General features: G+C 51.1%; 6 protein-coding genes across 7 annotated transcripts; 2 read left to right on the top strand and 4 right to left on the bottom strand.

Moving 5' to 3' along the window:
• Positions 1-21,284: 21,284 nt before the first annotated feature.
• On the top strand, positions 21,285-69,522 carry ZBTB46 (zinc finger and BTB domain containing 46). The gene is made up of 6 exons (XM_084271618.1): positions 21,285-21,380; positions 23,167-23,306; positions 30,898-31,867; positions 49,096-49,377; positions 63,196-63,371; positions 68,745-69,522. The coding sequence occupies exons 2-6, from the start codon at positions 23,253-23,255 to the stop codon at positions 69,129-69,131; spliced, it is 1,869 nt and encodes a 622-aa protein (XP_084127744.1). The 5' UTR covers positions 21,285-21,380; positions 23,167-23,252; the 3' UTR covers positions 69,132-69,522.
• Positions 69,523-75,658: 6,136 nt separating this feature from the next.
• On the bottom strand, positions 75,659-80,973 carry SLC2A4RG (SLC2A4 regulator; the record flags this gene model as incomplete). The annotated part of the gene is made up of 8 exons (XM_084271703.1): positions 75,659-76,479; positions 76,605-76,684; positions 76,823-77,087; positions 77,201-77,301; positions 77,592-77,836; positions 77,943-78,052; positions 78,940-79,121; positions 80,851-80,973. 8 exons carry the CDS (start codon positions 80,971-80,973, stop codon positions 76,368-76,370), a joined length of 1,218 nt encoding a protein of 405 aa, XP_084127829.1. The 3' UTR covers positions 75,659-76,367.
• A 5,036-nt stretch (positions 80,974-86,009) lies between these two features.
• Positions 86,010-88,218, bottom strand: LIME1 (Lck interacting transmembrane adaptor 1; the record flags this gene model as incomplete). The annotated part of the gene is made up of 5 exons (XM_084271441.1): positions 86,010-86,411; positions 86,793-87,223; positions 87,400-87,487; positions 87,570-87,621; positions 88,103-88,218. 5 exons carry the CDS (start codon positions 88,216-88,218, stop codon positions 86,010-86,012), a joined length of 1,089 nt encoding a protein of 362 aa, XP_084127567.1.
• A 5,601-nt stretch (positions 88,219-93,819) lies between these two features.
• Positions 93,820-100,578, bottom strand: ZGPAT (zinc finger CCCH-type and G-patch domain containing). Its single transcript, XM_084271414.1, has 6 exons — positions 99,706-100,578; positions 98,882-99,015; positions 97,973-98,131; positions 96,770-96,901; positions 95,541-95,940; positions 93,820-95,096 (listed from the first exon to the last, which is right to left on the bottom strand). Exons 1-6 carry the CDS (start codon positions 100,353-100,355, stop codon positions 94,958-94,960), a joined length of 1,614 nt encoding a protein of 537 aa, XP_084127540.1. The 5' UTR covers positions 100,356-100,578; the 3' UTR covers positions 93,820-94,957.
• Positions 100,579-101,117: 539 nt separating this feature from the next.
• On the top strand, positions 101,118-113,643 carry ARFRP1 (ARF related protein 1). Of its 2 annotated transcripts, none has more exons than XM_084271350.1 (8): positions 101,118-101,152; positions 103,044-103,143; positions 103,523-103,610; positions 104,250-104,332; positions 104,576-104,657; positions 105,122-105,192; positions 111,408-111,508; positions 113,418-113,643. In XM_084271350.1, exons 2-8 carry the CDS (start codon positions 103,051-103,053, stop codon positions 113,560-113,562), a joined length of 663 nt encoding a protein of 220 aa, XP_084127476.1. In that variant the 5' UTR covers positions 101,118-101,152; positions 103,044-103,050; the 3' UTR covers positions 113,563-113,643. The 2 variants fall into 2 exon arrangements, with proteins under 2 accessions (XP_084127476.1, XP_084127477.1); XM_084271351.1 differs by having other exon boundaries at positions 113,413-113,533.
• Positions 113,644-129,546: 15,903 nt separating this feature from the next.
• On the bottom strand, positions 129,547-137,013 carry TNFRSF6B (TNF receptor superfamily member 6b). Its single transcript, XM_084271542.1, has 4 exons — positions 136,720-137,013; positions 135,800-136,178; positions 133,283-133,480; positions 129,547-130,495 (listed from the first exon to the last, which is right to left on the bottom strand). The coding sequence occupies exons 1-4, from the start codon at positions 136,759-136,761 to the stop codon at positions 130,224-130,226; spliced, it is 891 nt and encodes a 296-aa protein (XP_084127668.1). The 5' UTR covers positions 136,762-137,013; the 3' UTR covers positions 129,547-130,223.
• Positions 137,014-139,068: the final 2,055 nt, after the last annotated feature.

The raw sequence follows: 139,068 nt of genomic DNA, 5'->3' as shown, positions 1-139,068 counted from the left end.
CGCATCCCTCCGTGCCCCTGCACAACGAGGAGCCCTCCGGGGCCTCACTGCCACGGGGTCTTGTTGGGGGCAGTGGTGGTTTGAGCCAGGGACTGGGACAGGGATGAAGGTACCAACCCCAGGGAGGAGGGATGGGGAAGGGGAGACGTGCAGGATGTCCCTCCCCTCCCGGTTCCCAGCACAACTGTCCCTTGGGCACGGGTGTGTTTTGACCCATCCCAGAGACGGGACCTTGGGGACCTCGGGGACCAGGTCAGGGTGTTCCCGTCCTCCCTCCTGGAGCACCTCCCAGGGAGAGAGCCACAAATAGGAGCTGTGGTTCCCCACCCAGCTGTGGGCGCAAGGCCAGGGCCAGGGGTGGGAGCGCACCCCAGGTCCCAAAGGGACACCCTGGCTGAAATCTGTCCCCAAACATCCCTTGTCTGGGTGGGATGGGCCGAGCAGGCTGTGCTGGGAGTGCCAGGGGTCATGGGGGGGTCCTACCATGGGGAGGGTGGGGGGATAGAGCAAGATATTTGTGGGTGCTGCCCATGCTGCACTGCAGGGCTGGGCTGTGGAAGGGACCTGGCCAAGCTGTGAGCGTGCCTGGGATGCCCGCACCCCAAGCTGTCCATTGGCTGCAGCTCAAGTTAAACCACTCTTCCAGGCGTGCAGGAGCAGGCTGGGATGCTCCAGCAGGAATGGCATGGAGGGACTCAGCAGGGGTGGGATGCTTCCAAAGGGAAGCAGAGCCACGGAGGAGATGATGCTGGACTCTTCGCTGCTGCATTGTGAGGCCCGGGGGGGGGGGGGGGGGCTGTGGAAGCGCAGGAGCCTGGCTCCTCAACCCTACCCCGCCGGCTGCCGCAAGGAAGGGAAGTGTTTGTGCTGCCAGGATGCTGCCAGCCCGCCCTGGGCACCGTTTCCATCACAGCCCTCCCTCCTCCATCTGCTCCCGCCGGCTCCTCGGGGCCCTCCCGCGCACAGGGCACAGACACAGCTACTTCCTATTACAATACGTTCCAGCCCATCGCCCCCAAGATCTGCATCCTTGGGACCGGTGTGACTGGGAATTCGATTCCTCACCATTAATGAGTTTGTGCCAGTAAAAGGCTTTGAAGATGTAAAGCTCTGTACAGGAGCTGAGCATCATTTTTTGCTATTGATTTCAACGTCCAGCCCCTGAGACGCTGCCAGAGGACACGTGCCTCTGGGTTAAGCCTGTTGAGTCCTTGGGAAGGCAATGGGGAAGGATGTAACCCTGGCTTGGAGCAGGGGAGAAATGCCCCCACATCCCTGCAACCCCCCAACCCTGCACACAGCTTGCAGGACAGCAAACCTCTCCTTGTGATGGAGAAGCTGGTACATGGCAAAACCTGACGTCAGGGGCCAGGGGAAGTGATCCGAGTCCTGATCAGCCACTGGCAAACAAAACCTTCAGCCCTGGAAATAACGACCAGCCAGTTCCACCTTCCGCTGCAGAGTGGAGATGAGAGAAAATTGCTTCAGGTTTATTGCACTTGGCAAATTCCCCCTTTCAGTAAATCACTTCCATGCTCTATCAGGGCTCCTTTTATTAATAGTTAATTTATTCTCAGTCTTTTTTTTTTATTATTTTTAAGACTTAAGGTGCCATGTACTGCACACTGGGCATCCATAGGAGACGGTGCCAAATGGAGACACTCCACCTGCAAGGTAAAATTGAGATGGAGTCAGACCCAAAGGGAGCTGGGGTGAGTGAGGCTGCAGGGCTGGAAACATCCCCTGTCCTCAGCTTGTGCTGAGGTCTGCCCTGGGCATCCCACCCTGCCTGGCCTGGGGCTGAGGACATCAACACCGTGTTGTGTGGTTCCCCCCGCTCCCTGCCAGGGGCTCGGACCCTTCTGGCCCTGGCAGCTCTTTATTTCACAGGGCACTTTTCTGATTGTCCTTCAAGGAAATTTGGCACCAGCAACATGGGTGGGTTGGTGGGGCTGGAGAGAAATACTTTGGGTGTCCCTAGAGCTGCAGGCAGCAGGAGCAGTGCCTGTCCCTGGATGTGCCACGACAGAGAGGTTTTGGGGATGGAGGCAGCCAAACTGTGGAGGGGATGGAGAGGGGCTGTGGCAGGGCTTGGGCATCCTCCTCCTACTGAGAGCAGGTGGCTGTGGGGAGGGATCTTCAGGGGGGTGGCAGGACCAAGGTCGTGTCCATGTGCTGCCTGGGTAGCACAGGATGCCCAAGGGGCTCTGCCTGTCCCGGGAATGCCATGCTGGGATGAGTCCAGGTGCAGGTCCAGGCTGCAGGAGAGCACATGGACACCCCAAAGTGCCTGATGGCTGCTCATCCCCTGCCCCAGCCTCAGGCCGAGCTGGCAGCCCTGGTGCTGCACAGGACCCTGAGCATCAGAGGTCGGGTGAGGGTGGGGCCCTGGCAGGAAGGGTGACCCCGGCCTTGTGTCGGCCTCAGCGGGCGGCAGCCGCACGAAGGTCCTTGACTGGCTCCACTTGTCCCCATCCCCACGCCCCCTCCCCAGGGACCAGCTGGGCTGGGACCTGCCCTTGTTTCAGGGCAAGCAAACCTCAAAGGGGGTGTGTGGCTTCTCCTGGCTGCTGGTGCCCACCGCAGCAGGACCCCCAGCCTGCGCCCACCATCGCTGCCCTGAGGGCCCAGGGAGGGCAGAGCTGGGAACTGCTGAGATGCTTCAGGGACCCCCTGAGCTCTGTGAGGGGAGGATTTCCTGCGCCGGCAAGCGGCACCGCTGCCCCTTGGCCCGGACCTCTCCCAGCCATGGGATTTTCGGGAAACGCCTGCCCAGTTCCCCGCTCCTGGGGCCACCCACGGTCATTTCCCGCAGTGGGAGCTGCCGTGGGTGCAGGTCTCAGGGTTCCCCCTCCCAGCACTGGGCTGGGCAAACGCTGCGCCGGGAGAAATCACCGCAAAGCCGAGGGCTGCGGGAGAATAAACCCTGGCTGGTGACTGTCAGGGGAAGGAAGTGGGGAGGGAGATGCTGTGCCGGGGGCTGGAGGGTGGGGAGAGGAACCCTGCTGCTCTCAGCTTCCCCACTGGCAGCGCTGGGAACGCCACCTCTCTCCATAATAACCACACACCCAGGTCGATGACGCGCTTCTGGCTCTCGCATGGGTTGACCAGAAGGATTGTTGTGCTTGTGCTGAGCCTTGGATCTCTCCCAGTTGAATCCAGGGTGCTGTGGGAGCAGAGAGGCTCTGCACATGCGGTGTGAAGCCCGTTCTCTGCCTGGGAAGCGGTGTGTGGTTTCTTACTGTTCTCTACCTTATCGATGCTCTTGGGTGGAGGAGACAAAGCAGCTGCTGCTGCCCTGAACGGCAGCCAGGGCCTTCCCAGCTCGGGCTGAAGGGAGCCATCCACCCGGCCACATCCTGACCTGAGTGGTACTGGTGCATTTCCACTCAGCTTTACTCTGTGATTTCCCCTGTGGGTCTGGGACCCGCAAGGGGAGGGGGTCAGGATGAGGCCCTGAGGCACGGGCAGGGTGCTGAGCTGCCTGCAGCAGAGGTCCACGCAGAGCCAGGGTGCGAGCAGGGAGGGGATGGGTGCTGCTCAGCTGTCGCTCCAACTCCAGTAACCCCTGCCTGTTCCTGCAGCACCAGCGCTGCCCATCTCTGTGCCCAAAGCACCCAAAGGTGCTGCCCAGCCAGACACCCCTCCTGGGATGCAAACCCACCATCCCTCCAAATAAACCGTGGGTGCACAATCCCTGGCAGGATCTGACCCTCAGCCCAGCATCCCTCAGCCAGCATCCCTCAGCCAGCACCGGGTACCACCGCGGGGATGCTTCGGTGGCCCCGGGGCTGCCAGGTGGGACGGGCAGAGGTGCCACAGCAGTGGAGAGGCTGCTGCGCCTGCGGTCTGGCACCAGGAAGCAGCTGAAAAAGCAGGTTGACAAGCAGCACGGCGGTGAAGCCAGCAGAGCCCCACTTTTGGTTCCTGTTTTGGGGTCTCCGGCCTCGCTGCTAGCCCAGGCAAAACGTCAATGTCACCTCGGTGCTGGGAGGACGGCTCCTGGCGTGCCCCCTTCTCGGAACGGGGGAGCTGGGGGCTGCCCGGGGCTTGCTTGGTTTTTGGGGGATTTTCGGTGGAGTTCCCGTGGGTCCTTTCTCACGGGTCGCTCCTGCTGCGGGCAGAGCCGGCAGGCGCAGGCAGCACAGCCAGGCTGCCCGTGGCAGGAGCATTGGGTGCTCAGGAGGGGTGCTTGGCTACGTCAAGGCTGAGTTTTGGGGGCGTTGGGGAGGCAGCCTGGCTGGTTCCCGTGGGGTGAGCATCCTCCTGGGTGTGTGGAGGGGGCCGGGCACCGACCCATTTATCAAGGTCACGGCCGTGGGCAGCGCAAAGCAGAGACGATGTGACTATTTCTGAGAGCTGAGGGAACTTCACTGGCCTGATTCCCATAAATAAAACATGCAGGGAACAGCCCCTGCTCTGTCCTATTAATTCTGGACCCCAGGGGCCCGGCTCTGTGTGCATCCAGCAGCTCGGCGTCGCCTACTCCGCTCCCCTCTGGAGCCTGGCTGGGCTCAGGAAGGTTTGAAAGCCCCCAGTTCCCATGAAACACCGACTGTGAGCGCTTTGAGGGCACTTCATGGAAAATTCATTTGTTTTCTGAGACTCAGAGCCAGCCGGGGAGGATGCTGGTGCGAGGGTGGGGTCGGGGAGCAGAGGACAGCCCCAGCTCGCCGCAGCCCCCAGCCCAGCTCCCTGGCTTCAAAGAGCTGGAGCTGTTTCCACCCACTGCCCTTCTCCATCTCGCAGGGGGCTGGGTGCCAGTGTCCCCCTCCTCAGCACCCCTCTGCCCCTCCAGCGCTCCAGAAGCAGACGAGCTCACATTGGCTTGTTCCTCCAGCCCCTCACCACCGAAGGCATTAGTAGAACAAGGGAGTTTAATTATCTGGGTTTTCTTCTAGCAGGGCATGAACCTGTCTCTCTGCTGAATTTATCAATCGCTGCTAGATTTTATCTCCTGCTTTCAATTTGCTGGTGATGGTGTTTTCTGCACCGGGGGCATCATGTCAGCAGCTCCCCTCCCCTCCCTGTTACAGACACAGTAAATGATCTCGCTCTTCTGCATCAGATCCTGGGCACTTCCTCTGACACCCACACCACAGCATCCCCCCCCTCATCCCCCACCCCCCCCCACACACACACCCACTGCTGCTCACGTTGGATCTGCATCTATCACCAGCCCTGGTGATGCCCACCCAGCAGGGCTGTGGAGAGCTGGAGAGCCGCCAGCATCGAGAGCGCACCTCGCCCTGGGGCTCTGCTAATATCCATGGCCCCACCAGTCATACCCAGAGATGAAGGGCCCCCATTTTCAAGTGACTCAGACTCACCCTTCCTTCCTCAGGAAAACCTGTGATCAGATAAAGCCATCAAACTATCTGGGTAAGAATAAACAAGCTCGCATCTGCACGGATGCAGGCTATACCCCTTCTAACCCCTCACAGAAAGAGGAGGCAACGTCTCTGCTGCCTTAACCCTGTCCTCAGGAGAGGCACCTCCAGCCCCAGGCAGAGAAGCAGGGCGAGCTGGGGCGAGGGCAAGGCTGGGAGCTGCTCTCCTGGTGTAACTGTCCTTGCTGGAGGTTGGGAGAATCAATTCCCAGCCGGCATCTCTCCATCCTCTCTTCTCCCACTGAGCTGTGCTGCACCAGTGAGAAATGCCTGGGGAAAGGGAAGGTGCCCCTGAGGGTGAGCAGAGGAGGAGCAAAGGGGGCTGTATGGGTAGAGGAGGAAGAGAGAGGGAGGAAAACGTTTAGAAAACCGTGTAACTGCTACCAGATGGGCAGCTGCCCCCGCCAAGGTGACGTGCTGGCAGGCGGAGGGGCTGGCGAGGAAAAGAGCAAAGGAAGGTGTGAAGATTTCCCTGCAGATTAAAGCAAAACCACCCAGCGCCTGCTGCTCGCTACCCCAAGCCTGAGCAGGGAAACAGGAGCGGCTCTGGGCTTTGCTTGCACCTCCTGAAGGTCCTGGTCTGGTAGAGGCAGGACCTGCCCAGCATCCCGCCTGCCTCAGCCCTGCCCGTGCCTATGGGATGCCCCAGGGCTCCTGGCTAAGGTGTTCCCACCCTACCTGGGGGTCTGCGTGACTCTGTGGGGGACCAGGACCCCAAATCTGCACAGGCATCTTTGCCCCCCTCACCCCAAAAAACCCTCAGAGGCTGGAGATGAAGGAGGCTGGTGCAAGGCGGTGGCTGCAGGCGCCGAGGGAGGTTACAGCAGCAGCTCCAGCACTGCCTTCTCCAGGAAAAGCAAGGATGGAGCAGGATGTGACCCAGGCATGTAGAGGGGGAGGCACTTCAGGGATGCTTCAGCTGGTGCTGGGTCCAGCAGCTGAGCGCAGGAGTTGAAGCTCAGGAAGGGTCAGGCACTGGAGTGGCAATGCAGGGAGCTCCCACGGGAGCAGCAGAAGCGAGTGGGATGGGTTTAGGAAAGCTAAGGAGAGAGCAGGGGAGGTTTTGGAGGGGTTTTGAACCACTCAACCCAGGGGGAAAGGACAGAAAGAAGGTGTCCATCTTCTTTGCTCGCTCCCCTGTGCTGGTCCCCAGTGAGTGGGGGCTCTCCCAGGCTTCAGGGGCGGTGGTGTTTCTGGCTCTTCTTCCCATCCCATGGTTGAAATGGGGTCAGATGGGGTGGCCGGGCAAGAAGGCTCCTGCATGGGGCTGAGCACATGCAGGGGATGAAGGGGAGCGGAGGGGAGGCTGAACTCCTCACTGCTGGTGCCTGGGGGACATGGGGCCCTGGTCCCATGATCCCCTCCAGACTGATACCCCTTGGCCGTGGTCCCTGGGCGACGCTGGGCTCTGCCCGTGCCCTGCCCGCCCGGCTGTCCATGAGAGCCAGGAGAAGAGGAAACATCTTCCCCAGGCCAACCGGTTGGCTGGGGGAGGGATTTTCCGCCGTGTGCTCCGGGGGCAGCCAGGCCCCGCTCAGGTGCTGGATCTCCCTGGCTGTAATTTCATCCCGGGGCTCCTGTGACGGCTCCGGCCCAGCGGCACGAGGGAAGTGACCGGGGCGCAGGTCCCAGCCCTGGCCCGGAGCTGCATCCGCCCGCTGTTTCCACCCCAGCCTTATCTGGCAGCTCCCCCCCCTGACTCCCCATTTTCCTCTTCTCCCCTCCTTCCCACACCCCACCCCGCACACCCGGCAGCGCTTCCTGCAGCAGGGCGAGGGGCTGCGGGGCGCCCGGTGGGACCCCTCCCTGCCGCCCCTGGCTCTGCCCAGATAGGAAATCCTGCGGGAGCCGAGGGCTGGGAACAGCAGCCGAGCTCTCCTCGGGGTTGGGCAGCACCAGGAGTTTGGCTACAGGTCCCTCCAGGCAGCTCCAGGCAGAGCGGGGAAAGTCGGGGTGAGCAAGGAGAAACCCAAGTGGAAGGCACGGAGGTGCCCAGGGTGGACACCCGTCCCTTACACACCAACACGAGGGGGGTTTGCACTTAAATGAGCCACTTTCCCAGCAGGAAGGGTGGGAGGAGAGGGCAGCTGTGGGCATGGCAGCAGGAAAATGCTGCCCACCGAGATGTTTGGCCACCAGCAGGACCCCAGCAGCTCCCAGGTCTGTAGGAACCAAGCACCATCCATGAGCACCAAGCTGAATGGCTGGGTGATGCTCAACACCATGAACTGCCTTTGAGCAGCTTCTACAATAAACTCATTTATTGATGGCCTCATGGCTCCTCGTGACAAGGGATTTAATATAAATTCAAGTATTGTGCAAAATGCTGCTGATTTACTTAAAAGCATTCTGTGGGTGTTTTGCCAGGCTCTTCCTCATTTCTCCTGTTATTATTTTAGAACAGGAAGCAACCCCAGAGACCTACCTCTACCCCCCAGCTCAGCTCCAGGCATATGGGACCCCAAAATTCACATTGGAGGTAAAAACTAAAAGGATGCACCAGAGAAGGAGCAAAATGCAGGCGAGCTCTCCATCCCTGCTGAGCCTGGGGTGATGGAGCTGGCTGGACTGTGCCCACTGTCAGCACCAGCTCTGCACAGAGAGCAAAACTTGGCTTAACCACGTTTAACCCAGCTAAACCCCAAACGTGGCCTGGATCGTTAGGCAAACTACCAGTTCCCTGCCTAAACCTCAAACCACACTCCCCAGACTTCAGCAGTCCCACAGATTTTCCCTGGTGCTTCTGCCTTTCCCAAGCACAGCTCCGTTGCACGCAGGATTCAGATTGTGTGAACAAAGGACTCGTGAGCCGCCCTACAACTGCTTTGGGTGGCCAGGAACAACACAGTTGCTGCAAACAGGGGGTTACACTTCAAGTAAACCTCATGTAAATGCTGAGTAGCTGGAGGTGCTGTAGCAAAAGGGCTCAATCTTTACCATGAGACAGATCAGCCTTTGAAGGATGCCGGTGTTATGGGCACGTCCCCATTTGTGTCTGCTGAGAAGAGAAATGGGTTTGGCTGTTTCTAAGGGGCTGGTGTGAGCCCCTGGGTAATGGCCAGGAAAGGCTGCAGGCGTGAAGGACGGTGATACTGGAGGAGGAAGCATCAGGATGTATTCTAAGCGTGGCAGCGTTGTGCTGCTGGCCTCAGGAGAGAGCACAGCCCAGGCAGGGGTTCTTCCTGGGTGTGGAGAGGGGAATGTCAGCACAGAGCTGCAGAAGGAGATGGGGTTAGAGAACATCATCCCCAGCACAGGGCTGCAGAAGGAGATGGGGTTAGAGAACATCATCCCAAACACAGAGCAGGGAGCTGCTCTGGATCCACAGCTGGGAAAGGAGGGAACCTGTTAGAGGGACAAAGTGCCAGAGCACTGCAATATGAAACGCAGCAGAAAGCACCCCTGAGGAGAGCCCAAGCTCACAAAAGGGAAAGCAGAGATCCTTTATGGCAGGAGGAGGGCCATGTTGGTGTAGCAGGAAGAGATCGGCTTGAGCCTGGACTGGCTTGAGCCTGGATCAGCAGGTTCTGGGTGGGAATGAAAGGGGCCCAGGTTGGCTCTAGGCTCCCAATGGGGTCTGCAGAAACCAGTTCGGCTGCTGCTGGGCACCCCAGGGAGGAGAGCAGGCAAGAGACCAGACAGCACCGTGGCAGCAAGGCAGGGACCAGGGGGATGGAGCGGCCAGGAGAAGGTCTGGGGACAGAATTTGCTGCTGTCCCCCCCTTACAAACACTCCTGCACCCCTCCATGCCATGGCCCCATCACCTTTCAACCCTACTATGATCTACAGCCTTGGGTGAGCCTAAAAGAACACCCCAGAGCTGAACTCAGCCAAGCCCTGAGGAGCTGGAAGTGGGGACTGCATTTGGCAGCCTGGACTCTGCTCCACTTGAGAGGCTTTGAAAGGGAATGTATTTTTGGAGCATTAAAGATCAACTGTTTCTGCCTGTGGCCAATCCCTTTCAAGAGCAGCAGCACCAAAGGAGGTCAGTGGGATGCGGCTGGTCAAATATTTTGTCCATGAACATCATCTCTCACCCCCTCAAGTATTTACAGACCTGAGAGCATTTCCTGCTGTTCCCCGACGAGGAATATTTGGTGTCCCTGCTCTCCCTTGCAGGATGGTGCTGTGCATCCCTGGACACGAAGGGCCAACCCCAGCACTGCCCTGAAAACAAAAGCTAAGGCAGCACGAAGTGTTTAGTCACACAAATGGCTGAATTTGTGTGGATTTGCCCATCAGGCAGTGAAACAGTAGCACACGATAAGGAGAAAAAACTATGTGGGGTGTGTGGAGGGGGTGGTGGTGGTGAGATGGGGTGGAAAGAGGGAGTTTTATTCTCCTGGGGGTTTTTTTGCAATCTTCATTCACCATATTTAGTAGGCTTGTGACTTGCCCTTGCTAGCTCATGGAGAATTCCCCCAAGTGTTTACTCCCACAGCCCAGCAAATGCTTCAATACACATCATGGAAAAAATACAATCGACATCTTCACTCCCACAAGAGAAGGAATTCTGACTTACCCGGCGCAGACCGGGAGTATGTGCCTTCCAGAGAGACAAACACAGCTCCATTAGCTCGCCTCAGATGTGGTTTACTCCTCAAATGACCTGGTCAGGGCTGCACACCACCTCCCTCCCTTCCTTCACCCAAAGAACTGCCTGACCTTTGATCGGAGCAATAGGGACAGGAATGTGGGTCCTTTAACCCTTTCCTCCAGCATCAGCAGAGTGCTCTCCACATGTGGCTGACAAAGCTGGTGGTCTCAGGACTTTCAGGGATCCAGAGCTGCTGTGAGGGGTGGGAGCAGAGCCCTCCAAAGCAGCTTTCTTCCTGCTGTAGTGAGGGAAGAACAGGCTTTGGTGGGGGAGATCCACGTCTACCAGGTGCAGAAGGTGGAAACCAAACGCGGATGGATCGCTGCGGGCAGAGCTCACAGATCAGAGACCCCTCAGGAGTTATTATTTTTGCACCTCTATTTTGGAGCACACAACTTCCACAGGGGAGAACCTGGGTAATTAGACCCCTGGGGTTTTCTCAGCGTGGTGCCAAACCGGCCCCACCACGAGGGTGTGCAAGGAGTCACTGCAACTCACCAAGAGCAGAATCTCCCACAGGAGGGTTGAGTACGAGGTAGAGCAGAGCTGGAGAGAGGAGTGGGGATGAGGATGCCTCAGAATTACAGCAGATTTTGCAAATGGGATGTGGTGTGAAGGCTGCAGCCCAGGCAGGTTTCCTCTGCCGCTGTTCCCGGGTCTGCTCCCACCTTACCCTGGCACAGGGGAGCGCAGGAGGATGCTGCACATGAGAGCTGGTTTGTCAGCACCAGGAAGGTCTCTGAGGTGGTCTCAGGAGCGATCCCAGAGGTGCAGGGATGCTGAGCAGGTGGCAGCATTCAGTGACATGTGCCCAACTCCTCGTGTGCTTAATGTGCCACCAGTGACAGTGGTGAGGTGCCAAACACTGGCCCGTGGCTGGGGGTACCAGCGCCCATGTGCTCTTTGTGAAGAACACAAAGCAGCACCTTGGGGTGAGCCCGAGCACTCCAGTGCTACAGGAACTGACTCTTACCTGTTTCCCCAGCAGCTAAAAGCTCTTCAGCTGTGGGACTGAAGTCCTCACCTCCGGCAGTCTCTGCCTGGTGCGGTGGTGTGTGACAGGACAGCAACTCGGGCTGGAAACAGGGCTCTTTAATCCCTGACAGGTCTCAGAAGAGGTGCCTCCTTACACTCTTAACCCCTCCTTTGCACGCCCCCTTTGTGGTGCTTTGCACACCAGCGATCACCCCAACAGCCCCGATTTTTCCTCCTGCTCATCTTCCCCTCCTATTCCCATCCCTTTTTTTGGCCACACACACTTCCTCTCTTTCTCTCCTTCTTTATAAGGAGAAACCACCTTTCTTCTAAGGACAGGCTGACCATTTGCAGCCTCCCCCTACAACACAACGCAGCCTTCTAATTCAAGAGGGAGAGAGGTGGTTGGCAAAAGGACACGAAGCCTTTGCGGGGCTCCTGAAATCCTTTGTGCAGAAAAGCTTTGGGAAACTCAGCCTGCTGCCACCCTCCCCCTTCTTGGAGAGCATTCCCCAGGGCAGTGCCCAGGCTGCAGCTGCTGCTGCTCTGGGGGAGTCAGCCCAGCCCGACACACAAATAAGTCCTACATAAATAAATACTTTCTTCCAACAAAGACCTGAGGAAGAAACCCCGGGGTAGGAGGAGGAGGAGGAGGGAAGGTACACACAGAACCCCAGGTGCTCTGGGATTACCGGGGGAGCTCGGTCACGCAGAGGAGTGAGGAGAGGCAGGAGGGGGTATGACTGCAACCAGGCGTGGTATATAGATTTTAGGCAAAAGAAGATACATCACCCTTGGCAATCAGCCCCCTCTAACCTTCAGGTTTCAGCATGGAGCCTAAAGAAGAGCGAGGCTTAAAGCACAGGAGGCTTTAGCACCCGCAGGGGATAGCTTCCCACGAAGACCAGCTCGAGCATTTAGGGGGGAAAAGGGATTTTTGGCTGTTTGGTTGTGGTGGTTTTTACCCACGGATGATAGGGGCTGGAAAACTGGAAAACACCTGTACAACGAGGCAAACACAGGGGGATTGCATGTGCAGGAAGAGCAGGTGGCAGAGGGAAACCCACCCTGGTGATGATTTCGTGTTGCTCCAGCCTAAAAAAATTTGTGTCCTTCGTTGCATTTAACAGGCAACTCCTGCAAAGTCTTCATTTGCATTTTAATGGGGCTCTTTCTAGGAAGGTGCTGCTTGGACTCTGTCGCAATAGAAAATAAAGAGGTAATTAAAACCACGCTGGAGCTAAAAAGACATTTCCTTTTCATTAATCAGGTTTATTTACAGCCTTTTCAAAATTGAAGGTATTTAGGGGACGTAGGAGGAAACGGGGGGTGGGTGGGATAGGAAAACCCATGACGGAACGAGTGTTTGCTTAAATCACAGGCTGAAAGGTAGAAAACACGCTTGTGTGAGGGGGCATCCCAGAGATGAAAAGCACCTTGTAGAAAGGCATTTGAATACAGAGCGGGCATAAAAGGCGACTCCCAAGGCTTCAACAATACATCTGCCTACTTGAAAAGCCAGAGATGAAGGAAAATACACAGGATAAGGGAAAGGAAACCGCGGAGGAGGGAATTTTGAAACCACTCGCACTCAATTCGCCAGCACACCTAAGGCAGCTCAGGCTGCACAACAAACGGCCAACCCGAGCCGCTGGGATGTGTATTTCCCCGATTCGGGGCACGATCACAGCACCCAACCGTCGCTAACCACTTTGCAAACATTTTATCAGCCGGACCAGCTCCTCCTTTCCCCACCCAGCGAACGCAGGGATTTCAGGAGCGATTCCCTCGCTCGCCGCAGCTACCGCGGGGTCGGCGTCGAGCCCCTCCGCGCTCCAGACCTATCCTGTCCTGTTAAGCTCTGTCCTTTGAAATATAGGGCAGTTTCTGTCAGATCCTTCAGCGCGACAGTCGAAAGGGCAGAATCCTGCCCTTTGTTGCCACCAGAGGTTTTCTCATCGCCAGATCTGAGGGCTGAGGAGCTGTGATCTCCGCCGGGCGCTCATCCCCCAGACCTCCAGCCACGCTCTCCGGCCATTAAGCCGGGCCAGCGCTCCGCTGCCCGGGCAGGTCGGGGGGCTCTGAAGTCCGCAGGGCCGCTCGTCTTTTATTTTCCTCGCGCGAAACGCGGCTGATTTCTTAAAAGAGCAGAAAAGTGATTTATATCCCCCCCTCACCCCCCTTCCTTCCCCCCCCCCTCCCCGCCCCTCGCAAGGTGCTGAGGAGGCTGCAGCCGCAGCCCCGACAGCGGCCCGGCCCCGCCGGGACCACAGGATGCTGTGATGAGGGAACCGCTTGTCCTTCATCCCGCCTGCTCCTGGCCCCGGCCCGGGCGTGGCTGCCGGGCAGGCTGCGGTGGGGCCTGAGGGGATGCGGCCCGACGAGGGCAGGCAGCCGGCCGCGGCGCCTCAGCCTCTCCACAGCCAGGCAACACCTGCCGCCGCGGCGAGGGGACTCCTCCGAGGGGCCTATGGCGGGCGGCGGCCGGTCCGGAGAGGGACGGGAGGACCGTGGGGGGGGAGAAGAAGCGGGTGAGGGGTGAGGTGAGGGGGGGGGGGGGGGCGGCCGCTGCCCTCCGCCTCAGCGCTGTCACCGCCACGTCCCGGCGTGCCCCGCGCCGGAGAGCCCAGGCGCGCGCCCCCGCCCTCCCTCACTTCCGGTGTCCGGCAGTGGCAGAGCCGCCGGCGGCGCCCCCGCTCCCCCGGCGCAAGGAGACGAGGGGAGGGGGGGAGAGTGAAGGGGCGGGGCAAAGGGGGCGGAGCTTAAGGAGGCCCGTGCCCGCCGCCGCCCAATCAGCGGCCGCCCGTCAGGGAGAGGAGGCGGGGAGAGCGCCGGCACGCGCCGCCCGGCGCCACCCCTCGCCCGCCGCGGGCTCGCGCCCCGCGCGCCCGAGGGAGCGGCGGGAGCGCGCCCGGGCGCCCCCCCTCCTTCCACCACCCCCCCCCCCCGCCTCCCCCCTCCGCCGGCTTCTCCCCCCACCCCCCCCTCCTCCTCCGCCCTCCTCCCCCCTTCCCCTTCCCCTCCCCACCCGGGAGGAGAGGCACGGAGTGACCGACGGAGCCAGAGCTCCGGCCGCTCCGAGACCCCGCTCTCCTCCATGGGGCCCAGGTAAGCGCGCCGCCCCCCGCCCCCTGAGGCGAGCGGGGGGTCGCCATGGCCGCCCGCCCCCTGAGGCGGCAGCGGCGGGGCCGCCCCCATCCCTGCGGCCGCCCTGAGGCGAGGCGAGGCGGGCAGCGCTCCGGGGGTGGCGGGGAGCACACCCCCCCCCCCCCCCAACCGCCCCCCCTTCCCTCCCCTCCCCTCCAGCTCCGCCGCCTCGCTTATTATCACCGTTATTATCGCCCCCCCTTCCCCACCCCGCCACTCTCCTCCGCCTCGGGCAGAGCCCGGCGCGGGGGGAGCGGGGGCCGGTCGCTCCCTGCCCGCGGAGGGGGCACACGGTGCCTTCTTTGGGACGCGATGTCTTATTTGGTGTGGGTGGATGGCTTAACTTGGTAAGTGGCAGGGTTTAACCCCCCTCCCCCGGCCCTCCCCTCCCCTCGCTCCTCCGCCCGCCTCCCCCCACCCCACCCCCCCCCCCCACAACCCCCCCCACCCCCCCGTAACCTCCAAAAGGGGAATTTTCCAGCTGGTAATTTCTGCTGCGTCAACACCCAGCTCAAGGGAGAGGAGAAGAGACAAGGGGGCATTTTAACAGCAGCTCCACTTGCGAATAGCCAGGCTCAATCCCGGCTCCAGCATTAAAGCCCTTTCCGCCCCCTAAAAACCAGCATCCGTGCAAGTTGGACCAAGAGTTTGTCAGGAGTGTGGTTCAAAACTGCTTGGAAAAAGGGATGAGGTAATAATACTGGTGAAGCATGTTGTATTTCTCTTTCTGTCTGTCTCTCTCTCTCTCTTTTTCTCCCCCTCCTTTTTTTTTTTTTTTTCTTTTTTAAAGCCAGGCCTGTTTTGGGTTATTGTCTCCCCCTAAAGCCAGACATAGATCGCCTGGCCTTGCCTCCATTTTAATTGCAGGCTGAAATGGGGGAAGTGACCCTCTTTTAGAGAGGGGAGGGAAAAAAAATAAATCCCAACCCATTAAAAAACCCACCCAAAACCTTGAAAAAATAACGCTGTTCCTTTGGGGGGGGGGATATAGGTGATTTTTCCTGGGGCTGTAACAAGTGCAAAAGTGGCTGAAAATGTTTTCTGTCATGCTGGGAAACTAGTGAGGTGTCCTTCCCCCCCCCCCCCCCCCCTTTCCCCTGAAGAAAGTGTTTGTAGAATTTGGCTGAGGGGAGAAGGAGAGGTGCTGTGAAAGGTGCTGGTAAAAGAAGGGGTTGTGCTGCTGGATTGCCTTTGTGTCTCTGTAAATAGACATGTCAGTTCCCAAAGTAATACAAGTAGTGTCTGATAACTCAATCCCAGATGACAAATAGAGAATGGAGCAGATTTTCAGGACGGTAATAGTGGGAGGATTTCTCTTTTGAAACGGAGGAGGTAAAAAAAAAATCCCTGTTGGTACCTCCTGAGGAGGTTCTTCACCGGTGCCTTATTGTGGAGCTGAGCGTTTCAGGGGGGGAAACCTGGAGACACAACCCGATATTTATTTATTTTTACACCTGACAGGGCAAAGATAAACAAAGGAGAGTTTAACAGCTCTTTAATGAATTCCTCATGCTTTTTATTTTGCAATCTCAATGATTCATTTGGCAGGCTTTACAGGACCGGATTATTACCAGCATTGTTTAAAGCCATGCTAATTAGGAGATGTGTTTTGCAAACAGTGGTGTTGTAGGCACCTGTACCAAAGTTCTTGCCTGCATCCTAATTGCATCACTTGTATCATTTTTAGCGTTTAGTCACTGTGGTATAGATCTGGGTCTCAGTTCTTGAACTCGATCAAGTATTTATTGGGAGCGTGGATTCTCTGGGTATACAGAGCAGCTCTGCTCCTAATGCACTAAATGTATTTTCTCAAAAAAGGGGAGTATTTTTTTTTTTTCTTCTGTGGGGATTAGAAGGAAAAGGTGTGTTACCCAGGAAGCGTGAGAAAAATGTATTTTTGAGGAGGAAGCTGGATAGCTCTTCCACGTTTATCTTGCTTGAGCATTTTAGGTTTTTACAGCAGCTTCTAATTGGAAATAAAACCTGTCTTCCCCCTTCTCTCTAGCTTGTCTCTCTGTTTAAGTTTTATATTTTGAAATCCTCAGTGATGGGGAAAAAAAAAAAGGGTGGAGTGTATTATTAGTCACAATATTTTCAACATGTGGTGAGGAATTATTGCTTTAAGGTGTTTTTTGGGAGCTGGCAAGAAGTGGGGAGAGGAGGCTGCTCTATGGGCTGAAGGGAGAGCTAGGAAAGAGTATTTAGGGGAGCTCACAAATGCAGGTTCCTCAAAAAATGCTGTGTGGTTTGGTGTGCTGGTGGGATAACTGCAGCTGAAATAGAAAACTAGTCTTTTGTTTTTGATGCAGCCTGTCCAGGAGGGGGAAACTCAAGCACAGCTAAACTTCTCTTGCAGTTGTTTTCATAGCCTGTAGGTTAGCTTTGGTGTTACTCAGTCAATTTTAAGTGTGGTACCAAAAAAAAAACCCCAGGGTGTTCTGATAATCCTGAGGTGAGGTGTTTGTTCATGTGTGTTAAATGCTGCTTCGTTCTGGGGTGTGTAGCATTGAGCCCTTTGAAAACATGACCTGTACATGGGGTTCTTGGAGACAGAAGAAAATGGGCCACTTTCTCCCCGTGGTCTTTGTTTTCTGGGACAGTTGTACAACAGTGGAGATGTTCTTCACAAGAGGATTTTTCTTTTTTTTTATAACTGGAAGTGCTTAGAGGAAAACCAGTTTAGCAGCCCCCCCAACCCCCTTACCCCACCAGTCCTCTGTCAAAAGAAAAAATGCCTCATCTTTGAAAGATCTGTTTGCTGTTAATATTCCTTCCTTTCCCCTGGTAACATTCGTGTTGCTCTGAGGTTGAGCATATTCTTAAATTCATCTTTTTCTCTTCGCTTGTGTGGGTTTATTTATTTATTTATTTAGATAGATGGGGTTTTTTTTGAAGTTTCTCAGCAAAGTTTCCTGTCCTCCCAGCAGCCTAGCAGCAGGCTAACACCCAATCCAAACTGCTGTTGCTTGCTTTCAGAGCAGAATTATTTCATAAACAGCTCAACCTTTCCCAGGACATTTTTCCCTTAATGTTCTTGCCAGTTTTACTGGCAGCTCCAGAGCGCTCTGTAACCCTCTCTAAATTGGGAAAAGTGTTCATGGAGTCAGGGGGGTGTGTGTGTGGGGCTTCTCCTTGCTCCTGTGTGCTTAGTTTAATGGGCAAATGAAAGGGCAAAGAGAGGGCTTAGTTGAAGTCTCTGAAGGGCTACCTGCAGCTGTAATGGTTATCCCACATGTGCCTTGTAACCCCCAGGAGCCAGCAGTTTGTGTCCATTCCTGGCTGCCAGCGTTACCCTAGAAAATTCTGACACTGCACAGAAGGATTCATAAAACTCTGCTTGCGTTTTGCTCCTGACTTGGGACTGGCTCCTATATTTTTAGGTGTGTAGCTTACCTGTGCTTTATGTCCTTGATACTTGAAACTTAAAATGTATTAATAGTGAAAGGCAGCACGCTGTTGGGGCGGGCAGTAGATAGCAAGGGGTCATGTTAGGCAAGGACCTACCCTGGCTGTGAGAGAGAGGGAGGTATCTGGTCTGTGGGAAGTACTGCGATTTTACCCCTTGCCTGAGGATCTCTCTGAGCGTTTTTTTTATGATGGTTTGGTCAAGTACAATGACACTGTCAGGACTTTGGTGTTAAAATGTGTTGCTTCAGAAACTTAGCTTTCATTGCCTGCCTGGTGAAACCACAAGTCCTTCTTGAGGGCTTTTGGTTTCACTAGGTGATAATGTTTGCGTTACAGCCCCCTTAAACCCAGCCTCCAGTAGCTGCTTGTCTCAATTCCCTCCAGATCTTCAGCCCTTTAGGTGGGGTGAGAAATAAAAGCCTCTGTTGCTTCTCGCAGCCTTTCTTTCGCTTGAGGTGCAAGAGGAAAGAATCTCAACTTCCCTAAACAGTTTGAGAGTGTTCTGTTTGTGCTGCCACGGTGTATTTGGGGGGCACAGTGGTGTCCAGGCTGGGTAGCTGCTCGATCGAACGTGCCGGCGTCGTAACTGCTTTTCCTCTTCTGTGAAACAGGGCTCTGGGGGTTTACTCAGCTCTTTCAAAACACTTTCAAATATACTGATGAAGAGCCATAGCTGTGCTAAAATTGCTGCTTCTTCATAAACACGAGCTAGTGTGAAGCACTTGCTGAATATCCCACGACACTCAGTGGAGTTTGGGAGGCTCCTGGGTGGGGTTTTCTGTCCCTTACCAAGTTGGCTGTGGCGCAGTTGCTTCCTGAACACTTGCTTTAACTTTCTTTCATCCCCATATATTTAAGAAACACCACTTTATGCTTTGAATGCTGTGAAAATGTTGGTTTTGAATACCTTCCGAGTGCTGCTCAGGCAGCATGAGATCCTTGACAGTAATTCTAATGAGATGGAAACGCGTTCCACTCTGCGGTGTTCTGTTGCGCGTAGGGAAGGATGCAGGAGTGCACTGGAACCAGGTGCTCAGCTGTGGAGAGGAGCAGTAGCTTTGCTGAAAGGTAACGAACGGGTAGATGCCATGTTTGAGCTGAAATTCACCTTTTTGTCATGCTTTTTTGGGGATGTGGCTTGCTGTTATTGTGCAGTGGTGATCCCTTCTGCCCGGTTGCTCACTTGGCTCGTGTGCGCAGTCGGGAAGAAAAACGTTCTGTGAGTGCTGGGAGTTGTCTAGGGTTTGCTTCGTAGTAAAGCTGAGTTGGGGTCTGATGATGCCTTGGTGCCTCCCTTACAGAAATATTCTACAAACACAGCTACTAGCTTGTGGATGGATTAAAATAAATTTAGTAACGAGGATGTCAGTGTGTGTGCCAGGAACTTAGCTGCTTAAGAACCCTACTTAGAAAAGTGAGTAGGGTTTTACTTGTTAAAGAATACGTTTATACCTGTGTATACTTAAATACCTAAATATCTTCCCTAATTATTTCCTCCTCATGTGTTGAATAAGGTGCTTATTCCATCCAAGCAAGTTTGCTTCCTGGTGTTTCTCACCTTGCGATGAAGAGCTCTGCAGAAGGAGTTGATACTTCAGGCAGTTAGCTCGCTCTGAGGAAAGGGTTAAACAAAATTTGCACCATTGGAGGAAATAACCTTTCTGACCAGTGCTCAAATCATGCTCTGAAAGAGAAGGATCGATGGTCTGTATTAGCCATTAGGTGCCGAACACACCCAAGCCTGACACCAACATTTAAGTACTGATAAATTAAGAAGTCAAGATGCAATACTCCTAAAAGTCCAGCCGCTGTATTGTATTGGAGAATGAGGTGGTGGCTAAGTATAAAACTAGCTTATTGACTTCCTTCTTATCACTGCTGTATCCTTCTTGGCTTTGCTCCACTTTTTTATCTTTATAATAGTTGATCAGATCTGGCTTATATGATCCAGATCCACAGTAAAAAAGGATAATTACCCAAGGCACTACATGCCTGTGCCACAAATGAAATTAAATTCTTCACAAAGCACCTCGTATGTTATCTTTAAATTTGCACTGATTGATGTTTTAAATTTTTCTTGTTTTACCCTTGGATTATTCCTGAGTCCTTACATGCCTTCTGTCTCTTAGGTGCTCTTTCCCTTGGTGCTTCCCACCCCTCTTACTTCCCTTTAACAGTTACCGCATGATTCTTCCTCCTTCAGCTCCCTCCCTTTTTACGTGCTGAGTTTGGGAACTTCAGCAAAGATCCCCTAGTTAAAATGCCAGAAACCAAGAAGAGAGTTTTTGGGGAACCAATATTCAGGGCAATTCCCAGTGTGATGTGCTGGCCAGTCCTTCATCTTTCGCTTTTTTTTTTTTTTAAGGTGCTTTTTATGTTGGTTTTTGTCTAATAGCTGCATGCAGGCAAAGTCTTCTTGCTTAGATTACTTTGGTGAGACTCTTTCTGCTTCGAAGTGGCTGCTTAAGATCTTGTAGGAGTTAATGGCATTTGGACAGGTAAGTGTCAAACTAGCCACAGGCACTTGGATTTTTCCAGGAGGTTTTTAGTCTTCACCGTTAGTGTAGCAGACAGAGCTAAATTTTTACATTTATTTGCAGTATCACCAGATTTCCCAAGCCTGGTACCCTGTAAGGTGCTTTGCTTGCTTTTTAAGTGCTGGCTAGCTCTTCCATAATTCTTCCTGTGTCCTGCAAGATCCGTGGGTTTGTGCTGGATGTGTTATTCTCTTGGTGTGATCAGATGAGAGAAGAGAACAGAGAACAAAAATAGGGGAATGATACGAGCAACTGTTTCTGTACCGTGACGGAACTCTCTGTGATGGGGGGGTGAGGATGGAGGGAGAGGCACATGGACAGAGCTGGAAGTTGTGGGGAAATGAGTAAGGGAAATGCAAAGGAAATACAAAGAAATATTACTGTAAGTAAGCATTTTGAACTGGAGCATGCACTTAGTGCAAGGAAAGGTGCATCCTGTTGTATTAGCAAAGTGTTAGCAGTTGGAATATTGTGCTTCAGGCTGCAGAGCTTTTACAGGCACAGGAAAGAAAACTTTCCCCTTCTGTTAAGCGTTTGCATCTTCATCTTTGTGGGTTGTTTTTTCTTTCAAAATCCTTAAATTTTGTAAAGAGAAGCAAACTACCTTGGTACTTCTGTGCACGCTGCTCTTTAACTTGAGGGTGGCAGTGGCTTTTGAAGGCTGTGATTCAGCTAAGTTGGATGGGAACAGAACTCAAATATCTTTCTTTTGTTTAATGTGGGCACGTGATTTTTCATAACCTTAGGCAAATATTTTGGTCTGGAAGGGAATCACTGTAACTGTGAGGTTAGATTAATGCTAACCCCATTTAAAGTGTGTGGATTGCAGGTGTTGCAGAAACATCAACTGAATCTTTATGGTGTTAACTAGAACCAACAAGACCTGTACAAACCACCAGGTCTTGTTTTTACAATGACTTCTTCAAAGCAGTTCTGTCAAAGCACAGTTGTTAATGGTCTAAAATTTGTTAATAGTCTTAATGCTAAACTCTTTCTTTAACCCAAAAGTGAAATGATTTTTCCTACATGTCAGAATATATTTCCTATAAATCAGAAAACTTCTTGTTTGAAATGGCAAACAGTGTTGTAAGTACACAGTTATTTTAACTGTTGCTTGTAGTTATGTGATGCTGAAAGGTTTTATGTGAGGTATAGATTTTAATTTTTGCCTCGTATCCTTTCCATTCCCAAATGTAGGACATCTGATGAACCTTTTGGAGCTTGTTACCAGAGACTGTTTTCCTCTATTCATTAAATCATGAACTATCCACCTGTGAAACATCCTGACGTTTATTTTTGCTAACAGAAAACACTTTCAAATACTGGTAAGTTCTCAGCATGTAAAGCTATTCTTGTAATGTGGTAAGGGAAGGAGAAGGAGGAGCTGGAGAAAACGTTGTCCTGAGGACTTCTGGTTCTTTACAAAATTTAACTTCACACTGATAACAAAGGCTGGTTTACAAACCTTACTTGGCTGCAAAAGTTGAAGAAATACCTCTGGCTATTCTTCTGCTCCTACCTTGTGGGAGGGCTGCCTCCATTAATCATGGTCACTTGGTTCTCTTCGATTAGAAGAGGAAAACAGGTGCAGAGCTCAAAGCAAGAAGAAAAAATGCAGAGCAGTGCAAAATAGTATAAAATTTACCACTCTTACCAGGCTATTCTGGCTCATTTTGTGACTCTGGGACAGAGGTGTAAATGAGAGTCTTAACAGTAACAGTCCTAAGGCTAAGTGAAAATACATATTACTTCTACACTTTGCTAACAAAGTAATTTCCCGTGTGTTTCTGTTGGTCTGGCTCCCTCACTCCCCCACTTTATTTTTTTAACTGCCCAAATAACAGGACTAAAACCAGCTAGCCAAAACAATTGCTACAGAGAAGGAGTCAGAATTAGAGAAAGGCAAGACTTGGCAGCCTGAAATAGAAATTGAGAACAAAGTCAATGGTATTTGCTTCAGTTGGGTCATATTTGTTTTCAGGATTTTTCACAGTTCTGCTTGTTGCCATAAGAATGCTTGGATTTTCCTTATTACTTCATTTGTTTGCTATTTATGTTGTTTCATCATTTGTAGTGGCACTAGTTTGTATTGGGAAAGCTTTCTTAATTTTTATCCTATGTTTTCTTTCACAATCTGTTACTACAGAAGGTCAGTCTTGAAATCGACAGTATTGATTTATAGCTTGTTTTCTCTGAGAGCTAATCTGCCTCTGGAAGATGTCTGAAATGCAGAGATCAGAAACACACAGTGAATGCTTTGCTGTCATGGTTAGCAGTAGATAAGCAGTGTGAAGTGTAGTTGGAAGTTTTACATTGCAAGTGTAGTGAATGTGCTATTCTGAAGATGATGAAGGCTGTTTGTCTAAGAAAAATGGGTGTACAGGATGATAATTAAGTGAATGCATCCTTACAGACAAGAAAACTTTGTGCAGATGAACTATTCCTATTCTTTGTACCTTATAAACAGTAACATTTTATCTGAGATGTCTGTAAAGGTGCCTCAGTATGCCAAACTATCTATATTTTACACAGAATTTTTAATATCTTGGGTTGTTAGTCTCCTAACCCAGAGAGTTGTCAGCCAGTAGAAACTGGCCATTAAACTTTTCAAGAGGAAATTGTCTTGAGTACTCCTTTGCAAACTTTGGTGGTTGTTTTGGTGTTTTGTTTTGGGGGGGCAGGGACGTGTTGTGTTGTGCTGGAGTTGTAGTGGTAGATTTCTAACCTCAGTGTTTTAGAGGTCAGATGAGGTGAATTAGTGCCACAAATGTCTCTTTAAAAAGTCATTAAAGTGAGAATGTTTTGAAAAGCTACCAAACAGGAAACACTGTTGTTTCAAGGATCTGTTTGAAGTTTTAGTATCTAAAATTAGACTTTCTTTTTCCCATACTTTAAGATGTAACTCTTGCTTATATTATTGCAAACAGGTGACCAGGACTGAATTATCTGCAACTCATTGATAGATTTTAACTTAACTTTTTTTTAATTTGTTGTTATAAAAAGAGGTTTTGTACACAAGTTTGGAGGGAAAACACTTCAAAACCTATTGCTGTTGTGTAGTAATATTGTAGTTTACTGATAATACCCTCTGGTTTCATTTTTTTATGGCAGTTCTGTCTTTCACCTACAAGAGTTCATCCCAGTGCTACTGGAAGGTCACATAAGTGTGCACTACCTGTGCTGCCCTAGGGCTGTTGATGTCCTCAGCTGTTGTAGGAGAAACACCAGACCTGGAACCCAATTTGTTACTGGTAAGAAGTAATGGTCTTGGATTTTATGTATTCATTTAATACTAAGGTTTGTGTGCTTTCTGTATCAAAATCATTACGAATCTTCTCACTGCACACTGTAGCAAAATGTGCATCTCTGGTCTGGTTTGTGGGTGTTCCCCCCCTTTTAATTTTAGAGTTTCTAAATTTCTAATGGGGCTCCTTACAAAATGTGGATGTGGAGGCTAACAGCTTTCCCTTAAGTTTCAATTTCAAATCTGGTTTCTCTTGAAATTCTTCATGTTCTGTCTGAGCTAATGAAGGTTAGTAAGTGGATTTCTTTAATACACCCTCAGAAATTCTGCTTTTTGGTTGCACTTCTGTAGCTTACAACTTCTGCACGCTGTAGCTGGCCCTGTAACATCAGGTAGATGGTTTGACAGGTCAAAGGCCAAAGCCAAGTTTGAAGTTTTGGAGTAGACCGTAAAATGTTCAATGAAAGCTCCCTGTTATTTCATGTTTTGCTTATTGGAGTTAGATTTTGCTTGTGGTTCATGTTTGGATTGTAGAAGCAAAGGCTTTGATGATACTAATGGCTAGAAACGTGTCATGTTTTGCATCTTCTTATTCTTTTTGCTGAAACTCCTTTTTAAAGTTCTGAACTGTGTTCAGATCTATGTATTTTCATGGCAGAAGCAATTGTAAGCTGATGAGGTCTTAAATGTATTGTATTTCCTGACTAAATCTCACCTGGACAGATGGGAAGTTGAAGTCTCCCTGCTTTGAGAACTAATGGTTCAGGCAAGTGATTTCTTTGCTGATGTGATACAGCTACTGAAGGTGTAACAGCCTTGCTGTTTGTTTGAAATTTACTCCTGGATTGAAGCCACTGCAGAGATGTTGTTTCAATAGTGTCAAAGATGGGGTAGTACTAGCTTGAAATTGGAGAAACTTTAGTAAATCCTTACCAGGCAGATTTTAGTTAACTACTGGAAGGGGCTTGTGATGTTTTGCTTTCCCTCTAGTCCCTGAGAATTGAGTGGGCCTCTCAAGTCTGATAAAGTAGAACTAGTTTGGGTTATTGTAAGTTCACTGAAAATCATTTGCCTCCCAAATTCTTGCCTTTTCTGTGATTCTGTAGCATTTTGCAAATGAATGAATGAATGACAAAACTTTTTAATTACTTTTTTCCTGCAACTCCTAAGCCATAAGGATGAAGATGCACTGTTGGGCTGTAATTTAATGTTCTTGCCCTTAGTCATAAGGGAATAGTGGCACACTCTTGTTTTCATCAAACTGTGAGTTGTGAGTAACCTCTTTGGTCCAAGGGTCTGGTTTGGTCTGTTTACAAACATCTGCTGGTTTCTCTTTGAATGCAGAGCTGTGGTTGGAATGACCAACTCCAACAGCAACCAATCAGTTCTGTGAATCTGAATAGGGCAGAAGAGTTTATTTTTTGGCAACTCTTAATTTTCATAAGCAGTTACTTGCATCAGCTCTGAACGAAGATGAATGTATGAATATCATTTTGGGGTATCTAGTATAAAGAAGTTAAAACTCTTCTAGAATTGTGTGTGCTGCTTCAGATGTACTTGAGAAAACACTTTACTTCTGGAGGTTTGTTCTTTCAAAGCTCTTTGCTGGGAGCTGTCATTGGTTAAATACTCCCAGTCTTCTACTTGCTCTCTCATTTAGGAGAGTAAGTATAGGTACTGTCCTCCTTGGTTGCTAAGGTTACCTTGGGGTCTTTTTGTTCCCCATTCTTTCCAACACAGGGCACATGGATTGGAAGAATCCTATGTATTTCTGTTGGATAAAAGTGAAATTGGTCTACAGCTCAGTCTTGTTGTGCAAGGAGGCATTTCAAGCCCAATCTCACCTTACAGAGCTCCTTTGCTGAGGAATTCAAAAAATGTTGGAATGTCTTGGGAGTGGAGATATGGACAGGACACAGGGGAAGCAGAGAAGTGGGGTGTGTTTCTTGGGGTTTTTTTTTTGTATAATAAACCATTGGAGTGAATTTGAGTTCTTAATCTGTTTTTACTTTTCTCTGAAGGGAGAGGGGGGAGGAAACAACACATTTTTGGTTAGATTCCAGTTGGCATGTTTTCTCTAGGGAGCGCAGAGCAGTTGGTGGAGGAGTGGACTAGTGAATGTTTTGGTACTCTCTAACTTGTCCCCTCAGTATTGAGTGTAGAAACATGTTCAGAAAATTATAACAGACTAAATGTCATATAGCTTAAATTTTTGGTTTGCTTATATTCTGAGTGTGCAAAAAGTAAACAAACAAAACTCCTCCCAACAACAAAACCCCTTCTAGTGTCTCTCTTTTTGTTCTTTTTTTTCCTGTTTTCCTTCTGAGGGAAGGGAGTTTATTTTTGTCCCCACTGTTTCCCCAGGGACAGCACTGTGGAGCTTTCATCTCTGCTCATTTCTCATCTGTGGCTTTGTCAAAATTCAAATAACGCATTGAGCTTCAGAAGCAGCAGATCTGCAGCCCTTATTTTTACTGGTGTTGGGCTTTGGTCAGGAGAGTTGTTATGGATATGTGTGCTGAGGGGTTGGCTTTGGAAGTACTGCTAGTTACTCTTTTCAAAACCCTTCCAGCATCAGGTGAAGATGGTGTTTGTTTAGACTCGTACTGTAGTCACCAGGTGATATTTTCCTGGTCAAATAACTGTAAGGATAGTGCAAAATAAACAGTTTTCATAGATGCTGTATTTGTAGAACAAGGTTCATTCTAACTAGGGTTAAAGATCATATAAATTATTAATGCTTACTTTAAGACCAGGTTTTTCACAACATGAAAAATACAAAGCTGGTCTGTATCTTGGCAGAAGTTTGCATGAAAGTGATTGTTAAATCTGCTCCTATTTTGTTCTTGTAGCTGTTACATGCAAGTGTTTGTTTAGGGACCTTTTTTTCTTCTTTTTTTTTTTTTTCATTGTTTTTGGAAAAGTAATAGACTTGAATTACTGTACTGTCTGCAAATTGACTTATGAAGAAAGCCTGACTGGTACAATTCATTTTATGGAAAATCTACAGATGAGCTTTCATGGTTCATTGGCTTCTTGGAAAGCGATGTCGTGGCTGTGTGCTGTCATCACAGGCCCAGGACTAAAGAACTTTATTAGGTGCACAACTTTGAAATCCTTCAGTGTACTAAAAAAAAACCCCTGAGATAAAACAAAAAATACATCATTGATCTTCGAGGTTTGTTTTGAAAACAAGATCTCTGTGGTTTTTTCTGTCTCTATCATGCTTCTACTAGAAGTTTGAAAGGTACTGCTTTTCTGAAGAAATCTTTCCACAACATCTTTTGAGTGGAGATAAATATCATTACCAGGAAAAGGGAAAAAAAAAAACCAAACCCAACAAGTCACAAAACAGCATGTGAAATTGGAACAGAAGAGCACAGGGTTTTGAAGCTTCCTGAATTTTTAACTACTAGCAAATTGCCTTAAATTTAACTTGGATTAATTCCCTAGTGATCCTTGACATTAAACGGATGTTCTGGTTTGACATGGGTAGACAGAAAACTAATTAATTCCTCTGAATTTGAGGCATATTTAATTTTCTCCCCCAAAGACCTCTCCTCTAAAAGGTACAATGCAGTGACAAATGTTGAATGTGGAATGCCACGTGTAAGGTAGCAGACCTTTAGACACAGGAAGATCAAGACACCTGAATAGTTTTTGGTGGTTTGGAAGATGGTAAATGTTAAGGATTAGACTGAACATGGGAGCATCCATATCATTGCTTGGGTACTTGAAAGCACTGCCATGTGCCCACAGTGGGAAGAATGCTGTTCTTTGGGTGTCTCCCCCATCCATTCTCTCTTTATACTTGAAGCACTTTGGAATAAGGCCAAGTTGTCTTCCCTTTGCATAGAGGAACACATATTGCCATTATTTTTCCTTGTTTTCTTTTATTCATCTGTTTTTAGAACATCAGGTATTTTTGTTTTCTTGTCCAAAAGGTGCCTCCCCACCTCCTGCTCTTGTCCCCAGCGCCCTTCGCCGCGTGGGCGAGCGAGACACGGGGACTGTATGATTTCACTGCAGTGACATGCTCTTGTTCATCCATGGCTTGCCCTGAGGCTGTCTTCTGTCAAGAGCTTGGTGGGTGGGAAGGAGGCCAGTAAGGATTCTTCCACAGATTCCCCTCCCTGCCCCCCTTCCCGTGTGTGTTTAGTAAAAATCTCTTGGTAGGAAATAAAGTCATAGAAAAGCTATTTCCTAGAGAGGCTGTCAAGGGCTTCATCCGTAAGAGGCACCAGATTAGTCAGTGCCTGAACCTCAAACTGAGCCAGCCTAAACCAAAGGTAACAAAAGACAAATATTTCAACCTGGGTTTCTGCCACAGGCAGCGAAAACAAAGGACAAGGTGCATCTAAACCAGATTTATCAACAGTGAGGCAGAACCTCACCCACTGAATAAATATATGAAATAGTAAAGAAGTAAAATCTCCAGGATTTTGTGTGATTTCCAGGTAAAAAACATGCAAGAATAAAAACTGCTGTTGCATGAATTCACAAAAGCAGGTGAGGACACTGACAAATACTCCTGATGCTAATCTATATTATATTGAGGAAGAGAAAATTATCCTTGCAGGAGGCTGAGTTTGTTTTTTCCCCCAACCAATTCCAGGGAAGTGCTACCTTGGAGTATGGATTTTGATACCTGTGAGGGAACAGCAAAAGGAAAATGCCATATCTGAAACCTTGTGATTGCTTTGTATGCTGTGAGGCTTTCTTGCATCCTCCTCCAAATCATGTGGATATGGCAGCTGTTGAAGATGGGATTGGTGATGGACAACTCACTTTATCCTATGTGGCAATTCATATTCCCTGAGGGGACTAAGCTGACTCTTCAACTCCTAAAAGTAGATGCAGTAGTGGTTTCTGGAATGAAGGTAAAACTGAACTGTCGTTCTGCCTTACGAGGTGGTTCTCTCAAACGTGAAGACATCGGGAGGTGGTGGCTGCCACCTTCAGAGCCTGGGTTAGAGCTGTGTGCTGGCTGGTTCTGGCACAACCTTTTCAAGCCAATCAGTGGAGGTTTTTTGTTCTTACTCCCTTGACTCTGAATTTTGGTTTGGTGGTGTTTTGGGTTTTTTTTATTTCTTTATTTCATTTATGTGAGGTGGAGATGGCTTCTGTGTGAGAGAACTTGATTCGAGGTCTCTGGACAGACTACAATATAGTAAATAGGTAGTGTCATTCAAATAGTGTAAAGGTGCACTATTAAAGAGAAAATAGTCAAAGATTATCTGCTTTGCATGTTCTCTGCTTTTTCTGTAGAAGAACTGTATGGGTTTGAGATAGATGAACACCGGTTCAGCCTGTTTATGTTGCAGAAAGATGATCCTTCCTCTCCTGAGGGAAGCACATGCTTCTCAATGATCAGGGACGAGCTGGTCTTGAAAACTGGCATTTCTGACACTGCTGAAGAGACAGTTCCAGTCTTGGGGAGCTGGAGAAGCTTATGCAGGCAGTCTTGCATAACCCGAGCTTTTGAATCATCAGGTGGCTCTCTAGAAGAGCGGTCCTGCATCACGTATGTTCTGTGGGCAGAGAGGTGGTTTTCTAACCCATAGTGTTGTTTAAACTGTTAGCCATTTCGCTCCTGTAGATGGTAAGAATAGCCCAGGCTGGGGAAGGGAGCAGATGTCTTATATATCTTTATTCTGCAGTACAGGAAGCCCACTTACCTGTGTCAGGAACCTTTCCCAGTCGTGGCTGTCCTGACGCTGCCCACTGCTGTGAGCTGATCGGAACAGATGGGACTGAATTTGTGCTTGAGCTCGATGTGTGTTAGAAACTTGCTTTAAGTTCACATCAGCCTCCTTACTGGCAGTGCTTATATTTAACCATGTATGCTTCAAGACTGTTGAGACCACAGAAATACAGTGATTTTTGGCTTTAGCAGCAACCACAAATAACCTAAAGCCAGGGTTCTGCTGTGTGCACTTGCCCATAATTACGTTTGGATTTTGGTCTTGTCAGCACATACCACTTTCACAATTGTATATTGACATGTGGACCCATGTATCACTTTTACTGTTAGAATAAATTTAGAGTGTTTTGAGAGAAAGGAATAGATACCCTTCACCTTGTATAGTGGGTCAGCACTCCTAATTAGACCATTAAACCACTGTTGTAATCAGGGTATATAAATCTTGATAATAGGTTCCAAATAAGTAGTATAAGCTGAATAAAATGGGAGAAATTAATGTAAAGCCATGGCACCAAAGGCAAGTGTGGATTTGCAAAGGTAGTAACTGCATAGTATGGTATTGTGGAGAGTACTTGGTCAGTCTGTTCTGGTGCTGTCAGAATCCACCTTTAATGCCTGGAGCATTGTGAACTTGAAGTTGTGTCACTTGAGATGGAATGTGTTGATACGCTGATGTGTTGTACCTTGGGAGACAGAGAGCAGGGAGCTTCTGATGGATGGATGTCAGACTGAACTGCATGGTAGGGGTGACTTACTGAGCGCTGAGAGAAATGTTTGTATGTGTTTGTCCATGTTGATGTGTTCCTTTTCTTGTATCTGCACTTTGCAGGTGGAATAAAATTCGGTCTGAAAATATCAGCACCACTGATTACTATTGACATATATCCACGTTTTTTCCTGTTTTGGAGTGTGAGAAGAGGGTAGTTTGGACAGTAACTTAAAAGATACAGGTCTCTGCCATGCTGCTGGCACTAACCAGCTCTTTTGGGGGACATACTGCCAAATTTTATGGAAGGTCATCAAAGGTCCTGTGATTTCTTAGCAGCCTGATGGATGCTTTGTTATTTTGGCTGTAAAACATCCTTGCTAAACAGGACTGTTTAGGTGATGATTAGAATTTCTCTACCCAGTATCTTGGGATGGTTGTGTGGTAAACGTAGAGATGTACGGCCAAAGATATAAACCATCTTATTGTAAAGTCAAAAATACTGTGCTTAGAAGTAGTTAAGCTCCAGATAATACTAACTTCATAGTTCTGATCTATTGCTGGTTTAGTTTGGGTGGGGACTGAAAATTTTGTGATCTGTGGTCTTGGATTTGTCTATTGCTCTTCTGACTTGAAAAGAGTATTTATAGCCCCTCAACAGCAATATAGCAAGGGAAATAGCTGGTTTCAATTGGCCTTTGCTGTTTGAGGATTTCAGCTATTCAGTGTGCTGCACATAATGCTTGTTCCCTTGAGGAAATTGTGTTTCAGAGTGCTCTTCAATAGTTGGGCTCCATCAGCATGGTTTTAAGTGCAGTACCTCACTCAAAACCAAACTTCACTGAACACAAACAGTAAAATCTGACAGCTGTTGTACCCAAGTAACTTAAGAAAGATTTTCTTGTAAGTCGCTAGGAATTTGAAGAAACGTTTCCCTGGGATGTTACGAGCCACTGGAGGATTGAGCTTCAAATCTGGTCCCTTTTAACATAAGTTATTTGAAGTCTGGTAAAAATAAGCTGCAGCGTGTCACGAGCGTGTGGCCTTTTAGGTTGTATTTTGTGGCGTTGTTTCAAGGTGAACCTGTGACTTAATTCGGTACAACTTGGGGTTTGTCTCTGTCTTTGAAAAACACGCCTGTTAGCTTGTACTGAGTCTTGTAATGCTGCGATTTCCTTCCCTGTACAGGACTTGTGGAAGAGGAAACACAAAGATTTCCAAATGAATAACCGAAAGGAAGATATGGAGATTGCATCCCACTACCGTCACCTGCTGCGCGAGCTGAACGAGCAGCGGCAGCACGGCATCCTCTGCGACGTCTGCATTATAGTGGAGGGGAAGATATTTAAGGCTCACAAAAACGTCCTGCTTGGGAGTAGTCGCTACTTCAAAACGCTGTACTGCCAGGTGCAGAAAACGTCGGACCAGGCCACGGTCACCCATTTAGACATTGTAACTGCACAGGGCTTTAAAGCAATCATTGACTTCATGTATTCTGCACACCTGGCGCTGACCAGCAGAAACGTCATCGAGGTGATGTCAGCTGCTAGCTACCTGCAAATGACAGATATTGTACAAGCCTGTCACAATTTCATAAAGGCAGCTCTTGACATAAGCATCAAGTCGGATGCCTCGGATGACCTCGTCGATTACGAACTGGGGGCCCCTTCCAGCAGTAGCACGGATGCTTTGATTTCAGCAGTCGTGGCTGGCAGGAGTATATCCCCCTGGCTAGCTCGGAGAACGAGCCCAGCAAACTCTTCTGGAGATTCAGCTATTGCCAGCTGCCACGAGGGTGGGAGCAGTTATGGAAAAGAGGATCAAGAACCAAAAACAGACAGCCACGAAGACATTTCATCCCAGTCTCTTTGGTCTAGTGACATGGGCTACGGGTCTTTACGTATCAAGGAGGAACAGGTTTCGCCGTCGCATTACGGAGGGGGTGAACTGCATTCTGCCAAGGATAGTGCAATACAGAATGCCTTCTCAGAGCAAGGAGTAGGGGATGGCTGGCAGCCCACTGGGCGCAGGAAGAACCGGAAAAATAAGGAAACTGTGCGGCATATAACGCAGCAAGTGGAGGATGACAGCAGGGCGAGTTCTCCAATGCCCTCTTTTTTACCTGCCTCAGGATGGCCGTACAGCAGCCGAGACCCAAGTGAGTAATCCTTGTAATTTTTGTGGCAGAAATTAAAAATCATAATTAGATCTGTTTACAGTCTGAGCTTGTCAGTCTTCGATGTATATAAGTTTGCCAGAAACTGAAAAACATCTGTGTTTCCAGCAATTCAAAAGAACCACAAACTGGTCCTCAGCGTTGCAGCAATGCAGACTGGTTCTGGGAAAAAAGTTGGTAGTTTTGTTTTGGCCTTGAGCAGATAATGGCCTAAATCACCCCCAAACCACCATTGTAACTGTTGGAATTAATGAAAGATTGGAATTTAGTTTAGCAGAGGTGTGCAAAGTGGTGGTGGGGTTGAAGAATTTTCCCTGCACAGTATGTTGATGATGTAATTACATCACACACAGGTGTAATTCAGTCTTAATGATACTATCTTCAGTTCTTCCTGATATTCAGGTGTCACTTTCTCATGTGTAAGAAAACCACCAGAGCTCGTTGCTGGTAATGGCAAGATACCTGTGTGGTAACCCTGAGGAATAATGTGTGTGTTTGAGGTACTACTAGGGCTTAGAGCGTATTCTGTTGTGTGACTACTTGTAGTCAGAGTTGAATGATTGCTTTTAAAGTGTAGAGCCAGGGAGAAAAGTGTTTTCTTGACTACTTCTGAATGTTCAGTAGTTATTTTTCTGTCTTGAGATAGCTGTTCTACTTGATTGATTAATCACTGGCAATTAATAGATCCAGGAATGGTGCAATTACAGGAGTCTGGGTGGGTTTTTTTCCTAAGGACTTGAAGGGAGTGTGACATCAAACTCTCTCAAGCTGGCTTGGAGAACTTTTGTGTGAGTTAGCCTGTATTTCCTTGTATACCAGAATCCAAGTTGGCCAGGATAAGGGTGTGTGAGATTACATACCCTTGTGTTGCCAGATTCACTTGAAAAAAGCAATATAAATAGTACTGAAAGTCTGAAGAGCCTTTATGGGCTGAAAAAGGATGTTTAACTTGCTTACATACTGACGCTTAAATGTGGTTTTCATTGAACGGATAACTCTCTACAAATGTCTTTAGATTTATTATGTTTTACAGTTATCTGCTACAGCAAGCCTGCATGTAATTATTCTAATTGGCTGATGATAAAATCTAAACAATGTCAGTTAGAAGGAAAACGCAAGATAACTTAAGATAACAGTGATTTATGGGGAATCCTGTTTTTATAACGCATGTCTCAGGCTTGTTTGAAGTTTCAGTGTGGGTTGCCTAGTGTGCTATCCACACACAAATACTTCTTGTCAGGAGAACAGCTTGAAGATGGCACAGGAAATGGAGGTTTTGGGGGTTGGACAGATAGATGGAGCAAGCAACATGTGTTCAAGTGACTGTAGAAACAGCTACAACTCTGTCTTAGCAAACCAGCTGTAGATTGAATGTCTTTAAATGACTGAAAACAGAGCAAAATGTAAGAGATGGTGTATTAATATTGGAAGCTGAATGATGTTTGGATTATTTAACTCCTGATTATTGAGGAATTCTATGGAAGTGGCCTTTTTCTTTCCAGCAGTGTGCAGATGAGAGGGGGATGGCTTGGGGTGTCGACCCCACGCAGTGCTGAGGCAGCGTGTGCAATTTCCAGTAAGAGAGATGTTTCTGGTGATGGGAAAGCTGAATGGTGGTGATGGCGAGGGGAATAGTTTCAATATTCCATTAGTGCTCATAAAGCAAAAGGAAAAGCTGAACAGTAACACTCCTCACTCTCTAAAACAAGAGCAATGCCAGAACTGCACAGGGAGCAGCACTGTGGGCAGCAGCTGCTGCTCTGAGCGCGCAGTGTGCATGTGGAACAAGTATCCACGATGAGCAGGGGGCATGTTTGGAGACACTGCTGCTCATGGTTTTCCCATATTGGCCCTCTGGAGAGGTGAGCAGAGAGAAAATTCTCCTTTCTGTGATGCTGGGAAGGGATGTTTCTCTGCACTGTGGGCCCTGGAGTTATGGAATGGGTGCATATGAACTCATCAGGGCCAGAGGAGCCCTGAATGTCTTGTAGGTCAAATTTTCTTTCCTTTCCTTCTTTTTTTTTTTTTGGGGGGGGGTGATGTTGGCATGATTTCAAAGGATTTGAGATCTGTACATGGTCAGTTTTAGTTAACACTGGGACATCTGGTCAGCAGCAAGCCTCTCACCTACTTGTTTGTAGATGTGTGGTTTGAGTGAAACCAGTTTGTCGCTGATGTGAAGTGGCTTCTCTTTCGGTGTGAAGTGAAAGCATCCCTGCTCCCCCAAACCATTGCTGTCCTGTTTCCTGCAAGCAGTTGGGTCTTCTGGTCTTACATTACTATATCCCATCTCCAGCAGGTGGAAGCAACCCTCTTGCTAACTGCTCCATCTCCCAAGTTGCCAAGCTACAGGGTTCTCTTTGGGTTGGTTATTCCTCACTTTCCTGCTGGAATTCGGAAGTAGTCTCCAGGTGTTGCAAACTTAGCTCCTATGCATGAGAAAAAGATTCTCCTGTGTGAAAATGGGCAATGGCAGGTGTCTGCACTGTGGAAGGAATATTTGGGATGTGTTTAAATTTCAGCTTGAAGTTGTCTTTGCTTTAGTAGTGTCAGGCATCGTTCTTTAAAGCAGACCTCATGGTCTAGAGCTCCTTCGTTACCTCGCTTACTTAGGACTCTCCCTATCTGTACTTTCATAGCTAAGATGAAAAGGTACTCCTTAGCTGAGGAAATGGGTTTTGAATGTTCTTTCCTAAGAAGCTAAGAGGAAGAAAATTACCTAGAACTCTATGTTCTTTGAAGCTCGTTCACTTTTCTGATCTATTCAGTTATTTTAAGATGTTGCTTGTTAAGTCTAAAAGCTCTCATTGTGGGATAATTTGGGTACTATTTGTAAAAGCCTCTAATACTTCTGACAACGCAGAAGTGGATTTAGGAGAGTCCATCTTAAAAGTTCAGTGTTGGTGTCTGTCTTCTGAAATTGTGCAAGATATTAATTAGGTCTTGTTTGTGAGCAACACTGTGTTTCAGCACATGTAAGCAACACTTTGGAAGGTGGATCCTGCAAGTCACCATTGCATCACCCTTTTAATTCCCTGATTACTTGAGGCAGTATGCTTTACAGATAAAAGATACTCTCCTAGTCTCCTATTATACAGGATTGGTTAATTTATGTTTTGTTAGAAAGAAGCATTGTGAAACTTTGCTTTATAAACAACTAATGGCTCATTCACACTTGGTAGTGGTGCTTCTTTCTGTGGGAAGCTTCTTACCAATGAGACAGGTTGTACTGAAGTGCTCCAAATACCCAAGTAGACTGTACTTAAATATGAATCACTGGGGCCTCAAAAAGACAGAGCTGGGTTTTTTTCTTTAATTGGAAGAGTCAGAAAATTCTTCCCCAATCAGTTGGTTCTCTTCCAGATTCTGGTGGAGCACCGTGAGAGTCTTTCCATTGGATCCCACTGTAGATGAGAGTGAAAAGGAGCGTCTGGAGTAATTGTATTAATGGTAATTTAACATGATGGAAATAGCAGCTGCAGCAAGAGGTTCTTAATGTCTGCCATGAGACGTGTATCTTCTTCATCCAAGAAAGAATGATCAAATAGGATGTGCAGAAGAATGCAAACTAACTTGAGATGCCAGACTCAGAATGTGATTAAGCTCTTGGTTTCTACAGGGTGGTGTCAGTCAAGCACAAAGCTTGATGAAGACCATCTTTTTTCATGGTGGCTTCAATTTATTAATTTGGACTCTCTGTTTAGCATAAAACACATTAGGTCTTTTCTTTCTTATCCTGTTTGGGTTGTTCAGGATGTCAGTCTGTCATTCCTTGTATGAAGCGTTCGTATACGTTTTCCTCAGCAAGCTCCATTAACAGGGAACAGCAATTCTCCAAAGTAAACTGAAGGATGGGCTTTTATAAATAATAACTTTGTTCATGACTGAGCCAAGAAGAATTTCCTCCACAGCCTTGCCAAAATAACAGGTCTGCCTCTTATTTTAAGCTTGCTTTTTTTCCTTTAATTTTGTATGTTTTCCAAAGAAACATATTGCTATTTGTTAGCATTAATATCAAAGACACCTAGAAAATTCAGAAGTAGGCTTGTGTCTTGAGCATCTTAATTTTCTTTAGACTCCTGTTCCTTTAATTTGCTGGACAAAGGGTTTCCAAGATTGTATGTCCTGAATGCATGGACTAAACCATAGGGTGGTCTTAAAATAAATCTTGCCAAAGAGGATGGTTATCTTCACTAGAAGAGCTGCTAAGCTAGGAAAATGTTGCTGGTTTTGCCTCTTCATATAATGGAAAACTCTGTCGCTCGGAGGGTGTCTTTTGAGGAATTTATTGACGGTTTTATTAATGTGTTAGTTCAAGCACAGTAGTTATGATTCAGGAATTTATTTCTAAGGAAATACTCCCACACATCTTCTGAGTGTTTGCACCCTAAAGCTGTGAGTGAATTTTTGTGTGCCAATTCACTGTGCAACGAAGCTAATTATTTTCCAAACAGAACAGTGGCTTTTAAAGACACTACAGTTTGGGGACTTTTTTGCTTTACTTTGCTTCCACGTAGCAAAACTGTTCTGTTCTGTACGAAGAGCTTCAGAATGTCAGTGAGCCCAGAGTACTGACTTGCATGGGAAGGATGGGCAGGACTTCACTGTATCCTTCTGACTTCAGTATTTTCCTGTCAGAACTCTTCCGCGCAAGTTTCCTCCCTCATGGTGAGATGTTCCAGCTCATCATTTTCCAGTGACACAATCTGATTTCAGTGCCTGCTGCAGTGAGTTGTGCTACTGCCTCTCCACAAGGGCTGGAGACAGCCGGTGTCGGCAGCCTTTCCCTCTCCCTTTTTCTGTCTTGGTTTCTAGAGAGCAAACTATGATCACAGGAATTGTTGACGAGCACAGATGCTTAACAGTTGGATCCTATAGTGAGCTTACATTTTGGAAGGCTTCAGAAGGAGGCAAGACAGCTCTGTGTACATGAACTCTCAGCTCATTTTGTGCAGGTGAGGTCTCTGGACCTGTCAGAGTACAGGTCTGTGATTGTCTTATGAGATGATTTCATTCTTGCCAAAAAGTCTTCCTCGGCAAGCTGCTGGGCTGCCTGTAACTCTTTCACCTTTTCAATGCAAACCTTCACATCTTCCCTCTTGCTTTTTTTTTTTGACAGTGATTCTGCCAAGGATATCAGTCTGAGTAGTGAAATGGGGGTCTTACACAATGAGAAGAGAAAAAACCTGAGCCTGATGTTTGGATTCAGGTGTTTAAGGAACTCTGAAGATGCTTTCTTTTTTTCTTTTGTTCTACAAAACCAGTGTAATACTTCTGGCTTCTTATGATGCTTTATAATAACCAATTTACCTCCCCGAAGAAATGTATTTAAAAGGGGGGGGGGGGGGGGGAGGAAAATCTGCAGGCTGGGGCTGAAGGTTAATATTAATGAAGAATTCAAGAAAATGCAGTGTGAACTTCAGAAAGAGAGGGGTTTTGCAATTGACTGGTAGAAGGATTATGTGGACACAGAATAGAGGCAGGGAAAGCGAAGGAGGGGTAGTGTGTAGGGGAGAAGAGTGTAGGAGCAGGAAGAGGGATAACAGAAAAAGAACTGAGCACGAGCTCTGAGAACAAAGAGCCTAAATTTGGTGTGGTAAAGGCAGTCTCTGAGACAGACTGAAGAGATGTGGCAGCGAGGTTAAACCAGAGCGTGTCTGTACCGGGAATACCTGTTGAGTGTTAAGGCACAATGAATTAATTGATTTTTAGGCTCTTCTACCCAGCTGTTCCCACTAGAGATGAATAAACCTTACTAACTCTCTCCTGTACAGTCATTATTCGCTCTTCTTTTTAACTTTTGCAGCCCAACATTAAAAACCTCTTGCTCCAGCTTGAAATGCAGCTGCATGGTCGATACTGGTGCTCCCACATGCTGTTCTGCCTTGCCTGCTCCTGTTAGTGGCAGATTAAGCCATTTACTCTGACCTTTACAAAATCTTCATTCCCTGCTCCTCAAAAAGCGTAAGAAAAGCATATTTTCTGTGAGATGTGGTGTCACATACTCAATATTCACAATTCATCTTACCTAAAATAAAGATACATTGGTAAACTTTACAGGACAAACACAAATGTATTACAGGAGATGCTGAGGGAAGTCTTAGTAAGTAAACTGAAAGTCAGCAGAGTGATGCCTGTGGCATGGCAGCTGAAAAAAACCACTGGGACAGAATATAGGCGTTTACTCTTCCTTTAAATGGATTTTACTTTGAAGAGATGGAGTCTCTGATCCATCTACCATGGTCTGAATTCTGGTTGCAATGTAAAAATGTAAGGCAGGTGTTTAAGTATTTGTTATAGCTGTGATTGAAACCTGGGCTGATTAAATTCAGTTGTCAGGTGAATATTTGGTCTTCTAAAACAACGTGGGCTCCAATTTTAATATTTTCCTACTGTTAGTTTATCACTTATATCATTCTTTTTGCTCAAGTTCAGAAAGATCACTTTTTAAGGAGGATGGAGGTTTTGGTTCAAGAACATTCAGCTTATCAGAAAGGTGTTGGGGTATTTTTGGGGGTAGGCAATAAGAAATGACAAATTACCTGCCACTTGGAAAATTTAACTCTAACTACTGCATTTTTCCACCTGCTTTTCATGAAGTTGTAGTTATGGTGCAAGGCATTAAAATTGTCTTTGCTACAATTGAGGGGGTTTTTTGATGCTCTTTTTATTGGGGAGATATTTCAAGGCTTCAGGCAGTGGTAGTCAGCAATGTCAGGCTTTCTTCCTCAGCCAGACCTGGAGGGGTTACAGATTTGTTCTCTAATGCCACCCTCAGAATTCTGCCTTAGCACCGAAATCAGCTTAGCCTGTGTTGTGCATTCCTCTGGCTTACTGAGCTGCCCAGGTTTCTAGACCATCTTTTGGTACTCCCTTTGTGTGCAGGAAGCTTCCTGCCCGGAGGTAGCTGCTGGGTGCAGCGAAATGCAAAGCCAAGCAAACAAACCCCCCCCCCCCCAAACACAATGCCTTAACCTCTGTGTCTGTACCCTGAATTGTGCAGAGGGTGCTCAGTGAGGAATTCGGGTTCTCCATATCACCACCCTTAGAGTATCGAAATTACCAGGATGCAACCTCTGCACGAGTAACTTCTCTGAGTTCCTGTTACTAAAGGGTTAGGTCAGGTTGTTTTCAAGTCTGGAAACGAAAATCAGTGCTTTAAACCCAGACACTTACTCCCTGGCTACACCCTGGCTTTAAAATGGTTCCACCCTAAACCAGCTTTAGCTCAAAGCTCAGTGTCTGTTTCCTTTCCCCACCCTGCATTCCATTTTCCCCAGGCTCCAGAGCAGCCCTCCTCCTCCTCCTCCTCTTCCTCCTCCCTATGGTAACAGCCTTGATTCTGTTAATCTGCTTTAACTCCAGAGATCAGAAGCACTTCCCCTCTCTTGAGTGCCCTTCTCACTATTTTGTTCCTTGTGCCAAGGTTAGCTGGGCTCATCTTTAGACATCTCAACTTTTAGAAACAGGGGTTTGGGTTTTTTTTTTTACCCTTTTTTGTTTCGTTACTGAAATTACAAGTGAGAAATAAACAGTTTAGAATTTTAACATAAAATTCTGATCCTACTCGGCAATCATCACTGTTCAGGACTTCCACTTCCCTATTTGAAGTGTTTCTTTTGCATTAAAACATAGTAGGAATTAATTCTTCAGACACCATGTCTGGGAATCAAACCCAAACCCTGACTTTGCTGTATGGCTGCAGATTGTATTTATTATTTAACATCTCTTACAGGCAGTTGTTTCAAAAGGTAAATGTTTGTTCTTGAAGATTTTCAAAGGTTATAACTCAGCACTCCTGTCATATCATGAGTACTAGTGTTCATATTTAATGTGATAGGGGAATGTTACATTTCTGTCCCTTCATGTTTGTGTCTGTTCACGTGCAGATGTGCAGCAAGAGGCTGTCAGGTGAGCAGCAGAGAAGAGTATCACTCCTTTCCTTTGCTGTGTGGGTTAGGAGACTTGGAAAAAGAGGTTAAGCTTACAGTCAACCTTAGTATTATTAAAGTGATAGTCTGATTAAAGTTACTTTACAATTCTGTGCATATTTAGTGGGAAAAACCCAGTTGACTTAAGGTATTTCTACACTGGCCAGTCATTCCTGCCCTCTCCAAGGGCTGCTTTAGGTTTTCACTTCACAAAAGTTAAAAAAAATAGTTAACTCATTTTAACTGTTTCCCCCTTCTTTGCTTTTGGGCATTTGGTTGTATCTTCTCTGAGGGAAGATCAGTTGGCTCACAGGATTTACTCTGCAGCCCCAGGACCGGTTGAGGTCACTAACAGATGGTGGGAGAGTGGCAACAAGCAGCTGCATTTGGGGCCAGGAACTTCTTTTGCTGACACAGGCCATGGAAAAATATCTGCAGAATTAGATTCAATATTAGAAAAACAAATATTACAGCAAAGAGAGAAAAATTGATGGGTTTAATTTATTTTTTTAGATACCTGGCAGAGTGGAGGGAATTTTCCAGTGACTGTATGTACTCTGGTTACTGTTTTAAGGAAAACAAAGATGCAGATCTGTTTGTGCTTTTAGGATGCCACTGCTGAAGTGTTAATATAAAACAAGGATGTGTCTGTGTAGAACAAACCTGTCTTATTTAGAAATACCATCCTAGCAGCATTGAGGAGAAGGTTTTGGTTGCTGTTGGTAATATATATATATGGTGAGCATCCTATGGCTATAGGCTTAAAAAATGATGCTCAAGCCTGTATGATGAATGCTGCCTTTCAGTTGGCATAGCCTCCCCAAGCCCTCCAGAGACAGTAACAGCACTGGAAATGCACAGTTTTGTGCAGAGTGGGTTTTTTTCTCAACGACTCAAATTCCAACAGCACAGGCCAGCATCCCAGGTCACCCTGGCTGAAAAGCCGTAGTAGGACTTCAACCTGGAAGGGGTGGGAAAGTGCAGGCTGGAAGGGAGACCACAGTTTCAGTTCCAGAAGAATTCACTTAAGATTTCTACAGTCTTTAACTCAAAGACAGTTTTTAATGATGATGTATTTTGTGGTTAAATATCTATGGTTGCCTGATAGCTTCCTGAGTTATGAAATTGGAGCTCATTTTGGATGCTGTGCAGATTTATTATATCCACGTGTATACTGTTATGTTTATAAAACAGTGTTAATCAAAACCAGTATAGTTCATGGCATCACTTTCCTGTGTAAATATTACAGCATGTGAGAATGTTGGGGGTTGCTTAATAAATAGTAAGTTGTGAAACACCTTTGAAGGCTTTTGGTTTGAAATACAAACTTCAGGGATATTTTTAGCAGCTGGTAAAAGATTGTCGTGTTCTACCAGCCTGGTTGCAGTTTCTTTTATTCTCAAGAAGAAACACTAGGAAATAAAAGCTATTTTTCCCCCTCTTTTCTTCTTCCTGTGAGGTTAAAAATTAATTACATCTTTCACACATAAGGAGATCAAGCCAAATCTTCCTAAACTTACACAAGAAAAGTCATCCCTGAAGCTTTAGATGAGATCTACTGTCATGAAGATCTGTATAGGTACTTGACACACATACAGGCAGAAGAACCTCAGAAAATTAAGTCTTTGTCTGCACCAAGTTTTTTTCCAGAAGAGTTCAGCTCAGGTCATGATTTGATGGTGCCCTTGAAAGAAAAGCTTTAAGTGGCTCCCACTTTCCCTTGGTGCTGAATCGCACCCCACGCTCCGCTGCAGTTGTTCCGGTGGCAGTGTCTGGGCAGCCACGTAGTGAACCGGATTGAGGAACTGAGCTGGGTTTAAAAATAACTTCTTTTTTTAATAAAGCAGTTTTATTTTTAACAGATTAGTTCCTGTCTCAAGTTCATCTCACGACTATACATGTAGTCTTGGTGCGACTGGAGGAGTAGCAGGGGAGGGTGTGGAGATGAGCATTTGGGGTGTGAGGAGTTACTAATGTTGGGCTCTCTGCCCTCACCAGCCCTCTGCCCTTTCTGCTTGTTGTGTTACAAACAAAGAAAATCACATTTTGTCACCACACTAAAAGTTACCCAGCTGTGTGTACATCCTAACTGCCCCAGAAAGCACAGTGCCTGCATCCCTCACAGGCAGCTTCCAGGAGCAAGGCTGTTTACTTTGTTCATTAACAACTTGGACATGGGATGGAGTGAACCCTCAGCAAGTTGTTAGATGACACCAGACTGGGAGGAATGATTTGCTGGAAGGCAGCAGTTCCAGAAACAGCATGAATTCAACAAAGACAAATGCGAAGTCCTGTGTGTGGGACAGAATAACCCCAAACACCAGTGGGGGTTGGCAGCCAAGGAGTGAGAAAAGCAGCCTTGGAGAAAATGGGTTCTGGTGAGGAACGAGTGGAACAGGAGTCTGCAGCAAGGGCTGGTGTACCCAGGATGTCAAGGGCAGTGAGACCACCTTTGGATTGCAGGATCCAGTTTGGGGATCTCCAGGCTAAGGAAAAACTCTGATATGTTTGAGCAAGGCCAGCCGAGGCTTACACAGCAAGATGTTGTTTTATGAGGAGAGGCTGAGACAGCTTAGTATAATCTTGAAGAAGAGGAGGGTGTTGGATAGATTGTTGAGAGCCAGATGCTTCTCAGTTGTGTATGGAGAAAGGGTTGAGAGGTAATGGAGACCAGACCACAAGGGAAAGGCTCATGGGGCAAAGGAGGAAATGGTTTGCAGAGTGGTGAAAGGATGGAAGAAGGGCTGGAGAAGTTGCAGTATCTTTCTCCCTGCAGATATTCATAATGTGGTTGTACAAACCCCTGAACAATGGAATTTAAAAGTAGCCCTAAAGACACTTATTTTGCAGTTCTTAAAAATGGCTCTGGCTAGTCCAGCAGCGGTGCTGGCACACCTTGGGACAGCTGCTCACTCCCTGCCTATCAGTGCCACCACTGAAGACGTAACTTCAGTTGCTGCTGTTTTCAAGCTGTACTTACCTTGATGCTTGCCTTGCTGTTTCTGATGGCAGGGCTCATGTACCTGGAAGCCTGTCTTCCCTTCACCTTTCCACCCTAATTTATGGAAAGAGACAATATTCTCTCCCCCTAGAAATTTTGTTGTGGATTTTTGTGTGCTCTGCTCTTAGATGTGTGAAAATGAGCCGTGTGACCTGCCAGCCCTGCTTCATGTTTGCCTACAGGAGGGAAAATATTTGTTAGGCTTAGCTGGGAATTCTACTGTTTATGACAACAACTGTGCTTTATAAACAAGAGTGGGGTAGAAGATTATCCAGTGTTGCTTTAATTAGCTCCAGATCGTTGTGGCATCTTGCTGCCACCCTTAGCTTCAGCAAGTGTCTGCAGAGAGCAGGCAGCCAGACACCTTGGCTGGGTTTGGTTGGCGGTGCTACAGATGTGGGGTTGAAAGGATGCTGGTGAAACCAGCAGGATGATGGTGTTTGTTCTGCTGAAGCACCTCCAGGCTTAGTGATACTGGGGGGGGGAGCTGTGCAGGAGGGGTGGAACAAACAGTGCTTCTCGCGATGGGAAGTGGTTTGACTTGCTGTTGTCTCTTGGAGGTTGTGGGGACGTGCAGTAGATGCAGTGAGTTCAGGTTCAGTGGCAGCCTCCTGTTCAGAAGTGTGCTGGGAGGAACAACTTGTGCTGTGTGGAAAAGCACTGTGTATGGAGGGAGCTGGGGAGAGGTTGGAAGGGCTCCTAAAAGCTTCCGGAAACTTGCCAGGGTGATAGAGAAAACTTAACAGAAACTGTCTTAAAGCTTTGGCTGTAAATGGGAAGCTAAATAACTGTTGCAGTCTCTTCTGGCTGCTGCCCTGTTTGCTGGCTGACTTCCCCCCCTGCCTTGCTGTGGTTGGGTCACTTTGATTAGGTAGGCAGTTGCTTGACGATGGTGTCATGCGACCTCATCATCCTGGAAACTCAGAAAGCAGAGGGAGAAGCATTTACTGCTTTGTGTTTCTGCCAAACAGAAAGGGACTTTGAAGGGAAGATGACAGATTTCTTGGATCTCCTCTTACCTTGAGACTGTAATGAAAAGAGCAATATTGAGGAATAGCGACCTGGCAAAACATTGCCTTTAGTTCTTGGGGAAGAGCGTGTTTCTGCTTTGAATTTGCCAACAGCAGATGTAATCTTGTATAGCTTCTTTTTTTCATGCCTTCCCTATCCTCATGGGTTTCATCCTCCAGCTACAGATTTCTAGAAGATGTTCAACTATGTACATGAGAGAGCAGGAACAAGAGTTGAAAGAGGAAAAACATTATTTAGAAAGAAAATTAGAAAAGAGAATAATAGCATTGGGAGTCTGGGAAACAACAGCACACACCGCTGGGGGTTACTGAGAAGGTAAAACCACAGTACAAACAAGAAGTAAGTGGTGTGAGAGAAGCAGGCGCTGAGCAGGTGGTTTGGTAACAGCTGAGTTTAAGCTGCAACGAGGTAAAATGCCTGAAGTGGGGAGAAAAAATACAAGAGAAAGATTGTGTGTTAAGGTGCTCAATGAAGGTGTTTGAATGGTTCTTTAAAGAGTCTTTTCCGTGGTCTTTCTGAGATGGCACATGTATTTTCTTGGTCATTGGACAAGGTTTAATGCTTCCTACTATCAGTTTTCTCCTAGGTCTTGGAAAACAATCTATCACATTAACACTTCACTTGAATACCTTTAGTAAATTGCATCACCTTTATTTGTGCCAGAGCCCTTCCCGAGGGGCTGGCAGATGTCTGTAGTACTTGATTTTATTTCTTTTTTCCTTTTTACTAGTACAACACGATTTTCTCATAGCTGGATTTGTGGCAGGAGCTCCGTTAATGTAATGACCTGGGGCTGTTCAGCCTGGAGAGAAGAAGACTCAGGGGGGACCTTATTAATGTTTATCAATATCTGAAGGATGGGATGCAGGGGGAAATGGGCAGCCCCTTGTCAGTGTCTGTGGGGACAGGACAAGGGGCAATGGCTGCAAGTTAGAGCAGAGGAAGAACTTTGCCCCAGGGAGGGTGAGGGAGCCCTGGGCCAGGCTGCCCAGGGGGTGTGGAGTCTCCATCTCTGGAGAGATTCCAGCCCCGTCTGGACGCCGCCCTGTGCAATATGAGCTGGGGAGCTGCTTTGGCAGGGGGTTGGACCCCATGAGCTCTGGAGGGCCCTTCCAACCCCTGGGATTCTGGGATTGATATACTGTGAGTGAGTTCCCTGGGGCTGTCCTCCTCTTGCAGGTTCAGGTTGGTTCTGCCCAGGTGTAAATGTCTGCGCAGCAGCTGCCCTGTGTGTGTCAGAGCTGTTGTACTGGCGTGAGCCTTACTCCTTTTGTAGGTCTGTTGAAGCCACCTGGTCAGCGTGGCTGGGAGCGAGTGTGTTTTGTCATGTACTGCTCGGCTGCATCATCGAAGGTGCTTGTCATCAGGCTTCCTATATTACTTTTACTTCAGGTTTTCATGTGTAAATAAGAACTTCACCCATTAAATGTTGGGTTTGGAGTTTGAGAGGCATGGAAATACTGTGGCCAAAATTGTGAAAAACAACAGGCCCTGTGTTCTATTTGAAAATAATAATAATAAAAAAAGAAATTAAAAAATAATTCCTCCAAGTCAACAAAGTAATAAAGCTTTTCTAAAGCTTCTGTGTTTTGGAAAGGAGGTTGTTGTAATAGAATAACTGCAAAATAATTATTTGCTAAAGAGACTAATGAGCTGGGTTTTTTTCGAGCAGCATTAATCCCGTGTTTAGCTTGCTGCCCCGGCCGGGATTTCCTGCGCCTGGTGCCTGGGATCTGCAGCAGCAGCAGGGACTGGCTCAGCGCTGTGAAAAATGAGATGTGGAGGAGTTGGATGGAGCTCTGGGGCTGCCACGTGACCCTCTCTGCCTCGAATCGTTGCGAAAGAGAAGCTCATTTACTGAAGCTGGGTTTACGTAGGGTTGAAACGCTGTAGTAAACAGTTTGGATTACTGGGCAGTGACGGATACTTTTGATTCATTGAATTCTTTGCCTAAATCTTGTTAAAAGAAGCTGTATCCTGGAGAAAAGAGAAGTGGTTTTGGAGGCGCCGTGGAGAGGAACTTCATGTATTTTTGGGTTTTGGCATATTGAGAGTATTTTGGTACTTATGTCACTAAGTGGATATTTATTTTGCCTTAATGTGTATTTGATTAAGTTACATCAGCTATAAATACTGGAAGCTCCAAAACTTCTATTTTCACTGTCTGTCTCTAATCTTGGCTTTTGAGGAACGTTTAATGTCTTGTTGCGGTTACAATTAATCTGTGTGTGTTTTAGCAATTAGTGTTTATGTGCAGTAGGCAGCAGCAGATCCTGGCAGCTGTCAATCAGCATCTATAATTGGCAGTGTGAAAGGACGGGAGAGAAAGCAAGGTGATTTACTGCCTGCCGGGTTATTTGGCAGCACCGTCTTGTTGACAAACACCCTTTCTGGCCCGAGCTGTTTGCTGTGGTTTGCTGTGTAGGCGGTGAGGAGCAGAGGAATAGCAGTATTATCGTGGCTTTGATTTGATAAAGCTGTTATGTTGCCGGTTTAATGGGGTAAAATTTACTTTCTACAACACCTTTGTAAAAAACCAGCTGTTACCACCTCTTGTAATTTCCCTTTATGCAGAAATGTTTAAAGCAAACTTCATTATCTGCCCTGGGGGCTGAGAGAGCCAGTGGGATCCTGGGGGGCATCAGGAGGAGTGTGGGCAGCAGGTCACAGGAGGGGATCCTCCCCCTCTGCTCTGCCCTGCTCAGGCCCCACCTGGAGTGTTGTGTCCAGTTCTGGGCTCCCTGGGATCAAACAGCCAGGGATCTCCTGGAGAGAGTCCAGAGGAGGGACAGAGATGCTGAAGGGGCTGGAGCATCTCCCCTGTGAGGAAAGGCTGAGTGAGCTGGGGCTGTTCAGCCTGGAGAGAAGAAGACTCAGGGGGGACCTTATTAATGTTTATCAGTATCTGAAGGATGGGCTGCAGGGGGAAATGGGCAGCCCCTTGTCAGTGTCTGTGGGGACAGGACAAGGGGCAATGGCTGCAAGTTAGAGCAGAGGAAGAACTTTTCCCCAGGGAGGGTGAGGGAGCCCTGGGGCAGGCTGCCCAGGGGGTGTGGAGTCTCCATCTCTGGAGAGATTCCAGCCCCGTCTGGACGCCGCCCTGTGCAATATGAGCTGGGGAGCTGCTTTGGCAGGGGGTTGGACCCCATGAGCTCTGGAGGTCCCTTCCAACCCCTGGGATTCTGTGATCATCTGGAAACACGTATATTCTTGTTAACCATGTGCTCAGTAACAGAGGGATAACAAAATATGTTGAAATTCAAAGCAATTCTGCTTGTCTGTGGCTTAATACAACTGATTGTATGAGGTGGTAGAAGCAAACCACAGGTGGAGGGGGGAAAATGGTTTGATTTTAAGTGAAAGCCTCTCCTGTCCTTCGCTTAGTTGCTGCTGCCGCGTTTGTAGCCCCCAGCGTGGGTATTCCTTACATCCCTGGGGTGCAGGAGCACTCTGCTAATGATTGTTTTTTCCTCATTATTTGCTCTGAGGCTTTTTGGGTTTTAATAGAAGCAAAAAAAAAGTTACCAGCAAGAGGTACTGGCATTACAGTAAGGCTTAGTGATGTGAATCTGAACCTGTTAAGGAAGCTGAAGTGCTCTGGGCTGGGACAGGGAACTTCAGTCTGGTCCTGGCTGTGCTGGCTGGACACCTTGAGCAAGTCACAGTGTCTCCTGCAGTTACCACCCATAAGATGGAGATCATTATCTTGATCTTCGTTCAGCAGTTTTCCAGGTTGCAGAAGGTAGAAGCTGTACCAGTGTCCTCGTTAGCACTTTTTAATAAGGCTCTGCAGATTGATGTCTTGCCCTGGTTTCCAGTTGTTGAACACTACAACAGAGTTGTGAGCATGCCATGATCCTCTCCCCTCCTTGGGAGCTCTGCCTCTGCAAAACCTCCTGTCCCAAGGTGAGTTTGGTGCTGTGAGGTACATGGATAAGAGCTGAAGAAGTGCCAGATGAATTTTTAACAGTGTTAATTTTGTACATGTTAATGCCACCATTGGTATCACTGTGATAGCTGCCTCTTGCATTGAGTAGTTTTCAATGTGTTTTGAACTGGGAGGCAGTAAAATGTTGTGGATCCAAAAACCAGCTTCGGTTTCCATCTCTCCATATCAGCGTCTCCGCTTTGGATTTTTTCCTTGTACATCTTGATAGCACAAATGCTGCAAAGGCATCTGTTTGTGGGAAGCTCCAGCCTTGTTTGCCAGGTTTGAGCACATCCCTGTGTTCTGCTGCTGCGTATTCTGGACTAGGTAATGGCAATTACTTTTAAGCATTTCCTAAATGGAGGAACATCATCTTTGTAGGTTAATTTTTTTGTTCCATGTGAAGAGCAGAGAGTAGTATGAGAGTCGCTTTCCTTTACATAAAAACAAACAAATTATTTAAGACTATAAGAGAGTCAAAGTTCAAACAGAGACTCTTTAACTAGATCTCCCAAACCCACAAGAGTAAACGGTGTTTTGGCAGGGAGGAATTGACCTTATAATAGCTTTTTCACTTCTGTTTGGGTTCGGTAATTGACGTTTTTGTTAATGGTCTGTTATGTTGTTACACAGTTTCTTAGTAACTACCTCTTGCAAGGTGGCTAATCTGTGGTTGGGTGGGTGTTTTTTTTCAACTATATCACTTTACATAGAATTTACCCTCTAATGTGTGCTGGGAACCACCGATGACTATATTTTTCAAATAAATGACCCCAAGGAATTTATACTAATCATCAATCCACTCTTGCAGGCTGTTTATTACTTGATTTTCCAAAACCTTCATTGCGGGGAAGAAATGGAAAAATTAAAATTTGGACTACTGGAGTAAAATGATGGAAAAAACAGAACTTCAGTGTTTGAAAGTCATTTCAGTGCTAGCAGAACATCCAGAAATCTTAGTTTAAAGTAAATAAACGAAGTTTTATCCAGTTACTAATTGCTTGGGAGGTTGTACACGTCTCCCTGAGCCCTGCCTGCTTAGGGCATGGTTTGGAAGCAGCAGTGAAGGGCACAGGCTGGAAGAACAGAAATCCCCCAGCTGTGGGATGGGCATGCTTTCTGTCAAGCCTCCAAATTCATCTTCAGGCTTTGGGAAAAGGGGATTGAGACATGTGGAGTGTAACAACAAGGCCAAAATAGATAGTGATGAACTCCTGGTTCTCCTTTATTTGGACCCATGTTCAGGCAGGCGTGGGTGATCCGTGTGCCACATCTCAGGAGTCTGTCTGCATCTCTGACAGCATCTCTCATCGCGCAGGTGCTGATGTGACGGTGACAGAGCCCAGCAGCTCTGACAGCAGGATGGACCGATCGGACCCCTACGCCAACGTTGACGAAGCCCTCATCGCTGGGGAAGCCAGCTACATCTCCCAGCCCCTGACTCCAGAGAAGGAGGATGCTCTCCAGGCTGCCACCGTCGCCAACCTGCGCGCGGCCCTCATGAGTAAGAACAGTTTGCTGTCTCTGAAAGCCGACATGCTGGGGGATGATAGTTCTCTGCTGTTCGAGTACCTACCCAAAGGCACGCACTCTCTCTCCCGTAAGTTTGTGTTCTTCTTGCATCTTTTGTTTCTGACACTGTGAGTGAAATCTTCAGTGAGAAGAAAACACAGGTCACTGTCTTGTTTATTACTCCTGATATGTTTAGATCCAGTTTTAAGTTCTGCTTCCTACCACTTGCCATAAAACTTGGTAACCTGTGTCTGGTATTGATGCAATTTTAATGTTACCTGCTGAAGCTGTGGAAGGAGCTCTTTAGTGTATGTGTACGTAGCACTTGTCCTCAAATTTCTCTTTTACTTGTTTGCAAAGTGGTGCTTGCAAACAGAACACAGAGTATTTGAGTGCTTATGGTAAGAGAAGTAGTGGCAGAGGTTTTGAATCCACAATTGACTGATGTTGAAAGGCCTGACTGTTGCTTCTGTGTCTGTAGAAAAAGTTGTGACATTGTAGATGGCATGATCTTTCCTTCTTGCTGTTTACTTTTATGCCTCTCTCTAAGTAATGAGCAGCTATTGATTGTTTCCTTACACTTGCACATGGAAACAAATGTTTTTCTTCAGGTTATCTGTTGGAGCTGGCTGACAGGTACCGTTATGCCTGGACAGCTTATTTTTCAGCATACTTGTGTATTTTCTTCATTGCAGTCGTAAAATAGTTTGGTTTTTCTAGTGCACAAAGAAAATAAATATTAATGCTGTGTTTTAGTAATACTCTCAGGAGATGAGGATATCGATTGTGACATAAAATACAGCAAGCAGTGGCTTTCTGAGTACTACATGTTAGTTTCCAGAAGAAAAGGTTTCTTTTAATCTATACTGTCAAAATTGACCAATGAAACAGAATGAAAAGATCACTCAAGATCTGTGTTACTTTATCTTTGCTTTCCCCAGTGGCAAGAGATAGGTAACTTCTACTGGTCACTTGAGTTGTGTGATAAAGGGAAATACCTGCATGGTGTAATGTCAGTCTCAGCATCTCTTCTTGCTTCTCATGCCTGAACAGATTTACTTTTAAAAGAATCTTTCTAAGTTTAGAGAGGGAAATTATTTTTCCAGTACCTGTATTCTGCAGCTTGAACGTTGGGGGGGGAGGGAACTGCTTATGTGGTGGTCTTGTTTCTTTGACAGTAGTTTGCATCCTGAATGATCTCCGATTAACTCAGATTTGGATGGTTCAAACTGGGCTCCTGAGTTGAAAAACCCTTCCCTGCAATAAAATAGCAAAGATCCTGTGTCACAGTGTAATCGCTGAGGCTGCCTGCAGTGAGAAGAGTGCCCTCAGCTGGCACCAGGACGGGTGGGACCTGGATCTACCCGGGGCTGATTTATGCACCGTGCCTTTGGATCTCTGACTTGTGACAGGGGAAATCATCTTCTGTCATGATAAACTGGAATAATGATGGGGCTTCCCTCTATCCATCATCCCTCTCCTGCTCGGAGTATTTTAGGTTTTACTTAAAAGCTGAAGGACCACTTGGTGTAGAGATAAATGAGCACGAGACAGTCATAAATTTGGGTTGGAAATTAGAGGCTGCCTAACCAGCTGAGAAGTGGGGTTCAGGAGCAGGGAGAACACCAAGTGGGTTTAAAATGAAGCTTGGTAGATTTAGGAAAGGGGGTAAATGACAGCTGGTTGAGAGGTGTGATGGCTGAGGAGGTCCTTCAGCCTCTGAGGTCCCTGTTTTCCAGTCCTGTCACTATTAATTTAGTTTCATTCAGTTAAGCTTCAATTATCTCATCTTTGTGGAAGCAAAGTGGATTGCCTAAGACAAAAAGAAGATGATTCTCTTGGTCTGCAGCTCTCACACGGGTACGTGACTGTGGCCTGGGAAGAGGATTTTTAGAGAACCAGGGAGTTAAGGGACATAGTTTTCTTTCATCTTACTCAGTTTCACAGGTATCGATTTATTCTAATCACTTGAAAAAGATATTCTGATATAAGTCTCACTTGCTTTTAAGTGGTCGTTACTGAATACAATAGGACACCAAGTTTAATGAGAGTTTTCAGTGTATAAAATGGCAGTAAAGCAAGTGTAAGAAGGATCTGGAGATCTAAAAGCACGGTCTAGGTTGGTGCTAGCTTTGTAGATGTTTTTTCACATCTTTCTTCAAACACAATCTGAGGATGTTGAGTCATTTTAAGTCCCGGGTTGTATTAAAATAAAAAAAAGAGGGGAGCATTGTGGGAGAATAGGAGCACAGTGAATAAGATTTTTATTTAAAAAACCCAAACAACAAACACCAAACGCAGCTGAGTGCACACCAGTCTCCATCTGTGTGGTTTGAAAAGGAAACACACATTTTCAGTGTTTTAAGTGATCAATCTCTCTTCGGTTTCAAAAATCTGAAGTGTGTTTTTAATATTAGCAGCTACCACCAATTTGTCTCTGCATCCTTTTATGAAGTTATGCAGTGAGTACCTGATTCCAGCAGCAGTGTCCATGCTCCTTTTTTCTTTTCTGGAGGAAAAGCCTTAGTGAAAGTGGTCAGATCCAAAGGGTATGTTATACATGGTTAAAAACTCCGGTGAGCCATTTCTGAAGGGGATACTAGTGTCCAACTTGGTGCACACATGGCAGGTTTCAGTATTTCTTCTGCATGGCTCATACTGTTGTAAAAGTTAATAGAGGATACCCCAAGCTTTCCATTTTACCCCGTGCTCTTCTTTCTTAATTCATTGTATATTGTAATGATGGTGTGAGGTGTGAAATTACTGGCCATTCTGCTGATGGAAAATTAAGCCCAGGATGAGGGGGTGGTGGGGGTTGCATCACTGTGATGTAATCAGATAGGCTACAGCATCTCTAAAGGTAATGGGTTTATTTTAAAATCAGAAGGAAAATTTAACTGTCTTGTCAGTGGGGGTGTTGCAGTTGCCAGATAACCTGCAGCAGAAGGGCTCTGAGATTTTGTGATGCTCATGGTGTATGATGGAGATTGACACTGTTCATGTGCTTGGCAGAAGCCTAAAGAACATGAGGGCTTTGCAGATAAAAGCATCAGTTATTCACGGTAATACTGAGGTCACCTTGGGTACCATTAGTTACTGAACCTGAATAGTGTGGTGTTGGGGACGACTTGTGGGCAGTTCTGATTGTCTGTACAGGCTTTCATGGTTAAAGCAGGTTCTTCTTTGCTGATTTCCATCTTCAGCAGTGCTGCTCCACTGAGCTCCCTGGCTGAAATAATGTGTGTTTTATTTAATTCACAGTACTGAACTTTGGTAGGGTTGTTGTGTGTGGTTGCACAAAAGTCTCAAAGGCTTTAGTTGAATGTTTTTAGTTGGTTTTGCCAAGTATAACCAAGGGAATTAGAATTGTAATACTCATTAGAAAATGAGCTTGTTTGCATCCTGATGTTCTCATTTAAAAAAAAAAAAAACCAAACAGTTAGAAAACCTTCAGATTTGGGGGTGATTGACCACCTTAAAGGGCGACTCTCCCACATTTCCAGAATAGTACATTGCATTCTTTTTCACATGTCTAACTTGGGCTTTTCCTGTTTACCCTGTTGCAACTGAAACTGTTTATAGAAGCAATTCCTATGAAGCTGGCTGTCCAAGCGATTACATGGTACACAGAGCCCTTTTCTTTGGGGCAAACCAGCTAATACGTTATTTTTAGTTAGTGGTTCATTGGAGCCAATAATTTATCCTTGCACTGGATGTAAAGGAATATATTTTACACAGTGGTCAACTTTCCCAGGATGGAGTTAAAGGAATTCAGTTTGGCCTGGATTTTTTGTGCATGGTAAAAGAGGCTTAGGGGAGAATGGATGCAATTTGAAATGAGAAGCGATAACCTTTGCCTTTCTCTTGTCCACAATGGTTTACTGTCCAGCTGTCAGAACACTGTATTCCTATAAATACTGCTAAACCATCGCAGAGCTGACTGAAGGAAAGTGCTTTTCATTTCTGGTTTAGAAGTGAAAATCCTTTACATTGAAATCCATTTCAGTACAAATTTAGGAGGGGAAAAGGTTTCCCGCAGCGCTGGTCAGAATGGGACAAATCCTGAATTCAGGTCCTGTTTGCGTCCTCATGTGCGGGTTTCTCTTCTTGTGTTACTTGCAGTTCCTGAAACCAAATAAATATTCACTGTTGTTTAAAAAAAATCATCTTTGTACTTTGTTGTGTTGTACATCTTTGTGGCTCGTGTTGGGTGGTCGAGTTTACTGTATCTCCTTACTCAAATTCATTGCTCCTTCAGTAGCTTTGCCTTTTGCCTTAAGAAGCACCTGGTTTCTTAGGGACATGTGTAACTCTGTAGAGGTGCTAATGAAGAATTAATCAGACCAAACCCCACTGGCTTATCTTTACTGTATGCTCAAATACTGTTTGTTTAGGGAAGCACAACCCCGAAGTTAGGGATGGTCACAGTGTGTAGCGTCAGTGTAACCGGGGCAGTTTGAATCAGTTTGGGATGCTCAGGGTGAAAAAAAGATGGTGTGGATGTCTAGGCAGGAATTCTGCTGTGGACTTGAGAGCTGGATTCGTGGTAACAGTTTCTAATGGGAAATATTGATGAATTTGGTTTTCACCCCCATTTTTTCCTATCTTGAATTTATGGGGTTTCAGCACCTTTGTTGTCCCACCTTACAACAGCAACAGATGAGCACCACCAGAATGAAAACTGCAGGTATTCCTGTCACCCCCGAATAGAGTTCACTACGTGGTGAAAGATTTCAATCTGCCATCAAAGCAGAGGAAGGTAAATCAAACATCCAGCTTGTGGCACAAGAGCAGAATTTCCTTTGATAGCTGATAAAAACAAAATCAGGTTTGGGATTGTTGGCGTTTAGAAATCTCTGTGTGGTGGTTTCACTCCAGCCCTTTGTAGTAACCCAGATCACAGCGTATTGTGTGCGGACACAGCATAAACTCTGACTTGTTTGTAGCTGCATTAAAGAGTGTGTGTTTTATATCTGTAAAGGTTTCAACCAGACTCTCTTGTGTTAGAAATTAAAAAAAGCCTTTGGGGCACAGAGTGCTTTAAAATATGAATTTGTTTACTGTTGTGCCACCTTTTGTTCTGATTTTGCCTGCTTGCCTTTCAAAAATAACAACCTGCTTGATATGTCATTCCATTATTCAGTCAAGGTGTTTGGGAACATTTGTTTAACAATTTGTAATGTACACTGATGTGGATTACACAGTCTTTATTTGTGTTTAGATTGGTCATTGATTATCAGCGCAGTTTCTGGAATACTGGTTACTGTTTGGCTGTTGCAGCAGCGTAGGCAAGAGGGTGTGCTTCTGCTTTGGACAAAGGAGGTTTTCCTTTTTAACTATGGGAGATTGCTCTTAGAGTGTAACCACTGTTGAATAATTTTGTACAAATAATTGCACTTCCACACTTGCTAGCTGTAGAAGGAAAGGAATACTTTCCCCCCATCTTTTGTAAAGCACTTTGAGATCGAGGACTGACAGTATTGTATTTTAAAAAAACAACCCAACTGTGGACAGATCTGAAGCTTTGACATAGATTTTCAAGAAAGCAGTCGAATGAAGATTGTGTGTGTGCTGCTTGGGTTGAAATGTGTTCGAGTCGGTGCTTCTCCAAGAGGTGTCTTTCAGAACCGCGGTTGCTCTGGATGTTTGTGCTGCTCTGTGCTGCTTCCTCCCGACGGACTCTTTTAGTGGCCATGCCACACGATGTGACTCCACCACATACATCCCACACAGATGAGGCGTTTCTGGGTGGGGAGGCTGGTTTTTTAAAAACATAAAAAACACCCCAACAAATAAAACCTGGCATCGCTGTCCTGCTGCGTTCCCTCCCACTGACAGAAGATGAGCTGCGAGTGCTGGTGCGCTGCCTGTGCAAGGCCTTTTTTAAAACCACCAGCTGGTGCTAGTTCACGTGGGTGAGATTCGTTTCCTGTGTTCCCCAGGGCCTGGCACCAACTCCAATCGTTCAAGGGGCGAATGTGATGGCAAAGTGGAAGCACCGTCTCCCCCGCTGCCTTCATCACACCTTGCCACTCAGAGCCCCCCTGAGATCTGCTCCTCTGGTGAAATGTCACCAGAAACCATGATAAAGGGAGAGATGCCTTCCTCAACCCAGGTAAGATCATGGGGGGAAATGCAAAGACATTTAAATGAATCTTAAAAAAATAAGAAATTTAAATGCATCTTTAAGAGTACCTTTTTAATCAAATTCTCCCCAGTTATGAGTACTCTGAAAGACTGTATTACCTCATACTTTGATCTGTTAGGCTTTTTGTGTTTCTTTTTTTTTCCCTCCACCTTAAATATAGGTTATTTTAAAACTAGAAGTTGTTGGAGATCGGGGCTGGTGCTGTCCTGATTTTATCCTTTCTGCCTTACCTCAGCAGAGCTGACATTCAAAATACTATATATATTTTTTTAAGTATACATGTCCTTTTTATTGTAAATCACTGTGTTTGTGAAACACTGCATACATGAATGCCATCATGGCATAAAGATAGCTGAGACCCCAGCTGCCCCGTGCCCATTTCTGGTGTTTTGCCTTTGGGTTTCTTGTAGCTGTCTAAATTTAGATAGAAGCAGGCTGGCTTTTGGTATTGCAGAAGTCAGGACTTTGACATAAAATCCACAGCTTTCTGTGACTTTTCTTATTAATAATATTTTGGAATGAGACTTTAGTTCTGTTAAACAAATGGGTGGAAACGCAGAGTATTATTTTCTTTCCCTTTGCAGTCACCTCAGAGCAAAGGGAGCTGGTAGGAACGGCTGGTAGCCGCTTGCCCGGTCTCCAGGAGACCTGCCCAGGCTGCATCATGCCTCTGCCTCATAGAGGGTTGCCATCTGCTGCACGCTGGCATCTTGCAAATGCTTTATGGAAAAAAAAAAATAAAAATCAGCTTTTATTTATAATTTGGATCAGCAATGCCAGAGAGCATTGCAGAAAGGGAACTACCCAGAAGGTGTTTGTTTTCTGTGGGCTTTTCTATGTGGAAAGAAAAAGAAGCTATGTAGGGCTAAGGGAAAATTTTCCAGTTCTGCTGTCTGCTAGATGTTTCCTGCCCAGCGCTTCCCATTGGCCTGGTTACAGATGTTCAGTGAGACTGATAACTGAGTGGCAACCAGGGCCGAAACAGTCTTTAAACTCCAAGTATTGTAAAATATGGCCCAGTGAACTTAGCTGCTTTGGCAGCAAAAGCTTTGTCAAGGCAAACAGGATCTCCAAGTCAGTCCATGAGCCTCCCTTAAAGAAGGGGTGAAGGCGATGGGAGTCAGAGCACAAGGTACAGGGGTGTGCTCCTGTAAATGCTTGCTGTAACGTAGTGTGCTTTTCATTCACAGGCCACCTATGATGGGTTTTTATCCCTTTGGCAGTTTGCTAACTCTGATTCAGGTAAGTGGAGAGAAAAACACCTGTTCATAAACTCTCATTATTCTGTACCAGAAGACACTGATGGGTACATGTGCTCGTGTGTTTCTGGTTTAGATGGGAGCTTCTCAAGATCAGAAGACATGGATGTAACCACCGATGGCCTGTTCCTGGATGCAGCCCTAGCCAAGAGGTTGACCTGTGGTTTCTGCAGGAGGGTTTTCCAGTGTGTGGAAGAGCTGAAGGAGCACATCCACGAGCATGCTTTCTCCATGCTTCTCCCATTTGACTTGGTTGACTGCTCCCGGCCTGGCCTTGCCGACAGCGTCCCTCCTGGCCAGCTCGCCCGGTTCCAGTGCTCCAAATGCCCTGCAAGCTTCACTCTGAAATCGAACATGGATCGGCACGAAAAGACCATCCACTTCAACTGTAAGAAGATGCAGTGTCCTAACTGTGCCAAGCTGTTTCGGGACAAGACAGACTTAAACCGCCACCTCATGTCTGTGCACTCAAACGAGCGTACTTTTGTGTGTCTCTTCTGTGGCAAGGGCTTCGGTACACAGAAGAACCTCACTAACCACCTGAAAGCGTGTTACCTGGGCGCTGCCCAGCAGGGCGGGTGTGAGCTTTTGGACAGTGTAGGCCGGAGCGAGGATCCTGAGGATGCGTAGCTCCTGTTGTGTGTATGAGGTGCTGCTTTTGCACTAGGAAAAGCAAATTGTTCCATTGTTCTCACGCTGCAAATAAACGTACAGCGGGGGTGGTGTAACAGAGTAACTCCCCAGAGCTGATCAGGCTGGTGTGTACTGGTGCTAGGTACTGTGTATCTGCAGCCACAGTGCCATTTGGGTGTGAAGGGAACTTCTGTCAGTCAGTATAACAGGCACTTTGGCTGCTGTATTGGTGTGGTCATACTGTGCGCTTATACTACCTTAAACATTTCTATCAGTAGATCTCAAAGTGCTTTATAAAAGAAACAGTGATACCTTCCTTGTATTCCCTGGGAGAACAACATACCTCGGCTTGTTGGGCATGTTAGTGGTAGAATCAATAATAGAATTCAGTCTTCTGAGTTCTGGTCTAGTGCTCTGCCTGTTAGACAATTTGGGCATTTCAGGGTTTTGCAGCTTGAGATGAGGAGCTGTGAAATCACAGGGTTACTCAGCCCTGTAAGCTGTTCATAAACTCTGGTCCTCCACGTCAAGGAGAACATGCTGCTTGTTCCTACGTGCATCAGGGTATATTCTTTGGGCTTGAAAGTGATCGTGAGGCTTGTGTGTTTTACTGGGGTTATGTTTGAGTACTTTTAGGGCTTTTTAAAAAACATACTGGGTTTTTGGCTGTGATTTTCAGGAGTTCTGCAGATTTTCCTGGCTCGTTTGTTTTCTGTAATGGTTAGCCAGACCGAATGTATGTTGTTGAAACCGAGGAGAGGAGCCTGTACATGGGAGAGCTACTTGTAACCTAGGCTGTGCATATAAAATCAGTAGTGGTTGCTACTGGAGGGTAGAAGCCTTACTCTGATTCCTGTTTTATTATGGGAAATTGTTTTATTATTTTAAAAGATAAATATTTCTATGTCTCTTCCTATATATTTAGGTGCAAAACCAGATGATAGTAACTGTGAAAGTGGTGTGGTTAAGTGTAGTGCTTCCCAGCTGTGCTCTGCACAGCACAGCTTGTCAGCAGCTGGAGCTCTTTGTGTTGTAGGGTTCCTTTCCCTGAAGTGCGAGAGAGGCGGCTGAGAGATGAAAGCAGCTTCTGCGAGTGATCTTTATTGTTCTTCGGAGAAGTTCTTTCTCCAAACTTTTGTTGCATCTCAGGGAGACCAAAATGAGAAATACTTGGTTGTGTGTAGAGGTTTTGAGCAGCCTGGGGGTGTCCGGGGAGAGGCTCTTGCTAAAGCTGTTCCCTGTGGAAAGCCAGACGAGAGCGATCACCCAGTTCCTGCTGCCCTGGCGCTCCGAGAGGGAACAGGTACATTCTGGTGCAGGGCTGCTCTGCCCATTCCTCAGAGCTTGGGGAAGCCAGAGTTTCCCTGCTTGGCTTAGTCCTTACTCTTCATTTAGGTGGGGTGTGCAGAGTTGATAGTACATTCCTATGTAATCAGCACAGCACATCCTCCTTTGATAGTGTCTTTTATTTGGGTTTTTACCAATCGCATTCGTTTTTTTCGTTCTTGTCACCGTTGATTCCTTTGGCATTGCAGATCACCCCTATCTGAATCTGGATACTTCATAGTCTGTCAGCTTCCCTTGCTAGAGGTGTCAGTAGAATTGCCTCATAATCTTCTCCGCTCTTAAACAACCAGCAAGTGGGGAAGGAGAAAGCTGAGCCAGAAGAGGAAGTTGTGATCAAAACTAGCCTTTTCTGGAAATTGGGGAGCAGCGTGGTGGGATTTGTCTGAATCAGAAAAATAAGATGCCAGCAAAAGTCATTTCAGCAAATTTTAAAAGAATTTGTTCAGGTGATAACAGTTAATGACATTTTGTGTTTGTTCATTTTTTCCATCTTGGAGAATTTAAGTCAATGCAACTGGTTTTCTATAGGCAGGTCAACTCGTTCTTCCTAATAGAGGTTTAAGTAGTATTTTACTTGGCCTGTACATCAGAGTGCTTCCTGACTTCAGTGCTGAGAGTTTCCCCTGCTTCCTTTCAGGCTCAGGGGTGGGCTCCTTTAAACATTAGAACCACAGGGTATAAGGTAGCAGAGGAGTTTCCCATTAGGAGGCGGCGTGGGAAGATGATGGGAATTGCAACTTTGACGTTTAAACTGCATCTTGCTATTTACTACCTTAAATAGGAGGATCGAGTGGACAAGAATTGTCTTAAAGTTTGTGAATCCTTTGTAATAAGGAAACCAGCGTAGTACTTCAGGGATTAACAGCTGTGGTTTGGTGTACAGAATTGATACAGAACAGCTCTACCAGGCAGTAGGTCCCCAGTGCTTTCCCTTCTCTCAAGTCAGAGATGCAGGAGCCTATTTCATTTAACAGCCTCAGTGAAGTCAGTAAATTTCCTTGAGATGACAATACCAAAGACTTCTTTTTCCAAGCATTCTTGTGTTTGGGTTAAAAATGCACATCTTCTGTAAATACTTTAGTGAAATGAAGCACATCAATTTTTTACTGTGGCACTGTGTGTATTACATTCCCCCTTTCCTGGTGCTCACCTACTGTGGTTGTGCCCAGTAGCTGGTTATCTACAGCACTGCTGTTAATGGTCTTGATGATCTCATTAAAGGTTATTTCTTAGGACCATAATGCTGCTATACCTGAGCTCTATAAAATATTGAAGTTTAGACAAAAGATTGTGCTCAAACGTTGTTCATTAAATATATGTACTTGGGGGTGCATATATTTAGCAGTACTGTACAATGTTAACTCTGCAATACAGCTATTTTCCTAACAATGCTGCTGTTGTTTCTCAGGTGTTTTGTAGAGACTATTTGGTGAAAAAAAATAGTTTTCAATAAAACTACAGCTGCAAAAAGTGTTCTGTGACTATTTTTAAATAGAAGTGTGCTAGAAGCTGAAGCAGTTATTCCTGAGCGACTTAGGCTGGGTGCAAAGCAAAAGTAAGCAGGAGGGAGCTTGGAATCAGAAAGTGGTTAATGAATATGTTGTTGGAGATGCATTGGTGTGTTGGAAACACTGTCTGGGTGTGAAAGTGGCCGTCCTGCAAGTTGTGTGCCTCAGGGTTGGAGTTGCTTTTCAGCTTCTGCAGTGGCTCAGCCTTAAAGTGAAGAGACAGGATCGGGCAGTGAATAAGAGGAGGCAGCTGGTTGGTTAGAACTTGATGGATCAGGTATGATCCAGTGATGCAGGGAGTCCTGGATCTCGTGGCATGCTCTTCATTTTGTAATCATGGGATCGGGTTGCTGTTGGGATCTCTGTGGCAGCAGCTTGTCCTGCTGGCTGTGCTTGGCATGGGTAGCACCTCCCAGTTGTTGAGTGGCACTGGACATGGCCTTGGACTGGAGGAAGGGATGTTACATGTCCCCTCCTGACTTCACTTGATCACCTTACAGCTTGCTTACCTTGTCTAGACTCTGCAGTCATGGGGTTATAGAGCCTGGGGAATGTGTTGGTGAGGCCAATCACTAATCATCACACAGTTAACGAGATCAGACCGGAAACATCTTTATCATCACCAGTAGCTTTGTGTGGTAGAATTGACACTTGGTGTAGAGGACAGTGGGCTCCTTGCCTCAGATTGTATAGACAAGGGGGTGTCAAGTCCAAAGGAGGAGATGAAGCTAAAAATACTTCCCTTGTATTAGAGAAAGAGCTTTCATATTCTAGTTGTTAAAAAAATCCCAGGATGACAAACCCTGTAAATCAGAAGACAGACATGGGGTGGGTGGGAGGAGGGCTGGGTGGCTCCTGCACAAGGCTCCGGGCATCGGGCTGTGTTAAGGTACCTCCTCTGGGAGGTTCCCAAAGCAGCAAGTGCATAGTCACTTCCAGACCCTGCCCAATGGCAGTGAGTGAAGAAGATATTCTTTAGCATTCCCTTTCCCTGTTGTCAGTATTGCAGCCGTGGCCTGGGCAAGTAAGCACTCTTTCCATCCCCATTCCTTGGGCTATAAAACTCTCCTGACAGCTCTACAGGTGTGCTGAAAAAGCCCCACCAAACCACCCAAAAAATAAACACCCTTAAGGTGGGTCCAGCAGGGTTGCTGAGCAGCCCAAAGCAGCGAGTCAGGAGCACAAGAAAAGGGTATGGGAACATGGGATCCAATTCCAACTGCTAATCAAAGGAAATGGCTTTTCCACAGCTGCCTGGGTGGAAGATACATTTCATTCCAAGTAGTCAAAACAAATGCTAAGGCAAAATTCCTACCATGGCAGCTTTTAAGACTCTGAATCGTGCTTTTAGTCTGCATTAGAGAGAGAAAACTGCTTGGAATACTTCCTGTGAGATGAGCTGGTGTGGAAGGGTTTGCTTTGGTTCTAAGGGCTGGTGGTACCTGAGTTACAGATGTCTCTCAGTAGCATCGTGCAGTTTGCACTTCTACACAAGTGGCCAGTGTGGTGACTTCTGACATGGTTTTACCTGTGTTGCAGATACCAAGGCACAGGAAACTTAAACAGAAGGAGAAAAAAATACCTCACAAATTGGGCATTGAGCGGTGGGGTGACTGAGCATTTCAGTAGCTTGGTTTCAGTGTGCAGTGTAACTGAGGGCATGCTTGGTGTACCTTCAGCTTGTAGGGCTTTTGTAGGAGATAACATCTCAATAAACATCTAAAAACTATTGCAAAGCCCTGGGTATTTTAGAAGCCATGTAGTAGGGCTGGTATTTTCCTTATTCCCTTAGCTCTCCTACATAGACTGGTTTCATTTACCAAGAGCCATTTACATACCCCGTTGGGTACTTAAGGTGATTAAGTAGAACTTGCTTGCTTTATTCCACTTGTTATGTAAACAATATATTGCTTTGAGAAATGACAGTAATTAGGAGAAAAGTGGGTGAAAATTACCATACTAATGGAAAGCAGCAGAAATATTAGGAGGAGGAGATTTAAAGTCAGATCCAGGTGGACAGTGGCTTCCAAGTTAGACAGTGGGTGGATGTCTTCAGGGAGCAGCAAATACTGTGTTCACCTGCTGTACTTTGCATATTGCACTTGCACTTGGGCTGGAGGAGGAGATGCCGAAGCAGCTGCCGTGTGCATTCTCCTGGCAAATTAGACCCTTGGGCTGTCAGTACTGTCCCTGTCCCCTGGGTGTGCTCTGGGTGGGCTTCCGAAGGGATGGCAAGACAAAGGAAAATTAACAGTGTCAGGACAGCCTCAAAGAATTCATTCCTTTTCTAGTTCAGCAAAACATCACTGAGGGGGGACAACGGACGGACAGACGGACAGAAGAAAGTCTGCCAAGGGCTGTATGTGGTTGTTTCATAAGGAGGCTTGCAAGGGTCATGCTGATTCTACGTTAAGCATCCTTTTCATTTCTGTATCCATGCTGCAGTGGTGATGCCAGCTGAGAACTGGATAACGTAGACTGGTTTGCTGTGACTGTCCCGTTTCTTCTGGGTAACCCTGGGTCTCTGCACCTGCACTGAGATTCACCCCTGGAGGGACTGATCGCTCCATCCCTGGAGTGATGGTCTTGCATGAAACCAAAGCACATGGCACTGTCAGGGTGTTACCTTGGTGGCCTTCTGGTCATGACAAGCTGCTACTTCCACAAATAATAGTGTTGGAATTTTACATCTTGATATTTAGGATAATCCCTTGTAATAAATCTGAATTAGAGCAGCTTGTCAGCCCCTTTATTTGCCATTTAGCAAGCGATAGGCAGTGTGTGTTACAGACTGGTGGTAAATGCTTGTTGGAAAGCTGCTCTGGTGACAGTACATGAAGTTCTAGCTATAATAATGTAAGTGCAGTGGTGTAGTGTAAGGATTTAAAATGCATAGGTGGTTAAGAGGAGAGAGTGTGACTTCACAGTGAACCAAATAGTGAAATACTAAGCAAGAAGACTGACCGTTTTGAGGCATTCTGAAAGTAATCCCTGCTTTGCTTCTCTTACAGTCAACGAGTTCACAGTCATCAGGAAGAAATTCAAGTGCCCCTACTGCAGCTTCTCAGCCATGCATCAGTGCATCCTGAAGAGGCACATGCGATCCCACACGGGAGAAAGGCCCTACCCCTGCGAGATCTGTGGGAAGAAGTTCACCCGCCGGGAGCACATGAAGCGGCACACATTGGTAAGAGCGCGGGCGCTGGGGGGGAGCAGGAGCTCCAGCTGCTTTAGGTCAGTATTTTTGGTTTCCCCACTGGATCTCCCCTCAAGAATTCTCCAGGATCTCTTCTTCCCCCTCCACCTTTCAAAGCCCCCGTGTTTTGCTGCATGCTCAGCCGGAGATAATCTCCACCTGCTCTCCAAGATCAGCTGGAGGCTTCCCAAGTTGCACCTCAAAACAGCAAACCCAGAGCAGGCTTATCCATCCTGTTTCACACTGCCTGAGCCTTGGGGACAGGAGGTCACATAGCTGATGCTGTCTTAAGGATGGAAAAGGATCTTTATGTCTTTATTTGTCATCAGTTGAGTGACTCCGTGCAGAAACCTGTACAATAAGTCACTCATCAAGAACAAGGCAAAACTACTCTGGCTTGGCAGTGCTTAGTTACTGAAAATTAATTGTTATGCCTTATTAAAGACGGTTCTCAAACCGACTAGGAGGTGCCTGTGCCATTACCTGGCTTTGCACAACTTCTTTGGGAACAAAATTTTAAGCCAAATGTTGCTTTTTCTCCAGGGAGATTTAATTTGCCATCCTAAAGCAGTTTCTCTAAGCTTGGTGTAGAGGTGATGCTGGGGAAGAACACGTGGCTTCTACCTTTCATTTCAGTAAGCTCTGTTCCCCCTCTAGTTAAGCTGATGGAGAAAACTTATTTAAAAAATAACAACTGGGGCTGGTAGCCACGAGGTTCTAATACAGTGAGAAAAATAAACACCACAAGTGTTGCCAGTTCAGTGCCTAAGAAGATTTGTCGAGGTCATTCAAACAACTTTTCCCATACTTATATTATCTCTATATAATATTCAAAATGTAACCAATAATATAAATGAAAAGAATCTCTTACTGGGTGGGTGTGCTTTATACTAAGTGCTGTTTTCCTAGTTGTAATCCCCAAAAAGCTGCAAGGAACTGTATTTCCCTCACCCCAGTCCTGCAAACACACGTGTCCCCTCACATACCTTCCTTCAGAGGCAGCTGAACAGCAGTAACACTGCTTGGTTCAAGTGTGACAGGACTGGCAGTTCCCTTTCCTTGCTCTCTAAACTTCTGTGCTAATGAGAATCTTTATGTACAGTGGGGAAGGGAGGAAAATAAGTTCCACCCTCCAGGACTGAAACTGAGATCCACAAACTGATGTGGAGTTGTGGGGTTTTGCTGCTGGAGTCACTCGTGGTTCTGTGGAGTCTGAAGTTGAAGCTCTGTCCTACACCCAGGGAGATGGAATCAGCTGTTGGAGCACAGAGAGGAGAGGATATGTGTGTGTCTCAGTCTCTGCATGGCTTCTCTTAGAGCAGGACTGAAGCTGGGTTAGAAAATACCAGCTCTATTACAAGTTTTTTGCTGCCAATTCCTGAAAAAAAAACCCAAAGCAACACTGAAAATACCCATTTGTTTTCATTTCCAAAGAGCTGTAGATGACTCAGGGACATCCTGGAATGGGTGCACAGAACAAAAACAGGGCTTGGGGGGGTTTTTTGGGTGCTGTTAGAAGCACCCAGAAAAATTCCAGTTTCGATATTTCTCTGAAGCTTCTTTTGAAATTAAACTACCCAAAAGGGGTATTTTTAATATGCAAATGACACTGTGATTTCAGTGACACGGGCGGCCGTGCAGGTTGTCTGATGTGCTTGTGGCAAGAGTCAGTGCTGGGTTCCTGCCCTTGGGGTGTCTTGTCATCTTATTTCCTGGCTTAATCGTAAATCTGAGAAGGCGAATGCTGGTGTGTGTCAAGTAAAAACACTGTTCTAAAAATAACCAGGAGGAAAAGGAAGTAGGTTTAACACCAAAACCTTGTTTCTTTCAATTCCTCAAATGGTAACCAAAGACAGAAGAGACTATTTTAGTTTGTTTAGCTCAGATTAAAAAGCCTACTTTTATAGAATCCCAGACTGGTGTGGGTTGGAAGGGACCCCAAGGATCACAGAGCTCCAACCCCCTGCCACAGGCAGGGACACCAACCTCCAGGCCTGGAGCTACACAAGGTTGCCCAGGGCCCCATCCAACCTGGCCTTGAACACCCCCAGGGATGGGGCACCCACCCCCTCTCTGGGCAGCCTGTTCCAGCCCCTCACCACTCCCTCTGCAAAGAACTTCCCCCTAACATCTGATCTAAACCTTCCCTCCATTAGCTCAAGGCTCCAACAAATCCTGGCACCAAGTGGCTTAAATCCTAAAAGAGTATTTGCTTTCCTGGGGCTTCATAAAATCTTTGCATCTCAAATCTTCATGTGGTGGCAGAGCACAAACTGAGATTTCTTGTCCTGGAGAGGTTGTGTCCAGCAAGAGCTGCTACCCCTGCCATACCATCAAGATTTTTCAGCTTAGAAGAAGACTTAACCAAGAGTCTTGGTCATAGCTTGAAGCGACTCATCCCTGTGTGATTCAGTATATACTGAACTTCCTTACCTGCTCTGCTGCAGCATCACAGGTGACCACAAACTGCTTGAAAGCCAGCAGGAGAAGCTCAGAGAGGAGAGAGCCCTTCTGTTTGTGTGCCCAGCCTCTTTCCTTGCGGTCCCTTCTTTAAAAATGACTTCCATAAAAGATCCATGGTGAACGTGGTTGTTACTGCAGGCACTCCCCCAGCTCAGCAGCTCCCTCTGACCCTGCTGCTGTTGCACAAGCATGTGTGTCTCTTTTCCTGGGAAGAGCTGCTGCCTGCTCAGCTGGCGGCCGGTTGGCCGCTCGCGGCAGATGCCGGCAGCGCAGCACAGCTTGCCAAGCAGCAGTGCTGCCCGCACCGGGCAGGCACTTAGCTCCAGCCCTTGGCACCAGGATGATCAGGGGGCTCCCAGATGAGTTGCTATGGTGTTCAAAACCCCACCATCTCCTCCTGCTTCCTTCCATGCGTGTGCAGCCGTTCAGATGAGTGCCCAGCCATCTGCTCGGGGGACTGCCTGCTCCCTGAGATGTCCCTCCCTTCTTTCCTCAGGGGCTTGGGGTTCTGGGGGCAGATCCAAGCAGTGAGCTTAGCCCTGCTGCAGGAGCCCAGATTTCAAGACCTGTTCCTGGTTTTGCAGCAGGGAACACCTTGTCATGCCAGCTGGTGGCCTCCATCATTACAGGCTGAGAACTTCCCCCTTTTAATGTTTTTCCCCAAATGTAGGATGATGTCAGCACAACCTTTTCCCCTCTCTCCTTTGGAATACTGGTATTTAATCCATTAGAATATGGTCTTTCTAATGGCATCTTTGGATGCTGAGGCCCAAAGGCTGTTTCTGTGTTTAATTCTTGCTGATTTGGCCAGAAGGGAAATAAGATTAATTCCAGCTCAGCTGGATCCAGTAATCCAGCTCACTTTGAATATGCTGACTAAACTGGCAGTGTTGGAAAAGAGGAAGAGAAGGGATCAGATTTTTAACAGATACTTCAGTTATGCACTGGATTAGAACCAGCTTTATAACTTGTCTGTTTTATATGGCTCTCTCAGCCCTTGTTCTGCAGCCTTGACCATCTCCTGTAACCCTGCTCAGCTTTTGATGTGAGAAAATCATTGGAATAGTTCAACGTGAGCGATACCCGTAGACACTGTTAGATGACTCTGACCAGCCCTGTCCCACTGCTTTAAAAAAGCTTAACATGTCCTTTAAAAACTGTAAAACACAATGACTTTGCTTGATGCTGGTGAAGAATACATCGCAGGGCCGAGCTCAGGGCAAGGGGAACCTGAGCCAGAGCACATCAGAAGAGCTCACAGGCTTTGAACACGGTTGGGACCGGTGCCATACAAAGCCCAAACGAGTGTCCTGCGGTACTGAGGGCTGAAGGGGGGTAAGGTGGGTCAATTTGTCCTCTTCCCAAAACCCTTCAGCTCGGCTGGGTATTCCAGATGAGCAATGAGCACGGGGTTACAGAGAATCCAGTTGTCAGAGCAGGTGATCCTGTGCTGGGGCAGGAGCTGGTGGAAAATGAAAGGAAGGACTTTTCCAGGCAAGGTGTGTTTAACCAGGGAAACCTTTCCTGCAGGCTGTTGTGAGCATGAAAAGAATAAATGAGTTAAAATGGGGATTAGGCATGGGTGATGTGTGTGCAGAGGCTGTGGTAGCTGATGGTGTGCATGAAATGCCTTGCTCTCAACTCCAAATCGCTGGCCACGGAGCAGCGTGGTTACAAGGTGAGATACTTCTCTGCTTCTACACTGGTTCCCAAAGTGCCTTCTGCCAATCAGTGCCAGCAACAGAGCATTGGCCAGGGTGAGCTCCCGGGCTGCCCCAGTGTGCTGTTAATATATATATATAAAATAAAGAATATATATATGAAAAGGGGAAAATTAAATGTATAATATATATTGGTCAGCCCTGAAGTAGTCATGTCATTGGACTAGATGATTGCTGTAGGTAACTTCAAACTGATCTATAAATAAAATGAATATATATATAATATATGTATTTTACATATATTATATATATATAAGTACCTCATGAGGTTCTTCTTGGTGGAATTCAGGACTTTGCTGCACCAGTTGGGCATTTCTTTGGGGAGAGGAGCAGGTGAAGGCTTTTAGCCAGCTCCTTCCCTTCCTCATGTGGCAAAAGTCACCAGTGACAGATTCCACCTTTGCCAAGGTGCTTTTGTGCTTCTCTAAGTCCTTGTGCCCGTTGGGTAGCGAGGTCTGAATCTCAAAGTGATTTCTGGTGGCCTGGAGATAAGTGTGACAGCTCTGTGTGCCTGCTTCCTCACATGTAGAACGTAGCATGATCTATAGAACATAATCTGTAGAATGTGGATCTACAGAATCTGATCTACAGAACCTGATCTATAGAACAGACATCAGTGACAAACCATTTCCCAGCCAGCACAGTCAGAAATACATCGAGAAGTGCATTCGCCTGGGGTTTATGTGGAGATACAGGATGGGTGCTCCTGCTCTTTGGTTCTTGGCAGCAGTGGGATCAGGAGAGAAACCACACAATTGGCATGATGCTAACACAGGTTTGGTGCTGGGATGTTCTGCTCTGGCCTGCAGAGAACCAGTGCTTGGGGCTGGAGGGGGTTTTGTGCTTTCCAATAGCTTCCTCATGGTGGTGGTACAGTGCAACTAGCACAGCCCAGCAAAACAAGAAGAAAAGGAGAGAAGAAAATTAAGTGAGAAAAGTTCCCTTCAAAACTGCTAGTTTGATGTGAAGGCAGCTATGATTTTCCATCGTATGGCACCATGACAGGGCTGAATTAATCATGGGGGGTTTGAGGGCACGATGGAAGCCCGTGGCAACCTCTGGTTGCAGTGACGGGCTGCGGTGGCTCTGCCTTTGCAGAGGAGACAGAAGCACATCCTTCCCTCCAGCTCTGGGCCCATCTCTGCTGGCATTAACTTCTCTGATCATTCTCCTTTTCCAGGTCCACAGCAAAGATAAAAAGTACGTCTGCAAAGTGTGCAACCGAGTGTTCATGTCTGCAGCCAGCGTGGGGATTAAGCACGGCTCTCGCCGCCACGGGGTCTGTGCCGACTGCTCCGGCCGAGGCATAGCTGGTCACCTGGACCACAACGGGGGAGAAGGGTCTCCAGATGAGTGCTACCCTGGGGAAGGCCCCTACATGGAAGACCCAGATGACATCAAAGTGGAAGGAGACGAGGAGATGGGAGACGACGACGACATCAAGTGGAAGGATGACGTGGGAATGTCACAAGATGATGTGATTTTAGATGATGACAAAGATGTCGACTCTCCACAGGAGCAGGACAACTCTGGAGAGAACGACAAGGATTTTACCTGGATTTCTTAGGGATATTTTTGTTTGTTTTTTGTTTTGCTCTGTTGTTTGTAGGGGGAGGGAGGGTTGGGGAGGAAGGAGTATGTTGGAAAAACTACGTAGCCTTGTTGTCGTCCACGTGTGCGAAATAACTCTCTGTGTTTTCTAAAGGAGTCCTTCTCTGTTCCACTCAGATCCTGTCTGAGCAACGTCGCTTCCAGCGACGCCACTGACTTCACCTGCCCCCTTCTCCCTTCCTCAGCCGCCCCGACCGCGGCCGCCCCTCCGGCCGAGCCAGCCAGGTTGCATGCGAGTGAGGGAGAGCTGAGTGCTGCACCATGGGGAGGCTGGGTGAAGCATGAGTCCTCCTGCCCTTCCCACCCTCAACCCATCACCGGGGAGATGTACGTGTCCAAAGCAGACTAATACTCATTTTTATGGTCGTTGTTGGTTGGTTTTTTTCCATTTTTAACACTTTGTCTGTGTGCTAAAATCCCAGCAGCAGTGGAATGACAAGCTGACATCACAGCAGATCTGCTGTGTGTGTTGGAGGGCTTCCCTTGATGCTACAGGCCTTTTGTGGAGTTACTTGGAGAGAGTCGTTACTATTTTCTGTGGAGCCGGATAGATCAAAAGGCAAGTCAGATTGCAGCCTTATGAGTTCTTCTCTTAGATTCTTAGCTTCCAAAAGATCACCATCAAAGAAGGAAAGATGATGATGTTTCTTGGACCTACTGGCATCTTCCCCACATCCCGTCTTCCAGCCTTTGGTTAGCTGTGGTGGCTGAAATGCATGCTGGTGCTCCCAGGAGCACCCTTTGCACTGAGGGACACGGGTAATTCTCTAACCTGTCGTTCTTCTCAGCAAATACTTTCACTTTCCTCCCTTTGCTCAGCTGCCTTTTCCATAAATATATGCAAACTGTAGAAAAAAAAGCAAGACAGTCAAGTTGCAGGATGGACTGGGGGAACACAAGGAGCCAAAGCGAGGAGATCCCCGCTGAGAGGACGTCTCGCTGCTCCTGCCCCGTGGGCTGTGGCTGGGCTGGGGTTTCACCCAGGTACATTGTTCTTCCTTGCCAATCCAAACAAGGCCATTCACCACCGGCAGGCATAGTGCTTCATTCCTCACACAACCCTCCAGCTTTAGTTGTGCTGGTTCCCTGTAAATTTTCAGACAAACCTTTTTTTAAGCTTTTATTTTTAAATAAGAAACGAGGTTTCTCTCCCAGGGTCTCCTGACAGACTCTGAGGGGCTGCTCCAGGTAGTTGGATTCTCCTCGTTCCTATCGGCCACTGTTGCCTTCTTCCAGCTACACCTAAACAACAACAGCAACGAAAGTGTGTTGGAAGTGTCTTCTTCCTGAGAAGAACCTTGTTTTACCCTTCACCTCTTTTGCTTCTGGTGCTTTTTTTTAAAATACCTTTAAAACAACAAAAAAAAAGTTAAAAAAAAAAAGAAGCTGAAGACCTCACTCTTTCCTTACCCTGAAGAAACTTTATAGGATGTTTGTGGTGAGGGTGTCTTGATGCCTGCCACAAAAGACAGCCCCTTGCCAGAAAGCCAAATGACTAACGGTGCTACTTACCCCCCTGGTGGGACAGGCAATCCCTGCGAGGCAGAGAGTGTTCTTGCAGGTCTGGTGGTCCTTAATGAGCAGCATGGTTCAAGCCAGCAGAGGAAATAAGTAGTATGTTGTACAGTAAACCCTAGGAAAGCAAATAATCTTTTAGGATTTAAGCCACTTGGTGCCAGGATTTGTTGGAGCCTTCAGCTAAAAGAGGGAAGGTTTAGATCAGATGTTAGGGGGAAGTTCTTTCCGGATAGAGTGGTGAGGGGCTGGAACAGGCTGCCCAGAGAGGGGGTGGGTGCCCCATCCCTGGGGGTGTTCAAGGCCAGGTTGGCTGGAGCCCTGGGCAACCTTGTGTAGCTCCAGGCCTGGAGGTTGGTGTCCCTGCCTGTGGCAGGGGGGTTGGACCCCAAGGGTCCCTTCCAACACAGACCAGTCTGGAATCCTGTGATTCTGTGATCCTGGCACCTGCCATAGCCGGTTCTTCACTCACTCCCTGATTTTAGGGTGGCATCCTGGGTTTATGGTGTTCGACTCCCTTCTCTGCTCCTTGCAGACGTTGGCTGCCTTCTCTCCATGTGCATCATCCCGGTTCACACTGATGATCAGCTTCACTGGGAGCCTCCAGCTGCTCCTGGTCCCTTGATTTGGGTGCACATCAGTGATTGGGAAACATGGGTCTTCTCCTAAAATCCTCAGTGAGGCCCCAGGAGCGCGGGCAGCTGCTGCTCCTTGGGACTGGGGGAGCTCAGTGGGACGTGTGGCTGTTAGCCAGTGCAGATGGACAACCCTCTTCTTCAGGCACTCAAGAACACAGCAGTAGGGTCCTTCATCACACTGTACAAACCTGGTTTTGCATTTTAGCCTCTTCTGAAGCCCTCCTGCCAAAAGGGCGTTTCCAAACCCGGAACGTTACGGTTGGGCCTTTGGGTACCTTCTCTCCAGTGGTGGTAGGGGTGGGGGTCCCAGGGCGAGGTCACTGTTTCCTTCACCCTGAGTTTTGCCTCTTGGAGCGTGGGCTCTGTATTTATTATCCTTGGTTCTGTAAATAGGGAGGGAGGGGGGGGTGGGAGGGGGTGTCTGAGGTCCTGAACTCGCAGCCTCGCCTGTTTCGTGTAGACAAATACATACAGTACCTAAAAGCTATCTGTAGCTTTGCTTTTTATATGTAAAAATCTATTTAAAAGAGAAGTTTTTAACCCCAAACCCTTCAAACCCTCAGTTTCTGTGACATTCCTTCTCCCCCATCGACTCCGATGCTGGTGTGTGTCCACCATCCCACCTTCCCAGGAGGAGCGGGAGGTGCTGATCCAAGTCCTCCTCTTCCTCACTCTTCCCTGCCCTTGGCCCGATCTCTGTGATGGGAGTTATGGGGTGTGTGGCTTCACTTTGCAATTCCTTTGGAAAGATTTTTTTTTTTGTCTGTCTTTTCTTTCTTCCCTTTTTCCTTTCCCAAAGGGTGGGCAGGAAGCCCGGTGGCTTTCAGAGCCTTTCTGGGTAGTGCCACTTCCAAGCTCTTCGAGCTGAGGATGCAAAAAACAAATCCAAACCAGGAAAGGAAAACAGAAAATCCATATAAACTCAAACTCCTACTCTGTAATAACCTAGCACCTGCATCTACATTACTAACATACACAACATACACCAAATAAATCCCTTGTAATGTGTATTTTAAGTGCTTTCTTTCGCTGGAGGTGCAGGTCTGGCATTGGCCTTGGAGCCAACTCGGGAGGCTCAGGCTCAAGAAAGGAATTTGGGCTCTTTATTTTTATTCTAAAATGCTGAAACTTTATAAAACTTCACCAGTTCCTCCACGTGACTGGACCTCTGGGGCTCCTCTGGGATCTACTGCCTATGCAAACTTCTGCTCTTGGAGATTGAAACAGAACCCCGGTAATTCTGCCTGTTCTAGCCAACACTAGCATCTCGTCTTTATATTCCCCTTCAGGGCTTTGTATACTTCACTGAGGTTCCCTTTTTTTTAAGTTTTTCTAAATATCTGTGTGTGTGTGTGTGTGTATATATTATATATACAGATTTAGTTTCCAAAATTAACTCCCTTCTAGGTGCAAAGTCGATACACTCGGTCTCAATAAAAGTCTTGCAACTATTTTTTTTAAGCCTTCATACGTACTTGTAAATGTCCCTCCCTGAATTTCTTTGTTATCCTCAGTTTGGGGTTGGTTTTTTATTTAAAAAAAAAAAGAAAAAATAAGAAAAAAAAAAAAAAGAGTGTGCCAGGAGTACAGAGAGTGTTTCAGCCCCTGTCTTGCGGGTGCGAACAGCATCACCCTGCCCTCGCCCTCCAGAAGAAGGTTCCTGTGGAATACACCTTTGGTCTGGTTTGTGTGGGGGGAGAGTGTCTTAAATAATGAAGTTCTGTCGATTTGTTGTTTCCAAGGATTTACTGAAGCTCCTCAGTCTGCCTGGGTCTGTCTGTTGGAAGCTGCCCCGGACGCCTCGCAGGGGGTTTCAGGAGGTGGGAGGGGATGTGGCTGGTGAAGCTTTGCAAAGGGACTGGCCTTTCCCTTTAGTGTGCATCAAACATCAGTGCTTTGGGCTGGGAAAGGACCCCCTCTCTCATGTGAGGCCCTGGTTTATTTCTCCTCTCCACTCATGCCTTCAAACACTCTGCTTTTCCAAAGCCAAACCCACGTTGCTGTGAGGGGTTGGGGTTGGGGGGTGTCTGTGTGTGTCGGGTTCAACAACCTGGACAGCGACTCAGTTCGTATCTCAGGGTGGGGATTCAGTCCCAATTCTCACTGGGGCTGAGCCCTTCCCTGGGTGTCCCCCCCACCTCAACCCTTCCCATTTTGCACATCACCCTTTCACAAAGAAACTCCCTGAAAAAAAAAAAACCACAAAAACTGGAATTTTTTTTGGCTATTATGAAAAATCTGCATTTTTCTCTCATTGTGTGACACGTGCTCCTCCTGAGAAAGCCATACTTCATGTGGGTCTTTTCATTTGCAAGATTCTCTCTTGTGTTTGGAATTTCTGCCTTTCTTTTTTTCTAGTCCAGCATAGTAAGAGTGCTGTGTGTATGCTCTCATATATATTTATTTTTCAACGTGCTTTAAACCTGTCTACAAAAAAATAAAGCTAAAAAAACAAACAAAAAAAAGGAAAACAAAGGACAGAGTTTGAAGGTTGTTGATCTATATTTTTGTTTTGTTTTTTTTTGCTGGGAATATTCTATATTATACTGACTTTATATTAATTATTATAAACCTGTGTTTGTATTGAAGATGTGTTTAATATTTTGGGGGAGGTTGAGGAGATTTTTAAGTACCCAGGAGTCGGTGGGAGACCATGGCTGTGTTGTACTGATTTGCTGTCAATGTAGTTCAGGTAAATATGACCTTATTTTCTAGTGGATCTCCTGGGTTCTCACCCAGCTGGGCACGCTGGAGGCGTGCCTCTGGATTCTGAGCTCTTCGTGATGGGGTTTAGCTTAGACATACTTGCAAAAAATCAATCAGTTTCAATAAATTGGGAAATTGCTGCTACAGTTCGGTCTGGGGTCGCTGGATTCTTGTTGCTCTGGGGGTCTCTGGATTCTTGTTGCTCTGGGGTTAGGTTCTGGTGTTTGTTTCTCCTGCCCAGGCATGGAGGGATGGGGAAATCTCACGGGGGCCACGGGCACCACCCAGCTGCAGCCCTGTGATGCTGCAAGGGATGTGCAACCCCCCCACACACGCACGGTGCTGGGTGCTGTGGGGGTTCCCCCTACCCAAAATCCCCTCCTTGTGCCTGCAGGCTCCCTTCCCCTTTCCCTTCTTCCCCCTTCTTTTTTCCCTTCCTCTCCCCCTTTCCCTTTCCCTTCCCCTATCCCTTTCCCCTTCCCCTTTCCCTTCCTCTCCCCCTTTCCTTTTCCTCTCCCCCTTTCCCTTCTTCCTCTTCCTGTTTCCCTTTCCCTTCCTCCCCCTTCCCGTCCCCTTTTCCCTTCCTCTCCCCCTTTCTCTTCCTCCTCTTCCCATTTCCCTTTCCCTTCCTCCCCCTTCCCTTTCCCTTTCCCTTTTCCCTTTCCCTTCCCCTTAGGCACCTGTGCTTCACACCCCCACCCCCAGCTGTGCTGCATTGGCAGCACTTTCCTTACTTTCAGGGTTTTCTCTGCAATGCCCCTTCTGCCCAGCACCCAGGGGCTGCTCGGGGCGATACCCTCACCCAGGGATGGGGGGTGAGAGGTGACAGCACCCGGTCGGGGGCTGCCGGGGGGCCCCTGCAGCCCAGAGCCCCCCAAGAACACACAGAATTACCAAAAGAAAAAAGAATCCAAATATTTATTTTGGTTTTTTTCTCTTCTGGACCTGACACGTCGGATCCCAATGGGTCCCAGTGGATCCCAGCAGGTCCCAGTGGATCCCAGTGGCACCGCGGCGGGGACAAGCGGGGCCCAGCCTGGCACAGCCCATGGGGCCAAAGTGGTCTGACCCCCAGGGAGGGGGGGGCACCCTGTAAGGCTGTGGGAGGGGGGGAAAAGGTCCCTGATACGCTGGGAACCCTCCTGCAAGAGGGAGGGACACACCTTGCCCTGGCACAGCCCTTGGGTGCGGGTGCCACACCCCCCTCCCTGGCCCCAGCCCACCCAGCCTTGCATGGGGGGGGGTACTGGGAGCAGGGAGGAGGTGGCATGGCCTGGCCAACCCCAGTCCTGAGCCGCTGCCACTGGGCAGGTGAGTGACAAGTGGGGGGGGGGGAAAAGGATTTGGGGAGGAAAAAAAAGGGGGTTTGGGGGGGTGGGTGGGAAGGGGTTTGAAGGGAATAAAGCCCCTAAAAACCCACCCAGGGGGGCTAGAGGCATCACGCAGCCGCAGCCAGCACGCTCCCGGGCCCTGGGAGGGAGCAGTTAAAAATACCAATGTCTATATATTTTATTTAAAAAATAAAAACACACGAAGAAAAAAAAAACAAAACAAAAAAACCCAAAAAAAAAACCCCCAAAAAATAAACCCAACCCCCCCCACCCCCCCACCCCACCTCCCCCCAAAAAATAAATGAAACCTCTTTGTGCAGTTTGGCTTAGTGCAAATGGGCGCGTTCCTGCAGGCACTTCCCGGAGCATCGCCCCGGCGGGAGCCGCCGCTCCCCAGAGGAAAAAGAGAGAGAAACAAGGATATAAAGAGTAAAAACCCCCCCGAGGGGGAAAAACAGGGGAGGGGGGGGGGGGGCAGGCGCCCACCTCTGCCCTGGGCACTGGGGTTTCCCCCCCCTCCCCAGGGAGCAGGTGGGGGGTAGGAATGGATACGCCCCCTCCCCACACATACACACACCCCCCCCCCCCCCGCTTTTCTGAGTCCCCACCGGCCGCAGGCACAGCTTATGGGCAGCCCCCAGCCCCGGGGTGGGAGGGTCCCCACCTGGCACAGGGAGGGGGCTGGGAGCAGCGGCTGCGCCCCCCCCCCCCACCGCCAGCCCCTGCTGTGGAGAAGTGAGGGGGGGGCAGCAGATTTAGCTTATTATTCCAAGGGGAAAAAAAAGGGGGGGGGGCGAGGAACAGAAGCTCCGTGGCAGGTGGGGTGGGTGGGGTGGGGGGGGCTGTGTGTGCATAAAGCTTTCAGGGGGCCGTTCCCTGAGTCCGGGGGGGCCCCCGGGGTGGTGGTGGGGGGGTGGGGGGGGATGGTGGGGGGGCGCGAAGGCACCTTGAGTGCAAAATGTGCAAGAAGGAGGCAGCGCCGCGCTGGCGGCGGCGCCGGCGTCAGTCGAGGAAGCGCTGGCAGGCCTTCTTCCAGCGGCACGCCGTGCACCACATCTCCCGGTTCTCCATCCCGTACACCTTGCGGCACTTCTTGGCCTCCCCCCGCGGCCTCCTGCGGGCAGAGGGGACGCGTCACCGGGAGGGAAGGGGGGCAGAGGGGTGGGAGGGGAGGGGATGGGGTGAGGGGAGGGGATGGGGTGCGGGGAGGGGATGGGGTGAGGGGAGGGGATGGGTTACCTGGGGACAGCGGGCGGCTTGGGTGGTGGTGGGGTGGGCGCGGTGGGGGGCACCAGTGGCCGTGAAGGGGCCGGGCAGCCCTGTTGAGAGAGGACACAGCCCCCCACCCCCGTCAGACCTTGGCTGTGCCACCGGCACCGAGCGGCTGGTGGGGACGGAGGGTGACGGCGACGCAGCCCCTCCATCCCTCTGTGTGTGTGTGTCCCCCATCCCCTCACCTGGTACGCGTGGTCGGTGTGGACGTGGCAGAGGCCGGGGGGTGCCGGGGGGCTGCAGGGGGAGGCCAGTGCCAGGTCAGGGCTCGGCAGCGCCGGCGGTGCCGGACCCTGCGCCTCGGGGCCGGGGAAGGCAGGTGGCACCGAGGAGGTGGGTGAGACGGGGGTCAGGCTGGAGAGCCCGTCTGTCAGCGAGTCCACGTCCACGTCCAGCTCCGTGTAGTAGAAGTCCTCCTCGCCGTCGCTCTGCTCGAGGTCGGCTTTCCGGCTGCGGGGACAGCAGGTTCCAGATGGGGTGAGTCTCCCCAGTTCCACAGCAGGAACCCACTGGGGGTACTGGGGGGGGTCTGGGAGCAGCCAGAGGGACCCCACCACGCTTACCCAAGGTGCATGGTTCGGATGTGCTTCTGCATCCCTGAGGAGCTGCTGAGGACTTTGCCGCAGCTCTTCCACAAGCACTTGAACATCACCTTGGTGGAGTTCTGCAGGTGAGAGGTGTCAGGCCGGCAGCCCCATCCCCCATGTCCTCACCATCACCACTCCCAGCCAATCTCTGTCATCGTCCCCAACCTCAACCCCAATGCCATGTCATCATCATCCTCAACATCATCTTCCTCTCCATCCCCAAACCCATCCCCATCATCATCCCCAGCCCCACCAGCTCATCATCCCCATCGCCAGCTTCACTCCCACTGTCATCCCCACCGTCATCCCCACCCCACTCCCCATCCTCATCCCCACATCCCACTCCCCATCCTCATCCCCACCCCACCTTCCTCTTCCGCGGGATGGGTTCTCCGAAGACAAAGTGGGTGCCGTCAGGCTCATCGGGGCCCTCATCTGGCAGTGGGGTGGGCAGGAACGTGCTGGGGACATGGCTGGAGAGCGGGGGCGATGGGGTGGAGGGGGTGGAGCGGTCGCTGGGAGGGTCCCAGCTCCAGTCCCCGCTGGTGTTGCTACTGCTGCTGCAGCTGGAGGACATGGCAGGTGCCTCCTTCCAGACCTCGCTGCCAGGTTCTGGGGAGGAGGAGGAGGAGGAGGAGGAGGAAGGTCAGGTCCTGCCATGGGACATGTGTCCAGCAATGGGGATAGGGGCAGGGGAGGCACAGGGACCCATTCTTACCTGAGGCAGGGGTGGCTGGCGGGTGACTGAGCACCAGTGGGCTGGTAGAGAGGCTGGTGAGCACCGTGGCCGCCATCACCTCGTCGATGCCCGCCTTCCCAGAGAGCTTCCTGCCAGCGACAGCAAGGTTGGGGGGCTGCAGTCAGGGTGGACGTGCCCCCCTGGGACCCTTCATCCCCCACCGAAGCGCTGGGACTCCCTACACACGATGCTGCACCCACCCCAGGTGTGGGACATGGGTGGCACAGCGTTATGGCCACCACATCATCCCAGAGGCATCACCTTGTGCAAAGGCATCTGTGGGCACCCTGTCCCCCCCCGCAGCACCCTGGGCTGCCAGGAGCTGGGCTGGAAACCCCGCTGGGCAGCGGCACAGGCAGCAGCACAGGCAGCAGCACAGGCAGCAGCACAGGCAGGCTGCCAAAAGGCTGCTGTTTACTGCTCCGGGGGTGGAGGGGGGGGGGGAAGCCTCCGCGGGCAGCGCCACGCCGGAGGGTACCGGCACCTGCATCCTGCTGCGAGCGCCCAGAAACGTGGGGTTTGCTCAGCTGGGGCCAAACAACTTCCTGAGGTGGAAAAAAAACCCCTCAAACCTATTAAAAAAAAAAAGTTAATTAACAAGAAAAAAGCGTGAGGTCAGGAGCAGCAGGAGCCATTTCACATGGTGCTCGTGCCACCGGGACCGGTAAATACGGCGCTGGGGAGTGGTGATGCTCTAGGAGCCCTCGTGTGCTTGTGGTGAGCGGTGTAACCGCTCGAGGGCTGGGATATGGTGCTGTGATTCCTCACCGGGAGAGGCCAGGGGTGGGCAGAGGCCTCGGTGCTGCCGTGCACGGGGCAGCTGGTCAGAGCCGGAGACCCCGGCGCTGCGGCCGAGCGGCCAAAGTCCTCCTGGGGCAGCCGGCAGAAAACCCTCCCGGCTCCCCGGTGCCAGCAGGAGGTCTCAGCAGGTTGGCCGCCGCCACCCTCACCCATCCCACCAGCGCGGTGGCCCTACCTGTGCCGGGGCACGGGGATGTACGCCGAGTGCAGCGCCAAGCACCGCTCCAGCCCGGCGTCCAGCACCCGCAGCACCGCGTCCCGGCTGGGCGGCTCCCGGCGCGGCAGCGGCTCTCCCAGGCGTGGCAGCCAGCCCTCGGCTCCCGACGGACACCCCCGGCTGCCGCAGGAGAGGGGAACCTGTGGAAGAGATGGTGGTGGTCAGTGGGGGATCCCCTGGGCAGTGGATCCTGTGGGAATCTCCCCGACCTCAATGGGGAGTGGAGGCAGCTCGGAGAACTGGATCAGCGCCTCGGGGCAGGGCTGCTGTGGGACCCTGACAGCGCTCGGTGGGTCCTTCTGGGGCAGATCCGGGGTGGATCCCTCCAGGTGGCAGCTGGGATCCAGCTGGGATTTCCCTGGTGCTCTGCAGAGGCGAGAGCAGCCAGCATCCTCCCAGCAGCACTGTCACCGCCGGCTGAGCGGCCAGCCGATCCCTCCCCAGGCAGAGCGCCAGGATCACAGTAGGGATCCAGTGGGGATCTCCAAGTCCAGAAGACCTGACACCCTCCCCATGGCAGCTCTGAGGTGGCAGCACCCACGTGCCCCATGACAGCACCGAGCAGATCCCGCCGGGAGCGGATCCCCCGGGATCCATGGGGGATCCCTGCAGGGCTCCACGGAGCAGGATCGGCCCTGCCAGGCCAGCCACAGGCAGCAGCACCTGCTGACCGAGCACCAGCACCGAGCAGATCCCGCTCCAGGTGGACCCCAGGTGATCTCCCTGGGGCCGGGCTCGCGGGGATCCCCCAAGAAGCGGGGAGCAGCCCTTCCTGGGGGCTGACCCGGGTCAGCAGCACCCAGATCCCTGGCCAAGCTGTGCCCGGGCAGATCACCCAGGGCTCAGCTCCAGCTGGGATCCCCAGGCCCTGCAAAGGAAAGATCCGACCCGGCACGCTCCTCAGGGCCACCTCAGGACAGCCCTGACCACCGGGCAACCGTCAGCGCCGAGTGGATCCCTCTGGGACAGATCCCTGGGAGATCCCAAAGGGCCCCGGATCCAGCAGGGATCCCCCTGGAGCTCGGTAGGGCAGGGAGCAGACGGGGGCTGCTCCCCGTCCCCTGGCTGGCTGGCAGTGCTGGGTGGATCCCAAGCAGGGATCAGGGATCCCGCAGCAGCAGGGCGGCAGAGCTGCCTGTCCACACACCGGCTCCTGGCAGACCCCGTTCCGGGCGGATCCCGAGCAGATCCTGGGGAGCAGAGCCGGGATCCAGCGGGGATCCCCCCAGCGCTGCCCCGGGACAGCGGAGCCGGCGGGTCAGCCGAGCAGATCCTGCTCCAGGGAGATCCCGCGCTGATCGCGGGGCTGGATCCAGCCGGGATCACCCGGGAGCAGGGCAGCCCCCAGGCCCTCCCCGAGCTGGGAAGGCGGGAGGAGAGCCCGGCCAGCGGATCCCCGCCCCGCGATCCAGCAGGACACCCCCCGGCCCCCTCCCCTGCGCCAAACCCCGCGGCGGGGCTGCCCCGGGGACCCAGCCAGGCCCCCCCCCGCCCGGGCCCCGCCGGGATGGATGAATCCCTCCCTCCCCGGGCAGATCCCGAGCGGGATCCTCCGCGTTCGGGATCCGCCCGCGTTTCCCCCCCTCCCCCCGGGGGCTCAGCCGGGGCGCGGGAGCGGAGCCGCCGGCCGAGGAGCCGCAGCCCCGGCGGGACCCACCGGCGGAGGGGGCGGCGGGGCGGGGGGGGGTGTGTCCGCGTCCCTCCCGCCGCCCGTCCCCCCCCCCCCCCGCCCGCCCCCCCGAAGTTTGTCCCCGAGAGGCGCCATTTTAGCGGTGGGGAAAGTTTCGGGCGGGCCGCTGTCAGCTGTCACCGCCCCCCCCTCCCCTCCCCCGGCTCCCCCCCGGTCGCCGCCGCCGCCGCCCCCGGTACCTTCGGGGCGGTGCCGCCGCCGCCGCCGCCACCGCCGGGCTCCGGAGGAGGAAGCGGCGGAGGGTCGCGGCGCCGGCGGCGGGCGGCGGCCAGCAGCGCCGCGGGCGGGCGCGGGGGCTCCATGCGGGAAGCGGCGGCGGCGGCGGCGGCGGCGGCCGCGGCCGGGCCCGGCGGGGGAGCGCGCTCCGCCGCGCGCGGCCCGGTGTCGGCGCCGGCCAGGCCACGCCCCCCGCGCCTCCCGCCATTGGCCGGCTCGCCCGGGTTGGAACGCGGCCGCCGCGGCCGCCGCTTCCTATTGGCTGCGCCGCGCTGCCACTTCACGCGCCGCGACACGCCCCCGCCGGACACGCCCCCCGCGCGACACGCCCCCGCCGGCAGCGGCCATCTTCGCGCGCCCCGCCCTCCCGCCCCGCGCGCTGCCCGGCGGGGGGGGGGGGCAACCCCCTCGCACCCCCGACCCCCCCCCCATCCATCCATCCACCGCCCCCCAAACCTCCCGGCCGGGTCCCGTCCCGCCCCGCTCCGACAGGGCCGGGCGGCCCCGTACAGCCGCTCCCTCCTCCCCCCCCAGAGCCGGGGGGGCTCCCCGAAAGTTGCGGGGTGTCCCCAAAAGTTCTCGTCTCGTTATTGCAGGGTGTCCCCCCGACCGTGCGGGGCTTCCGCCAGCCTGGAGGGCCCCGCAGAGCTCCTACTGCTCCTCCGAAGCTCCAGGGTTGAAACTGACAGTGGTGGAACCCCTGCGGTGCCCCCCAGAGTTCTCCCCGCACCCCCACACCACACCCACCCCCCAAATGACGGGGCTTTCCATAAGTTATAGGCGCTCTGCAGAAGTTTCACGGTTCCCCACAAAGTTCTACACCCCAAAAGCAACAGGGGTCTCCCCAGAGCTCCCCCTGAAGTTTTAGACTCCCTGGAAGTTGGGGGTCCCCATAAAGCTGTAGGACTCCCCATCTGCTCCAGGGCTCCCCCAGAAGTCACAGTGTCTTCCTGCTGGGGCAGCAGCAGCACCTGGAGTTTTGGGGCGGGAGAGCGGGTCCCAGCAGGAACGGGGGGTCCCCAGCACCGCATGGGTCAGGTCCGTCCTGCCTGTCACAAGGGAACGCTTCTGGAATGGGGGTGCTGGGCGCTGGGTGCTGGGGTACATAGACCACCCACGTTACGTGGGGTGCATGGGGGACCTGGGGTGCTGGGGGTGCCCAGCCACACTCTGCTCCTCGCCTGCCCCGAAACCTGTGGGGTGCTGGGCGCTGGGTGCTGGGGTGGGGCCACCCAGGCTCCTGCTGTTTGATTTACCAACTCTCGGCCCGAAGGCCGGGACAGAGTCCGTGCGGCCGCCCTGGCCGATGGCCCCCCCACCTCCCCGTCCCCACCCCAGCTGTGCCCCCAGCAGCCCCCGGCGGGCTCACACAGGGGTTTCCAGCAGCTCAGAGCCGTGGGGGTGCTGGGGCTGCATCCCAGGGATCCCCTTCCCAGGAGGCGATGTCCTGGGCGGGGATACTGGGGTGCTCGGCCACCCCTTGTCCCGTGGGATGGGTGGTCACAGCCCCCCCGCCCTGCGCCAGGCAGGGGCCGGGTGCTTTTCTCAGCGTTAATAACGCAGCAGGCTGGGAAAGCCCCCGTGTGCCCAGCCAGGAGATGGGTGTCACCCTGGCACAGCCACCCATGGCGACCTGCAGAGGGGGGGGAGAGCAGCTGGGCGAGGGGCAGTGTCCCCTGGGAACAGGGGCACCCACAGGGCCCCACACCAGCAGCATCCCTGGCAGCAGCGGGGAGCACCGGAGGAGGAGCGAGGCTGGAGCAGCTTTCACCCCCGTCCTGGCCCAGCTGAGCTCTGGCCCCGCAGCCCCGGAGGAGTTAATGGCCGAGCCCCTGACTGCAGGCAGACACCTCTCCTCCCCCCGAGCTGTGCCAGCCCGCCGGGCTCCCCGGCAGTGGGACCCGGGCGGTGGCTCCACCGGCCGCCCCCCGCTCTGTTTAATGGTTAACAGCGGCTGGAGCGCTGAGCTGGCGGCTCCAGGGTTGTGCAACTCCCAGGAGCATCGTCGCCCGCCCCGTTGCACAAGGGCTCCGGTGCCGCCGGCCCGACCCCTTCCCAGGCTGGGTGGCTTTGCGGGCTGCGGCCCCGGCGCTGCCATCCCTGCGAGATGCCCCCGTGGTACCCAGGCGGGGCTGGGGGCTGTGATGCCCACCTCCCAGGTGAGATGCAGAGCGAGCAGGGCCTTGCCCGTGCTGCCTCTCCGCAGCTGCCCAGCTGCTTGCTAGCGGGGTACAGAGCTGGGGGGGGTGGGGGGGGGCACCGGCCATAGGGACGGTTTGGGATGCGGAGCCAGGCGGTGTGCGGGGCTGCGCGGGTGCGGAGCCGTGCGGAGCAGCACCGTGCAGCCCGTCGTGCAGCACCGCGCAGCACCCTGCAGAGCGCAGCACCGCGCAGCGTGCCGGGCCCCGCCAGCTCGCTCCCTCTGGTGGGAACGGCGCCGTCAGGCATCGGCCCCTCGCAGCACCGTCCGTCCCCTCCGAGCGTCACCGACGCCTCGGTGGTCTCCAAGCTGGTGGGGAAGGAGCAGGGAGCCTGCGGCCCGCCAGCCCCCCCACACCTGGCTGTCCCCAGGGATGAGGAGGGGGTCCCAGCCCTACCTGCTCCCCTTGCTCTGATGCCAACTCCGACCTTCCCGGCCAGACCACAAGACTCCAAGCGATGTTTTGGGATGAATCCTTCATTGGCCATCCAGTTTTTGAGCCCCCAGCTGGGTTTCCAGGCACATTTTCCATTGCCCCAAGGACTGGGCAGTCACTCTCCTGTTTAAATGCTAGTCTGGCCCTGCCGAGCCCCCAGGCAGGGGGTGGGCATTGCAGGGGAGCAGGCAGCCCGGCACAGGGGGCTTTCCATAGAGTCACAGAGTCCTTAAAGCTGGAAAAGGCCACTGAGCTCATCAAGCCCAACCACCTGTCCAACACCACCGTGTCGACTAAACCATGTCCTGGAGAGCGATGTCAACACGGTTTTTGAACCCCTCCAGGGATGGTGACGCCTCCACCTCTCTGGGCAGCCTGTCCCAGGGCCTGACCACTCTGTCAGTGAGGAAACATTCACCCATATCCAACCTAAACCTCCCCTGACACACCTTGAGACCATTTCCTCTCATTTTCCAGCAGGTATGGGAGACTCTGGCTCAGCAACAGCAGCAGCATCTCCCAGCCCCAGGGCAGCCCCATGGGGTACCCAGCCTGCTTGCTCCTGGGGGAGCAGCACAGCGGTACCCAGGTCCTGACCCCACAGGCACCATCCCAACCCTGTGCCCCTCCTCAGGAGCAAAACAGCTCCCATCACACAAGGACGTGATGCTCCCACACAGGGGCTGGTGCAGCCCAAACACAGCGCCCAGGCATTTGGGTGGTGCAGGAGGGAGCCAGCCCTTGAGAGCTGCTGGATGGGATGATGGAGAAGAGGGAGCAAGGGAAGGATGTGGCCGGAGGCAGCACAAGGGGACCCTGTGCACCGGTGCAGCAGGGCTGGCAGCAGGAAGAGCGTGGCAGCATCAGCACCAGCCACCCCACACCGTTTTCTATCGGGGGCCCTTATCTGGCAGGGGGATGGGAGCAGCTGCTGGGGCCGGCTCCTCTATCTCGAGCGGCTGTGGTTTGGCATCGAGCGTGGGGCTGACGAAGCGGCACGAGTGCCTGAGCTGTCTCCCAGCTCTAACGTCTTCAGGCTGCAGTGGGTTTTGCTGAGCGCCTTGTTTTCGTTTTTAATCTCCTCGCCTGCTTCGATGTAGGGGCAAAGCTGCTGGAGGAAGGCGCGTGGCTTCCTGCCTGCCTGCCTGCTGCATGGCCCCTTGCCTGCTGCACGGCCCAGCCAGCGCCAACCAGCACCAGGCCACCGTGCCACCAGCTCAGGCAGCCTCTGGCCAGACCCACACGAAGCCGCTGGGCTACATCCAGCTGCCCTGCAGCCAAACTGGGGCCGCCATCCGCGTGGCACCCACCCCAGGCACGTTCCCCGGGGCACAGCGGGAGTCCCTTGGGACAGGGATGCCCAACGCCCTGTGGGGAGGCGAGGAGGAAGGTTTGAGCCCCGGGGTCTGAGGGCTCTGAGCACACACCCAGCTCTCCTGAGCGTTTTTGACACCCGTTGGGGCCACAGCACCCATGGGAGCGGCGCGGAGGCAAGCAGGCAGCCAGCACCGTGCAAACGCTCCCCAGCGCCGAGCCCGACCCCATGCAGAGCTGCTGGGCTGCGGTTTTTTTTAGGCACAGCCACCACCAGTCCCTGCTCTGGGATGGGCCACCCCATTTTGGCAGCTCCTGCTCGCTGCACATCCCTATCTCAGAGGTGCAAAACCAGCCGTGGGGGTGGTTACACCTGCGTGCAGCTACGCAGGGCCCAAAGATGCTCTCCCAGCAGCAGCTGCCAGAACCAGGGCTTTAGATCCAGTTAAAAGTGTTTCTCCTGACGAGGATAAACCCCTCTCAGCCTTTTAATGGTGTCTGGGAGATGGGGGCTCACAGAGGCTCCCTTGCATGGGCCTGAAAGTTGGGAGTGGTTGTTGGGGGGGGGGGGGCAGGTGGCCATCCTGGAGCAGGGCTTGCAGCCTGTGCTGCCGTGCACTGAGGCACAGGGCTGGCTCCTGGTCCCCAAAAACAGGGACATTCAGTGATGGGAATGAAGCTGCTCAGGGCTTCCTAGGTGCTGGACAGGGCCCTGCTCCCCCTGGCCCCAGCATAGGGAGGAGGAAGGAGACCCTCGCTTGCAGCGATGAGGGGCCAGATCCTGCAGCCCCACCCCAAAACACAACCAGTCCCAACCTTGTCCCCATCGCAGTGGCAGCACCAGCCCCGTCCCACTGGGCTCCCCTGTGGCACCCAGGACCCAGCTTGTCCTTCCTCCTGATGGCAGGATGATGCCCCAGGGTATGCTGGTGCCAACCCGCCCACGGAGGCTGGGCTGGGACAAGGCTGCTTAAAGAAAAGTTACATGAAGTATATACAGAAAGCACTTGTGGGGACACAGCCACCCTGGTGGGCACCACACGGGTGCGTGCCCATCCCTGGGGAGGGGGTGGATCAATCCCCAGAAGGTCAGTCCTGGGGAAACCCCTGCCCTGACAGCACCCGTCCCGGGTGTGACCGCCCCACGGCAGGACCCCTCTCCGGTCGGGATGCTATAGGTTGGTGATGTACACCTCCAGCCCGTTGGCCGCTGTCCTGGCAGAGGCTCGCCGGGACTCCCCTGCCCAGATGTCACTGACGCTTTCGTACAGGTTCTCAGGGCCACAGGGCTTCCCCAGCTTGTCCCGTTTGGCCCCCTTCTTCCAGTGAGTGTCCACAGCCTCGTAGTCCGGGTCGGGACCGCGGCCCTGAGCAGTCCAGGCTCTGTCATTGATGGACTCGTAGCAGGGGTCGGGGGCACCTTGGGCTGCTGCAGCCCAGCCCCCAGCCGGGGCACTCTCCTCGTGGCGGGGGGGCGGCCTCCCAGCACCTGCCTCCCTTGTGGCCCTGGGGGACGACGTGGGGACCTGGGTTTTCTTCTTGGCTTTGCACACCGTGGAGTACATCTCTTCCAGCTGCAGGAGGGAGGGGGGGGGTTGGGGGCAATCTCTGCTCATGGCAGGGTAGCCCCACACCTGTGCCCCCTCCCCAACCTCCCCATCCCAGCTTCCCACAGCCCTCCCCCCCAGGAGGATCCCGGCAGCGGATTAACCACTGAGGATCCCTGTGAGGACACAGAGAGAACTGGGGGCATCACCCACCCTCAGGGGCTGGGCTCCATACTATGCCCCCCAAAAGCTCCACTAGAAAATAGGCAGCAGCCTGTTTTACAGCCTGTTTTACAGCCTGCTCCACCACGGCTGTTATGGGGAGGCAGGGTGGCACACAGCCCTCCCTGTGCCACATCCACTGAGTGCAGCACTGGGCCCCCTCCCCACCACCCCCCAAAGCCGTACCTTCACCTGAGGGGGGGCATCACCAGCACCGTCCCAGCACTGTGGGGCTGCGGGAGGCCCCGCCACAGCCCCATCCTGCACCTCCACAGGCACCATCTTCTTCACCTTGCGCACACAGGCGTAATCAGCCGCCCTGTGCCCGGCACACGGGGGACACACCTGGGTGACGGTGGGTTCAGGGGGCACTGGGGCATCATCCCCTCCCACTGCCAGGCTCTCGTAGACAGTGTCCTGTGCTGGTTTCCGCAGCGGGGTGAAGAGCAGGTTGGAGTAGGTCTGGTCAGGACCCGGGGAGGCAGCTGGGAGCTCAGGGATGGGGATCTGGGGCAGCTCGCGGTGCAGGAGGATGCTGATTCCAGAGCTGTGCAGGGAGTCGGCACCGGAGGGGTTGGCCATGGAGCAGGGGAAATCCAGGCTGGCTGGACGCAGAGCTGTGGGGAGAGGCGGGATGTGGGGATGCTGGGGATGCAGCCAGCACCAACCCTGTGCTGGCACCACAGCACCAACCCTGTGCTGGCACCACAGCACGTGCCAGCTGCAATGTGCTGGCCAGGCAGTGTGGGGACTGGGAGCCCCCAGCAGCTCCCCCAGCTCGACTGCCACTCACTGTCTCTCCTGGTCTTCACCCGGTACAGCTCGTGCAGCTTCGTGTCAGACTTGCTGAACGACCGCAGCTGCGTCTGTCTGAGCAGGGACTGCAGCGGGGAACACACGTCAGGCTCACGGCTGGGAGCTGGGGTGCCCACAGCTGATCCAGTCCCCCCAGTATGCGCTTACCTCGTCCACCAGCTTCACCCCATCTGGAGGGACCTTCTTCTTCCTGCCCTTGCTGAGTGGAGAAGTGGGATGAGCCTGAGGCAGGTGGCCAAGCCGAGGGCAAAGAGAGGATGTCCCAAGCCCCCAACCTGGCCACAATAGGAATCACCCTCGCTGGAGCAGCAGCACCCCCAAACCCACAACCCTGCTCCTTTGCCAGCCCTGCAGCAGGGTCCGTGCTGGCTGGGGGCCCAAGTGCATCCTGCGCCCTGCTGAGCCACGCCAGGCATCCCCAGCATCACCCACCCTGCCCATCCCATGGGGCACCAGCTCTTTTGGGCACAGAGGGGTGCATCGGGTGCAGCGAGGCACCGAGGTGCAGGATCAGGCCAGAGGTGGGGCTGTGGGTGGGGGTTCAAGGTGGGCAGAGCCGCAGACCCCAGCGGTCCCGGCTCAGGATGGGAACACACAGGGGGGTCTCCACACGCAGCCACCGCAGGGCCCCCACCCCCATCCCCACGGGGGAGAGCAGAGGGGCCGCTGGCAGTGCCTACCGTCTGCAGGCAGCACACAGGGTGCCCAGGTAGACCAGGACGCCGAGCAGGGCCAGGGCAGTGCCGGCCAGCAGCAGCGGGGTGTGTGCCAGCCCCTCACTGCCGGCTGCAGCCATGGGGGAGCCGCCTCCAACACCCCTGCGGGGTTGAGCTCTGGGGAGAGAAAACAGGAGTCGAGGTGGAGTCGGGTGCTGCTGGGCTCAGCGTGACAAGCAATGGGCTCTGCAGCCCCCAGGGCTTGTTGGGGGTCCCTCAATGCAGCCCCCCCTCCCCGGGCAGGGGGTCTGGAAGTGGATGTGCACCCAGGGTCCCATTTTCTGGCCTTACGCTGCCCTCCCTGGGGTCATCGAGATGCCTCCCCTGCCCTGCCCAGCCCGGTGCAGACACCCCAAGGCTGGTGCTCTGCCATGTCCTGGAAAAACTCCAGATTTTGGTTCCTTCTGGAAAAAAAAAAGCAACCAACAAACCCACCAGCATTCAGGTTCCCAAGCTGCCACGAAGATGCTGAAGAGGAGATGCCCAGGGGTGCTGAAAACCCTCTGGAGGCATCCTGGAAGTGCCAGTGTGGCACTTTCTGGGGACAACGGGACACTGCTGCAGGACAAGGATGGCACCGCTCCCCAGTGTAGGTCATGGGCTGACCCAGATGGGACACGACAAACACATGACTCAGCTTCCGGGAAATGGGGCGAGCTTCAGCCGCTTCTCCCTCCTCTCCCTCCTCGCACCCCAGGCTCACACACCCCCCTTCTGCAGTGGGTCTCACCCTCTCCCCCCTCTGAGCCCCGTGGGATTCATCCCCACCCACCCATGCCATGAGCCGGCAGACAGAACAGCCCGGGTGGGAGCAATGGTGCTGCTGGCATCCCCCATACCCCCCGTCTGCATGGGGAGCTCCTGGGGTCTGAGCCCAGCTCTGCAGAGCTCACTGCAAAGCTTCTGCTCTCACAGGAACCCAAGTTATTCCCTGCAGCATCCCGGTGTGATCCACACATGGGGCAGGAGCTGCAGGGTGACAACCCAGCACCAGCCTTGGGGGTCCAGAAGGTTCCTCCCCGGCAACCTGCAGCAGTGGCAAGGCCAGAGCGAGCGGCACAGGGGGGCCAAGGTGCCCCACACAGAGAGCAGACGCTCCCCAGCCCATCAGGATCCCACACCTTTCCCAGGGGGGTCTGAGGGACACCCCATTTCACCGTCCCCGTCCCCATCCAGCCACCAGCACGGCGCAAAGCCCGAAGCAACACCCCACACCGCTTCACCTGTGCCGATGTGGAGACGGCAGCTGCTGCTCCCAGCTCTGTGACACCCCGCAGTGCACCCCAAAAAGGCTGCTCTGCTCCTAGAGATGTGTGTGTGCCAGCACCCAGGAGGTGCCTGGTCCGAAGGCAGACAGGTTCCCAGCTCCAGAGCAAAGCTTAGCTCAAAGAAGCCTCAGTAGCTGATCCAGACGGGGCCAGCAGCAGAGTCCCCGGGCGGGGACAGCCGGGCAGGGCAGCTCCCTCCAGCATGATTAGGTTCCACGGAGCCCGTGGGCACGCCACACGCCTCTTACTCACCCTCTTACATATCTTAATCCAGAGAAAGATCAGAGGAGCTCTGGCGTGAAGCCACCCCACCTTGTGTGAATCCTGGGTGCTACAGCCCAAGGGCGAGCGGGGAGACCTGTGCCCAATGTCGCTCCCCTGTCCCCCGTGCCGCACAGCAGCACCTCTGCTCCATCTTTACCCCAATCACCAGCGAGTCTCTGCCCACTTGTAGCACCTTTTATCTGCGAACTTCCCACGCCGCTGGAAACTTCCCTGACTGAAGCCTTAACCCCCGGAGAGCAATTATTTCCTGGTGGGAAGTGAGACAGAGAGGTTTTGGGGACTAACCGGGCTGGCCAGACTGGCTCAGATCAGAGCTGGGAAGGGAAGGCTGTTCCTTCCCTCTCCAACAATGTTTTAATTAGGCAACCCCGCTTTTCTGTCTGAGCAGACATTAATTAGGCACATTACCTGCAACGCAGGCAGTCGCCTTGGTCCTCGCTGAACTCGTTTCGCCCCTCAGAGCGACAGGCTCGCAGGCAGCAGAAGCAGCTGTGATCAGGGCAGAGCTGAGCGGGGCTCTGGGCTTCAGCAGATGAAGTCGTAACGAGGTACGATGGCAGCAAAGGGATGGGGGAGCTTTCAGCCCCCCCTAGGCAGGCACAACCAGGGCAGCTTATCCCACAGCCCGTGGATTTTTCCATCCCTGAATTTTTAAGATTGAAGGGTGGAGGGGGCTGCTTTCCTACATCAAAATGAACCTAAAGAAATCCTCCTGACCTACTTTCGCTTGTGCAGGAGGGCCGGTGGTTGCTCCTGACCTACAGAAATGGGCAGTGTGTGCTCTTCCCAGCTGAGAGTCACTGGGAGAAGCCACTTTGTGGGACAACACGTTGGTTCTCCCAGGATCCCAAACCTGAGGGGAGAAAACGCAGTGCCTGACCGAAGCTGCTCAGGCAGGACCGAGCTGTCTGCAAGGCAAAGTCTCCCAACAGCCCTCCTGAAACCTACACCTGAATCTCCTGCCAATGAAGCTATCGATCTGCCCATCCTGGGGCTGTTCTCTAGGGCAGGAGACTGAGCAGATGGCGTTTCGTACCGCGCCGGCTCCTCAAGCCAAGATGGCTTTGGAGAGCAGCGCGGCGGCAGCCCGGGTGTACGTGCGACGCACGCCCACGGCCCACCGAGGAGGCAGTAACTCCCCGTGGTGGTACCCGAGCGCAGGCACCACAAAGGCAGTTGGTCTGTTTGTTACTCCAGGCCGTGGGAGGGTATTTTTTTGAGACTCCTACAGAAGGCACGAGCTCCTCAGCCGGGCTTCAAGGAGGCAAGTTTGACATGACTGAAAAAAAACCCAAGATGATTTTTGCCCAGGCTCCGCTTGATCTACCCAGATAAAACCACAGGGCGTTCAGCACAAGGCAGAGAGAAGAAAGGGCACATGAAGCTACTGCAAGAGCCTCTGCAAGAAACCAGGACAAGCTTCACGAGCTGATTTCCACCAGCGATTGCGAACGTGGCTGCGGCAAACACAGCTCAGGTACCCTGGGGACCTGTACTGAGAAAAAGCCCCAAGAAGCAGAAGTTGGTCTTTTTTTTTTCTTTCCCCTTTTTCATTTATGAAAAGTGAAAGCCCCATAATAGGTAATCACAGCCTCAGCTGTGGGATGCAGGAAGTGTTAAGGGTGTTTCAAACACGGAGCTGGCATGAGGTCTCCCCCACTCCACTCGTGTTCCTGTACCAGGAGGGAGCTGGTCCTCAGGCGTAGGGAACGCTCTCAGGGCTGAGGGGGAGGGTGCTTTCCCCCCTCCCAGCAGACCTCAGAAGCATCTAGTTTTAGAAACTGTTGCTTTTCAGCTCGGTTTTTAGCCTGGGCAGCCTGAAGCACAGAGAAGCAGGATGGAGATTTCATGGTCGAGCTCCTCTGGGGAGGTTTCAGTTCGAAAGGACCAAGTATCTTTCTAAAAGCCAGAGCTGAATGTCACAGGCTCAGACACACGTTCCTGAGCTGGTGAGAGTATCGAGCCGCCTGCTCGCACCGTGTGGCTTCAGCCTGACATCATTTCAGTGCTTGTCTTTCTTCCTGCCCTCCTGTGCTTGCTGGGAATGCCCATACCTGGCAGGGAAAAGCACTTCTGCTTAGGAGCAGAAGTCCAGAACCTGCTGGAGAGCTTTTCCACAGCAGAGCTGCAGCAGGGCACTGCGGAGACCCTGGTGCTGCAGTTACAGGGCACCAGATTCCAACACACAGGATGGGTGTAGGAAGGAGGGAGGCGTTTGCTAGACAATCACTTGCCTACCACAGTGGTTTGCTTGCCACAAATTCAGTAGTTTTACATAATTTGGGGCTTAGGGGACAGCACTTCAATGACCACACTCTCTCAGGCCTCCTGGCTGCAGGCAGGAGCTCAGCAGCTCCCCAGGACTGTTCCCCTCAAGACAACAGGAAATTTTTCTGTTGAGAAGAGCAACACCCCACAGCTCTCAGCTCACAGCCCATTCACCACCAAAGCCTTTGCTTCCCACTCAACCCCTCCATCCAAGCCACGGGACCCCAGTATCACAGCTAATTTCAACCCCCTTCTCTTCCTCTTCAAGCCCACAGAGCACAAAGCAGTAAGTGGCACAAAGCTCCCAGCCCTTTCTGCAGCCAACTGGAAGCTCACCACAGCTGATGCTTCCCTGCTGCAGCACAGGAATCCTGCCTGGCCAGCCTAGCTAGCTGCATCCCCAGCAACACTGCGAGTTCTATCTCGATCTGGGGGGGTTTAAAGTGATTTTCAAGCCCTGGTTGAGCTGCAGCCCCCCAGGTTTGCCAGGCAAGAAAAGCAACCACCACTTACTGTGCAGAAACTCAAACGCTGGTGAGTGTGAGGAGCAGGAATCCCATCATCTTCCTCTTCTTTGCCAACCAACCTGGGGAATTTAGTTTCTTCTACACCACAGGCTTAGTCTCAGTCCCAGTCAGAGGTTCCCAAACATTCTCAACGCCTTGCTCTGAGCTCTCCCACTCCTCTTTAGCTCCTTCTAGAGCAGAGAGCTCCGAGCAGCTACCATGCAGCACACCACAGCTCGCTTCCTGGCCCGCAGAGGTGGTTGCTTCACCCAATGGCAGGCTGCGTTTCCCCCCGCCTTGGCGGTGAGCAGGGCTGCAGCCGGGCTCTGCAGGCACCCGGCACACAAGAGCACCCTCTGCCGCGCTCCGCTTCCCACCGGGCTGGTTTTAGCGCCAGCTGTCTGTCCGCAGGGGAATAGAAGGGAAGGATGGGATGGGGCAGCTCGTCATTACCTTGCAAATGAACAACGCCTTACCCGGACAGAGGAGGAAAAAAAATAAACCCCAACTTTATTCCCCAGGGATGAGAACTTGGGTGGGAGGCAGCAGCTATTCAGATCGGAGCCTGACAAGTGAGGCTGTGGAAATCCCAAGGATGGGTCCACAATAGGACTCAGCTGAGAGCTGGGTGCACCCAGTTCCTAAAGAGGTGATGATGTTACATAGTGACAGAGCACAGAACAAGTCCAGGAAATCTCTGTGCCCAGCTCAGCAGCCACAGCCTCTTGGGTGAGCACCCATGCTGAGCTGGGCACATTAATTCTTGTCACCACTCAACACTTGAGTGTGAGAGACAGGCAGTTGTTTGTGAGGGAAGGGCACTGAGTGGCCATTGTTAAACCCTCCTGTGTGGAGACAACGAATTCAGAACAATGAGGAGAGTCCAGCCAATTGAGTTAGAAACCAGCTGATGCTGAAGTGCTCAAGGGAGCCCTCACCCCCTTCCACACCTACGGGACGCTCATCCCAGCAGCATCCAAGTGCTTTCCAGGAGGAAAAAGTCACCCCACCAGGCTTCCTGAAGACCTTCATCTTGCTTGCTGCTGCTGTTTGCTGGGGTGTCTCTGCAGCAGCACCGAATCCCACGCGACTCGAACAGCTCTGATCCTATCTGCTTCAGCTGTAGATTCTCGGGTTTGCTTGGCAGCCAAACCCTGTAGGTAGGTGCAGCCCTGCCCAGGCTCACAGCTTTGCAAGTTTTTCTTGGAAACAGATTAAAAAACAAAAACAACCAATCCCCAAGTGGTTCTACAGGAGCAAAAAGTTTTCTGTAGAAAAGTGACTCCCAGAATGAAAGGAAATCGATTTCTTAAATTAAGAAAAAGAATGAGTCCTTCAGATACTGGCATGGAATTGGAAACATTTCTTTTTAAAGAGGAATTACAATGCACAAGCCCCACCAGAAACAGTGTGATGAAACCTCCATCTCCTCTGGGGCAAGGACTGGCTGCCACCAATGCAGAATATAACCCAGGGGAGCAGCCATCCTTCCTGCCCAAAGACTCCACGCTGCAGGGATGGAAGGGCTTGGCCCTGAAGCTCTCCCACAGCTGGGGCTGCAAGCTGGGCATGTACTGACCTCCTGATCCTTGTGCTCATCCAGGGCCCAGTCCGACCTGGAGCTGGGTCCTGAGGTTTTGTAATAAAAGGACCTGTGTTCACCGAGCCACCTAGGACAGAAAGTAGTGATGGCAAGAGTCACAGGGTTGCCTGTAGAGTTGCTCCTAGCTCAGAGGTTTGAGAATCTGCTACTCCACTGTCTTACTCCCCCAGCTTTGGCAACCTACTTGTGGAGCCACACAGCTTTCCACACCTATAGCATGTCCTAGGGATACTCTTACAGTCAAAGTGATGAAACCTGATGCTTGAGGCCACCCGTACCCACCTCCAAACTGCCAAGGTTTCTGTCTACTCATTACACTGGGGCTACAAGGAACCGCTCCCAAAAAAACCCCTGAGTTCTCAGATAAATCTCATAGCAAAACCCAGCAGGTAGAGAGCAGCTGACACCATTTCCCTTTGCTGTTCTCACCCAGCACGTGCTCAGCCGGAATGTGCTCAGGACTCTGCCGCCACTTGCGCTCGGCAGCTGGCTGCAAACACAAGCCACAGCTGACAGCAGGATGTGGGGCTTCCCAAGCCCCTCCTCAGCTGGTGCAGAGCCAGCAGGGGTACCACCAGAGTGGCTGCAGGCTCCTGATGGAGGTGCAGCCTCGGTGAGAGCAGAGGGAAGAAGTGTGCAAGGGAGCAGGGCATCGTGTCTCCTGGAGCGGGTCCTCAGGCGAGGCTCGGGCGCAGGGAACGCTCTCAGGGCTGAGGGGGAGGGTGCTTTCCCCCCTCCTAGCAGACCTCAGGAGCATCTAGTTTTAGAAACTGCTGCTTTTCAGCTCAGGCCTGGGCAGCCTGAGGCCCAGAGAAGTAGGATTGCTCACCCAGGCTCTGGGGGCTGGCCAGGGAGGACAATCACTGGAGTCAAACACCTTCCTCAGAGACTAGAACTCAGTCATTTTCTTATGTGTGTCTGCTTTCTTCTGCTCCCGCTGCAGGCTGGCTTCCTGGGCCTGCAGCTGCCCCAGCTGTTTGTGAGCATTAGCCAGCTTCTCCTTCAGCTGAGCTGTAGCAACGCTGTGCCTGAAAGCAAAAAGCATGGTGGCAATGTCATCCTGCATGAGAAGATCAAAGGTCTGCCATCACCCCAGGAGGGTTTGCCCTTTCCTGTGGGATTAGCACAAGTGACCTGCTGAAAGCCACGAAGAACCTGACACTCAGCACAGTCTGGGCCAGGAACTGTCCTCCTGAGGTGCTCAACAGCAAAGCTGCAGAGATGGGCACAAGGAGGTAAAGACTCCAGCACCTTTCCTCACAGAGGTTTATTCCTCTCTTTGCCACAGAGTGAATCCCAGCCAATGGACCCCAGACACACCTGCCAGTGCCCAAGGTGGTCTGAAGCACACGCTAAAGTCACTCTTCTCCACTTCCCCTTCACTCTCATCCCCTCACACCTCATTTCAAGCCCAGCCCTTCCCAGAAACTCCCCAAAATCTCAGTTCACCCTGCAGTCCCTCAGCGACTTACCGGCCAGCGTTGCGCGCCAGGGCCTGCTGGATTCCCCTGATATCCTTCTGCGTCTGATCAATCTTCTCCATGGTCTGGAAGAGGCGGACACTCAGGGCCTTCTTGGTGCTCTTGCTAGCGTGGTAGATCTCTTTGCTGCTCCTCTCTGGCAGTGCCACCCCTCCAGCCTTCTCCCCGGCGCTCTTCCCTCGCAGCTTCTCATTCAGGAAGTCAAACACGTTGCGGGAAGGTTTCCGGCCGGGGCCGCTTCCCTTTGCTTGGCCTTTCCTTGGCTTGTCTGGGCCCAGCTTCCCCTGCTTCTTCCTCTGCAGCACCTCAGCACACTGGTCGAGGGATTTCCCTCTGGGAAGCACCACCGCTTGCACCGGCTCCACTCGGCCATCGCCGTTCTTCCCTAAGCCTGAGGGGAGACACCAAGCGATTACTGTGAGCGAGGACATTCCCTTCCCAGTCACCTCCCACCCTGAGTTCACACTGTCACAAGCTTAGGACAAGCCAACAGGCTTCTGAGGTACAAAAAGCCAGAACTACATCCAAGCCAGGGGGAGAAGCAGCAAAGGCCACAGCACTGTGGATGCAGAGGCTTCTGTCGCAGCACCCACAGCAGCAGAGAGGTGACAAAAGGCCCCAGGCCATCAGTCAGGCCGGTTTCTCTGAAACTAGGTTCAGCCTCACATCCTCAGCTTCTCAAGCCAGGTTCATCTTCAAACTGGTTTGGTTCCCCTGGGAGAACTGAGACAAGCAGCAGACTGCCCTCCTAGAGCCCCCAAGGCTCAACACAATTTGTGTAGGGAGAAGCTAGTTCAGCAGGCTTTGAAGTCTGCGTCTCGAGCCAGGAGATGCTGCAACACAGACATCACAAGTTTTGGAGATCAGCTCCCTTCCACCTAAAGCCTTTGAACATCTCATGCAGCAGTTCTCACGGCTTTGATCATGAACTTGACCATGGTTCCACATGCCTCCCATCTTTGGTATTACCATACAGGGGCTGGAGCACACCTCTGCCTGTACCTGGGTTAAACAGCTCTTCCTTCTTTCCCTCTAACACCTCTGTGCAGGTGTGATTCACCACGCCGCTTGAGCCCTATCCAACAGGCCCCTTGAGCAAAGAAAAGCTTAATCTTCACCCCAAAATCTCATTGTTCTTCACTAGCTTTAGGAGCTATCATGAGGCTGAGGTGAGCAGGCTCTGAGGCCCTCACAGCACCAGGACCACTCCTTCCCCTTACCTTTTCCAAACTCGTATCCCATCCGGACGAGCAGTTTGGAGCCGATGCCTCGAGTGTGGGCTTCCCAGCCAGCAAAGGAGGAGCTGCAGGCAGGGCTCCACTCCCCGTGCTCTGGAACTCCTGAATCTATCACTGTGGCAGAGACAAATCAGTGAAACATGGGAAAAAACCTTCATCTGGGGCACCCACAGAGCGTGAAGTCCCCTCACGAGGCAGTGAGATACAGTCCCTCACCCAGCAGCTCCTTCAGCATCACTCAGTTCCTACTGAGCTGCCTTCAATGACCACTGCATAGACTTAAATGCAAGCTCTGCCTTGATCTAATGCATGTACCACCTCCTAGTCCCAGGCAGCATCAAGCCAAGGATTTTATGCTTCTTTTCCTTCCTTCTAGGATGGTCATGCAAGCTGTCATATGCCATCAGAGTAGAATTTGGCACTGTGGCACGTAGTATTTCCTCTGTGCCTCCAGCTCACGTGGCTGGTATGAGGCTCCTCTAGGCCACCATATTAATTTTGTGTTATTAGGAATCAATATGCTCTATTAGGCTAAATTAAAGAGCTCCAGAACATAACTTTGTCCCTGTGATGTAACTGTGGCACTAGCACAGGGACAGTGCTGTCTGTGTAACCTCACAGAAGTCACTTGGGCTCTCTCTGTCCCAGCTCTGGAATCATAGAATGGTCTGGGTTGGAAGGGACCCCAAGGATCACAGAGCTCCAACCCCCCTGCCAGAGGCAGGGCCACCAACCTCCAGGCCTGGAGATACAGAAGGATCTACAAGGACCAAACACTCTCATACTCTTGTGTCATGAAGCTACACAGACCCCCCAGAGCTGAGGAAGTCTCCTGATTCACTTATCAGCTCAACTCAGCCAGCCACATAAGAAACAGACTCAGAGCTTGGAAGTCAGCTTTAAAATACCACACCCTCTTCCTCCACGTGTAGGAAGTTCCCATGGAAACCTCCAACCTTCATTAGCCTGGTAATTTGCATAAACCAAATGTTTTCAGTTTGCAACTGTAACATAATAGCTCATTACTGCTCCTTATCTTTCCCCAACATGCAGAGATCAGCTGCTCTTTCATCAGAGGCGAGACTCTCCCAACGAAAGCTCCAGGAAAGTCATTCAGTAGGTGCCAGAGAAAGGCAAGAACTGGATCCCAAGTCGGGTCTGCTCACCCCTTCCCCTCTCCCTTACTTTTGGCATAGCCAGAATCATCGACACTGTCTTCATCAGAGTCAGCAGAGTCAGCAGCATCCTCGCTCCGCAGCGGGGGAATGACACTGTCAGCTTCCAGAACAGCTTCCCTCAGCAGCAGGGAGTCGAACCTCACCGTGTAGTAACCGCTGTCCATGTCTACGGAAGGAAGAGCAAGGAGCCAGAGTTCAAGGACATCTCTGATATGCAGCTGATATGCAGAGGGCTTTCTGCAAGGGACCTGGCTCCAGTGGAGCCACACAGGATGAGGGGGGAGGCCCAAGGAGCAAGTGTGTAAATTCAGGCTGGTTTTACTCTGTGCTTTGGATTTCTGCCTGAGGGGGAGGGGGGAGAAACACCCACTGCAGCGAAAAGCTGTTCCCACAGTGCCTGTGTGGACACTCAGAGGTTTTGTTTCTGAACACTAAGAAAGGTGGGCTGCTGAGAAATGGAATTAAAGAGCAGTTAGACTGGCTTCTCTCTGGCCTAATAATAGTCAAAGAAAGGTGGGGAGAAAGAGTAAATCCTCACCCTTCCCAGGGGAGGCCTGGATCAGCTGGTGGGCAGGGCCAGCTCCCAGGCTTTTCTTTAAACCAAGCAGATTAATGTAATTCTGGCCTAATATGCATGCAAATTCCTGCAATACCTGCCTCTTCCCTCCAGGTGAAGTTAAGGACCACAGAGTCATTTCCCCTCCACATCCCTGTCTAACACACTTCTGTTTCCTTCCCTGTTCCCTTCCCAAGCCTGACAAACTCCAGGCTGTTTTCCCAGCTACCTCAAGAGCTGCAGTTAAAGGATGCAGCCACACAGTTAAGGTCTTTCTACTGCTAACCAAACCCATCGAGTTTTACATTCCCTTGAGCCTTCCCCTTGCACACAGAGCCTCTGGCTCTCAGCCCCACTCACCAGTTATCTTTGCAGCATACCATATCCCATCGCTGTGTTTGGCCAGGCAGGCTGAGCCCACCCCCAGCACGCTCAGATCAGGCTCCTGAAAGGGCTGAAGCTCCTCCACAGAGACCACTTGGCCATGGGAAAACCTGCCAGGGAAGGTGGAAGAGGAACTCTCTCTATCTCATTACAGCAGGCTTTAAAGTCAAATTCCTTCTGGCTTTAAAGGAAACACAAATGAGTTTGTCAGAGGTGATGGGTCTTCACCAGTGACTGCAGAAGGTTGATCATGCAGTATTTCCATCACCCAACCTGTTCACTTCTCAGCTTAAACATATCATTTAGGCCATGTAACACAGAACACATCCCACCCCAGGGAATTAGGCTTCCCCTTTGTAGTGCTACAGCCAGTAAAAAAAAAGTTCACAGGTCCTTTGAGATCAAGAGGGTTACACAGACCAGCAGGTCTCTGGTTCAGCCTCCTGCTCACAGCACAACCAGCTGATCAGGTCGCTCAAGGCCTCAGCTGAGTTCTGAACATGCCCAAAGATGGAGACTCTATAACCTCTGCATGCAACTGGGCTACTGATAGGCAAGCTTTGGTGTTTTACTCTGGGAAAACACTCAATCAGTTATTAGTTTAGCCACTTGATTAGGTAAGAACTCTGCAACTCAGCCAAACTGATGCCACTGCCCACCACAACGGGTTTGGAAAAGAGAAAGACCAAGGCAAAATGTCACTGGGTCCAAAAAGCTACTTTCAGGGGAGGTTTATCCCTCTGAAAGGCAAGGCCTTTAGCTACAGGAAGGACACAAACCCCCTCCCACCCCTTTTTTACCGACAGTTCTCTTTAAATCTGCACTTGTCATCCAAGAAGAACGGGCACGGCTTGAGGGACTTGTGAGTCGGGTAAAGATACAGCACTCTGACTCCTGCAGTGCCATCTTCCAGGTCCTCTGTCCCCACAATCATGGCATTATGGTACTCCAGGGTCCCCCAAGAACTGTAGTAGGGGGCTTTAACCTTCATCCCACTCAATTCCTCCTCCTCCTCCTCCTCCCCCCTGTCAGATGACTCCTCCTCTTCACTGCACTTTGATTCGCTTTTGCCATCAGTTTCTTCATCTCTTTCAGATGGGATCTGACTCTTGTTAGCTGCAGGCTCCTCATCAGTTCCAAGCTCAGCAATGGCTTCCTTAAAAGCAGCATACTCCTCATCTTGGGCAGAACTGTCTGGGTTGGCATCCTGCTCCAGATGACCTACTGGGGAGGAGGAGGAAGGCTCTGTATCTAACGTAGCCAGAAGCTTGCTCTTTTTAACGGACACCAGGCTGGACTCAGTCAGTTCTATCAGCTGCTTCAAATCCTCCTGCAACTGAATCAAGTCCGAATGCTGCGAGGGGTCCAGGCCTGCCCCTAGAGCCAGCTCCACTTGCTGCAGCTGGGCGTTGTAGCTCTGGATTGCTGCTTCCAGGTTCTCCTCATCCATTCTCAGCAACACAACGCTGGGGCTGTTACCGGGTTCTTTCCGGGAACTCAGAACATACTGCAAGAATTTAAGACGAGCAAGTCTTTGGAAAACAAGCCCTTGGGCGCCCAGGACACCATCTACACGGCCGCCGTCCGGATTCCTGGCCCAGCAGCGGCCCGGAGATGCTCCCGCAGCGACCGGGCGGCGAGAGGCGGGGAGAGGCCGGGGAGAGGCCGAGGAGAGGCCGAGGAGAGGCCGAGGAGAGGCCGGGGAGAGGCCGAGGAGAGGCCGGGGAGAGGCCGAGGAGAGGCTGAGGAGAGGCCGGGCCCTGCCCTCCCCCGCCACTGCGCCCGCTCCAGCACACCGGGCCGGCACACGGCAGCGCTCCCCACACAGCCCGGGCACTACGCAGCGCGACCCACCCGCCTCGGGACCGGCAGCGACCCCTCAGCCTGATCCTGCCGCCACCTCCCCGCTCACCCCTCCGCTTCCCCTCCGCCTACTGCGCCGCCGCCATGACACCCCCTCAACTTCCGGCCCCCCGCGCCCCACTTCCGGGTCCTCTGACCACCGCGTTCCGCCACTTCAGCGGCGGGTCACAACCCTCCCTAATGCGCCTGCGCGCTCGGGGTCTCCGGGGGGGGGGTTTGTCGCTGAGCATTCTGGGAGCTGTAGTCCGCCTGGCCTCCACCAGCCGCCCCCGCGCTACCGCCAGAACTACGCTTCCCAGAGCGCCGTGCGAGGGACAGCGCCGGCCGCCGGCGCTGACGGGGAGCGGAGGGGCGCCGTGTGAGGGGAGGCGGCTCCTGTAGCTGGTGAGGGGCTTCGGGCTCTGCGCTGCCGCCCGCGCTCGGGGCCCGGCCCGGCCCGCGGTGGGGGCTTGCGCTGGGCCTGCGGGGCGGCGCGGGCCCGGGGCCTGTCCCCGTTCCCCGGGCCGTGAGGGGGTAATGGCGGGGAGGGCCGGTCTGTCCCCTCTGCCCCGCCAAGCTGCGGGGGGGGGCCGGGCCTGGGGGGCCGGGCGCACCTGGGCTCAGATACCGGCCCGGGGAGGGGTGGGGGGGTGTCCCCGGCCTGCGGGCTCGCTGCCCGCCCGGGGGGCGGTGGGAGCCGGTGCCTCGCACGGCTGGCGGGCGCAGAGGCCCCGGGCGGGCGGTGCTGTCGCTGGCTGTGCCTCAGCAGCCCCTCGTCGGGAGCGCTTTGGGGTTCTTTTCCCTCCTTTCGGCGGTGCTGTTTGACTTCAGAGCGATTATTCGCCCCCCCCACGCTTGCTTGAAGGCAGTCGCCTTCTAAAGTCCCTGCCTTGAGGTTCCCTCTGCCTGTAAACAAACACCAGGGGTGCTGCAGTGCCCCGGGAGTCAGCTGCAGTGCTTGGTCCCAGTCCCTGCTGTGTCTCAGGAAGCCACCTCTGCCTTGCCTGTGCGAATCCAACAGCTGGGGGCTTCTGCAGGCGTTGCTGTTGCTTTGTCTGGTTCTTAGCCTTGTGCTTGTGGCTGGCTGACTTACCTGTCTTGTCTTCCTGGAGCTGTAAGGTGACAGAATGCTCGCAGGGTGGATACTGTAACGGGTTTCTAAGGGAAGATTACATGGTGGAAACACTGGGGGTCTGATTGGATGGGGCTCTGAGCAGCCTGGTCTAGTGGAAAATGCCCCTGCTCATTGCAGGGGTTGGATTAGGTGACCTTTAAAGGTCCTTTCCAACCCAAACCATTCTGTGACTCTGTGTGGAGGAGGTTATGCACCTTTAAGCTAAACTAAACTGTACTGGGTTTGACCACTAAAGATCCCATGATACTGCTATATGGGTCAGAACAAGGAGCAGGAGGCTGAGCTGTATGTTCTTGCTCAAAACACCCATTCTGGGTACTTGAATGAAGTTGGCTTCATTTTCTGCATGTCTTATACCACAAAATGCATTCAAGCTCTTCTCCCTCTCTCCTTAAAGCCTCAGAGTACACAGGGTAGTCTTCAAATGAGGGTTGAGTTTGCAGTGGATGCTGGGCACTACGTGCAGAAGCAGGTTAAGCTCTTTGGAGGATAATCCCTCACCTCTCTGCCTTGGAAAAAGTGAGCTTGAGCTCTTTGGGTGATCTCTGTTAGATCAGCGATGGGCCTTGGGGTCACCTGAACATGAGAGTTGCTGGTAAAAGAGCTGGGCCTGTAGGAGCAAGTCCAGAGGAGGCTACAAAGATGCTCAGAGGGCTGGAGCACCTCTGCTATGGAAACAGGCTGAGAGAGCCTGGAGAAGAGAAAGCTCTGGGGAGACTTAGAGCACCTTCCAGTCCCTAAAGGGGCTACAGGAAAGCTGGGGAGGGGCTGGTTACAAGGACAGGGAGTGATAGGACCAGGGGGAATGGCTGCAAACTGGAGGAGTGGAGATTTAGGGAAGATATTAGGAAGAAATCCTTCCCTGGGAGGGTGGGGATGCCCTGGCACAGGGTGCCCAGAGAAGCTGTGGCTGCCCGTGGATCCCTGGCAGGGCTCAAGGTCAGTTTGGATGGGGCTTGGGGCACCCTGGGCTGGTGGAGGGTGTCCCTGACCACGACAAGGGGGTGACACTGGGTCAAGCCAGCCTATGATTCTGTGATTGATTTATGATAAGAATAACATTTATTTCTCTGGTGTTGGGGAACTTGTGCTGGGGAACAAGAGGCTCTTCCCATTCTGGAAATGACCTGTTTGTTAATGACTGCCTGTCCCTCCTTGCAGGAGCAGGATGTATACTCTGCTGTCTGGACTCTATAAGTACATGTTCCAGAGGGATGAGTACTGCATCTTGATCCTTGGTTTGGACAATGCTGGTAAAACTGTGAGTATTTAAGTGTTTATTATCAGTGGCACGAAGGGCACATCCAATTCCAAGCATCCTCCAAAGGCAAAACTTCCAACAGACACTTCAGTCTTTGCCCAGGTGTATTGTGAGTTGTTTTAGTGGTGTGACAGCAAAGAATCAACCTTTTCCTCCTGCTTAAATTTAGCATAAGCTTTCAGGGGTGGAGCTGACAGAGGCTTTGGTAATCCTGTAATCATCTGTGATCCCTTCTTGCCTTGAAACAGGGATCAAGAAGAGTGGTTAGTTCCAAGGTTGGGTAAGGCAGTCTCTGTTGGAGCAGGACTCAGGCTTGGATTAGGATTACCCCAGCCAGGACACTACTGGAGAGTAAATATTTTCCCTTGTTCCTTTTCAGACCTTCCTTGAACAGACTAAAACTCGATTTAACAAGAACTACAAAGGGATGAGTTTGTCCAAAATCACAACCACTGTAGGCTTGAACAGTAAGTAAATGTGTGGGGGTGGGTTTTTTTCAGCTTCCCTGCACAGTTAGACAACAGCTGCTTCTTGCTTGAAATACTTGAGAACTGACAAGGGCAAAATAGTTCCTGGAAGTAGGGAACTTCCATGGGGGTTTTTTTAGTAAGAGAATAAATCAGGCTTGCTTAGTTTGTAAGGAAATAAACCCTGAAGTGTTCAAAAGCCAAATGTCCTGTTTCAGTGTGATGCTCAGAGGTTAAGCTAAATTTCCTGCTGATTCTGATATCACAGATTCACATAGAATTTTAGGGGTTGAAAGGGACCTCCAGAGATCATTGGGTCCAACCCCCTGCCCAAGCAGGGTCCCTGGGACAGGTCAGGCATCCAGACAGGTCTTGGATCTCTCCAGAGATGGAGACTCCACTACCCCTGGACAGCCTGTCCCAGGGCTCTGTCAGATTATTCCCCCTGATACAAATCTACCCAATACTAGTGGTCACTCTTCACTCAGGAGCTGTTCTGTGGCTGAAAGCAAGCACTGCATGTGCTTTGTTCCTCTGGAAGACTTTTTAAGCCCATGTTTCCTAAGAGGGTGTGCAGGTGCTGGTGCTTCAGAGGACACCTTCCCTTGCCACTGACTGGCTTTGCCCCTTTCCCTGCAGTTGGCACTATTGATGTTGGCAAAACTCGGCTGATGTTCTGGGATCTTGGTGGACAGGAGGAGCTACAGTCTCTCTGGGACAAGGTTGGAAATGTATTTCTTTTTTTCTTCTAAAAATGTTCTTGTCCCTTGTAGAGTCAGAGCAGTGCCACTGTTCAGTGAGCATTCAGGCTTACTGGTGTTGAGCACCACCACTTTGCCAGAGATTGGACTGGCTGATCTTTCCCATCTGTATCAAGACTTTACCAAATCAAAAGAAAAACAATCAGGAAGGGGAACATGTGGTCCTAGTGGGTAAACACACCAGTGTCTGTGTTGTCCTTGCAGTATTATGCTGAATCTCATGGAGTGATCTATGTTATTGACTCCACTGATGAGGAGAGGCTCTCAGAATCTAAAAGAGCTTTTGGTGAGTACGTTGTGCTTTACCTGTGCTGTGACTTCATGCTGTGTTGTGGCACAGTTCTCTCACTGCTACTGTGTCTGTCCTGTGTCCTGGTGTGACCTGCTGATGACACATCTGGAGTGGCTTTGCACTTTTTTATCAGGGCTGTGCTGTCTGTAAGGCAGGACTTGCTTTGATTGCCTGCAGTGACCTTGACCACCTGTGCTAATGATCTTGACATTTTTATTCCATCTTTCTCACCTCAGTAACTTGCTTGTTGACCAGAAAAAAAGTTTGAGGTTTGATCTGGGGGGAAAATAAAAAACTCTCTGAAGGAAATAGACCTGAAAGATTGTATGAAATGAAATTGTAACTCAAGGGGGAGCCTCTTGCTTCATCCCAATGTCCAGGTAGCCTGTGTAAGGCATTTGCACAGCTTTATCTGCCAGACCTGGCTAAAACTCTGGTTTTCTTTCTGTGCTTTGTAGAGAAGATGATTACCAGTGAAGCTCTGGAAGGAGTTCCCATTCTGGTGTTAGCTAACAAGCAGGATGTAGAGGTAAGATTATTACAGATTTACTTCTTAAGTGGCAAATCAGCCTTGGAAAGGTGAGCTCTGCCTTCATGTTAAATTGATTTTACATTCCTGCAGTGACCCTATGGCATTTTCCTGCTGCTGGAAGTAATTGTCTTGAATTTACTTTTAATTTTTCCCTTTCTCCTCCAGCCTTTTTCCAGTGACATAAGTGAGCTTAGTGCAGGCCTGGCCATCTCAGCTGATTTGAACTTTTTATATAAACCTGAACTTTTATACATAGCTATGATAGGTCTTGTACTGTGACTTGGTATCTGGATACCTTTTTTCCTGTTTATTTAGGGAAAAAAGAATGTTTAGTGCACTTTGTTTATGCAGTTCTGCTCTTACCTGGGAACAGCAGGACAGGTGGATGTGAAGCAGTTGCATCCTTTTTCCTTAACCAGACAGGATCCCTTCAGTGAAACGTTCTGTTTGCCTTGGAGTGCTGTGTCAATGACAGCAGTGGATGGCAAGGGGCATTTTTTTTCCTCTACAGCATCATTTGAATTCTTTCTGGCACCTTCAGAACTGCAAAACTCGTGGGTTGAATTTGATGAGTTAGAGGTTTGGGTGATGCACCCAAGGTGGGGCTCATCCAAGGCGTGGAGAAAAGGGAAGAGGGTGCTTGGAGTGGTTACTCCCAGGATTTCCTCCTTCCCGAGCATTGTACCTGGAATTCCAGTGCTGCAGTTCGGGGGATGAATCTCTAGATGGAGCCAGAGGCTCTCAGTAGAATTTGCCAGGCTCGGCAGTGGTGATCAGCGGCTGTTCACGTGTGCAAGAACTTCCCAGCCTCTTCCCCTGGCCCTACACCGATCTCAGTGAGTGTACTCGTGGGGAATACTTGAGGCTTCCCAAAGGAGGATTCAGTTACACTCCATGTGTACAGCACAACAAATACTCTTTTTTATGGTGCTTGTAGGATCATCCAGTCACAGAAACCCCAGCAATGTAGCTCCACTTAAAAGACAGTGTGGAATGAAGAGACAGGACTCCTGATTTCTGGTCCTGGCTTTGCTGTGAGCTCTGGTCTGTGGGGAAATGGGCTTTTCGATGTGCAAACCAGAGTAACTCCTGTATTTCCGTGCAACGCTGCAGCTTTCCAGCAGGGAGCAGTCTGCACACTTCAGCTGCTGGGAGTGAGACCCATGCAGGGACCTGGAGAGCTGTTCCAGTGTCCCTTATGGCTGCCTTTGCCTGCTCTGTTATGGGCACAGAGCTCCTGGCACCCCGGGGGGGGCTAAAGAAAAACTACTGAACAAGTGAACTATTTAATATGAATAGAAAGAAGTGTTTGGGACAGGTTCTCAAGATAAAAACTGACTCCTTGCCCCTTGTCCAAGACCAGCCCACAGATTCAGTACCTTTAAGCAGAGATGAGCAAAACTCTGTTGACTGGAGGTACAGCAATTTTGAAGGAATGCCTAAATTGTGAGTTTAGAGGTCTGTTGGTAGGGGATGATCTTGGGAGTGGACACAGAGAGGTCACTGCTATTACCAAAGCAGTAAAGGGACTATACATACTGAAATATATGTTATTCTGGTTCACATAAGCAACGTTTAGGGCATGAGAAAGCCTGTCTCTCTTCCACTCCTCTTTCAGAACTGAGGACTTCTGGAAGAAAATGGAACATTACAGGATTCTCATGTCTAGAGATCTTTCTGCTCTGGATCCCCAGGCATCTAATTGTAGGGCAGAATTCACACTGGCATTCCTCTGTCCTTAAGGTGGAGTAGAGGAGTGTGAGTGGTATCTTAACCTTCTTGGTATGTGCAGATGAGAGGGAATTCATGCTGATTACATCTCCAAAGGCCAGCTGCAGGCTTGCATCAGATCAGATCAGAAGTGGTCCATCTGACATTTATTTTTCCTTTAATGTTTACATTCCTCCCAGTAAGCTGACAAAAGTTTCTGACTCAATGCCTGAAATGCTTGAAATTGCTTAAGGTGTAAGAATTCTTTTGGCCCTGATGATAAATTCTTTCTAGAAAAGAAACCTAATAGGCACCACAACCCTGGGATGAATTGCAGCCACTCAGCAGTGCCAAGTGAGAGTGGGGTTTGGCCATATCAGGAGGTGAAATCAGTCACAGGCTGTGAAATCCCAATTCTGAGGTCCTGACAAGGCTGTAAATATTTGGTTTGTGGGGTTTGGGGTGGGTTATTTTTTAACCAGGAGAGCACTCTCTGTTTATCAGGGGCTTCAAAAACCTGATCATTTTGTCATTAATTAAAGATTGGGTCAAATGAGTGCTGTGGGAGGGAGTATGTGATATTTTTTAAAGGAGTTATTGCTTTGTAGGGGAATGAAATGCCTGACAGACAATAATTCCTGTGATCTCCCTTCCAAGTCAGAATGCCACTTTGGAAAATACTCAGCAGCTTTGCTTACCTGCAGGTTCCTGCAGAAAAAGCTGCAAAGAAACACTTTTTCTTTGTCATTTTGATGTGAATGCAGCTGTTCAAAGCTTTCCAGAAGCTCTGTGTTTCTGAGCTGCACAATGCACTCTTAAAACTGGAGGCCAGAATGACTCATTTTGGAACACCCTCCCAAACAGAAGAAAAACTCCTCCATAAAAATAGCACGTGAAAAGAATTGGGTGTTGTGTGATGTCTTGGGGAGGAAGCTTTCCTTCCTAATGTTAAGATAAATTTTGGAAGCCCTACTCATGCCTTTGGAAAATGGGAGGCATGGAGAGCAGCAGGATTATATCTGAAGACTCACAGTGTTACCTATTTTCTACCCAGCTGTTAGAAAATCATCCTCCTGCACCATGGTTGTTCTAATTTCCAACTTAAGAAATGCCACAGCTTCCCTGTGAAATTTGTCTTAGTTTAAATAAGCTTCTTTTAATTTAAATAAGCTTGTTTTAATTCAAACAAGCTTAAGCTTTAATTTGAAATAACCTTGTAAAATAAAGGTACCACAGAACACAGATCAGATTGGTTGGACTAATTTTTAATAAATAGCTTTATTTAGGCTATCCACCCTTCTGTTGTTTCTGTCTTGGTTCAGTTCTGCCCATCAGTTACTCTTGAAGTGGCTGAAGAGTCTGTACAGCAGGTTTTATCCTGATATGGGGCCAAGCAGCAGCGTTTTCTTTCCTGCTGTGAATTTGGCCAACTGATAAAGACTCCACAGCACAACCTCCTTTGCTTTTCTGCAGGTGGTTGCAGAAACAAAGCTGTGCTGCTGGATCTATTCCTAGGTGTACTGTTCCTCAGCCTTAATTTGGGTAATGCTGCTCTGAACCCTTCATTGGAGGAGTTTGGTTGTGCAGGCAGGTCAGTGCTGGCTGGAGCCTTCATCAGAGGATGCTTTAGGGTGCATTCTTTTGGGAAAGTTTGGGTTAGCATGTGTCAAGTTGTGTGGGGTTCCTCTGAAATGTCTGGGAGATAAAATCACTCCAGAAAGGTCATCTGTGGCTTTTATTATTGTAGTGATCCCCTGTTTATATGATAACAATTCCAGCTTCCCTATTTTGCTCTTGGCTTATGTGGTTTCAATTGAGAAACAGAACACATCTGTAAACAAATATTTTGTAATGCAGATAGGGAGGTGGAAAAGAGGGGAACTTAGAAACCAGAGCTGACATCTTCTCCTGAGCATGAGAAACTCAGATGCTCCTAGTTGAAGTGGTGGGTACTCTCCCTCATCCTGTGCTGTCAGACAACATTCCAGCTCACAGCTTCCCCTTGAAAATACTAAAATAAGGCTTCCCTGAAGTGATGGTTCAGTGGTGCTCTCCCCTCTGCTGTGTTACTGTACTTCACTCCTTCCTCAAAACAGGCAGAGTGCTGGGAGGCAGTGACATCCTGCTACAGGCAGAGTAAATGGTGCAGAGTCTCCTCAGAACCAAAACTCCTCCTGATGCAGATTTCTATAAAGGACAATAGCTGGACAGCTCTGTGGAAGTCAGGGCAGGCTTGATTACACCAGAGGGATAGAAGGGGAAGTGATTGTAATGGATTAAGCTTGAGAACAAATGGTTACAAGCAGTTGGAAGCTGCACTGGGAAGAGTGAACTTCTCAAAGGCCTTAAAGATGGACAGGGTGAAGGAGGTGGATTCTCTGTGCTGCTGGATTGCTGCAGGTGTCCTGGTTTACTGGTGGTTTTGGAGAAGTTCATTGCCTGTTTGCTTTGCAGAGGCTTGTGCAAGTAGAAATCAAAGGCAGCATGACTGTAGTGTGATTTCTGCCCTTGGACACTTTGTCTCAGATTTATTATTAAAATGTAACAGGATTCAGAAAATGAGAAACTGTTCTGTTATGATCTGAAACTGTGATAAGCTAAGAGTGTGTTTCAAGAAATGGTTGCTCAGTTTCAGCTCCCTTGGGATTCAACCTTCCTGCTGCCAAGACTCATTTACTGGAAAAAAAAAAAAAAGCAATGGTACAGAAAATAGCTGAAATTACTGACATGCAGTTCTTCTTCCTTCCCACTTGTTGGGGAATTGACTTGTCCAGACCTTCGGCTTAAATCAAGAGACAGTTGGACCTGCCCTTCTTATCTGGCAATAAACCTCATAGCAAGACTGAAGGATCTTCTACAATTTTGTAGAAATATTTGGTAGTGATCTCTTGCCTGTCTTTGCAGACCTACTGATGTGAATTCCAACTCCCAAGTCTAGCCTGACTCCCTCCAAAGTTAGTATTTCATTTAAAAAAAGGACAATTATTTGCCTGTTTATCCTGAGGATGGCAACTTACCTTTGTGAACTGCAGACTTTCCACTTGGCAGAAACCCTGAAGTCGGTTGGTAGGGCTTAGTTGCAATGAAGTAACATCTCTGGATATGGTTTCCAGCTTATTGATTGAAACTGCAACTTTGAAATGTAACTTAGATCATAAGAAAGCACAGTCATCAAAGGTTGCACAACTCATGGATTCTAGGCCCTTCACAGTGGAAAATCACAAGTCTGCATTCAAGGGCACTGGGTGAATTGGGTGTCATTAAACTCCTCTCAAGCCATTTCTTAAGAACCCATCTTATTTATAATCATTAAGACCTGCTTATGGTCATCTCCACAGTAGTTTCCTGTACTTAATTTCTCCAGAAACAGTATTTTTGCAAAATGGATGGATGGTATCCTTAACTTCCATCTCTCTGCTAGGTTAAGGTCCAGACTTAGACTGAACTTCTGTTTGCAGTAGTCTGTTCTGCTTGGATGAATCCTCAGGACTCACAAGGGTCTGACTTTGCATTTCAGTAAACACTTGCCCAAGACATGTCTTTGAGCCTCATTGAAGGGTCCAAAAGATCTTTGCAGGCAGAAAGCTCGGACTGTGGCCAGTGAAGTGTTTAAATGGCTTGTCCAAGGCTTCTGGGGAAAAAGTGAGTGTTTTGATGAGAAGAGGATTTAAAGGCTTGTCATTTTCCTCGAGCATTCTGTGTGCAGGGAGGAAGATGCAAGTCTGGGCTTTGGTGGGACAGGTTTGCTTTTGCTGTTTGCAACTCTTAAGAGCAAAGTTTTTGTGGTAACACTGTGATTTATGTCAGAGAAGTAATCCACTGGTTTGTGGGGTGAGGTGTGTGTTTGTGTGCTTCCCAGCAACCTCACAGAAGTGCAAGACCTGATGGTGACCAAGAAGAAAGTGACACCAGTGTGGTGCATTCAGTGCTGTCAGCATTTCCCCCTGCATGCAAAATGCAAACAAGTCTGGAGCAGCCATGCCTTTAATGTCAAGGAATGTGCTGAGAGCTCAGGAAAAACCATGTCCATGATGTTTTTGGAGAGCTTGCATGTAGGGAGATACAATCCAGGCCATGGGCAAGGAGTCAGCTGCAGGAGCTGACTTGTCTGTGGTTGTGGCAGGCACCCTGTTTCCAGAGGCTCTGTAAACAGGTAGTGGTTTGGTAGACAGAACTTGTAAGGACTGGGGTGGGTTGGAAGGAGTATCCCAAGGGTGTGCAGGTTGTGCCCTGTTCTCTCATCACTCTGTTTGCTTAGAAGCGTCAGGGAGGTGTGGCAGCCTGTGTTTGCTGTCTGGAAATAGCATTCTCTGTCGTAAAGGAAGAAAGACTGACTGTTTTGTGGGTTATTTGATGTAAAGAGGTGAACTGGCTGTGTCAGTGGGTGAGGCCACTGAACTGAACAGTGCTGCAGCAGAGCTGTAGCTGTGGTAGGGTTCCTTTTGGAAGGTCACCATCTCTTGTAGCAGAGAAAGCAAGCTCTTCTCTGGTTTCCCTTGCAGACTTGCCTGTCAATACCTGACATCAAGACAGCATTTAGTGACTGCATTAATAAAATTGGGAAGAGGGACTGCCTGACACAAGCCTGCTCTGCTCTCACTGGGTGAGTATGGGAATGGGTGGTGGTGTGGTTAACTGAGCAGCTGCAGGGTGGTGTTACCCAAACAGAGCAGTCTGATAGGATTTAATAACCTTTGAAAGGGAGCTGAGCTTCCCTCCCAGCCATGACAGCTACTTGCACAAGGTCAATAACTTCATCTGTAAATCCTCCCTATAAAACTCAATGAAAATGTACTACTGGCACAGAGCAACAGGACCTGGAGGCACATGGAGAGGTTGTTTCTTGTCCTTTATCATCCCTTCTCTGCCTGGAGGACTATTATGTATGCACAGAGACATACAGAGCACAGAATGATCTCTGCAGCTGTTGGCTTGCTGCAGGTCCTGGCTTTTATGTAAGAAGTCTGGTGAAAATACAGCATCAGAGAAATGAGTGGTGGTCCACTGCTGGCAGAGTCATCATGCTCTTGCTTTCATATTTTCATACATACTATAACAATCTCTGAGAGTGATCTTACACTGAGGATGCCTGTGGTTTAAGATCCAATTACTAGAAAAGACTTAAAATTTGGGAGAATTTGATTCTCCTTCAGGCCTGCACAGCTGCATGACACAACCTTGACCCATCCACTAGATTCTGGGTACCTTAGCATCACTGTTGCACATTGAGCCTTGCAATACTTTGGTTACACTTTCATTTCTTTGGGTGAAAAGTGCTGTTTGGCATAAGTCAGTGGTATCATTTCAGATAGCTTGGAAACACTGCTGTTTGAATTACCCACAGCTTTGACATTTGTTCCTTTTTAAATCTAGAAGGCAAGTTGAATTATTCCACAAGCTACTGCAAAGGCTAAGAAAAGCTTCTTAAAGCATGAGAAAAATCTCTTGTCTGCATTGCTGAGAATCAAATGCCATTAAGCAAATGAATGAGCACTGACTGGAAGAGAAGTATTAGATAATAATCTTATGAAATGCAACCTTTTCAGTTGTTGTGGGATTTGTACAAACAGTTCTAGTTTTGATCTCCATGGAATTTCCTTTCGAAATTTCAGTTTGAGTTTGCACTTAAAAAAAAAAAAAAGTAAATAGTAATTGTGGAAGTCCTGCCTGGGAAGCTGAGCTGGGCACTGAGCTGGTGACTCCCTTGGCAGCCCCAGCACAGATGATTACAGAAAGTTGGAGTCAGGATTGGAAGATGAGATAAAACTAGCCTGAGTCTTGTTGCAAAATAACCTCAAAGCAGTTGACTGTCAAGTGGTTTGATGCTTGTTCACCCCAAGGTTTCCAGAGTTCACAGAGTCACAGAATCACAGAGGTGGGAAGGGACCCCCAGAGCTCATGGGGTCCAACCCCCTGCCAAAGCAGCTCCCCAGCTCATATTGCACAGGGCGGCGTCCAGACGGGGCTGGAATCTCTCCAGAGATGGAGACTCCACACCCCCTGGGCAGCCTGGCCCAGGGCTCCCTCACCCTCACTGGGGAAAAGTTCTTCCTCTGCTCCAACTTGCAGCCATTGCCCCTTGTCCTGTCCCCACAGACACTGACAAGGGGCTGCCCATTTCCCCCTGCAGCCCATCCTTCAGATACTGATAAACATTAATAAGGTCCCCCCTGAGTCTTCTTCTCTCCAGGCTGAACAGCCCCAGCTCACTCAGCCTTTCCTCACAGGGGAGATGCTCCAGCCCCTTCATCATCTTTGTAATTGGTAACTAATTACATTGGATGTAGAATTGTACAGACCCCAGAAAAATACAGGTTGGTGTTTACATACAGAGTTAAAAGAAATCAGGTCCCCACTGTTGGCGTGTGTGAGGAACCAACAGTAACGCCAATAAACAACTGCAGGGCAGAACCCTCCGCTTGCTCTTGTACCTGAGCCACGGTCTTGTTCTTGGTTACTTGTTGTGTTTTGCTTTGTTAAGCTTGTCTACTTGTCTTACTTCCTTAGCAAAGGAGTGAACGAGGGCATCGAATGGATGGTGAAGTGTGTGGTGAGGAATATTCACCGGCCCCCGAGAAAGAAGGACATCACGTAAGAGATTCCGGGTCAGCCGAGGAACGGACAGGCTTTCCCACACAGCTTCTGTGTTCCATTTAAAGGAGGTGGCTGGCTGGATTCCTATTACACCTGATTCTTCCCTAAGTTTGGAGACATTCTCTTTCTGTGTCTAAAAAAAGACTTGAACAAAAGATTCCAACTGGGTGGGGGGGTGGGAATCTCTTGCATTGAGTATTAAGGCGTTGGCCTTACAACACAGACAAAGTGGCCATCTACACTTTGTTGCAGATGCAAAGGACTTTAATTTTCTACTGTATTACTTTGTGATTCTTGGTTTGTTAGTCTGACAGGCCAGTGACATGAAGGAACTCCTGAAGGAGCTGTGCAGGTGAATGTGAAAGGGGAGGGAGAGCTTGGAGAATGGATATCCCTTCTAACTGAGAAGATCCGTTGCTGCTCCAGCCCCGTGGTTACGATAGGTGGTGTTACTGGCCCTGTTATGCTGCTGTCTGTGTGATGGGGAGGGACAGTGTTGAGGAGAACTCAGTTGGCACGTTGATTTGTAACTTTTGCCTGTGGTAAAATGCAGATACAGAAGCCAGCAACTGCACAATGGGACTGTTTAAAATGGGTATTTTTAGTAGGACATGAACTCCAGCAGCACTGCCTTGCTTTGACTGCCAGTCTCTCTGTTGTGCATTCTCTTTCATTGTAAGAATAATTGGTATCTTCTGTAACTGGAATGAATTGAGGCCCTCTCTGTGATCTTTCTAGGCTGAAAGCTGAACCTCTAGGCAGGGAGAAATCAGTATGCAATAAAGCTTCCTACTTCTTTGAACTTCTCTTGCTGAAACAAGTGGTGTTTGGAAATTTTGGTAATTAGCCCTCTAGATCTTTGAAACGCAAGAAAGAACAGAAAGCAGCTCTCAGAGTCAAATAGTGCTCACTTATGTAGCCAACCCAGCTACTAATTGTGCTGACATATCATTAATGTTTCTCCAAATCTCTCTCTCTGCGTGTATTTCACAGTGCTTTGGCAGTGGGAGTTGCTCTTTGCGTGGTTTAGTTACTCCTGGCACCAGTGACCACTCTGTGCTATTTGCTGACATGGCTAAGGGGCTCTATTTGAGCAAGCTGGACAGTAGTGCTCATTTAAAGATGTTTGGCATCTCTTGAAGAGTTTCAGCTCATTTTTCTGCGTGCAGCTCGTCATTTTGTTTTTTATAGAGTACATAACTCATCCCTTCACATTCGGGTCAAAGTGTGAGAGCAGCTGGACTGTGTCATTAAGCACATGAAGTCAGTGGAAATAATTGCATAGTGGAGAGCAGAATCTTCTCAGTAACACTCAAGATCACAGAATCCCAGGGGTTGGAAGGGACCCCCAGAGCTCATGGGGTCCAACCCCCTGCCAAAGCAGCTCCCCAGCTCATATTGCACAGGGCGGCGTCCAGACGGGGCTGGAATCTCTCCAGATATGGAGACTCCACACCCCCTGGGCAGCCTGTCCCAGGGCTCCCTCACCCTGCCTGGGGAAAAGTTCTTCCTCTGCTCTAACTTGCAGCCATTGCCCCTTGTCCTGTCCCCACAGACACTGACAAGGGGCTGCCCATTTCCCCCTGCAGCCCATCCTTCAGATACTGACAAACATTAATCAGGTCCCCCCTGAGTCTTCTTCTCTCCAGGCTGAACAGCCCCAGCTCCCTCAGCCTTTCCTCACAGGGGAGATGCTCCAGCCCCTTCATCATCTCTGTCCCTCCTCTGGACTCTCTCCAGGAGATCCCTCTCTTTTTTTATCCCAGGGAGCCCAGAACTGGACACAACACTCCAGGTGGGGCCTGACCATGGAAAGACAGGAGAAGACTAGGCAAACTGTCAGATAAGGTATCAAATCCCTTTCAGTTACTTGCTTTTGTTGGAGCAGGTGGTAAAAGGCTTGAATTGGAATGGTGCCAGCATCAATGTCATATCCCAGCAGAACTACAGTAGATCTAACTCAAGAGAATTCATTAGGCTGCATTTAGACCTGGTGACCCATCTCAGGTTTCTGGTGCACTCTGTGAATGTGGAAGATCCCCTGAAGATCACTCATTCTCTAGGTGCTCCATGTGATGAAGGGCTGAGTGCTTCAAGTGTACAGAAGTAGTACTGGACAGGGGGTGGCTGTGGATTGTAAGAGCTCTGTCCCATAGCCACCTCTGAAAGCCTGAGCATGTTCAAGGTATCTCTGTGGTTCTGGCTCTTACTTGGGTTGGCAGGGTTTGGTGCTAACAGTGAAACTGAAGGTGTAAACCAGTGACTGCTGGACGAAAGTGCCCTGCTGAGAGACAAACCACTTTACTCAAGTAACTTGAGATGTCTGTTTAATGGGACACCAGGGGTTTTCCAAGCTTTCCACATACTCTTCTCAGATCCCTTTCCTCTCCCTGATTCCCTAGGAGACCAAACAGTTTTGAGCTCGAGGCCATAGTTGTTCTCACAAGTTTCTAGACACAGACAGGGCTTTGTGGCACATGTCTTAAATTAGACATTTTGACTTCATTCCAAAGTGGGTGAGTCTTTCACCCAGAAGGATGCATCAGCTGGGATACATAAGTATGAGCGTGCTCTGATGTCCACACAGCACTGGGGAGGATTTCTCTGAAACTGGTAATGAAAAGTTCAGTGTCATTCAGGGTTACCTCCCAGAACAGCAACACCAGCTACTTGGTGGGATGCAGAGGTGCAGCTGCTTGGCTCCCACAGTCTGCTTTAGAAAACAGCTTCCCAGTCGGATTTTTCCACCTTTGCAGATAAAGTGCACCTACCTGATCCTGTCAGAAGATTTCCTGAGTGCTGGGGAAGCCCAGCAGGTAAGAGCCAAGCCAATTGTTCAGTTACTTTGGTGTGTCCTCCATGCTGCAGCATGACTGCAATGAAGGAATTCTGCTTCAGCACCTGACAGGTGCCAGATGAAGATCTTGCTCTGCCAGCACAGCTTGGAACTCCATGGTCATGGGGCATGTGCAGCTGACATGAAACACAAAGACAATGCTGTGCCCCTAAGGCAGCTGGGGGTTTTGGTTGCATCTGCTCTGTATGGCCACAAATGGCTACACAAGGACACTGATGGCCTCCTCCTCCAGTCTGTTGCAGCTTCAGTCTCTGTAAGCACCCTGCTAATGATGCCCCAGTACAGACCAGTGGAATAAGGACTGAACTGACATGGAAAAGTAGTCAGAAAAGGGACAGTAGTCAATAAGCACCACTAGAAGTAATTCCCACTGGGATGGTCTAAGATGATATGTCAGTAGCTGATGACTCTTTTACATCCTGATCAGTAGTTTAATAATTGATCATATGTTAGACTTGTGCTTTATTTGAGTCCTTGCAGGACAGACAGACTTTTATCAGCCACCTGCAAGACCTCCAGCCAAAGCAGGGCCTGTGTTTCTGAGCAGTTCCAATGGCATCAGTCTTGCAGAGTTCTGATAGTCTGCAGGGCCCTGTTTTGCCTGTGCCTGTTTCCAGCAGTTTATTTCTCTGAAGAGATGCTTTGTCTTCCCAAGGTGAAACAGCTTCATAATCAGTACTGAGTAATCTCTTTCTCCTTTAGCTCTACACTGAGATAAAGCAAAGTGTCTAATAATGATGGTAGTTATTCCACTTGCCTTATTTGAACATTGGCAGAAGATGAGCTTTCTCTCATCCATCTGGAATTTCCCTGCTATGCCAACATTAAGCAGCTGTTAGCAGCACAGAGTAACTGAGGTGCAGCACTTTGTGCTGGGGGTGCCTAATCCTGCCCCATCCTGGTGCAAGGCATCGATGACGTGTAGGCCTGATGCTCTGCTGCTCAGCAATGCCAATTCAGATCTTATCCCACTCACTGTGACATCCCAGCTCACAGAACCAGGAGAAATATCAGGACAAATAAGACCTGGCTTTGCACTAAGTCCAGTGGCTTATTTAAAGCTCTGCTCAGCACTGTCTGTTGCAGAGCAAGGTGAAGAAGCCAGTGGAAAGCACGTATGGGGCATGTGCCCCAGCCATTCTTCCTACTCTCTGCTACACTGAAGTCAGTCTGTAATAGCAAAGTGGACTTAACAACCTCCCCACTGCTCTAGGTTTGGGGTTTTTTGTCTCTTCTTCCCTGTCTTCCTTCCTCTGCAACACCATTTGTACAGCAGCATGTCCAGCACATCCATCAGTTCTTGTAAGGTAAGGACCTGCCTTTCCACACTGCAGAGAGGGATCTCAAGGGAAAGGACACTTCACTGCCAGCAGAATGTGGGAGTTTGCTTCTCCTCAGTGATGACATTTATGTTGGGCATTAGTCATGCTTTCCAGAAGTGTGTGCTCATGAATAACCAACTGAGGTATATTGGAAAATATAAGTCCTCAGCTCAAGTCCTGATCAAAGTACTTGAAGGTTCCTGAATTGATTGAGGCACTTCATTGTTTTCTCAAAGTGTCTTTGAGGACTTTTCTGCTTGCAAATGGTATTTGTTCAAGGAGAGACCCTCCAGAGGGATCTGCTAAGGAAGGCAGAGTGGTGCTGGCACTGGTCTTGACCAGTATCCCTTTAAAGTAGATAGTAACTGGCTGCCACAGACACCCCTGTCTGCACATAAAGGAAGGTGGGTGCTGCCTCTGCTTGTGCTCCCCAGTTTTTACCAAAAGAAGCACCACAAATTGAGTTTCCCTTCAGTCCAAGGACCATTTGCAGAGGCTGAAGGAAAACACTCCCACGTGTTTGTCTCCAGGTTTCCCAAACCCAATTTGAGAAACAATTGAAAAACAGGCTGGCTTGGCCCTGCCCTGGAGAGAGGGCATCAGCCAGTGCCCTCTCAAAACCCCCTCGTGGCACAGTTCTCTCTTGAAAATTGGCTCAAATATATCTGCCAGGAGATAAGAGACAGAGGAGAGCCTTTATTCTCTGCCAAGCTTTTATCAGGACAAAGGCTGCCAGAGAAACTGGAGCAGGTGCTTTTTCACCCTGGAATTTTATACACCTTGGAAATCCCACATGAAACATGCCTGCTGTGTAGCACAGCTGGACCTCAGGCATTTCCTGCAGCAATGTCCTTCAGTTTTGTTTCTTGTTGCTTCTGAAATCCCTTGGAGAGTTGTTTTTCTGTTCCTCTGGTAAAACCAGCTTCCATGACAACTTACAGGGGCTTTCCATTAGTTTCCCTGTGCATGCTTTGGCTTTTTTATATCCAAAGCCACTTCACAGGGATCCAGTCCCAGCTGTCAGTGGTACCTGCTCTCATACAGCTTCATCTCCACAGCTTAAATGCAGTCACAGAAGGGACTCCAGAAGGGAATGCTGATTTCATTTGCTAATTAAAAAAGAGAAAGGAGAGGAAGAAAGGGAAGGAAGGACTTAAAGCAGCCAGAACCTGGTGTGAGAACCTGACTGAGGACTGGCCCAGAAGACGTGGACAGCTCAGGATGCAGCATCACAGGAAGAATGACCTGAATTTCTTCCATAAACTAGGTGCCAGTCAAGTGGAGACAAGAAGAGGAGGAACGCTGGCAGGGAATTACACAGCTGTGGAATTCTGCCTGACATTTCTTTCTAAACACACAAAATCCCTCTCTTGAGGCAGGAATCTCCTCCTTCCTTCTCAGTTGTGCTCTTTCCTCAAAGCTGAAGGCTGCTGATTCCAGAGGAGTTCCCAAGTTTCAGCGTAGCTAATCGTGTCCTCTGCTGAGTTCCAGGTTCCCCACAGCCTTTTTTGGGGCTGTCTTTGCAGCAGTCTCACGTTTCCCACAGTCATGTTTTCACAGGCTGTCACATGAGGCAGTAGATGGATTTGCCCAGGAACTCACAGGATGAAGCATCCTTTCCTTGAAAGAAACTCCTTGCTGGATGACTGTGTAGTAACCTTTACTGCTGGCACCAACTCATGCGTAGTAACTTCTGTTGGTGCATGTCCATAGATGGTCTTTCTGACATCCACAAATCTACTTACACTTCATCCATCCAGCAGTCTGCTGGATCCATCCACCCAACAGCTGCTCCCTGCTACTGTGGCCATGACAGGAGCAAGAATCCTGGATGAACAGGATACCAGGTTGGAAGGGAACTCAAGGATCACAGAATCCCAGACTGGTCTGGGTTGGAAGGGACCCCAAGGGTCACAGAGCTCCAACCCCCCTGCCACAGGCAGGGACACCAACCTCCAGGCCTGGAGCTACACAAGGTTGCCCAGGGCCCCAGCCAACCTGGCCTTGAATACCCCCAGGGATGGGGCACCCACCCGCTCTCTGGGCAGCCTGTTCCAGCCCCTCACCACTCTCTCTGCAAAGAACTTCCCCCTAATATCCAATTTAACCCTTCCTTCCTTCAGCTTTAATCCATCCCCCTTGTCCTGCCAGTCTCTGCCCTTTAACAAGCTGATTCCCCTCCTGTTCCTCTGCTCCCTCCAGGCCTGGGAGGCTGCAGTGAGTTCCCCCCCAGGATGATCTGGTCCAACCTTTTTCTGGCAGAAGCTCCATCTGAACAAGATGGCCCAGCACCCCATCCAGCTGAATCTCAAAGAGTGTCCAGTGCTGGGAAATCCACTGCTTCCCCAGGGAGAGGATTCTGAGAGCTGATTGTTCTCCTTGTGGAAAATTTTCCTCTTGTGTCCAGTTGGAATCTCCCCAGAAGTAACTTGTACCCATTGCCCCTTGTCTTCTTCATGGGACTCCTTCCATAAAGGGGTTCTCCATCTTTGTAGCTGTCCTTTAAGCACTGGGATGTGGTGGTGAGGTCTCCCCTGAACCTTCTTTTCTCAAGGCTGAACAAGCCTGGCTCTCTCAGCCTTTCCTCATACAGCACACTTCCCAGTCCTTGGATCATCCTGGGGGCCTCCTCTGGACCTTCTCCAGCCTGTCCACATCTGGTGTGTGTAGCAGGGACCAAAACTGAGCACAGCATTCCAGGTGTGGCCTGGCAAGTGCTGAGTGGAGTGGGATAATGAGTTCTTTATCTCTGCTGGTGATGCCCTTGTTGGTGCAGCCCAGCACACTGCTGACTTTCTTTGCCACTGCAGCCCACTGTTCACTGATATTGGGCTGCTTGTCCTCCAGGATCCCCTGGTCCCTCTCCAGCCAGCTGGATCCCAGCCTGTGCTGCATTCCTGGATGTCATTTTCCCAGGTGTAAGACCTTACACCTTCACCAAGTCCTTGCTGAATTTCATAAGGTTCTTCCAGCCTACCCAGGGCGTCCTGCACGGCACCTCTCCCTTCCAAAGTGTCTACTGCCCCACTCAGTTTGGCATCATCTGCAAGCTTCATGCAGGTGCACTTGATCCCATCATCCAGATCCCTTAGGAAGATGTTAAACCCACCCAGCTTAAACCCACGTTCCTCACAGACACCATCACCAGCCAGGCCTGGGGTGTGAAGCACAAGCAAGAAGCTCCACACAACTGTTGCCCTCACTGCTGCTCTGCCTGGGAGCTGGGGGAGGCAGCTCCCAGTGTCCCACAAGCACAGCACCATTTAGCAAGAGCTTTGGCATTTGATGAGCACGTCCTTGGGCTGCATGGATGTCACACTAAACCTTTGGGGGAACTAATTCAAACCTCAGGTCAGCTGCAGCCTTACAACATCTCTTCAGTGTACACCAGAAGCCCTCTTCTGAGGATAAACTGGGTTTCCTTGTAAAACTAAGGACATCCTTAAATCCTTTCCTGTAACAGAAACCCACAGAGTTGCTTCAGTTGTGTCCCTGCTGGTGTTCCAGTCCAACCCATGGCCAGGAACTCCTCTGCTACTTCTCAGAAGTCAAATAACCTGATACCATCTCATCTGGAGATTCCTTGTAGCATTATTTTTGGGTCACACTCAACACCCCCCCCCCACCCCCCCCCCCCCACCCCCCCAGGGGTTCTGGAAGATCAGTCATAAAGAGGAATAAGGACTTTGTTGTTCCCTGAACCAGCTGTTACACACAGCACCTCAGCACCTCCTCACTTCCTACTGCTTTGGCAGTGGAATAAGCACACAGGCAGCCCCCATATCTCACACCAAGGTGTTCCTGGGTGCCCCAAAGCTCATGGCTCGCTCAGATGGGCTTTTTTTGTCAGGAAACAAGATGACCTGTGAGGTCCCAAGGGGTTTCCTACCCTCCTGAAGACTTCCTGTTACATGTGCTGCAGCACACATAATGCCCATCCATGCACCAGCACGCTGCTAGCAGTAGGTCAGTGCCTGGCACTGAAAGCACCTGGCACCTGGGGAAAGGGGAAGGACAACCCCTGAATTGAAAGCAACTGATCCTGCTTGGCTCCATCCCCTTGAGGATCTCCCAAGCCTGCACCCACATCCTCACTGTGATGGAAATTCTGACAGCTCATCTCCATGCAGAGGAGGCAAGATCACAGGATCTTTCACACCACAGGCTGTGAGAGCCCGAGCAAGTGCCCTGTGAGTACAGCTGTTGTATCAGAGGGCAGAAGATCTCTGTAAACAAGATGTGCTGAATCACAGGCTAGGTTGTTCCTGCCTGACATCATGTCAGTGCACAGCACATGAAACTGGGTGAAAGAAGAACTTGGGTTTGATCTTGTCAGAGCTGATGTGTTCTTTCAGGTTCAGAGTCATGAAGTGGGGAATGCACACTCCTATTCTTATCTTCCAAGTTTCCCAACTGAAGAGTCCTTGTCTTAAGTTCTGGGAAGGCTGAGAGAAGTCCAATAAATCACCTACCAAGCTCCAGCCTCACAGGAGGAAGTGCAGAGACAGAAATAGAAAGCAGGGAATAGAAACTCGAGGGTCTGACTGAGGATGGACAGAGCATGTCCCCAGAGCCAGTCTGAGCTCTCCAACCCTTCACCTGGTCCCTTACACTTCAGAGTCAAAACCAGCCTTAAGCCCACATACCTGAGACTTGGCAGCAGCACCCAGATCACCCAGGTCACATCCTCACTGCTGGCATGTCCTCGTAGCGACAGCTGGGATGACATTCCCTGCTCCTCCACAGGAACAGGATCAGGTCTTCCCACCTCCGCTCCCCTGGGTTACAGCTACAGCACTACCAGAGCTCTGCTACATCCAGAGCAGCTGGGAAAGCCCCAAACCAAGCACAGGACACCGCTGGCACCTGGTGTGTTGGATGCCTGGTGCTCTTAGCTGAGCAGTGAGAAGGGATGTGACAACCGGGGGCCTCGATTCTCCCCCCACATCCCCACAGCCCTACCAGGGCCCTGGTTTCCACCACTGCTTAGTCACTGGGGCACAGCAGGCTGCTCTAGCCCTCTCCCTAAACATTGTGTAAGATGGAAAATGCCATTGTTCCTAAAGGGTAAGCAAACAGTTGTTTTGGGAAGCCTCCTACTTTATGTTGACCCAGATAATAATACATAAAGTGCTTGTGGTTCTAAGCAGCGAGGGTGTTGTGTAAGGATATTATAGCTGTAGTCGTTCCAAGCTTCCTGCCCGTGTTTCCCAGAAAACTGATGTAAGCTAAAGGGCATAGAAGGTTTACTAATATATTCTATTTTTATTCAAGCCAAGAGGAAGCAGCGCCCAGGCCTGAGTGTTATAGACTGAATACCTTGGGAGCAAATTCAGGGGAGCCAAACAATGGCTGAACAAAGAGAGAAAATGGGCTTGAGATGGGAGCCTGTTCGCTGGGTGCATTCCTGTCACTGACCTTTAAAGCCTTTTGGTGCAAAGGCAAGCTCTTCTGCAAAGGACAGCTGTCCTTGCCTGGGGCCAGGCACTGGGAATCCATGGACACTGTCCTGTTGTGCTCCGTTACCGCCACCAGAGACCGGATCCACGGTTAATCAAGTGAATTTCATGCTACTATTTCTTTAGCTCCCTTGTAACTGTTGAGTCAGTGCTGCAGCACTGGCTGAACAAGTCTGCTGGGTGCTGAGGACTCCCCAAGAACTGAATCTACTTGGGGCCATCGTGGCTGAAAGGTGCTGCCGCCTGCTCTCGCCTTACACAGCAGCAGGCAGCATACGCTGCTTCCTGCAAAGCCCTCCAAAGAGCCTGGGCACATGGAACCCACAAAGCCCATCACATTTTACAAGGGACCAATGTGGGCAAGAGAAGGGGCAGGAGGAGAGACCCCCCCCCTCCAGCCTGCACTGCGCCCCAAGGCCAGACACAGCTCGGAAGCAGGACCCTTCGGCACTGTCAGGTCACCAGGCTGATGTTCCTTACTAGGAGTAATCCTGACAAAAAGCAAACTGTTCCCCTTCCATTAACGCCTCTCATCAAGGTTTTTATGTTTGCATTAAAAGGGTTTATCAGTTGGGTTCTAGTTTTGGTTCACAGGGGGCAAAAACCCCACTCATTTCATCCAAAGAAATACTCAGAAGCCTCATCAGGAGCCAGAGGTGCAGCCAGCTGCAGGCCAATGGGCAGGAGCCACACTCAGCCCAAGATCACTCAGCTCATCCCCTTACCTGGCACACTGAACCCACACCAGGCTGCTGCCCTGGGGCTGCCAGTCCTCACCTCCCAGCCCCAGGTTGGCTGTGCCTTCTCTCTGTTGCTCTTTGAGACAGCCCATCTCAGGCAGCTCCTTCAACACCAAAGGGAAGAGAAGGTGTAAACTGAGGAGGGGCAGAATGGAGGGCAGGGGAATGAGGGGTGGGAGACACGTGTGGGTAACAGGCTGGTAGCAGCTGAGCCCAGCCACAGGGCTCTGGGTGCTGTGAGACAAGACCTGCCCTGGGCAGAGCAAGCCAAGCTCAGTGCTGGAGCAGCCAGCGCGCTCGCTGGTGCCGTGGAGCTGGCTGGTGCCCCTCAGCAACTGCCCTCTGTAAAATCAGGGGTGCAACTTCTCCCCCTCCTGCTTGTTTTGAGGCTTCATCCCCTGAAAGCCCTGGGAGGCTCAGACAGAAACAAATGTGTACAAAGACCTCCTGCAGCACAGGAAAATAATGGCAGCATGAAGGGGGGGTTGGGCAACGCCTTTACCCCGAGCATCACAGCACCCAGTCCCTCCCCAAGCCCAGGGTGCTCTCTCACATCACATCCTCTGGCATCCTGGTGCAGGTGACCTTGAGCATGAGGTGGTTTGCCCTGGACCCTGCAGCTAGCTCCCTCTGCTCCTGCTCTTGGGCACAGATGACTTCCACAGTCTCACCTTCCCCGGCACGGCCGGCACCTTCCACCTGCAGCACTGGCACCAGAGCAGCTCGGTCCTGTCCTTGGGTCACTGCAGAGTCCACACTTGCAGTAGGGAGGGACAAGTCTCAGCAGGGGAAGCCTGGGCACACAACCCAGGGGATTACACTCAGGAGAAAGAACCTGCAATTACAGGAAAAAAAAGATAAGTGCTTCAAAAGCAGATAAAAATCAGCAGCTCTTTGGAACAGCAATGGGCAAATTCCAACAAGTTTGGTGTGTTAACACTCCCCAAAGCCTCTCCCACAGGGTCTGGAGGGCTCAGCCCACCACCAACCTCTGAGGGAGGCCGGAGGGGCAAAGAACCACCTCTAGCAAAACAAAACCCTGGGGAAACCTGCTGGCAGAAGAGTGATGTGACTTGTTGTGTGATACATCTTCACCCCAGGCTGCCAGTGCTGAGGGTGGATGGAGTCTGGTTGGACTAAGATAGATTAGGAGAAGGACCTGGGTGAGATACTTCCCCTGAGCAGCAGTGGCTCCTGCAGCTGGGAAGGGCGATGGGATCCTGGGCTCCATCAGCAGAGGGGGGGGGCAGCAGGGACAGGGAGGGGATTGTCCCTCTCTGCTCTGCCCTCCCCAGCTGGAGTCCTGTGTCCAGAGCTGGGGCCCAACACAAGGAAGATGTGGGGCTGTTGGAGAGGGGTCAGAGGAGCCACGGGGATGCTCAGAGGGCTGGAGCAGCTCCCCTATGGAGAGAGGCTGAGGGAGCTGGGCTGGGTCAGCCTGGAGAAGAGAAGGCTGTGGGGGGACCTCATTGCACCTTCCAGTCCCTGAAGGGAGCAGAGGAACAGGAGGGGAATCAGCTTGTTAAAAGGGGAGATAATGGCAGGACAAGGGGGATGGATTAAAGCTGAAGGAAGGAAGGGTTAAATTGGATATTAGGGGGAAGTTCTTTACAGAGAGAGTGGTGAGGGGCTGGAACAGGCTGCCCAGAGAGGGGGTGGGTGCCCCATCCCTGGGGGTGTTCAAGGCCAGGTTGGCTGGAGCCCTGGGCAACCTTGTGTAGCTCCAGGCCTGGAGGTTGGTGTCCCTGCCTGTGATAGGGGGTTGGAGCTCTGTGACCCTTGGGGTCCCTCCCAACCCATCCCAGTCTGTGACTCTATGACTACAAGTCTGCACCAGTCACGTTCCCTCCGCATCCCTCCACACACCTCACCCAATCCCCCCTCAGCTTCCACCGGCGGTCCCGGCTCTACGTCAGGGCGTGTGAGCCAGGTACCTGTGACCTCACTCGAGAAAACTCCCGCTGACTCCTTAAACCGACGTGAATCACTTACCTAACGAACCCTCTTGGTGCCGGGCCAACCCGCCAACGTGTCCGAACCGCTCTGGCGACGTGCAAGTCGGCTCCTGCCGCCGCGGTTTCGTGCACTGGAGGAGCCGCTGCCCTGACTCACTGCCACACCTGGCTGCAGCCGGAGCCCTGGCACAGGCGTGAGGCCGTGGCCGTGCCTCTCGTTTAAGTAAACTGCCAGGTTTGCATCAGGGCTTTGGCGCTACGGGGTTTGGTGGGGTTTCTCCCCCCCGCCCCGGCTCCATGACAGCACGGAGCGATAGGGAGAGCCGACTCAGAGCAGCGTGGGCTTGGGCTTTCAATGTGATGCTCATAGCATTTGGGGAAATCATCTTCTGTGTACTAAATATCTGAGTCATCCCTGGGAGAGAGCTACATCCACGCTTAAATGTTACCATGTGCCTGGCCTTAGCCACAGCTTATAAGGAAAGCAGCCTTTTAAGTTAGCAGGAAGAAGCTAGGACTGTTCCTCTTCTCTCTCCAGGCTTTGGAAACTTCAGTGGAACCCAGAAGGGGTTTTATCCGCTCGAGTTATTTCAATCTTTTCAACTAAATTCAACTTAGGATTAATCCCAGGTTGGTCTGTGGGTGTGCGGCGGTGGGAAGGGGAGCAGGGGAGGCTGCTGGGAGGAGCTGGGGTCAGCACTGCACGGCACTGGTGTGGGTTTTTCCAGCAAAGCCCATTTCCTGGGAGCTGAGGGCTCGGGTGCTGGGGTGTCTGAGTGCTGCTGTAAAGGTCAATATTCACCAGAAACATCCCCCCACTGTCACGTTACCTGCGAGCCCACATGAGGAGAAGCCTGGCTGTGCAGGAATCCCAACCAGCTTGAAGCGAGGAGGATGGGAGTTGGAGGGGAGACTCCAGACTAAGGTGTGGGGCCAGGTCCAGCGCTGCTGACAAACTGGCTGCGAACGGCACCGGGGTCTGGAACATCCCTGGCCTGGGCAGCTCCGGAGGGACACGCCGACCTGCCTGTGCTGGGTCGGAACACAGCAGCAGCCCAACGCACGTCAAGCCACAGCCAGGTCAAACACCACCTCAGCACAGCGGGTAACAGCGCAGGGGTGCTCACCAGGCAGCTCTGGAAGAACAAGTCATGGAGCAGCTGAGTGCTGCAGGGCATCACCCGCCCTCCCCAGCCCCTTGGGCCTGGTCCCGCTGGCTGATGGCTGGGGGAGCCCGGCAGCACCGAGCTCATCTGGCACAGGCCAGGTCATTCAGCCATCCTCCTGCTCCAGTCAGCAGGGCTCTGTGTCCCTCAGCACGCTCTGGCACGGCACGTGGGTGACAGACACCCATCACCTCTGTCCCTGGGGGGGTCAGACATGGGCGACCCACGCTCCATGAGGGGCTGAGAGAGGCATCGCTTCTCAGGAGGATGAGGAGGAGCTGGGCTGCTCTCCTCACCCTCGCATCACCTACACGTGGGGGGTGTGACCCCTTTGGAGTCTCAGCACTGAGGTCGAAGCTCCTGCAGACCTCTGGCTGAGCCTGTGAGAGCAGCCCCGTTACCTGGAGGGACAAAGGACCCGTGCAGGCTGCTGGCCAGATGTGACAAAGCACTCACAATGTCAAAGAGACCCCCCTGGAAACCATCAAAACACCCACCAAACACCCTTCCTCTGTGCCAGCAGCCATCAGGAAAGATGTTTCCCACTCTCTTCTCCAGTGGGGACCGTGCTCAGGGGCAGCAGGGATCGCTGCCCAGGCTGTGCTTGTCAGATGCTCAGGTGTTGGGGTGGGGAGATGAGCACAGCTGAACTGCAGCCGCTCTGCTTTAACCTCTGCTGGTGCCTGATGTGCCCCCAGAAGTCACTGGGGAGCAGCCACAGCTCAGCTGGGAGCCCCAGGGCTGGGTGCTGGCTGCCTCTGGGCTTGCTGTGCAGCTGATGGAGACCTCCAGCCCACACCCCAGGCTTTACCTTGCTGGGGAGAAGGACAGCAAGCTCCAAGGATGGCACGAGGTGTCCCAAGAGCTCAGCCACACTGCCCCATGGGCGCTTCCACCTCAGGACTGACATCTTCCATCAATCACAAACAGACCATGCAGAGAAATCACCCGACTGCACCAGCATCCCAGATAACAACAGCCAGCTTCTTGCCACTAACATTCTCATTCTCTCTCCCTCCCCTCCCCAACTCTCATGGAAAAAAAATCCCTGTTTGAAGAAACCAGGGCAGTGTGGGGCAGCTCCCACTCTAACAACCCTCCATTCCTCTTCTCCTTTAAACCAAGAGCACCGAGTCCTTAGCACTGAGTAACTGCACTGACTGACTGCAACGCAGCAGGACCCGAGGCTCCAGCTGCTCCATCCTTTGACCCAGCAGCACCAGACATCCTGCCTTTCCCACGCCACAGCAGAACTCTGTTTCTCCCAGTGCTCCCATGGAAACCCCCCTGGTCCCCTGCTCCTGGACTGGGCCATGGGCAAGATGCTGCTGCTGAGGGACTGGGAATGAAGCTGTGTTTGGGGACCGACCCCCAGCACCCCAGAATAAAGCAGCTCTGCAGGGCAGGGATCAGATGTGGTGATAACTGAGCGTTGGGAAGGGGAGTTACAGTCCCTTGTGCAGCCTCCCTGGGAGGATTTCAAGGCCAGGCTTGGCAAAGCCAGGCTCAGCAAAGCCAGGCTCAGCCCTGGCTCAGAGGTGAGGCTGAAGGGTCCCCTCTGCTGCTTTTCAACCATCTGCTGCTCCTTGTCCCTGGCTGAACTGACCCAGGGTGAAGTCAGGACCACTGAACTCCCTTTATCCCTGGAGCCCAAAACCAGGGTGCCCAGCTGTGAGTCTGGGGTGCCCAGCTGGCACATCCAAACAGACATCCAGGGGCTCCAGGAGCTGCGAAGAGCCGAGTGCTGCCCTGGCCAGGACCAGCCCCGTCCCTCCAGCCTGCAGTGGACAAACCATGTGTCACTGCAGCAGGAAGAGCCTGTGGTGAGTCTGTGGGCAGCAAGGGAGGGTAAAATCCCCTTTCTACTCAGTTATGTCAGCCTTCCTCACGGAAGGGAAGTGTGGGGGCCCTTCCACACAGCACATGTTTGGGAGCACTTTTAGCAGCTCCTAGCTGGGGAAAAAAGCATTTGTCCTTCGAACCACAAACTATTCCTGGCAGCTACTCAGCAAAAAAGGAGCTATAAAAAAGCCAAACCCATCCAAGGCAGAAGATGCAGGCTCTGTGTCATCACTGCCACAGGCTGGGAAATGCCTGAGGGGGTCACATTTGTTGACTTCCCTAAGTGACATCTGTAAGGCTTAAAAAAACCCTGCCTGCAGACAGCACAGGCAACCCAAGGCTCAGCTCTTGGCTGACTAAGCGCCTCTTTGCTGGCCACAGCACCCAGTTTGGTCCAGGGACAGACCTGGGGCTCAGGGTGACACAATCAGGTTGACCCAAGAGATGTGAGCTTCACCCTGGCCGTGCCAGCAGCAAATCCAGAGGCAGACAGGCTGCATCCTGCTCAGACACAGCCTCACCGTGGCTCAGGGAGGCCGTTTTTTGGTGGGCTGCTGTGTCATGTGGGTGACTGAGGTTGTGGGACCGTGGGCTGAAGCACGTGCCAGAAGCTGGGAAAGGTAATGGGAACCAGAAGATAACGGTGTGGGACTTGTACCACCTCCTCTCTCCTCCAAATGAGACTAGGAAAAGACAGGGGTAACAGAGAATTGTATAATAAAATAACCTCTTTGGTTTCTTCCTTTAGAAAGCATCTCTCACACACAGTATAAAACCAGGTAGTTGAGTAACAAACGCAAAGCCGGCTGTACCAGGGACTCTGGGGCATCCTACACCCCCCTGGGTCTCAGCAGGAAACTCCTCTCTCAAAACACAGCATGACACATAGATGTGAGTGAACCCACTGTGGGAAATACTGTTAAATAACTGGAAAAACACCCCCAAACAAACAAACCACAGAGTTTAAACCAAAACAGTTGTCTACAACGGGGGAGCCGGGTTCTTCCCCAGTCAAAATGAGCCTGGCCACATCTGTTTCTCTTCTGATAAAATATTGACCCTTGCTCATTGCTGGAAAATCAGCACCCAGGGGCTGCACTGGCTGCTGGCAGAGGGATGCTGCTGCTCACAGCATCCCATCCCGGAGGCAGCGATACACCCACACGCGGGGCAGGACCGGCCGCAGCCGCCACGGCACGTTCAGCTCTGCCCCATCACTCACCCCTAACGCTGCACTTCAAGTCAGGTTTGGAAGGATTAATAAATTAATGAGGCCACAGAAGAGAAAAAAAAAAACAACCAAACAAACATAAACCAACCCAAACAACCAAACAACAAACTCAAAACAAAACGAAAAGCACCAGGAAAGTTCAGTTCATTCTCTCAGGACAGCAGGAAGCGCTCGCGGACCTTCTCCTCAATGGAGTGCAGCTTGGCAACCCGCAGCGCGTCCAGCAGCTCCTTGGTCACCTCGTAGTTCCCCTCTTTCAGGTGGGTGAGGAAAGCCCTGAACTTCTCCTGGATGGCTGCCCGGGTCTCCAGAGACTGCTTCCTAGGGGAGTGCTCCAGGATTTGCTGCAGGCGCTTCAGCTTTCTGATGGGGATGTTCTGGTACGCCACAAAGTCTATCATGGCTTGCTCACAGTCGTCATCTCCTACAGCTGGTGGGAGAAAAGTGCCTGGAGGTTAGAGGGAAGGTGACCAGGGGACACTGGGAGAGCAGGGCACAGCCCCACCGAGCCTCTCCCACTGCCCGGAGAGGTGGCAGATGCCCCATCCCTGGAAACATTCGAGGTCAGGTTGGATGGAGCTCTGAGCAGCCTGATTTGTGGGAGATGTCCCTGCCCGTTGTGGGAGGGTTGTTGGACTAGATGAGCTTTAAATGTTCCTTCCAACCCAGCCTGTGGTTGTGTGGCATCGTCCTCACCCGGGGGGCTGCTCTCCAGCCACAGCTCGGACCGGGGGTCCCAGCCCAGTGAGCCTGGCTGGGAAACCTGCCACCCACAGCCCAACTTCCTCATTCAGGAGGGTGTTTTACCTCGTGGAGCCACATAGAGATGTGACCACAAGCTGGGTACTGCTCACAGACATGGGTGCCCAGGCAGAGTCCCTGCCCCAGGACGCAGCAGTGTTTGGCTTGTCATGGGCTCATCCTTCACCTAAACCAAGGGGGAAGGGGGAGGGCAGCCAGCTCGTGGCACCGGTGGGATGGCTGGGTCAGAGTTCAGTATTTTGCAAGGGGGAAAAACGAGGTTGGGAGGATGAAGGAGGAGGAGAGCACCAAACGGGGCATCCTTAACTGCCCGAGGCCCATCTCTGCCAGCAAACTGCCCTGGGAGGCCAGGTCAAGCCCTCGCCGCCAGCCGTGTTTCCCAGCAGCAGCCTGTTCCCTACGGGGCAGCCAGGAAACAACATGCAAAAGTTCCTGGAATTCTCAGCAAGGTAAATACACCTTCTCCATGCTCTGCCCTGCTGGGGAGCAGGAAGACTCCAGAAAACCTGAAGAAATCGGGGTGAAGGGTTCATTGTGTTAATTTCCCAGAAAGTTCCCATTTTCCTATGCAAATTTCTACATCTGGGGACAGGACGAGCCCTGGGTGCAGCGCACAGGACAGGGCTTTGGGATGGGTCTGGTCCCAGCTGGTCAAAGCCCAGTGTGAGGACTGGCATTACAAAGAACGTTCAAGAGATAAGGGCCAAAAGATTATCCAGTCGAGAAGAGCACCACTGGGAACTGGGAGCAGCTCCACTGGTTATAGCGGGGTGGGTCGGGGTCCCCTGCCCAGGCCTTGCCCCTCCTGCACGGCTCCTGCAGCTCCCCTGGCAGCAGGGAGGGAGGAAGGAGCTTCCCCACGCGCCTCCAGGGTGACATCATGCCAAGGCAGAGTTAAAAATACCCCTCACTGCTGCCGCTCACGGGCCTCCTCTGGCCTAAAAATAGCTGAGAGAGCCCGGCCTGGCCCTGGGTGCTGTTGCCCAACGAGCGGCATCTCACGTCAGCGCACGTGCTGCTGACACCGCGCTCACCTGACCACCCCCCCCAGCTCCCTTCCCGGGCCCGTGGCCCACTGATGACGGAGTTTTCCATCTCCTCTCTCTAGTGGGAGCATCACGCTCCTGGCAAGGAGCTCGTGGTGTGAGTCAGGCTTCGGAAGGAGCAGTGCCCAGCGCTGGCTGTGCCAGGAGAGGACGGCAAGATGAGGGCTCCTCGCACACACTTGCTGTGCCACCACGGAGGAGGAGGAGGAGGAGGAGGAGGGGATCTTATCGAAGCTCAAGCTTCATCTTGGTGGAGGAAATTCATTTTTTCCAGTGAGAAGAGTCAATCACTGGGACAGCTTCCCCAGGGACACAGTGGAGTCCCCAGCGCTGGAGGTTTTCAGGATGTGAAGGAAGGTTTGCAGGAGGTTTTCAGCACTGGGTAGTCTCATCCAGGCTCCCTTTCCCATGAGTTTGGACTGATGAACTATGGCCCTTCCAGCCTGGGCTGTTCTATGGCTCTAGCATTGATTTGATTTTATATTTTGGGAAGTCCAAGGGTGCAGGTTCACCAGCACCCTGGTCAGTCACCTTGCATTTGTGGCCTGCATATCTTGGCTGGATGCTCAGTGTAGAGCGGGTGGTTCAAAACCATCTGCTTGCCTCATCTCAGCTGCCATCAGGCCATTGAGATGGTTTTCAGTCCCTCTCCCATCCCATAACTCATTACAAAGCACCCCAGAGCCAGCCCTTTGCCCTGTCTGTGCTCGCTGGCAGCTCCTGCCCAACCTTCAGCCTCTGCTGATGCCCAACGCTACGTTCACACTAACACAGTGACAGCTGACAGCACAGGGCTCTACTTTTTCACCTGACAGTTCAAAATCCACCCTACATTCGGGCCTCTGATGCTCTTTGGACTCTGCTCCATTCAGTCTGCACAGGACAAGCTCACAGCCACAATAAAAGCTTCCTGGAAAACAGGTCGAAAGCCCAGGAGACGCGAGCGCGGGCGGCACGCCAGGAGCAGGGCTGGGTGGCTCAGCCCTGCAAACCACATCTATTTACATGACTGCCAGCCATCAGCTATCGCTGCCATCTAGCAGCCACAGCCAAACTGTTGCCAGAACTGCCCTCATGTCCCAACATCCCCAGTTATCCCAGTCACCGGTAAGAACTGGCAGGATTTCACCACCAGCTGTGTGGGGCCGGTGAGCAAGGTGCCCGCGCCGGCTCTGGCTCAGCCTAAACCCAACACCCTGCCCCATGGGACTGACCCCAGAGCAGGGGAGGGAAGGGAGCCAGCCTGTATTTTATCCCTAATTTCTATTAATTATGGAGCACTCCATGCTTTTACAAGCTGTTCCACCTCAGTCTGCATCTAAGTAGATAAAAGTCACCAGAAAGTTCCCTCTTGCCCCAGGTGGTACTGTGGTCCCAGCATCACCCCCCTCCCCATGGCTCACCTGGTTCCTGCGTGCTGTTGCTCCTCCCCAGTCTGCAGGAGGTGCAGAGGGTGTCGTGGTACTGGTTTCCCTGCACGTTGGTCACCTTCCCCTGCTTCTCACAGTCCTGGTGTGGCTGGCACGGCTTGATGCTGGAGTTGGAGGAAGAGAAGAAGCCGCGGGGGCAGGGGTGGCACCGGGTGTTCTCAAAGGGGGTACCTGTGCAGGGGGAGGCAAGGTGGCCGTCAGCACGGGGTGACAAACCAGCAAGGGAGCAGGAGCTGGGACTGAGGCACCATTGGGGCACTGGAAATGATGGTTCCCTGCCTGGGAAGTGTGTCCCCTCTCGTAGGACAAACAGCAGCTCTTTCCCTGGTTGTTTCCCAATCCAAAGCTCGTGGCACGTGGTGATAAACTGTCACCAGCCTCTGGACACAAGAGGAGATCGCTCCTGGGCTTGGCAGCACTAGGTCAACAGTTGGGCTTGATGATCTTAAAGGTCTTCTCTAACCTAAGTGAACCTATGATCTCATCTGCTGCAGAAGGCGGCCACCTCCTGGGCAGGTGACCCAGCTGGGACTACGGGTGAGCCGGGTGCCAAACCAGCCTTTTGATTCACAGCAGAGTCAGGAGGCTCCTGGCCAAGTGAAAGTAAAAGTCACTGAGAAGGTGAAAGCTCTGCTCACTTGTGCAGTGCAGCAGTTTCCCACCCAGGCTCAGGGCCAGGCCTGAGGCACAGTGCCACGTGAGGGAGATTGCACCAGGGTGTCTTGCCCATCGTCTGGGAGAAGGAGGAACAGGCTGATGACAGCAGATTTCACACCCGTTTTCACCTCCTCATCGTGTGTCTACTCAAGAACACGTGCTGCAGACCACTGCTCTGCCCGTCCTGGAGCTGTCCCAGCCAGCTCCAACCCCAACACCCACATCACTGTTTGGAAATGGGAAATCAAACTAAACCAGCCCCTGTCCACAGAGGGGATCAAAGCACTCCAAGTCCAAGCCAAAAGCCAGCAAAGTCTGCCCACAGCCCCACAGGCACCACTCCACAATCAAGGTCCACATCATCCTCATCCAGACACTTGCAGCCCGGGGGCTCTGCCCACCCATGCTGGATGCTCCATCCTTGACGTGGGTACCATCATTCCCCACCCAAGCAGCAGTTTATAAAACAAGAGCAGTAACAATAACATTTTCTCCTCCAGCATCCCAGTTTGCTCCTTAGTCCAACCCTCTGGCTGGCCCAGTTTGACGTTTCATCTCAAAGGGATTCCCCACATTGTTGGAGACCTAATTCACCAGAGCTGCCTGTTGTAACACCCACACCCTATAGAAAAATGAACCCCTAAACTTCACCCATCAGCATCAGCCGAAGGCAACAGGTGTTTTTTCCTCTGTCCTGGGAGCCTGGAGGTCTCCTGTGCCACGTATAGAGAGTATAGGAAGTTCTGCACCAACATGGGGAAGAACTTTTCCCCAGTGAGGGTGAGGGAGCTCTGGGACAGGCTGCCCAGGGGGTGTGGAGTCTCCATCTCTGGAGAGATTTCAGCCCCGTCTGGACGCCGACCCCATGAGCTCTGGAGGTCCCTTCCCACCCCTGGGATTCTGTGATGTATGGAAGGACTTGAAAAGCCTCCACACTTCAAAGCATGAAGCAAGGTAACGCTGGTTTCGCTGATGCTGCCCGTGCTGTTTGATGATACCCAACTCTCCAGCCAGACCATGGTCCTTGGTGATTCAGGGTGAGAGTGACAGGGGAACCCACTCCTAGGCAACTTGTCTCTCACGCCTACGAATGGGGGTAACCAAGGGAACAGCCAAATCTGGAAAAACACCCCCCCTAAGATCCCTCATGACTTACATCTCGCCAGGGGACAGAGTTTTGCACTTGTGAATCTCCCTGAGATGTGAATCAAAACCAGGCTGAGTTTATTTGTTTGGAACCTGCCCACGTATCTGTTTCATGTTTTAAACACGGACTCTCCAAATTGCTCAACAAATCCCACAAAACCCAGCCCCAGAGCTACATGCCAGCCCTACCCTTGCATCATTAGCAGCCCTTTTCAGTCCAGCTAATTAGCATTCCCCGCTCCTTGGCTACCTGCCTGCAAGGAGGAAGGAGCAGAGAAAGGAGCAGGAGCCCCTCGGACCTTTCCACCTGCTGAGAGCCCTGGCAGGGCGAGCTGCTGCTCCGGGGGTGGGTGAATCACGGCTGGGCTCTGCCTGTTGCGGCAGGTGAGGCGGGTGGGATGGGATTGCTGCATCCCAGCTCAGCCTGGTGCCGGGGGATTTCAGAGCTTTTCATAGTGTAAGCAAGGGAAAACCCCAAACAAACCACTCCGTGGAGAAGCAGCCAGGAGCAGCTTCGGACGTCAGCGGGAGCAGCGTTGCATCGGTAAGCAGAAAGGGAGCAGGGTCAGGCTGTGGGCAGTCATTGCCTGCTTTCGCCTTGATTTCTGTCGCCAGCGGAGGTTTTGGGGTGTGATGGGAGCCGCGGGAGCGTGCCCGCTGCTCCCAGCTCCCAGCCAAGGTACTCACCCAGCTTCTCCACGCCGTGGCCCGGCGGGCAGTCGGAGTGCCGGATGCAGAACTCCATCTCGGAGTAGTAGCCCTCCCGGCACTGGCAGACACGGTTGTGGGTGGAATTGCACTGCTGCACCTCCACCTGCTTCTCCTCGCAGATGACGTTACAGTACCGGCACTTCTCCAGGTAGTTCCAGTACTGTGTGTAGTGCAGATCCGGGCAGGGCTCGCACACCGTCTGCCTGTCCCCGGTGCAGTGCTGAGCCACGAAGGTCCCCGGGGGGCACTGCTGGCAGGTCAGCTTCTCATTCGTCACAGCATCTTTCCATTGGTACGTGGGTTGGGCGCTGCAGCCGAGCTCAGCCAGGAGAAGGAGGAGAGGAGCAAACATCCACTGCAGTGAGGAGAGGACGAGGAGCCCTTAGCTCGGCAAACACAGCTGCTGTGTTACACAACTCGGTACCGTAGTGGACGTAATAAGCTATTCTCCCACCTTGTGCTCTCCCCAGCCACAGCAGCAAAGCAACGGTGGGACCAGCTGCTGAGCCCCACCTGCCTCCCCATCACTCTCCATTTGCCGTTCCAGGTAACAACTTAACAACTTATCCTCCCCAAATGATGCTTCTCAACCCCCTTTTGTGCTGCCTTCACAACCTCCCCTTTCTCTCTTCCAGCACTAAAAGCAGCCCCAGCACATTCTCCTCCTCTTCCCACCCCAGCCGCTTCCCCACTGTTTGGGTAAGACCTTTGCAGAAGCAGCAGCAGAAGGAAAAGTTTCCAAAGCAGCAGAGACAAGTGTGGCCCACAGGAACTCCAACCTTTTTTTTTTTTTTTTAGATGCCCAAATAGCTGGATTACAGGACCAGAGTCCCATTTACCCTCCCTTTCCTCCTGGCAGCACGTGAGCCCAGCCTTACGGGCAGACGGCACGTTACCTTGGATGGATGCCTTTTATTCAGCACGTGACAGAATAGCATAGCACCGAGGGCTTCCGAGTGTCGTGATAAGAAACCTGGAGAGCAGAGGGGGTTCCTCGGAGGCTGGCAGCTGTGTGGGAGCTCCTCTCTGTAGTAGCAGTGCTGATCCAGCCGCCCAGCTTCGGAGCAGAGAGAGAGAGACAGGTACTGTTAGGACAGGCTGGGGTTTCCTGTCTGCTTTGCCAGCAGTTCTTCTTCCGAGGGGGAGATGCCAGCTCTCCCCAGCCCGGGGTCAGGAGCAGAGTCTTATAGCGCGGCAGAGGACCGGCTCGCTGGTGGAAGGCTGTGGCCATACTCCTGACGCACTCATCGCCCCGACATGCGTAAGCGTTCGGAGGAGGAAAGTCACCCCCAGAGCGGGAGCAGGCGGGGACCGGGAGCCGCCGCCAAGGAGGGAGTAGAAACGGGCGAGGTGGCGGGGCAGCACCCGAGGGCTCCCTCCCGGCCCCATCCCACCCCCGGCACAGCTGCCCGCCCTCGCTCCCCCCCTCTTCCCATCCCATCCCATCCCATCCCATCCCGCCCACCCAACGGGAGCGGCTCCCCGCCCGCATCCCCGGCCCTCACCGTGCCGCTCCGCGCCGCTCCCCTCGCCGGGCGGCACCTTTATAGCCCCGGCCCCAAGGGAAAGACCCCTCTTACGCAAGCGGCCGGCGGCATCCCGGCCCGCCCGGCCCCCTCACCCCCCGCTCCCGGCGGGGCTCGGGCTCCCCTGCACGGCCGCAGCCCCGGTGCCGCTTCCCTCCGGCCCCGTTTCCCTGCGCGGGAACCCGCCCCTTACCTGCGCGGGCGCGGAGGCAGGTGGGAGCGCACGGCCCGCGGGTCTCCGCGGCACGGCCGAGCATCTGCTTTATCGGCCGGGGAAAGGCGGGGAAATTCCCCGCGGACGCCGCCGTTCCCCGGCTGTAAATGGTAATGGACTTCCCAGTAGCCACACGGGGCTCCCGCTGGTGGGGGCACAGTTTGCCCCCCACCCCCTCCCCACCCCACCACACAGCCCCGGTGGTCTGGGTCTGGTCGTGGCTGTGGGTGCTGAGACCGGGCTGGGGCTGCTCTAGCAAAGCCGCTGCTCGGGGGGTGGGAGCCCCGCTCACACCCCATCAGGGCACTAACCCCCCAGACCCCCAGTTCCCCCCGGTTTTCAGTGGTTCCCCGAAGCCGGCTCAGGGCTGCTGTTTCCTCCTGGACAGAGCACGGCGGGGGAGGCGCTGACTGGCAGGAGCCCCCTGCCCAGGCACCCGGGAGGAGGCAGAACCAGACCCCACGCTCAGACCGCAAAGGTGAAGTCCCTGCAAACGTAAAGGAGCCGGAGGGAGGAGGTGAGAGGACGGGGAGGTGAGAGGACGGGGAGGTAGTTCTCCCCAGCACCCAGAGCAGCTCGCACATCCTCACAGAGAATCAACACTCGAGGATTTGCCTTCTCCAGCACCAGAATGAGCCTCACCTCTAGCTGCCGGTCACCCGCTCTGCTCCCCTGTCCCAGCTAGTGAGTGTCTTGGGCTTTAACAGAGCAAAGATCAAACCTGTGAGAGCCAAAGCCATGGTTTACAAAGAAAACAAGCCAAACCCAGGCTCTGGCTCTGGGGTAGAAGTAATCCCCAATGGTCAGAAGGAATCTGAGGCTCTTTCCAGTAAGATCCATTTCTGCCCATCATGATTAAAGGGGCTCAGCTGGAATCAAAGGGGCTCAAGGGTTTGGTCTGAGAAGGGTGTTGAATAAGCAGGGGGTAGGGCCTGGGACACAGGGACCTGCTCTCTGCCCCGAGCAGGTGATGGGCTGATTGCACAGACTCCTGTGAATTGGGTTTTAGCTTCACTGCTGGATTATTTACTCACTTCTAACTCCCCAAAGCAACCCTGATGACTTGTTAATAACTCTTGGTGTAATCCCCAAGCCAAGGACAACTGGGGCTTTGCTTTGTCAGTCAGGATGCATCATCTCTGTGATTAAATGTATCAATTAATCTCCAGCATTCCCCTGAGACTGAGACACATCCTCCTGAGGGTATTTCTTTTGGGTGAAACTGGCTGGTAGCTTGACAAGCATGAAGACCCCACGCTGCAGCTTACCCAGGCGGGCAGTTTAAGCAAGACCTCTCCTGTCCAAGGCTCAGCCCATCTGAGGATGACTTGGCGTTTCAGAGCAGCCTTAGCACAGCAGCAGCAGCGTGTTTCCTTTATTGGTAGGCAGAGAATTGATGCCTGTTTTCCTACCATGGCTTTCACATGGTTCTCCAGCCTGTTATCAGTCGTCTTGCTGACACATCTAGACTTTTCCAAGAAGCTGAAACAGATACCAGGTCATCT

This window comes from Gallinula chloropus (genome assembly GCF_964237585.1).
Source record: "Gallinula chloropus genome assembly, chromosome: 16".
Classification (NCBI taxonomy): Eukaryota; Metazoa; Chordata; class Aves; order Gruiformes; family Rallidae; genus Gallinula; species Gallinula chloropus.
The sequence above is the reverse complement of the archived record's forward strand: the minus strand, read 5'-3'. Positions and strand labels throughout refer to the sequence as shown.

Coding starts and splice junctions, on each gene's coding strand:
- ARFRP1 (XM_084271350.1), top strand. CDS start 103,051: ATGTATACTCTGCTGTCTGGACTCTATAAGTACATGTTCCAGAGGGAT. Junction 103,144..103,522: donor TGGACAATGCTGGTAAAACT/GTGAGTATTTAA, acceptor GTTCCTTTTCAG/ACCTTCCTTGAACAGACTAA. Junction 111,509..113,417: donor GCCTGCTCTGCTCTCACTGG/GTGAGTATGGGA, acceptor TCCTTAGCAAAG/GAGTGAACGAGGGCATCGAA.
- ZGPAT (XM_084271414.1), bottom strand. CDS start 100,355: ATGGATGAGGAGAACCTGGAAGCAGCAATCCAGAGCTACAACGCCCAG. Junction 99,016..99,705: donor AGATTTAAAGAGAACTGTCG/GTAAAAAAGGGG, acceptor CTTCCCTGGCAG/GTTTTCCCATGGCCAAGTGG. Junction 95,097..95,540: donor CTGGCGCGCAACGCTGGCCG/GTAAGTCGCTGA, acceptor TTTTGCTTTCAG/GCACAGCGTTGCTACAGCTC.
- ZBTB46 (XM_084271618.1), top strand. CDS start 23,253: ATGTCCTCAGCTGTTGTAGGAGAAACACCAGACCTGGAACCCAATTTG. Junction 49,378..63,195: donor AGGCACGCACTCTCTCTCCC/GTAAGTTTGTGT, acceptor CTTCTCTTACAG/TCAACGAGTTCACAGTCATC. Junction 63,372..68,744: donor ACATGAAGCGGCACACATTG/GTAAGAGCGCGG, acceptor CTCCTTTTCCAG/GTCCACAGCAAAGATAAAAA.
- TNFRSF6B (XM_084271542.1), bottom strand. CDS start 136,761: ATGCTATTCTGTCACGTGCTGAATAAAAGGCATCCATCCAAG. Junction 136,179..136,719: donor ATAAAAGGCATCCATCCAAG/GTAACGTGCCGT, acceptor TCCTCACTGCAG/TGGATGTTTGCTCCTCTCCT. Junction 133,481..135,799: donor CCACGGCGTGGAGAAGCTGG/GTGAGTACCTTG, acceptor CCCCCTGCACAG/GTACCCCCTTTGAGAACACC.